Source organism: Oryzias latipes, chromosome 1 (genome assembly GCF_053564925.1).
Source record: "Oryzias latipes strain Hd-rR chromosome 1, Olatipes_Hd-rR_3.1".
Lineage (NCBI taxonomy): Eukaryota > Metazoa > Chordata > Actinopteri > Beloniformes > Adrianichthyidae > Oryzias > Oryzias latipes.
Genome location: NC_136237.1, coordinates 1506042 through 1650220, shown reverse-complemented (window position 1 = coordinate 1650220; position 144179 = coordinate 1506042). Strand labels below are relative to the sequence as shown.

The 144179-nt window shown below is 42.9% G+C and overlaps 3 protein-coding genes and 4 long non-coding RNA genes across 8 annotated transcripts; 2 read left to right on the top strand and 5 right to left on the bottom strand.

Moving 5' to 3' along the window:
* Positions 1 to 20551: 20551 nt before the first annotated feature.
* cxcl12b (chemokine (C-X-C motif) ligand 12b (stromal cell-derived factor 1)) lies at positions 20552 to 30115 on the bottom strand. The gene is made up of 4 exons (NM_001104727.2): positions 29967 to 30115; positions 28110 to 28227; positions 23050 to 23133; positions 20552 to 21136 (listed from the first exon to the last, which is right to left on the bottom strand). Exons 1-4 carry the CDS (start codon positions 30031 to 30033, stop codon positions 21097 to 21099), a joined length of 309 nt encoding a protein of 102 aa, NP_001098197.1. The 5' UTR covers positions 30034 to 30115; the 3' UTR covers positions 20552 to 21096.
* Positions 30116 to 67077: 36962 nt separating this feature from the next.
* Positions 67078 to 71694, bottom strand: LOC144992436 (uncharacterized). The gene is made up of 6 exons (XM_078948566.1): positions 71617 to 71694; positions 70474 to 70564; positions 70163 to 70312; positions 69628 to 69761; positions 68001 to 68126; positions 67078 to 67715 (listed from the first exon to the last, which is right to left on the bottom strand). Exons 2-6 carry the CDS (start codon positions 70538 to 70540, stop codon positions 67620 to 67622), a joined length of 573 nt encoding a protein of 190 aa, XP_078804692.1. The 5' UTR covers positions 70541 to 70564; positions 71617 to 71694; the 3' UTR covers positions 67078 to 67619.
* Positions 71695 to 76062: 4368 nt separating this feature from the next.
* Positions 76063 to 106208, bottom strand: LOC144992446 (uncharacterized). Its single transcript, XR_013656413.1, has 2 exons — positions 105816 to 106208; positions 76063 to 78026 (listed from the first exon to the last, which is right to left on the bottom strand). It is a non-coding gene; the product is annotated as an uncharacterized LOC144992446 (long non-coding RNA).
* On the top strand, positions 84815 to 85817 carry LOC144992440 (uncharacterized). 2 transcript variants are annotated; one of them, XR_013656405.1, is made up of 3 exons: positions 84815 to 84848; positions 85229 to 85343; positions 85426 to 85817. It is a non-coding gene; the product is annotated as an uncharacterized LOC144992440 (long non-coding RNA). The 2 variants fall into 2 exon arrangements; XR_013656404.1 differs by lacking the exon at positions 84815 to 84848 and adding an exon at positions 84953 to 85048.
* LOC144992442 (uncharacterized) lies at positions 85657 to 92678 on the bottom strand. Its single transcript, XR_013656408.1, has 2 exons — positions 86790 to 92678; positions 85657 to 86172 (listed from the first exon to the last, which is right to left on the bottom strand). It is a non-coding gene; the product is annotated as an uncharacterized LOC144992442 (long non-coding RNA).
* An 8185-nt stretch (positions 106209 to 114393) lies between the features above and the next one.
* Positions 114394 to 124096, bottom strand: LOC144993561 (uncharacterized). The gene is made up of 3 exons (XR_013657069.1): positions 122962 to 124096; positions 122530 to 122691; positions 114394 to 119122 (listed from the first exon to the last, which is right to left on the bottom strand). It is a non-coding gene; the product is annotated as an uncharacterized LOC144993561 (long non-coding RNA).
* A 16970-nt stretch (positions 124097 to 141066) lies between these two features.
* Positions 141067 to 143589, top strand: LOC144992420 (uncharacterized). Its single transcript, XM_078948461.1, has 3 exons — positions 141067 to 141291; positions 141366 to 141462; positions 143113 to 143589. The coding sequence occupies exons 1-3, from the start codon at positions 141213 to 141215 to the stop codon at positions 143447 to 143449; spliced, it is 513 nt and encodes a 170-aa protein (XP_078804587.1). The 5' UTR covers positions 141067 to 141212; the 3' UTR covers positions 143450 to 143589.
* The last annotated feature ends 590 nt before the right edge of the window (positions 143590 to 144179 follow it).

Below are 144179 nucleotides of genomic sequence, written 5' to 3'. Positions count from 1 at the left end.
CTCTTCTGAAGCTCCATGAGATGAACCTGATCTTAAAGGTGCTGTTATTGTATCCAGGAATATTCCTGTCCTGTTCCATAAGACTTTGTGGCGCTTGTGGTTTCTCCCGCTGGGACCACATGGGCTAATAACAGCGTACAATCAACAAGTGCATCACTTTTTAGTCATTTTCCAGCGTATCGAAAAGCAGAGCCAGAGCCGGTTCCTCCTCTGCATTCTCAGGCCTCAGCAGGTTTGTCTCGGTGGCAGAATAGACGGTTCCTGTGTTTGTGCCTGTTCCTGTCTCCCGCTGTCACCCCGAGGCGTGTCGCCATTGTTTCCTCGCAGAGTGCCAGAGGTCAGGCTGCGCTCCCGCTCGGAAGGCCCGGGTCTCTGTGGAGCTCAGCGGAGGGAGGGGAGCCGGGAGGGTGCGGGAGGCTGGGCTCCCAACAGAGCGGGTTGCACCTAAACGGAGTTCGAACCCAGTCAGAGGACGGTTGAGCTGCTGACTCCAGTTCACTCGCACATGGACACGTCCACCTTTTGTTGTTCAGGGGGGATTCCAGGTTTTCTTGTAAACATTGTGCAGGTAAACAGACTCCCTGTCTGGCACACTGAGATTACAATCAGGTCATTTTATTCTTTGCTATTTTTGTTGGTCTCTTCCGTTCTTTGCTTGTTTTTGGTTTTTGAGTTTATCCGAAAACAGAGCGTCCTCCATGTCCGTCCAACATTCTGCTACATTTTTATTTACTTTGTCAGTTTTGGTGTTTAATCTTTTTTCAGGCTTGTAGGATTATTAACCACAATCTGAAAACTATACATTATGTACGGGATAAAGCCCAACGAGGCGTCCATTATCAAAAATTAACAGACAACGCAGAGGCAATATCTGATCATTCATCTACCATGGTCATTTATAATGAAGTAAATACTAACTCAAATATTAGTCCTTTAATCTTGACATCTTGATTAAATCTGTTCTCATGAGAAGTAGATTATCCTGGAACTTTTTTTAATGGACACCCTGCAGCCAATCAGATTCCAGCTACGGTCACCAATACAATGAGGAGGCAGAATCTCTAAGATTAAAAAGAAATCATTGGTGTGGTTGTGAATGCAGATGGTGGATTTAGGCGGTGGATGACGAAATTGGGCGACAGCTGGGCAGTTCCAGGGCGGTGGTGGCAGCTCTGGTTGGACGATGGGCAAGTGTCTCCAGACGGCTGCCTGGTGGCCCCGAGATAAAAAATTGGGTCATCCTGCACTCACAACTCAGATCTTGAGCACACATTATAATCCTGCCAAAATACACATTTTTAGACAACATGCCTTTTTAGCACAAAGTTCTGTCTTCGTAGTCATCAAGCGCAATTCATCAGACGGAGTTATCAGAGTCGCTGTGGCGCTATTAACGCCATCATGAGTCTTGTGCAGCATCAGTGCTGTCCCATGAACGCCAGGGCCCCAGACCGGTCACCTCCAGGCCCCCAGTCCGGTCATCGCCAGGCCCCTGGTCCGGTCACCGCCAGGCCCCAGTCTGATCATTGTCAGGCCCCAGTACGGTAATTGCCAGGCCCCCGGTCCGGTCACCGCCAGGCCCTGAGTCTGGTAACCACCAGGCCCCCCAGCCCATGTTGACAGCGGCAATGGGGACAACAGCACGGGGACCGATGTCCAATGTCAAAAAATCCAATGTCAAAAAAGTTTCGGGTTGCCGTAAAACCTGGACTTTTTCTTTAAAAAAAATAAAATTGTCTGCCTGCCGATTTTGCAGAAAAACTTGCATACAGGTCGCTGCACTGCGGCGCGTTGGGAAATGTGGCCGCAATCGAACTTGGAATCGTTCCAAATGTGCTGCTACATTAAAATATTGGATCTTGCGGTATCCTCACTGTGAATGTTTCCCCTCTGAGGCTTTTGTTGTTTCTTTCCATTGTGAGATTTTCATGTGGGGGCTGCCAACAACCAACAGGGACGTTGTTCCATGTGGCCCTGACATGCAGAAGTTGCTTAGAATCTCCTCAAAATTTGATCGAAACACTTTATTCTTGGTTTATTTGGGTTTTTTGGAAATCAGTTGTTCTCACCTCTACAACAGAAACCAAAGATGTAAAGGTTTAGAAAAGTGTGAGCTTGGTTCTGTTTGACTTTAGTCACGTCTTTGTGTATTTAAGTTATCTTGTTTGGTTTTCTTCAACCACTCACGCTCCGTTTCTGCACGGACCTCGACTTTCAAACGAGGTTTCAACCGTTAATCATCACAGCTGTTTCTCGTTCCTTAATCATTCCCATATTCAGCATAAAAACATGTGTTTTTTTGGTTTTGTACTTGTCAGATGTGTAGCATGTCTCCTGTGTGTGTTGGGTTTTTACATCTAGATTTTTTAGTTTTGCTACAGTTTATTTAATAACAGATTTAAGTTTTTGTTCAACCTGTTCTGTGGCCTCATTCATGAAACTGGATATCAGCCTAGAATGGGACATCTACTCAAAATATACAAGTACTATACACTTTAACATGATCAGTTAAAATACTCCAAATAATTTGTGCTTTACCATAGTCTCAATGGAGCCTTCTCTTTACAAATAGTAACATGCAACCATGCAAACAGATTAAACTTCCTGTTTGTTCAGGACGTGAGAGGGTCGACTCTGAATGGCTGCAGTGACAAAGGATGCTAACAGCAGTATTTCAATGAGGATTTGGTAGCACCACGGAGAGTGTGGAAGAACAGGAATCATGAAACGGCACAAATGAAAGACAAACAGTTAATATTTTATAGTTTAGTTTCCCTCTGACCGCAGTGTTGTTTCCATCTTTGGTTTACCCCCTCGCTGCGGTTTCAGCAAAGCCGAGATGGGATGGCCACGAAGAATGGACGCCAACGGGAGGACTGGTGGGACAGCGGGAGACAGCAGTAGGTGTCAGCGTTTACCTTTTTTAAGTCCGTCCACACTGAGGTGGTTCCTCTGTTTAACAGAAAAATAAACTCGCAGAATGACGACGAGTCAAAACAATAAACTAAAATGGGACGAATGTCATCAGTTAGACAAGGTAAGTTATTTTTTAGAGCAGATGTTATGCACTAAGATAATTTATAGAGTTTTTATATAGAACATTAAAATAAATATTCAAAAGAAATATTAAAACAGTGATCATTTAAAATTTTAAGAAAGTTTAAAAGACCTGAATTTAAAGTCAGCATAAAGTAACAGCACAGATGTAAACTTATGAATCCGCTGGGACTGAAAGAAAGCGTTTCTGATCTAAGGCTTTCTGGAAGTCTGTTCCAGATCTGTGGAGCATAGAAGCTGAATGCTCTTCTCCATGTTTGGTTTGGACTCTAGGAACTGACAAAAGACCGGATCCAGATGATCAGTGGGCTCATAAAAACAGTTTATGGTCATTATTATCCCCGTAGAAAATGTCTTCTGTCCTGAGCATGTGATGGTGTAGATGCAGGTCACAAAGCATCGGCGTTATATTGTCATCAAGCGCTGGTAGCAAAGTCACACTAGTCACAGTCTGGCCTGTGAAATTCAGCCTTTTCCCGCAGAGGTGAAGTTCTGAACTACTGACTTGTTCCATCTGGTTCTGATGAAGAAACGACCTGTGCTGCAAGCTTCATGTAAAGTCTGTGATTTCACTGTTCAGTGTGATGTGGGTAAATTCCAGCCATGATAGCGCAGTCTGTTTGTATTCTAACCTCTGTAATCTCCCACCGATCTAGAAGCAGACGTGAGCAGCAGCACTTCATCTTTGATGAGGAACTGATAAATTTGCTGCTAAAATATACAAAGAGTGGAGGAACTTCACGTCTTCATCCAACAATGCGCCTGCTGTTCTCCACAGGAGCTGAAGGCAAAGCTCAACCAACTGGACCAAACTAAGGTTTTTAAAAGTTGTTTCTGAAAATAAAACAAATTAATTAATAACTAAACGTTAAATGTGAATAAATAATTGTAACAAATAAATAAAATCAAAAGAAAAAATAAACAAATATACATACATGTATATTCATGCGCATATGTCATATTAAAAAGAGAACATAGATAAATAAAATGTAAAATAAGTTCCTAACCGGACAACCTTAAAACCTAAAGCATGTGTCGACCCCTAAACGGGTGACTTTTCCTTAAAGTATTATGAAGTTGATGAACATGTTATCAAGTAAAACTGTACCTATAATCCCCTCATGAGTTTTATCTGAATAAATTCTCCCTGAGGCTTTGGGGCTTCTCAGAGTTGGAGTTAATGCAAGACCGCCTTCTGAGGGTTTGCTTTCAGTCGTGGTTTCCTCCATGCTCTCTTCTTCCCCTCAAGTCCACGTAGAGCCATCTGTTGCAGTGACGGATGGGACAACCTGACGGATGGATTTTGACCTTTAATTCACCTGTAACGTCTTTGGAAGCTACGACAGGTTTTGGACAAAATTCTGATGAAGGCTAAGGTTGTAGTGCACTATTTAGAGAGTAGGGAAGGAATTTAATGTCTGAATTCCTTCCCTACTCTCTTTACATACTGTATAGTTTTTTTAGTGGTTAGGGGTTAGGGTGGGAGCTGTGGCGTCCCCAGAGGATGCCTTAAAGTGACGCTGGCTTTGACTTGGCCTCCTAAGGCGCCTAATAGTTTACTTTGGCTCTGCTTTCTGTGAACTGACTTGTTTTTTGTTCTTTCTTATTTTGCTGCCTATTTTCAACAACAATGTCGCCTATTTTGATTCTTATTGTGCTTTTTTGTTTTTGTTGCAGACACACAAACATAAAAAAATATATTTTTTAATTTCTCAGATTGTTTAGCAATTTATTTGATTTGTTCCTAAATCTGTATTCAACATATTTGGGCCTTTTTCTTTTTTTTTTGAACCAGGTGGATGAATTTCTATGCATTCAACCTTTGCTCCTTTGCTTCTTTGAGTCGCTTTTCCTTTGAGTTTTTCTTTGTCCTCAAGTCATTTCTTCTATAACACATTCTTTGAGGCGTGTCTCCAGACTCCGCCCACCTCCTACTTCTGGGGTTAACATTGTAAACTGCTAAGACAGCAAATCAAGACTAATGAGTCTTTAACGAAGCCGTCCTCCAGCCTCCAGTCTGCTGCAGCTCTGCTCAGTTTCTGTCTAAAGATGGGAGGGGAACAAAGGAACAAAACCCGGATCAACACGCCGGCTGAAAGGCCTGCTGGGGTTTTTGCACACTGTGTGTCATCAGATGGAGCAGACAAAAGCCACTTTACTTGGACACATCTGTGGGAAAAAAAACCTACAGCTGACATATGTAACCAAGTGGTAGAAAATATTTGTTTGCTGAAGAAATCCATGATATAAAGCAGGGGTGGGCAAACTACGGCCTGCGGGCTGGATCCGGCCCGCCTCCATGTTTGGTCAGGCCCACTGAACAATATCAGAGAGCCATGTTTTTTTTAGCTGGCCACACGATCACAGTCTTTCCTTTCTATGTCAGGTTCATGGAGCTCTTCTAAAGCAGGGTTGGCCACCCCTGTTCTAAAGGAACATCCACCACAGATGCAAGCATTTCTCCAGGCATGGCCCTCCGTCTGTGCAGAGACGCCGGGACGGACTAACGTCATCCAACACCACGTACACACCACTGATGAGGTCCCAGCCAGAGCAAATCGAGTTTCCCCGATGAAGAGAGACATCATTGAGGAACACGTAAGGCAGATGCTCGAGGATGATGTTATCCGGCCATCTCAGTCGGCCTGGGCTGTCAGGTCAAAAAATCTGACAGATCTTACAGATTCTGCATAGACTGTAGGAGACTTAATGCAAAAACGCCACTAGATGCGTACCCAATGCCCATAATACACGACATTCTGGAGTCGTTGCATGGTGCAAGATGCTTTAGTTCACTGGATCTTCAGTCTGGCTACTGGCAGGTGGCTATGAATCCACCCCATAGGGCTAAGACGGCCGTCCTAACGCCAATGGGACTGAATTCAATGTTATGCCATTTGGATTGAGGAATGCAGGGGCTACTTCTCCAACGGCTCATGGAGACGGTATTGGGAGACTTAAAGGGGCGCATTTGTTTTGTGTATATTGATGATATTATTGCATATTCTCCTGATGCAGAGCAGGATCTCAAAGATCTTCAGGTCGTGTTTGCAAGGTTGAAAGCAGCTAACCTTACGCTGAATCTGAAAAAGTGCCACTTCCTGAAAGAGCAGGTAACGTTCTTGGGACATATTGTCTCAGGCAGAGGAGTGGAGGTGGACGAAGAGAAGACCTCGGCCGTGACAAACTTCTCCATCCCTCAAAACCTCAAGGCCCATTTGCGTTTTTTGGGGTTGGTGGGTTGGTATCATAAATTTGTGCCACATTGTGCAGATCTTGCTGCCCCGTTAAACCACCTGAAGTGGAAGGGGGTAGAGTGGGTGGGGACAGAGGACTGCCAAAGGAGCTTTGACCAGCTAAAAGGGGCACTGAAAACATCTTCTGTGCTGGCACAGCCCGATATCCCGGCCCTTCCAAATACAAACAGACGCTAGTGACCCCCCCCCCCCCCCCCCCATGGGATCTACAGGTCATAGACCTGGAGAAAGCCATGAGATCAAGCCTTGCGATGCATTGCTGGGACTGACTCCAGGACCTCCATTAGTTGGACTCTAGTTTATGAACAAAGAGGTATATATAAATCTGTAAAAATACGGTGGTAGTTGTATGTTTTTGTTGGATGAACGGATTGGGGCGTGGTGAATATTGATACACTTGAAAAAACTTAAAGTGGGTCTTCTGAGTTGTCATTGGTTGATGATTATGTTGCACGCACCTGTTTGACTTTAAGCAGTTAATATTTTTCATTGGTTCATCGTACTCTTCCTCAACTTTAAGTTTGAAGAAGTTGTTACAATTGGCTGAGCTGAGGAGGCGCTGCGAGTAGAAGAAGTGCGGTGCAGATGGACGGAGATGGCTGCTGAGATTAGCGGTGAGGAAAAGAGAACAATCCTTAGCCGTCCATCGTGTACAGTTCATAAATAATGCCATACATTTTGGTGCTATAATCTGTGTTGTTGTTGTACTAGGGCTGTGGATGTGCGTGTGATAGTTGCCACGCTCACGGTCGCTGGAGCGTGTTTCACGTGTTGGTAGGAAACTGTTTATTTCCTGTGTTTAACATGTTAGTTTGCATCCTTTAATATGTATTATGTTGTTGCCTGCCAGTTTGTTTTATTGAGACGTTTGGTGGACGTCGATAAATTGAACAACCTTTGTATAGAAATGTCCAAAGGCAGTGTGATGATTGTGTTTTTTCTCTCTCGTCCATTTAGGTGCCAATGCCGTATGATTTTTTTTTTTGGTACTCTTGCATTTCTATTTTTTTCTAACCATTTCATAATAAAAACGGGAAACAAAGACCCCACAAACGAAAAACAGCATTTGAAGTCCTGTGAGTTATTTTATCCCGGCGTCAAACATATTTTTGACATGACTTTATGACTCAAATATTCCTATAGATGGTTGAGATTTATTATGACAATCGTCTGAGGAGAATACTCGAAAACGTTTTCACCCGTTTGTAAAATGACCCACTCATGTCCACATCTGTGTTTTCTCACCACAGAGAGTGAAATGTGACCTCTGACCCATAATTTCTATTTCACATTCAGACTGATGTTCCCTCTCTGTGCTCCAGCTCCGTCTGGTCCTCCTCCAATTAATCAAAGCTTATTTTGACTGGAAGCAGCATCTCATGCCGTTTATGTTCAGCCTCGTGGTCTATAGTCATAGCAGCTGTTTACATATCGGGCCATTTATTTAAGGATTAAAGACGACACAAAGACTGAAGGTCTGGAGAAAGTACCACCTTCTCCTGTAGTTTTGTGGGCTCCTGCGGCCCTCTGAGACCCCCTGTTACCCAGGCTGCAGTCTGTTCATCATCGGAGAGATGGGTCGATAATTCTTCTGTTTACTTTGGGCCTTTTTCTAAAGAGTACTTTCTTTTTAAGCCTTCATTGTTAAAAGCCCTAAATAAATTGACCAGGTCTGAGCTTCTACTGCACATGCACTCACACAAAATAACCTAAATGCAGAATATCACTGGAATGATTCATCAATCTTCCATAGTCTGAATTAATGATAGTAAAGTGGTGTATGATTAATAATGCATCACAGAAATAACAAACTATTTATTCTTCATAGAATCTGAGTTTCAGTTCTGTTTTGTTGAACAAAAACAACGGACAATAAAACAGGAAATGCACAACACAACAGGGAAAGTTATGAAAGAAAAAGCAAAAACAGAATAAAGGACTGTTACGCCCTTTTCTTTGAAAGCTCCTGAATCCCAATGATTTAAGGAAATACTCAGAAATGCCGTTTTACACCCATTTTGTATTAAAGGAAAATTATGTGGTTCAAACCACAGACCAAGTGAACCTCAGAACACATTTCTGGGGTTATTCTGTTACACATATGTAATAAATAATTTTCTTTATACATGTCCACCAAAAACCTAATGGGAGCGCGTCTTTAAAGTTTCACATAGCTACACATTTTTTGAAGCAGACTAGCATGCTCAGACGGTCTACATAACCCAGCAAGTCTCCTTCATGACCCTGGTGTGCATCATCATCATCTTCCTCAGAAACACTCATTTCCCAGTCCACCCAGATGTTCCGTACAGTCACTCTGGGGTCCTTAAAGATCAGTCTGGATTTATCCATGCTAAACGTTTTGTTCTCATGACTTCCCGTGGGACTGCTTCACAGGGGAAAGCCAAACGATGCCACCCAAGGTAGCTCCACAACCTCTGACCCCTGTGACGTCCCTGTTTTACTGTCAAAGTATACGATCTGTCTCACCACAGGGCCTGCTCATCGCAGCCTGGTTTGTTTTCACTGTTGGGTTTTATTGCTTCCCAGCAGCCCCCCCGTCCCCCCCCCCCCCCCCCCGTCCCCCCCGTCCCTCCCGGCACACAAACACACCTCTGTCTTCACCTCCACGCTCGCCACTTCAGATTATTTGTTTATTATAAGTTCATTTTTAATGGCATGGGGTTAAAAACGTGCAGAAGTGTCTGTTTAACCCCCCCCCCCCTTTCTGGGCACACACATTTATCTACTACTTTAAAATAAAAGTGTATGTGATGGAATAGCTCCGCCCCCTCTATCTGAGTGAGCACCGTGAGCACACACAGGGACCTACATGCCGGTACGCTTCAATGTCACAAACATACGGAGCCTGACATGGACAAAAAATAATAAATATATTATATTCTGGTCTACTTTTATCCTGTTGTATTTGAATGCACCACAGTTACAGGGACATGTTGATTGGTCAAGATGCATGATGGGATATGTTGCATGTAGCCTCTGGAAGTAAACTGACTGCTAACGAGTGTGTTAATAAAGACGAGTCACCTCAGCACATCCTGAATATTATTATTCCAGTTTGACCCTAAACTACAACATCCATTAACGCAGCGGCTGTCCGTCTGCCGGTGTTAGTACCGTAACCATTCGGCCTGCAATAACCGTTCGTGGTCCTTTCGACTGAGGACAACGTCACACTACGGTAGCCCTACTTGGACAAACTATGTAGCGTGGAGATCTGCTCAGGCTCTACATATTTTATTTCACGTTTCCTTTTGTAACATAAAGTTCTTTTCCCTCTTAAGTTGTGTCTGACGTTATTCTTTGGCGTGTTTATAGACAGATTTTTTGCCACAACCCCCTTTGTAAAAAGATCTGTGGCTGTTAGAATGAACCTGCTGCTCCACAGAAGCTAACACGTCTCTGAGCAGAGCAGCTGGACTGGTAGCTTCGTGTTCGCAGGCAGGGATGGTTCTTTGTTATGGTGTGCGGTCCGGAGAAAGGTTCAGACTGCAGTCCGTTCGTCTGCAAATGCACTTAATAATAATCATAATAATAAAGGTACGTTTAGAAGATGATCTCCCTCCACGTCTGAGCTCTGTTTGTTTACAACGGACCGCATTATATCTTCTTCTATGGTAGTATGGTCATTTGTCCAGACCAATCAGTGTCTGACACGTCATCGGACCAACGGACAGCCAATCACATAATGTGACATCAGCATTAGTCCCAGGACCCCGAACGGTTGTTGCAGGCCGAATGGTTATGGTACCTACACCGGCATGACCATATATATATATATATGTTAGGAACCCAGTCTGTTCCTGCCTGCCTTCCTTGAAGCTCACACTCTCAGTTCCAGTCCGGACCTCCAGCTCCAGCTTTCATCTCCAGTCGAACTGCTCCCCTGCCAGCCAGCTCCTTCCCAGCCCAGCCTCTTCACCGGATTAAGACCTCTGGTCTCAATGAACTGTCCAAACCCTCGTCTGCCTGCTGTCTGCTACGCTGATCCCACAGCCCCTCACAACACTCTATCACGTAAAGAGTTCTTTGGAGGAGCCTGAATTCATCCGACCACATTTTAACCAGTTGCTGTGTGTCATCGTTGTTTCGTTTGTCCGTAGCTCTCTGTTTACCGGTTACAGTGGCCGTTTTGGTCCAGTTGTTCCGCTCCGAGCACAGAGCCTGGGAAAAACTCAGAGGGAACCAAGATCATCTTAAGAGATGGTTTCTGGTCCTGGACCAGGGTACGCTTGGGTGCATTCAGACTGAAAGTTTGTTCCGGAAGTGAACTCTGGTTCACGAACCAAATGGGAACCAAGGATTAATGGCAGAACAGTCAACAATCCTGCATTTTCAGCCTCAAAGCAGTGTTTATCCCACGCCTATGCACTCAGTTAAAATACATTGATGCACTAATAACTCAAGTGTCTGCAGAAGTTGTCAAAATATTTGTCAAATCTTAGCAAACATGCTGTGAAATTGTGTTCCGTTTCAATGTGAAGAATTTAAGATCATTATTGAGGGGTCTGCACGACACAAACTGTGTTTTTCCTGAAACTTCTTGTTCTCGCTTCTGATTGATTCAATAACTGGTTCTGCCAGCAACTGATTTCCAATGGGAATGTTCATATATGAGTTTACATGTGGTCACTTCCTCTGGTGTCTGCGTCCTGCTCAGGAGTCTGTGGCAGATTTAAACTCACACCCAAAAAATGCGTCCATGTGAGACCAAAATTATGAAACACATTTGAAGATTTCCTTTTCGCCTAACAAAACAAGTTTAGCTTTAAGGGTTCGTATTGGGTTTGAAAAATAAGCAACCCCTCCAGGGCCAGTCAAAAAGGTCCAGCCTAATAAAACACGATGTCTCTAATAACCAGTCTGCAAGTAAAATGTTAGCTGACTGTTCCTCATTTCCATTCTAGACCCTTCAGGAACCGGGCTTGTCATTGCCTTTCTCAGATTGCTGAAACTGATATGCATCTCTGTAGAACTAGAACTGCAAATCATTTAAGATTACTTACAGTAATTGAGAGTTAATTGTCGCTCAAAGGTGCAGAAATTTTTCCAACAGCAAAAACAATCTGGTCCTTGCAGTCAGTGACGGCTGCGGGCCGTAAAAATGTATCTCTTCGCCTAAACTTAAAGAAAGATGAACGAATTTTATTTCCCAGACATTGTACTGAACATTTTACCAGTCATTCATAATATAATTGATCCTGGAAAGTATCATTTAGATGGACGTACAGTAGATTTATTTTACTTTAAGGTAAAATCGGCCAATCACAGAGGACAACACACATGTGATGCAGAAAAAACGAGTAAATTTAGTATAGTATAGTATAGTATAGTATAGTATAGTATAGTATAGTATAGTATAGTATAGTATAGTATAGTATAATATAGTATAGTATAGTATAGTATAGTATAGTATAGTATAGTATAGTATAATATAGTATGGTATAGTATAGTATAGTATAATATAGTATGGTATGGTATAAAGAGAATCAGATCGTTCAAAATGAACCAAACTAGACTATGAATCATATCCTCGACCGCAAATCGAGTTGCTAAAATAAATCTTTATTTAAAATCTTTAATACAGGAAATCAAAAGAGAAATAAACGTCCAACAAAACCAAATGATCTTAACAAGCCTTAGAAAGAGACCAATAGAGGTCCTGACGGCCTTTGACATCATCTAAAACTTCACAATAGACACGTACTTTTGTCCTGACCTGCTCGCTTCTGATTCTTTGGTTTCATTGCAGACTGGCCATTAGTTCTCACAGACGGACCCCGCCCAGAGTCCAGTGGTGCTCCATGAAGCATTCACAGGTGACGGCAATAAGTTCCTAGAGCCACGTTGGTCATTAGGAGCTGTCAACAGCCTCGCCTGAATTCCTTCACCACTCCCTAAAAGACGACATGGTGCAGGACTACACTGTGTCCTGGACTTAACACTACGTTTTTTAAACGCCAATATGACATCACCGATTGATGAGGAAAACTTGGATAGTTTATGAAAAATACATTTACAAACGTTTTTTCACATAAAAAAATAGCTCAAACGCATTGCATTGTGGTCTATATTAGCCAAACTAGTAAGCATCAATGGACACTAGATTTTTGCAGAGACAGCGTGAGATAAAGGCCATAACCCTATACGGTGCATTAATAAGTAGTAAGTAGTAAAGGAATTTAGAGTCGTCTGTGTTTGTGAGTCTGTTTCTGACCTTTAAGCATCACGGAAGACTGTTATGGTTTGAAGACAAACAAAAGAAGTCAACAGAAGAACAAGATGTTTTTCTTTTGTCACGTTAATCTTCCTCTCTGCTTAATCCATCACTGTTTTCCTATGTGGAACTTGAAGTTCTCAATGCCTGCATGACTTGCATTTCTCATTAAAATCAAAAAGCTTGGAAGTCATCTGTCCACCGAGGTAATGATGCTTGTCTGTTGAATTCCAGTGGAGCAGCCTGGTCACCAGGCAGCACAGTTGCTGACCGCCTGGCCCTGCATCCCAGGGGAACGACTCATTAAATGGGAATCACTGCGAGACTTTTGTACATGGCATCTATTGAAATGAGCCGTGAATGATAACATGCCTTACTTTGGTCTCAGAGCTTTCTTTTTCTGTGCCAAAACGGTAAACAGCAGAGACGTGTAGGTCTTTTTTTTTATCTGCCTTGTAGCAGTGGACCACCTCTACTTGGTTCTTTTCTCCTCAAACGTTAAGAATACCTCCCCATAGAGATAATGATACATTTTTTCTATTACCAATGTCTGCGACCCATCCCTTCACTTTAAAAGAAACAATCTATCCACAACTGTACTGACTACTGACAAGACTCCATTCTACCCCCCCCCCCCCTTTTAAGCCTAGCCCTGACCTGAACCCTAAGCTGAACCCTAACCAGAAGCTGGGCAAACTATGGTGCACTGGGGTTCTGTCTTCTATTCTCATCTACTTCTCCTCTCCACCTCTGTTCTTCATAATTTATTCATCATTCAGTTCTCCATGCCTATGCTTGGTGCAGTGCGCTTTGTTTCATGGTGCTTTGGCGGGGTCCAGCCCTAAACCACCATCCCTGTCTAGACTCTGGAGTTTATTCTACGGTCCAAATTCATCCAACGGAACGCGAGACGTCATCGGCCCAGAGCCTAGCCGCCATCGATGATGGATCACACATGAGTCTCGACTCACATTCTGAAGACCTCTCCTTTTTTAAATGCCATCATGCCATCATTTCTGTGTATTTTTCAGTAGTTACTGCTGGTTGTACAACAAAGTAGCCTATCCACGTCCACCTTTCAAAACGTTTGATTGTCAAACTTCATGTCCAGGAGTGGGGGTGTGGCCTTCAAACAAGCTCATTCCTGATTGGCGAGAGTGGTTGCCATAGAAACGATGACTCAGTCCAACTGAATTGACTTGATCTGGTCGGAGCTGTAACCATTTTCCGTGGGTGATGTCACACTGACTCCGTCCAGTTAACGGATACAGTCGATGATTTCAACAGTCAGTCACTGAGCTTTTAGGAAAACTGGCTTCATGGGCTTTGTAAAAACCTTCTGAAGTGCCTCGCTGAGCTCAGGTCAGAGCAACGCCTCTCAGAAATGATGGTGTCATGTCCATCATGATCAGGCAAGTAAGCACAACAAAGAAAAACGATAATCACTGCTGAATGCAGCCTACAACGCTCAAACATGCAACTTGAACTCTCTTAACTGCCTGGTCCACTTCCAAGCCATGTCTCATGTTAGCGTATGCAGCCGTTCAAAGGTCAGAGGAAAGAGCAGCACCATGAAATGAATCCACTCCACATTATGAGAGCTGACAGCTCCATGAAGCCACATGGGTTCGCTGGTATTTCAGACGGCTGATGGACCGAGAGTGAAAACGGCTTTCATAGATCAGGTGTTAAAATAATATTCTCTTTATTGGAATATTTTACACGTACCTTTCCTCCTTGGCCTTAATGTGAAAAGAGAAATGTGTTGAGACAGGCTTATGGAGGTGAAACTGCTTTATAAAAGCCATATTTGTTTTTTTTTTAGCTCAGAGTGGAGCTGTGTGGTTAAAACTATGATGTGTGGGACTGTCAGGTTTTGGTTTTTGCAGTTAAATAAAAACAAACACACAAGATTTTAGAAAAAAATATATAGTTTTTTAAGTGCAAAAGATGACAAAAAGCGTTTTACTCAGAATAATTGCAACTTAAGTCTAATCCATCCACCCACCCACCCACCCATCCATCTTCTTCTGCTTATTCGGGACCGGGTCGCAGGGGCAGCAGTCTAAGCAGAGATGCCCAGACTTTCCTTTCCCCGGCCACTTCCTCCAGCTCCTCTGGGGGACCCCGAAACGTTCCCAGGCCAGCCCAGAGACGTAGCCTCTCCAGCGTGTCCTGGGTCTTCCCCGGGGCCTCCGCCCAGTGGGACATGCCTAAACACCTCCCCAGGGAGGCGTCCAGGAGGCATCTGGACTAGATGCCCTAGCCACCTCAACTGGCTCCTCTGGATGTGGAGGAGAAGCGGTTCTACTCCGAGCTCTCTGCGAGTGACCGAGCTCCTCCCCCTATCTTTTAAGGGAGCGCCCAGCCCCCCATGGAGGAAGCTCATTTCAGCCGCTTGAATTCGGGACCTTGTTCTTTGGGTCATGACCCAGAGCTAATGACCATAGGTGAGTATTGGAACGAAGATCGAACGGTAAATTCAGAGCTTTGCTTCCTGGCTCAGCTCTCTCTAAACCACAACGGACCGGTACAGCGACCGCAGAACGGCGGACGCTACTCCCATCAGCCTGTCGGTCTCACGGTCCACTCTTCCCTCACTCGTGAACGAGACCCCAAGATATTTAAACTCCTCCACCTGGGGCAGGGACACTCCACCCACTAAGAGATTGCATCCTACCTTTCTCCAGTCCCTCCATGAACCGACACCCTATCGTGGTGTAGGGGTTTGAGAGCTCGAGAGATCCCAGGAGATATCCGGGGCTTTTGCCCTTGGTATTGCCTCCCATGGCAGACAGATCTGAGCTGAAGAGCAGTTCAGAAACCATCAAACTCTTGTTATGTCACCCGTATTGGTGTCACCGGGGCCCCACTTTGGAGGCCTTGGGGCCTACAGGTGTGCGCCTGGTGACCTCTCACGCTCTGCTTTCTGCTAATGGCTTCACTCGTTTCACCTGTGGCTTCTTCTACTTAAGCAGTAGCCTTTTCCGCCAGCCCCCCAGGGCCTGTGTGCCTATTGAAAGTTCTGCCCTGACCTATGAGTTTTGCCCCATGCCCTGACTGTTTTTGTACTTTTAGATTTGGATTTTGCCCGTTGGACTTGGATGCTGACCATAAGTCCATTTGGACCTCCTGAGACCTCCAAAAGACCTCCTCCTGTGCAAGCTTCTTCCTGGGACATCAGTCTGGAAATTCCCTCCATCATCCCTGAGTGAGCGACCCCTTTTTTTTTTTTTTTTTTTAACTTGTCCTGTCCAACAGCTGGGCAGACAGATGAGTGCTGAGGGCCTCTTGTGTTGGACATATTTTACTTTAACAAGAGGGGTTATTAATCTTCACACAAACCAAAGGTATGTCTGAATAAACCTCTTTTGTAATTGAGGCCAAACTTTATTAATTTCAATCATGTCTGATAATCTTTGGTGTTGGACCGGACGGAAAAGGAAAGAAGGGAAGAAGAGAGAGGGACGTTAGAGAGAGAGGGGGGGGGGGGTAGGAGGGTGATAATAGGAGGGGAAGGGGGATAAGACCATGAAGCAGCATAAAGCAACAAGTTTACTGGTTGTTAATCATTATGGTAAGGTTCAAATGTAGTACAAAAAGGGCGGGGCCTGTCCACACACACACTCGAATGTTATAAACACACCTGCTAGCTGCAAAAATGTCCACATGTCAACATGTATACAAAACAGATAGTGTTCACACGCATACTTATGCCTTAAAACCAACTAGTGTGAAATATTTCAGTCATTCAGTCATGCAAACTGTTAGTGCAAAGGTGAGCTAACACCTGTGCTCAGGTGAGTGTTTATGTTCCTCTAAAATGGATGGTGGAACGTGAAAAGAAGGAGGGAGAGTGCCCAGCCACCCCCACCCCAAGACCCCCGCCGCAGCAGCAGCGGCAGCCGGAACCCCCCCCAACGCCACACGGGAACCGGCAGGGTACAACCGCCGCCCGGGCGACCAAGCCCGCCACCCAGGCCAGGGCCAGCAGGACCGCCGCAAGGCCCCCAGGGCCAGAGAGCAGGGAGGCACGGAGGGAAAGAGAGCGCCGCCCCAGCCCAACCAGGAGAGCAGCCCCCCCGCCGCGCCGGGAGAACCCAACGCAGGGCCCCACCGGAGAAGGACGCCCACAGCCCCAGACGAGCACCCCACCACCACCCAGGAGTTCCGGGCATCCCCCCGCCCCAACCCCAGGTACGAGCCAGGACCCCCCAAGGGAGACCCGCTCCGCACTCCAGGCAGCCATCCGCCCGGCCCACGGTTGGTCCAGGGAGGAGCAAGGCAGGGGCCCGCCGCCCCCGCCCAGGAAGGGGGAACCCCGGGGAAAAAAGAGGGCCCACAAGGGGTGTTGTAAATATGGCCCGACCAGGCTCGGCCACAGTTGGAAATTTGGCGGGGCCCAGTGCTCAGGAGCAAGGACCAGAACCCACCCCCCAGGGACACGAACACCCCCGGCTCAGATGTAATGTGAACCCCCCCACCGCGTGGAGAGAGCACCGCCGGGCCCATGAAGCCGGCACCCCGGACACGGCCGCCGTTGCAAAGGGGCCCATACCCCCCACCAGGGAAGAGGTAGGGGACAGATGGTCCTAGGTCCCACCTTCCTTGCAAAATCTGTGTGCATGTGTGTGTGTTTATGTTGGAATGTATATATTGAGGGGGGAGGGGTTTGTGTACTAAGGGGGGTGCAGTTAAAATTGGCGGGTAGGGCACTAAGGGGACATCTCCTGATTACTCACAGTGACGTCCCCTCCCCCTCCCCACCAAGGGGCCCTAAATGTCTAAGGTGCGGTTAAAATTGGCGGGTAGGGTGCTAGGAGGACATCTGCTGCTTGCTGGCAGTGATGTCCAAGCACCCCCCCTACCAAGGGCCCTACATGTCTAAGGTGCAAATAAAACCGAAAGAGGGGGGGCCCACTCCATACGGCAACCATAGGAGGGGGGCCACTGCCTAGTAACCCCCCCCCAAGGCTCATCGCAGGCTAAGCCCCCCACCCCCTCACCCTAATATGAGGTTATATGAGGAAGGGGGTAAGTTGGGGACAGCTGGTAGACTGTCCCCCGGTGGTGAAACAGCTGTCCCCCGCCCCCCTCCCCCCAGCAAGGGGGCCAGGCCCACCCAGCCCAGGGGCCCCACCCCCGGAGGCGCCGACACCCCAGGCCCAGCACTACCCACCCCACACAGAGAGAGAGGAGCCAGAAAGCGTCCCCCCCCCCCCCCCCCCCCGGAGCAAGCCCAGGCCCCCACCCCCAAACGCCGTCCCTAGAAGAGCTCTGGTCAGGCCTCGACGGGACCGAGGCAGCCAACCGGACGGGGAAACCGCCGATGGCCTCAGCGGAGACCCCGACCCGTCAACCCCCCCTGCCCCGTACCAATAGTGCCCACCCCCCTCCCCCAGAATGCCCCCCCACAGGACAGGGCCGACAAGACCCCCCAACCCACCCCACCCCAGACCATGCAGCCGAAGCGGATGACACCCAGAGCGACCGGGGGCCCCAAGAGGGTTGTCCCGTCCCGCCCCGCCCCAGAGCCAGGGAAGGGCCGATCCCAGCCCCAGGTGTAGATGGACAGCCCATCCAGTGCCGCTGCCCCCCCCCCCCCCCCCCCGAGCAGTGCCCCCCGCCAGCCCCCCCCAGCACAGGCAAAGGGACCCCCCCCTCAAGCCAAGCCAGACCACCACCCCGCCACGCACCCCCACACCCAAGCCTAGAGGACCTGAGCGACCCCTTTGACCCTGAAGTTTCTTGGTGTAATTGTCTGTGGCTTCAACCTTTCTTTAGTGTCCCCACGTCTCCGCTGGTGAGGACCATCCTGAGGTCTCCTCAAGCTCCACATTTCTATTTTATAAAACTCCTCCGAGCCAATAACCTTTTAATATCCAGCTATTCTTCTTGGGGTTCTGTGTTAGTCTAACACAAACTCCGGTCAGGAACCGGGTCACAAAATTATACTCTGTGTTTTACTACTAACTGACAGATACATTTGAGCTTTAGTTGATATTTTAGTGACTGCATTCCACTGAAAGGTAAGTCAACTCTTGATCTGCTGTTTTTCAAACTACAGTCAGAATCTGAATTAACCATCAAACTAATGACTTCTATTTCCAAAAAATGATTATGACAAAAGACTCAAACTGCTCAAGAAGTGTTTTAAATGCCTTTATTGAAAAATGAGCATATATATAAATCTCTAAAACACTGCCTCTTGGATTACAACCAGTGAGAATACAAAAAGTGACAAAGAAAACGTGTCAGAAGCTGCCTCAAAAGAAAAGTCGTGGTTTCACATTGTCCTGGGGTTCCAAAGGCAAAACTAAATCATTTGACAACAAACAGCAGGTAGAAATATCTCCAAGACAAGTTTGTCTAAATTCTACAAACTGCCCCTAATTATGTTTAAATGGATCTCTGGGTTTTTCCAGATAAAATGTTAAAATATTCTCCTAGAGAAGATGACTGCCTACAGTTAAAAACTGAGATTTAACAATTAAATGAAATTATGAATGATTCTAGAACGGGTTAGAGGAAAATGGGTTGAATTGTGTTTCCATTATTAAAAATGTTTCCTGTAATCCAGCTTTACTGCTGGTAAGGCTGTAATAATTATCTCTGAGCAGATAATCCAGTAAAGTTAGATACGAGCGTCAGGTTAAAGTTTAGAAATGAGAAACTAAACGTGGTGAATTAATCCAATATTTATATCTTTCAGTTTGTGCATCTATTGTTGGGTATAATTACACAAAACATTTAGCCGGTCTCTGCAGCTACACAACTGTCAATCACAGGGTTATGACTCCATTATCTGACACGACCATCACCAGTAACCCCTAAAAATGGCCGCCAGCATGCAGACCTCTGGTTTCATTTCACAGCACAGAAGATGTTGAGGGGGCGTGGCCATGCGGGTTAGCTCGGTGGTTCAGATGACACATCATCCATCAGCTAAAGAGAAGCTACAGAACTGCTGAGGTGAGAGTCCTCTGGTGTCACCGGACGGCAGCGTTCAGCTTCTAGACGGTGGATTTCCAGTCTGCTGCTCATTGATTCTGGCTGGAAATTGGGGTCAAAATTCCTCGCCACGACTAAAACAGTTTCACGACTGTCAGAGCACAGAACGGTGCTCATGATGTCACACATCAACATGTGAAAGGAATATAGAAGTTTAATACTGCAGTTTGATAACTTCATTTACTGTCTACAACACATTACATTTAAAGCATTTATAAAATGATAGATTCATGTATTATATAAAAAAACATCGAAAAAGTCACATTTGAAAGACACATGTCATCATAAAGTGGCTCTAAAATACATGTGAATGAATAACTTCCCTGTATCTCCCGCTTGAACGTTCCTCTGCCCTCCAATAGCTTTTCATTCCTCTCCAGGTTAGGTGTTGGGGGGGGATACTGCACTCAGAGCCTCGTGAGCCGCATCGTTCCTCTGACAACTTCAACTCGCCCCTTTTTTCCAACACCGGAACTAGAAATTCTTATTTACGCGGAAAAGATCCTGGATTCGGCTGAATAAATACGCTAACATGTCAGACCAGGTGAAGCCGTGTGAGGTTCAAACCCCACACATTCATCTCTTCATCTTATCTTTTTATACAAAATGAACATCGAAGTACAAACACATCAATGGCTATGACCCCTCCCCCTGAATGTATATATATATATGTATATATATAAACCAAATCAGTGCTCATTTCTGTGCAGAGTGTCCCCTCTCTGTGCTGCTGATGCAGAAACTGTGGAGGCGGATTCGTGGCTGCACGCTTCAACCCGACTAACCAAAGCTAGTTAGATGGTTTTGCTAGTTAACAGTGGCTGCTCATGTTTCTGTTGCATCATCTAATGCACAAGTTAAGATGGGAACTGAAATAAAGTTTTAGAATTTAACCCATAAAAGAAAAAAAAAGAGAGGATTTGGTGATTTTTAGTAAAAGAGAAGGAAACCCTCAATCTGTTAAAAGGGTGAGCAGCAGAAGCATAAAATCGGATCCCTTCATCTATAAGCTGAGACAGATTCCTGAGGTCTGGTTAAGCAGACTTTGGTCAACACGCCGTTGGGACAAAAGCACCGTGGTTCCAGTCACTCGTCTGCTTTTGGGCTATAATGACCAAACGTCTGCATCTTTTGAGGCTTCGCTAACACGGTGACCTCATGGGAGGTCAGGTGAAGCTTTGATTTGAACCTGTAATGGGTCACAACTCTGACGGACAAAGCAAGCTCAGACTTCACCATCAGGGGGAACATATTTTTCTTTTACAGGAAGCTGGCCTGCTCCTGCACTGATGTGTCCATAAAGACACACACATGTGGACACGGGATGTCAAGTTTTCCCTTATTTTTGAAAGCAGGTTAAAGCGACGTGTCCGGAGTGACGTGGTGCAGCGGATGCCCCGGTTGCTGCGTCTGGTCCAAAGAGGGGGGGAGGTACTTGCTGCGCTTTTGCATACATTTGGAGCAGTGACAGGAAGGTGGGGAGACTCAACCTGGAGTCCCAGGTCCGACAGCACCAGTCTTTGTCCCTCCCAGTTACATGTTCTGGCCATTGCGCCTCTTGGATTTCTTCACCCTTTTGGAAAAGATAGAAAAGTAAAATTTGTGAAGGAAAAGTTCATTTAAAGTTTGGCATTCAGTCTGTTTTGTTGTGAGTCTAAATTCCTCCTCAGTGTTTAAACAAAAGTCAAAAAATTAAAGGCTGTTCAACGGAAATCAGTAAATATATCGAGAAAATCATGGATCCAAACAGAAAACATGACTTCACACGCTGTGGCAAAAATGAACATGATGGTTTATGGAGGGTTAGACATGCTTTTATTAGCCATCAACGACCGGTTTAAGGCCGTGTCACACAGCCACATTCGTCACGTTTTCCACGTGTGTAATGTCATGGGTGATCCATGCGTGAGAAACGTCACTCATACGTGTTTCTTATGTCCGTCGAGGGTCTCGGCAGACGGCTCTTTGTGGCACATACCAGACTAAATGTTCTTTTAATGCCATGGAAAAAGTTCTTCCATTTGTTCAAAAAGGCTCCCGCTGTTCAGTGATCGATTGTTTGTGCCTAGAACGACCAGTAGGGGGCGAACGCGGCTTTTTTCACTCATGCGAGTAAAGCTGTCATGAGGAAACGGCTCGTCTTCTTTTCTTTCTTTCTCCTTTCAGGACAGTAACATCTTTACTTGAAATTGGTTATCAGCTGTTCAGAATGTTTGGTCACTTGAGAATTATGCAGTTTATTTTACTTAGTTTATACGCAATTTATACACAAATCTCACATAATTGTGTGTGATTTTTGTGAGATGCAATTGTGTGTCTTTCCACGACCGTTCCATGTTTGTCTAACGGACCTTTCATGGATGAACCACCAAAGTATAACTTTTAAATCCCGTATACGGCGCACAGATCACGTTCAAATCACGTACTTGAAGCACAAATTTTGGGCCAGATTTGGCTTTAACCCTGGTTAATCTGTTCTTTGTGTGAGTTATTCGTCCTAATTCTGCGATTCATTCCTGATACATCTGTGAAAATTTCACGTAAAACCATAACTTTTCTCACTTATTCCATGTATTTTCATTTATGACCATTTTATGACCAATTATGTGCTAAACGTACGCAGTGACTGTTTGACACGCCCTCAAATGATTAAACACTATAGTCTTTATTATTTGTAATAAGACGTTTTCATTTTTAAAGCATGAATATCAGTCTGTCTCCTTGTTCTGTGTTTTAGCAGGAACACATCACTCGCTGACGTGAAAACATCTTTTTGTGGAGCGTTTATGTCATAAACTGTTGACAAAATTGTCCATAATTATTCTAGTTTCAGTTTAATAATCTCTTTTACATGTTGTGGATATGAAATATAGGATTCTTTTGCCTTTTTTCCAATGTTGGCAACACTTGAACGGTAGAGAATAATGGTTGCCCATTATTTTGGCCTAAATTATGACCAGATAATTCATTTTACATTTGATCCTGCAGGTTTGGGTCAAACCCCCCCCCCCGTCCGGCTGCACGTGACTAAGGATGGAAGTTCAGCCACAGCTTGAGGCATTTTCTCCAAGAAAGGCAGAGGATTCAGCTGCACAGCTCATTAAAACGATCTGCTTCAAAGTGAATCCATTATTCACGTCGTTCAGGCTGCTGGCTCTAACTTTCTGGTTGATTGCTGCAGTTTGACTTCTTATCAGTTATTATTCCTAATTGATGATATAAAATGAGCTGAAAACATGTTGAAATGACAAACATGTGGACGTCCCGTCCTCCCGTTTCTCTTAGATGTTCATCCACACGCTTTTGAGGACCGATCTGTTAAAAACTGAACTGGTTCTAAAAACCACATCGACATTATGAGAGGAATGATGAGCTGGAAGCAGGAGAGTCCCCATCATTAACAGGAGTTTACTTCATAGCAGTCAGCTGTGAACTGAAACCAGCATCATGTTTCGTGTCCTTCAGTTCTCATCAGGACGCTCTTACTTGTTGATGGCGTTCTTTAGGTACTGCTGCAGCCACTTGGTTGCTGGGTTGATGCAAACTTCTCTGTTGTTCTTCAGCTTAGCACTGTGGGAGGACAGACGAGTAAAACTGTCATTCAGTCCAGCGTGTTTAGTCTACACTCTTGTTTATCTTCATAATCATTTATTCATTTCTGTTCTGAGATCTCAGATGTGGAAGTCTAGTCAGACTGAATTCACTCGTCTGTGCTTCTATGTGTAAAATCTTATCTGATGCACAGAAGCTGCTCACCGTCATCAAACCAGAGAAGATACAACTTCAATAAGTGTACTACTACTACTACTACTACTACTACTACTACTACAGTGCCTTTGTGAACAAAATCCCTCATCTTTCACTCTTTTTTTTCAGATAAGAATATGTTTTCCACTCCAACAAATTATTTCTTCCTTCTTTGACTGAATAATATGTTTGTACTTTTGCAAAAACGAGGTTGTTGCTCCACAAAAGGCACTCGTCTTTTCTAAACTAAAGTATATTATGATAAAGTCTAAATAACTCTCATTAGAAGCTAGGAACTGTGTTCTATAACTGTGTAAATAAATAAGTAAAATAGTTTAGTAAAGCATATAGGTTCACTTCCTTACACTCCTTTTTAAGCAAATACAGAACTAAAACTAACTCTCTCTCTCTCTTTCTCTCTCTCTATATATATATATATATATATATTTATTGAGAGAGAGATGGATGACTATCTATCTTCTTTCATTTTTAATTTTTTTTACATTTTCCATTCAAGATTAATCATTCAGAGATTGATATATCTACAGTATATACAGATTTTTATTTCTTTATTTTTTCTGTAGTATTTTTTGTTTTGATTACTTCGAGTCTCCAACACAAAACCAAAGCAAATAACTATTCTCTCAATAATTGTTGGGGTTCAAGCCTGAAACTTTCCCCTGACTAGTGGCAGAAAACCTGCCACTTACTGGGTTGTAAACACACCTGGACGTGTCTCCTCAGGTGTAAATTCTGAATCCAGGACTCTTTCTTAGCGCTGACTTGCTTCCTGTTTTCTTAAGGAAGCAGTTGTGTTTGTTTTTGTCACGCCATTTCTGATTGTAGAACTGTCAGTAATACTTCCCCCTAAAACATCCTAAACTCATCACGGCTCAGAGGACAAAGCGTGGTCACCATGTGGTCAGTGCTGCAGTTGAAAAACCGCAGGTTTGAATCCGCAGAGGGACGAGCAGGAAGGCGTCTCACGTCATAGATCACACATGTTGCACTGAATGAAGCTGTGTTTCTGGGAAACGTCTGTGGTTTTATGGAAATCATCATGAATGAACATCACAGCAGAAGATGCCGTTTTAGATTGACATGAATAGATTCTGCTTGAACTGCTGAACACTGTACACATAGTATTGAGGCGCTGCGTAACTCATGCAGCAGACAGAGCTGTTCAGTCCGTCTGCTGCAAACCAAAACAGGAACAGGAAGAGCTGCAGTTTACGGAAAAGATATTTCTCATCAACGAATCCACATTACAACGTAAGTATGGCCTCGTCTGCCTCGACTCACATATGAACGGAGGTTTCATCCCATTCCTAACCCAGAGTTCAGTGGGACCTCGTCCACCTTTTGCAGCTTCTAAAGCTTCAACTCTTCTAAGGCTGTCCTCAAGGTTGAGGAGTGTTTCTAGGAATTACGGCCTTTTCTCCCAAAAGCGCGTTGGTGAGGTCACACACTGTTCAGAGCATTATGTAGTGAACAGTGAAGGACTTCAAACAGGTCTTCCTGGTTTTCACCATCTCAACCACGTCAACGTAACTACTTTGTTGTTTTCTTTTCATTTAAAGAAATGTGACCAAAAAAAACCAATAAAGTCAATTCAACGTAAAAGCATCAGGAACATACAGTAATAGGATTGTTCAAGATATTGTAAATAATTTAAAAAGCATTCAGAAGATGTGTATTCTTTTTTTTTAAAGCGTGTCTGTTAATTTATGGTAAAGCTCCACTCCGATCATCTTTTGATCTATTTTCAAAGTTCTCCCCGTGTTCCCTTGGAGAAATCCATCCGTCCAGTTCTGATCCAGATTCCAGCTCAGATGAGGAAAACAAAGACGTTCATGGATCTGTTGGTCTGCGTCAGAATGGGGCGGAGCATCAAGTCTTTGGCCCCGCCCAGGGGATTTTCTACATCACAAACACCATTTGCTTCTTTTTGTCTTTCTTGTGCTTTCAGTGATAATGTTGCACTCCCAAAAAAAGTTCCTTTTCTAAGCCGACAGTTTAAATCTAAGAAAGAAACCTCGGCTTCACCCTGAGTTGTGTTCTTTTCTTTCTCTTTTTTCCTTTCAGACTGTTGTGTTTTTGCAGCAGCTCTGTTTGGTCGTCAGCTGAGGAAGGAGATGTGAGGCAGATGTTGCTGATCGTTCCTTCCAAGGCCCAGACGGCTGATCGCAGGTCAGGAGGGAGGTCTCCCCCTCCAAACATGTGGACGTCACACCTTCATGGCAAAAGGTTCCCTGTGCGTGTTAACGCCTCAGAGGTGTCTCCTTGCTCCTCCTATTCTTTTCATCACACAACTGCAAATTGAATCTATCCTTGGCGCCTTCCGTTGCTCTAAGAAACCTTTTCCGGATTTTATTTTTTCATTTGTTTGCTTCTCTAACCCTTTAAATTGTACCTCCATTATCCTGCAACACATTCAGAACCAATGAGCCCACATTCTCTAACACCCGAGTCAGGGGACCCAACCCCCCAAGACTGAATCCGTGTTCCTCCGGGGACGTCCCCTTTCTTCGGAAGTTCTCTACTGTTTGGACGTCTTCATCCTGTTTGTCTGTCCGGGCGTCAAACCCTGAACCCGGACTGATCCGGCTGGAGCTCCAGCAGCAGGTAGTAATTACTTCCCAGCACGGTAATGCCAATGTTTGGATGCATGAGGAGGGGGGTGGGATGCGTGGGACACAGTGGGACAGGGGGGGGGCACACATGTGGGGTCAGGGGGGTGTTGTGTTCCCAGCTTTCTTTCATCTGCCTCAGTAAAGACAGCGGCTCCGCTCTGCAGGTTCTGTGACTTTTTGACTCCTCTGGTTTTCTGAAGGGGGGGTCCCAGAGTTCGTGTTCCTACCTGAGCTCTGTTTATCCACTCTGACCTTTTGCCATTTGCACCCCCCCCCCCGCCACGGCCTTTCACCTTTCTGAGCGTCCGGACTGAATGAGACTTTTTGGTTAATGTGTTCCAGCCCGCTGACGGTCGGAGCGAGCGGCCGCACTTTCAGGCGGGAAAAAACAAAAAAAGTGCAGAGGGGATGCAGGAGGTCAGCAGAAACACAAAGGGAATCACTTTGACCCTTAAATATGACTTCCTTTGCAGTATGTGAACTCCCCCCCGGCTCTGGCTGTTACCGCCTTCCCCTCCCTGAGTGAAACGTGTTTCTTTAAGCTCCTTGATGGAGACAGCACTCGGATGTCAACCCCCAGCACATTTCCAATCACATCGACTGTTCAGTGACATAAATGACAGCGACCCCCCCCATAACTGTGTTTTGCATTAACATGAAAGGTTTCAAATCCTTGCTTTAAAACAAAAATAACAAGAATTATGGCTCATGATTGGGATTCTCCTTGGAATCCGTTTTTAAGACAGAGTTTAGTGGAGCTTCGCCTGATTTTTTTAGCGTTTTTTCACACTTTATGGCTTTGTCATCGTCTGTAAAATGACTGTTTACATTATTATTTTCTCTCTACATGTTTTACCTCCATTATAAAACACAAAAGTGTTGGATCTCAAATTTTGTGTCAACAAAAAAGATTACAGTTAACACTTGGATTTAAGTTTTTTGGACAGTTTCAGGTTCATTGTGATTGTTTGTTGTTGAAAAATGTTGAAAATAAAGAAATAAAGAAACCAGGGTTGTATTAAAACGATGGATCGTAAGCATTGCCACAAAAAACAGCCATAAATTCCATCTTCTGAACCCACTGAATCCCTTTCGGGGTCACAGGTCAAAGATAAATAATTACAGCAAATTGCAAAGAAGTCAAAAGCTGTCAGAGGTCTCAGACTAGAAGGGTTAACGGCGTCTGCCACTCAAACACCTCGCTCTCCGTTCAACAACAGTTTCACGTCTTCACAGGAAAGGATGTTTTGTTTCATTTGGAGAGATTTTTCCCTCACTTTTTTCAGATGTCCAAAACTCCAAACAGAATCCAGTTTTTAGTCCATGTTTAGTGTGGAGGTCCTCAAAAATATGAAGTAAACTGACAAACATCATTCAAAGACCCTCAGCAGGGACAAATCCCATGCTTTTATTTTGGAGCTGCAACCTTCAGCACATAAAGACATTCGGCTGATTTCTCACTGATTCCAGCAGGAACCACAAAAAGAAAACATGTTAATGTTTCTATCATGATAAATATAAATGAACTACTGCTTTTGAGGGAGGAATCAAATATCAACACAAAAAGAATTTAACCTTTTTTATACGTTTTGACAGAGGCTCACATGACTTCTTTTCAAAATAAAAAACAGATTGTTGAAGTCTGAAGCGGCATTTCAGCAGTGATTGGTTAAACAACGACACCGTTTATTTCACCGTTGTTGTGCATCTTAGCCCCCCCTTTGTGATCCTAAATCTGAGTGTGGGGCTGCAGACCCCTGATCTAACACTAGAAATAATGAAGACACATGACGGTCCATCATCAAGCAAATGGGAAGCTAAGTTTTAAAAATATTCTTATAATTTCTTTTTAGAGTACTCCAAATTGTTCAATAAAAAATATTAGATGGATAGACAATAAGATTGAAATTACTTCATTTTCTAGTCAGATTAAACTTGTAAACGTCAAATCTGATATAACAAGTGACATATAATGAAAATTTCAGACTGCATTTCCTCGATATAGCAAACCTTTTTTGCATCAATTAATCACAGAAATTCTGTTTATAATTTACATTTTTTTCTGTGAGGCAGAGAATTTCGCATTGAAATAGGATATCCTCGTTGTTCAGAGCATCATTAAATATCATTTCCATTGATGGTGGAGCTGAACAGTCATCGACTTACATGACTTGGAAGGGGCAGTTGGGCGTGTGGAGGAACTTGAGCTCTTTGATGGAGCGCTGAGGAACAGTGTTGAGCGTAGAGCGACACCAGCACCGCTCCACCAGGCTGATGGGTTTGGCTGCAAGACACAAACCGCAGGTGAGAAGAGAGCAACCAACCTAGACGTCAGTCAACGCCGCCGGCATGGACCCACAAGAGGCCGCAAACCTCAAACCTTTGGGCTACAATGAAACCTAAAAGGACTCCTCCGACGGAGGTCTGAAAAAACACTTTCAACAGTTTGCTTTCAGAATGTCCGATTGAGGTTCAGATGAAAACATAAACTCTGTCGACCTCTACAAGTCTTCCTAAAGCACAGGGAGGGATCTACTGGCTTTTTCACACAGTAATAATTTCATTAAAAAGAGATTAGTTCCGTCTGTTCACTCTTTCACACATACGGGCAGAATTCTGTCTTTTCAGCCCTCAGCAGCTTTCTGAAGGGTCCTCAGCGTTTCCCCTCTTCAGGGGTCTGCAGCAGCAACCAGCAGAGGAACCTGCAGCCTCATTCTGAAACAACAGCAACCTGAGCACAGATAACTATTTGATTTTCATGCTTTCTAAAGTTACATGGCTGTGAAAAAGAAAAAAAGGGCAATCTATTTGTAAATTTAGAATAACTGAACATTTTGACAGATAAGCTAAAAAACTCTATTTGATTTACTCCATGCAACAGTCACGCAGTTTGATTGTTTGTTTTTGCTACATTTTTAAAAAGTCACAAAATTTGCTTTTACGCTTCAGCAAGCCTGAATCACGAAGAAACACCAAATTTAATTCACAAGCGGTCAAATCCTCAGTTATATCAGCCTAATGATTTGCACCCTTTCAGTCTTTTATCATGCAAACGACGGGATTATTATGCAGCAGGCGGCGCCGCGGCCAGCAGCAGCCCATCTCATCACCTTCCAGCCCTAATTACAAACTAATGATAAGAGAGCAAACACACACATCCAGACCGGATTCTTTCAAATCTCACTGAGGCAGAAACATCCCAGATCAGGACCCTCGACGCCTCCCTAACCCCCTAAACATGAGGGCTGAATGCAGGAGGACAGGTCCAGACTGTCCAAACCCAGATAGAAATGTTAAATAAAAAAAAATGGAAACATAGAATAAAAGCATGGCTTGGATCTGTGTTCAGATGACCTTGTTAGCACAATTACAGCCAAATGCTTTTTGTTACAAAGATGTGAGAAAATAAATGAATTCCCTGCAAGTACCTAGTAAACGTAAGTACCATGCAAATACCCAGTAGTTATACAACAAGTCCTGTACTGTAAAAGAAGGGGTTACCAATAAATGAAGTGAAAGTAGACGGTGGATCCAAACCCAATCAAAAAAAAAGAAACTGATAAAATAATTGACTGAGAACTAAAACAAAATTCTGTTTGAAAACAGTAGAACTAGTTAATTTTGAGTTTTAAGCTTATTCTATCATGAAATCTACTCAATCCTTTTCATTTTTGGAAGAATAAAGGTCCTTTAAGAGAGTCAAGGTCTGCGTGTTTGTAACAAAATCTGCACTTTAAATCTGTCATGACAAAAGAAGGGATCAAAAAGGTTAAAAGATGTGATTTAAACATTCTAGAAAAGTCTTTAAACTTCCAAAAATGATTCTCAATTCCTGAAATTCAAAATCTTTTGCATGAAATACCAAATTACTATAAAACCTATAAAATAAAACAGTGAAACTCTAATCCTGTAAAAGAACAAAAAATTTAAAAAACAGGCAGAAACAAACCAAAACCTTGTCAGAAATTCTGGCAGTCATAGCCTCCATCCGACCTGGACCGGTCCGGGTGTCCCTGGACTCACCTTTGGAGGTTGGGGTGTGCGTGGCCACGGTCAGCAGAGCCATCAGTGCGAGCAGCTTGGCGTCCATGGTGGGGGTCTGTTGGGCTGCTAGGATCCAGCATAAACTGGGACCACCAGCTCAGCTCTGCTCTGTTTAAGCTTCAGATGGGAGGAGGACGACCGAGCAGAGAGAGAGAGTCCCTCTTTCTCAAGAGGAAGGGGGGGGGGGGGCTCCCTCTGCATGAGAGGGTGGGGCCAAGCCAAGGGAAAGGGAAGAAAGAGAAGCTGCAACCAATCAGGTTAGACCGTCTTCCATTGTGAAGGAGTTGGCCGGGATTCAAGGAGAAAGTCTGAGTCCACTTTCCTCACTTTGGCTTCAGAGCATTTTCTCTCACCTTTACGTCTTTGTCTTTTATTTCACTCAATTTCATTTCATTTCATTTCATTTATTTATTTGTTCCTTTCATGAAAATTGATGTTCAAATGTTTACATATTTCTCTTACATATTAAACATTTTCATGATTGGAAAGGAGCAGAATTGAAGAACACAATTCTTATAATTATCTGCTCCCTTTTAAACATTACATTTACATTTCTCACACCATCACCTGTGCTCAGATTTCACAATGTACAGTTCCACTACACAGTAAATACATTCCATTCATTTATTACATACATTCCAAAAATTCCATTCAACAGTCAAGTTTGTACAAACTAATTTGTTTAGCTTTATACATCCGTTTAAATTGAATAATACTTTGACAACTTTTTAACTGATTCTCCTGGGAATTCCACATTTTTACCCCTACTATAGACAAACACTTTTGCTTTAATGTTGTTCGAGCAATCTGTTGTTTGAAATCAAATTTTCTCCTATGATTTTCATCTCCTGTGGTAAAAATAAAAAGCTTTTGAAGGTCTTCTGGTAAATCTCTATTTCTGGCTCTAAACATAACTAATAAGGTCTGCAATTCAATTAGATTTTTGAGTTTTAATAAGCCTGACTTAATAAAAAGTTCATTTGTGTGATCTCTAAAATTAGCTTTGTGAATAATTCGAATAGCTCTCTTCTGTAGCAGAATTAAGGGCCTTATATTTGTTTCATATGTATTTCCCCACACTTCAATACAATACGTAAAATAAGGTAAAACCAAAGAGCAATATAACATGTGCATAATATGACATGGTAAAACATATTTAGATTTGTTCAGAACAAAAAGGCTCTTGGCTACTTTATTTTTTACATAAAATATATGAGATTTCCATGTTAATTTGTCGTCCAACATAACCCCCAAAAATTTAAATTCAGACACCTGTTCTATTTTTATGTTGTCAATGGACAAAGTCACTTCTGTTCTGTTTTTATTACCAAATACCATAAACTTTGTTTTAGTTAGATTCAAAGATAGTTTATTGTCTCAATTGTTCACTGATGAAGCACAGTGCTGGCTCTGCATTGTCTAAAAGCTACATGTTCATAATGTCACTTTATTAAAAGTCGGGGGTCTCCAGCCTTTTCCAGACTGGACCGGTTTTATGTTTTCACGGGCCGACCTGGACAAAGCAGAAGTTTAGCCTCCAGTTTCCCTTAACTTCTGAGGGTAAAGTTCATCTTCATCCTCTGGAGAATATCTGCACCTGCGTTCAACTTTATTTGTTCACTAGATTTCGTGTAGGAACCAATAAAATGTGATCTACACTCACTGGCTACTGGGACACCTGTCTAACACGTTAACGCTAGTTTCTAATCAGCCAATCACACGGCAGCAACTCAATACATTCATGTAGACATGGTCCAGACGGTCAAACCAGCATCAGAATTAGGAAGAACGAGGTAGATCTGGCCAGATGGTCAGCTCTACCCGTTTCTCTAGCGGGGCGAATTAACGCTATCAAAATGGCAGTTCTGCCTAAATTTATGTATTTTTTCCAGATGATTCCCCTTTTTCTCCCTAAGGTAGTCTTTACAAAGTTAGATGGACTCATATCTTCATTTATATGGAATAAAAAATGCCCAAGAATACGTAGGTCCAAATTGCAACGTTCTAAATCTAAAGGTGGTTTTGGACTGCCAAATTTATATATTGTTACTGGTCAGCAAAAATTATAAAACTCAATTTGGCTCCGCACTTTTAAACAAAACAAAGGACCCCTTTGGTCCACCATGGAAATCACCTCTGATCTCCCCGCATCCCCAGTGTCATTTACGTGTGCCTCATTGCCAATAACTGAAAAAATGAGCTTCAGAAACCCAGTGATTATAAACACCCCTAAGATCTGGTTCCAATGTTGTCGCCACTTTGGGTTTGAGCGGACTCTCATTTACTCACCAATCTCCTCCAATCCATTTTTCCCACCTGCCCTAAATGATTTTGGTTTTAAAACATGGCAGAGAAAAGGAATAGTTCTTTTTACTGATTCATTTGTTGATGGTTCATTTATGTCTTTTGAAAGCATCTGTAAAAAATTTTATATCCCCAAGTCTCATTTTTTTAGATACCTACAGGTCCCCAGTTTTGCAGGGAAACACTTCACCACCTATCCAATACAACCACTCCCCGGTACTCTCGAAAATTGCCTGCAGTCTCAACCCACCACCAGAGGTCAGATCTCGCAAATATATAACCAACTACATCACATTGACCCTACATCACTAAGTCAGTTGAAATACTCCTGGGAGCAAGACCTGAATTCTGAGATTCCAGAGGAAGTCTGGAACATAAGTATTACCCTCATACATTCAACATCCATCTGCATTAGACACAGTTTGACACAATTCAAAGTTTTTCATCGCTCATACTTAACAAAGGCTAAGCTGGCAAGGATATACAACAGCAGTGACGATCGATGCCCAAGATGTAAGCATTCACCTGCCACGATGAGTCACATGTTTTGGGCATGTACTGCCTTAGATAAGCTCTGGGACTCTGTTTTTAGAACATTTTCACATCTCTGTGGGAGGAAAATTGATCCCAATCCATTCACAACAGTGTTTTGTGCTCTCCCGTACACAGAGGGACTAAACTCATATCAAACGAACGCAATAGCTTTTCTATCTCTCCTGGCACGTAGACTAATTCTAGTGAAGTGGAAGGATGAACGGCCCCTCCCTTTGTCCAATGGGTGAGAGAAGCCATGATGTGTTTACAAATGGAATACCTTAGGTATAGTATACAGGGCTCAACGGGCAAATATTATAAAATGTGGGAACCTTTCATAACATATATTGAGGGTCTGCCATTTACATGAGGTAAGGGGTTTTAAAGAATATATCAGCGATTATAAGAGGGAGCTGCAGTGTATGTGTATTTAAGTGTGTTTTTGTTTTTGTTCTGTTTTGTTGTTGTTTATTTTCCCTATAAGAGTACGTTTGTGTATTTATCTATCTATCTATCTATCTATCTATCTATCTATCTATCTATCTATCTATCTATCTATCTATCTATCTATCTATCTATCTATCTATCTATCTATCTATCTATCTATCTATCTATCTATCTATCTATCTCTATCTATCTATCTATCTATCTATCTATCTATCTATCTATCTATCTATCTATCTATCTATCTATCTATCTATCTATCTATCTATCTATCTATCTATCTATCTATCTATATATCTATATATATATATATATGATCCATTTCTGACCTATATATGTCGTAACATTTGTGATTTTTGGTCTATTTTAACTGACTCTTATTTGGGTTTTTGTTGTTATCTGTTTTTTATAAAAATTTGACCAAGGGAATGTATAAGCAAGCTGTGTTTCACATGCCACTGGTTGGCAGGTTTTATGTAACTTCTCATTTGTATAAACCTGTATATGTACATATACATGTATATACCTGGTTTTTACTTATTTCACCTTCTACGACTGTACAGTTTTAAAGCTGTTTTTTATATGTATGTGTGTTTCTATAAAATATTGAAAATCTTTAAATAAAGTGTTCAAAAAAAAAAAGAATTAGGAAGAACGGTGATGGAAGTCCAAAAACATGCTTCATAGGTTGATTGGCAACTCTAAATTGTCCATAGGTGTGAGTGTGAGAGTGAATGGATGTGTGATTGAGGATATTCCACCCTGCGACAGACTGGCGACCAGTCCAGGGCATCCCTTGCCTACGCCCAAATGGCCGGGATAGGCTCCGGCAACCCCGTGACCCCGAAAGGGAAAAACGGTCAAGAAGATGAATGAATGATGGAAGTGATTTTGAACGTAGCATGGTTGTTGGTTCCAGACGGGCTGGTCTGAGGATTCCATAAACTGCTGATCTACTGGGAATTTCACCCACAACCATCTTTAGGGTTTACAGAGAATGGTCCTAAAAGAGAAAACATCCAGAGAGTAGCAGTTCTGTGGATGGAATTGCCTCGTTGATGCCAGAGGTCAGAGGTCAGACTGGTTCCAGCTGATAGAAAGACAACAGGAACTCAAAGAACCACTGGTTCCAACCGAGGTCTGCAGAAGAGCATCTCTGAAAGAACAACCCGTCCAACCTGGAGGCAGATGGACTACAGCAGCAGAAGACCACACCGGGTGGCACTGCTGTCAGCTAAGAACAGGAACCTGAGGCTACAATTCACACAGACTCACCAAAACTGGACCATAGAAAATGGAAAAACGTTGTCTGGTCTGATGAGTCTCTATTTCTGCTGCCACATTCTGATGGTCGGGTCAGAATCTGGCCTCAACAACATGAAAGCATGGATCCATCCTGCCTTGTATCAACGGTTCAGGCTGGTGGTGGTGGAGTCATGGTGTGGGGGATATTTTCTTAGTACCAGTTGAGCATGGTTCCAACACCACAGCCTACCTGAGTATTGATGCTGACCATGTCCATCCCTTTCTGACCACAGTGGACCATCTTCTGATGAGGACCCAAAATGCAGGAGACCAAGCTTGGTGACAGGAAATAAAACATTTAATAAACAAACTGAAACATGACAAAACTATGGGGAAAAACAAACCAGTGACAAACTGAACTGAAGACAGCTGTGGATCATGAACCTGAAGGTGGAGTGACAGACAAAGAAAACCAAAAACATGACCAAGAACAACAAAACCACTGAATCCTTACACTTCCATAGTAATATCTTTAGAATATCTGAAAAATAAACACACATTATGACATCAAAACACAACAAATAAACAAACAAAACATTGCCTGAAAGCTCTTTCCTACTGAAAAAGTGAAAAATTGAAACAGTTTCTGCTTGTTTAGTGCTGTAAACATGCCTGTGAGCACATGAAACGGGGAACCGTCCCTCCTGTTGGACTCCATGAATTACAGCAGAGTTTGGGCAGGGAGCGGGGGGCTTCATGCTTCTCTGCACAGCTCTCTACTCTCTGGCTCGGCGCCCATCTTCCACGCCTGACTCATGTCTTTATTGGCCTCCAGGGGACTTTCATTGTCTGCTTTGGAATGAAACAATTATAGAATGGTGTTCACAGATAAACAGGACAGACATGAGGCTTTAAATAAATGAAACCACAGATTGTAAAATTGATTGCTGAGTCTTTGCTAAAGACAATAAATAAAGACAAAATTTGGGTTTTGGAGGTAAATGTGAAACTTAAGATTCATCTGAGTTTAATACCTCAACAGATAAAATGTGACTTAAACTTATAGCCTTTTTACAAAAATATGTTCAGATGTTCTCTATCTTTCCAGAAGATCTTTGTTTATGTAAAAGGTAAAAGCCTTGATAAAGTTAGAATACAAATGCACTGCAAGTTGTGAAGATACAGTAAAAGCTAAAAAAAAAACATTTTTAAATAGCAAAAAATTAAAATATATCAGTTCAAAAATGAAAAGTTTTGTTTTGCAGATGTTTTTGATTAAGATGCAAATAAATCTCCATCCCTGCATTTTTCCAAAGAATTGGATTTTCAGATGGAAACTTTCATCTTCATTTGTGTTGCTGTGACGTTTGCGTCGACAGACGTTAGTTTCTACCGTTCAAGACGTTTCTCTTGACCATCTGCTGCATTAAAACCAGCCTCTATGTCACATTTTGACGTTTCCTGGGCGTGCAGATGGAATTCCTTCACCCTCCCACCCACATTTCCATGCATCCTGCAGCAGTTATTACATTACACACAAACCTGCTGCAGTTTACTGCTATGCTGGGAGAGGGGTTGCAGGTTTAAAGCCTGCTGTTGGTCATACATTTAACGGGTAGTTTTTTGTTTTTGGGTCAATAGTTGTTGAAAAATAAACGCTACTAATATGAAAAGAACCTGAGTTGATAAAAAATAATATCAGAAAAAATACACGACCTCAGTCATTTTATGTGTCTCAATGGGAGTTGTAAACACGTGCATGTTTACAGTTTTTGTTTTGTTATATACTAATAGTAGCTGTTCACAAAAAACAGCAAATCTGTCAATTATGGGACAAAGATGCAACAGAACCGCCGACATAAGTAAAGGTTGGTTGTTTCCCAGCATGCCACCAGTTTGCCTCCAGCTGAGTTCTCATTCAAATGACTGGACTCATAATAGTAAAGGCCATTAAAAAAGAAAAAAAGGGTTTTAACAGCTATAAGAATAAATTGAATGAATGTAACTGCACCATTCAAAGATGTTTTGATAGGAAACATGTAATTTATGGTTTTCATGTGTGATAGTGAGGTTTTATCTGCAGCAGAAGCACTCGGATCACCTCCCAGTTTGGAAAATCAGGAGGGAATTCTGACGACACAACCAGCGTACAGTTACTCATAAAGGGGTCACCAGGAAGGACGGCCTTTTTTTATATCACAAAAACAAACCAAACCTTCAAAAATCACGTAGAAATCTCTTTATTGTATGCAGCTGGTGAATCTGAGAAACTGTGGTTTGATGAGCCAATAGGATTTCCTAAAAAAAACACCAAATGAGTTTAGGTAAGAGGTGAACATGAATCCACATCTCCAGTTTAACGAAGTACATCCATCTCTGATAAACAGGTCCAATGCAGAGCGCTCATTACATCATCACCTCTACGAATAAAAGTTAGTCTTTCTGTTTCTGTCTAATGTGGTTCTTTATGAACATAAACAGGAAAAATGTAGCTCTGACAAAAACAAAATTTTAGCAAAGCAAAAAACATGCATTTTTAAATACTGAGTCTTACAGTAAAGGTGTGCTGTGTAGCTTTATCAGTTCTTTGGGGTAACTTAAAGGCCCTATATCATGCAAAATCACATTTATTGATCTTTAAGTGTTTTTTAATGTTAATTTCTCACTAAAAACACCCCAGAGTGGTAGTTTGATCCATTCACACATTTCTGAGTATTCCTCTAAAAACTTGCACTCTGAGCACCAGCCCCTGCCAATGACATCACAAAGTGAGGGACCGCCACTTACAGGAAGAGTGTCTGCTGCCAGCTCTGCCCCTAGGCTAACAGACACGCCCACTTTCTCAATGGAGCTAGCGGTGATCGGCTAAACACTTTCATTTTCTATGCACTGTATGAACATCCATCTTTGCAGAAGTTCCGATGTTTGTTTCTGTGGGAGAAACACAGACACGCTGCTGAGGCCGACTCGAGGATGATGTCATGAAATGGGCAACACCCCTCCCCCCTCAATATATACATCCCAACATAAACACACACACATGCACACACACACACCCTCTCAAACACACGCGCACACATTTTGCAAGGAAGGTGGGACCTAAGACCATCTGTCCCCTGCCCCTTCCCTGGTGGGGGGTACGGGGCCCTTGGCAACGGCGGCCGTGTCCCTTGGGTGCCGGTTTCCCGGGCCCGGCGGTGCTCTCTCCATGCGGGAAGGGGGTTCACATTACACCTGAGCCGGGTGTGTTCGGGTTCCCTTTTTCCCCGGGATGCCCCCCTCCTGGGCGGTGGCGGTGGGCCCCTGCCTTGCTCCTCCCTGGACCAACCGTGGGCCGGGTGGGTGGCTGCCAGGAGTGCGGAGCGGGTCTCCCTTGGGGGGTCCTGGCTCGTACCTGGGGTTGGGGCGGGGGGGTGCCAGGAACTCCTGGGGGGTTATGGGGTGCTCGTCTGGGGCTTTGGGTGCCTTTCTCCGGTGGGGCCCTGCGTTGGGCTCTCCCGGCGCGGCGGGGGGGCTGCTCTCCTGGTTGGGCTGGGGCGGCGCTTTCTTTCCCCCTGTGCCTCCCTGCTCTCTGCCTCTAGGGGCCTCGCGGCGGTCCTGCTGGCCCTGGCCTGGGTGGCGGATTTGGTCGCCCGGGGGGCGGTTGTTCCCTTCCTGCTCCCGTGTGGCGTTGGGGGAATTCCGGCTGCCGCTGCTGCTGCGGCGGGGGTATGGGTGTGGGGGTGGCTGGGCGCTCCTCCTCCTTCTTTTCACATTCCACCATCCATTTTAGAGGAACATAAACACTCACCTGAGCACAGGTGTTAGCTCACCTTTGCACTAACAGCTTGCATGACTGAATGACTGAAAGATTTCACACTAGTTGGTTTTAAGGCATAAGTATGCGTGTGAACACTATCTGTTTTGTGTACATGTTGACATGTGGACATTTTTGCAGCTAGCAGGTGTGTTTATAACATTTGAGTGTGTGTATGTGGACGGGCCCCGCCCTTTTTGTACTACATTTGAACCCTACCGGAATGATAAACAACCAGTAAACTTGTTGCTTTATGCTGCTTCATGGTCTTATCCCCCTTCCCCTCCTATTATCACCCTCTTACCCCCCCCTCTCTCTAACATCCCTCTCTCTTCTTCCCCTCTTTCCTTTTCCGTCCGGTCCAACACCAAAGATTTTCAAACATGATTGAAATTAATAAAGTTTGGCCTCAATTACAAAAGGGGTTTATTCAGACATACCTTTGGTTTGTCTGAAGATTAATAACCCCCATTGTTAAAGTAAAATATGTCCAACACAAGAGGCCCTCAGCTCTCATCTGTCTGCCTAGCTGTTGGACAGGACAAGTTAAAAAAAAAATGAAATGGGCAGCACCTATAAGGAGAAAAAGGCGGAGCCTCGGAGAACGAGTCGTCTTACTTTCAGGAAGGAAAATGAGGTGAAATAATAACTCATATTTCATTAATTACAAAAAAATATTTTTTTTTAGTGTGCATGGTAACATTTGATCATTTATGTGGATATAGTCTGAAAGGCTGAGGAAAAGCAGGATTTAGACCTTTTAAAAGGTGGAAAGGTGTGAGGGGCTGTAGGCTAGTGGGAGAGAGTGTAAACAGATGATCAGAAAAAAAAGTTCTAACCTCTTAAACTCTACTCTGCTGTGGCAGCAGCAGTACTGCAATAAAGGCTGGGAATGCTGTGGTCCTGTTTGCTGCAGATCTGCGGGACAAACACTTAGCAGTGTCACATGTGGGGTCAGGGGTCAGCGTTTCAAGCTCAGTATAAAGTACAAGCAGCAGAACCTCCAGGTCTTTGGTCTGGAGTACTCCTGAAAGACGAGCAGCACAAACAGCTCCAACGATGAAGGATGTGATGTAGAGCAGATCAGGGCTGAGTCTGGAACCCCAGTCAACACAACCAATAAAATGAACATCAATATGTGGTGCATTTGACTTTTTAGTTTACAATTTTGTCAACAGTCTGGATCCCTTGTGACCTCCAGGAACTGATGATGTTGGTGTGATTAGGAAGAAAAAAACATTTCCTGTTATTGATCTTTAACAAAACCTGCCGCCATCACTTGGTTTGGACCAGTTTTAGAACAAAATAAACACAACTCAGAAGTGTTGTGACATGAAGGATCATATTCTATCATCAAAGCTGAATGGTTGCTGTGGCCCTCTGCACACTTCATTAATCATTTTTCACAGACAGGTGTGTCCACACAAACCCACACAAACACATCATTAGCGTCTTTCATGGCTCTCCTTGTAAAAGTGAACCCAAATAAACAGACTAATCTGTGCAGGAATCTCTCTCTGACCTCAGAGCAGCCTCTCCTGGAAGGATCACTGCAGAGACGGGGCTTCAGGGTTTACCCTGCAGGTTCCAGTCTGGTGCTGACTTTTATTTTATGGTGGCAAAGCAGATAAAAGGTTTCCTCCGTAGATCAACAGCGGCTCAGTCACAGCTCTGAATGTGCCCTGTGAACACAGGAATCAGTCCACAGAGAAAGTTTCAAGAGCAACAATTACTGCATTAATAACTAGACCCAAGCAAGGTAAAGAAAATAAACAGAACTACTTAACTGAAATGGATTTACAAGTTTGTCTGGGGGCTTTCCTGCGTGAGGTAGTTTTTGTGAAATACACAAAATCCTGAACTGAAACGATGGCGAGTTAAAGAAATGAGCGGGAATATGAAATGCTTTTTTGCATTAGGCAACATCTTTTCGTGAGTCTCGTTAAACCTCAGTGGGTTTTTGGGGAGTCTGTTGAGGGTCTCAGAGAGGAGAGGCTGCACCTTAAGGGACGTGCAGGTGTGTGCCGCAGTTCCCTTGAGCCTCATACGGCCACCTGCTCACCTGAGAATTTGAGTTTCTGCATCTGTGGAGATTTTTAAATGTAAATTTTAAACAGAATTTTTTTTTATCTTAGGATTTGCCGTACATAACTAATTTAATGAATTTAAATATTACCTGTTTTGACTTTTGCCTTATCATTTATTACCATTAGGCAAGCAGGAGGAAACCCAGATGCAGGAAGAGCGACTTTGTAGCAAAGTCCCAAGAATTTGTTAACACCTTGTCCAAAATCAAAAGCAGATTGTGAAAGAGGGAATGGGTAGGTGCTACTAATAGTAATGTTGTTCAAACATCTGTAATCTACACATCGGTGTAGCCCCCCCATTACGTTTTCCAACTAAGAAAAACCCAGGCCCAGAACAGTCCATGCCACACCAGGAGCCTCATTGATGTCGGTGAGGGTGGAGAAAAAGAAGAAACACGACTCAGCAGGTTTCTCCTGGACCTGGGGAGTCCAGGAAAGTCTGGGAGGAAATGCCCAACCTGTCCACAGTACAAACATAGCCCCGCCCACATGCACCTCTGACATTCTGCAGGGGAGACACGCTGTGACGTAGAACCATCAGCTGCCGCTGATCCCCGCTGGTTCAGAGTAAGGAGTAGAATCCAGAGCTTGAGAGTGGGATGTTGCAGGCGGAGGACACACAGGCAGCGATGGAGGGAAGCCTGTAGAGCTGTGTTCTTCTCCTCCATGTTCCCTCATTCTTAAGTTGATGCAGACAGCCAGATCAATCAGCTTCTCCAGCTTCTCCAGGAGCCTTTTTACTGCCAGCTCGTCCTTGAGTGCGCGGGAGACACCTCGAAGAAAAATTTCCACCAGCGCCTCGTCCAGCCAAAGTCCAGAACTCCACGGCGTAATCCGAGACCCTGCGAGCCCCTCGTTGGAGATGAAGCATCTCCTAGTGGGCCGTTTGATCGTTTATAATAAGTCAACTTTCCTGATAAGAATTGTAAAGCACAGCATGTCAACCTTTCTCTTGTTGTTTTGACCCACCCTCATAGCTCCTGGCCAATGAGTGAAGAGATCTTTAGTCATGGGGTTTTGTTTATAAGCCTTGGTTCGGAACAGAATGCTCTGCTTGACGGCAGTCTCAATACCGACCAAACGCAAAGTTCAAGACTTGATCCGGAACAAATTATTTTTCCAGTCTGAATACACCCTAAGGCCTTGGGAACTGCACACACACTGATTAAGCTTGATAACATCTCTTATACAGTCGTCCAATTTTTTCCAGGATATCCAGAAGTACAGGCTGTTGCTCCTAGCTTTACTGCAGCAGCCAAGGACCAAGCACTGTTGGAGAGACAGGGATGGAAAGGGGACTAGAGACTGACAGAAAAGGGGTGTGATGGTTGAATTTTCAAATTTTGAGCATCGTCGTCTTAACTCAGTTACTCAATGACAGATTCAGTGCAACACGGACTGCTGTAGGAAAGCTTTCCTGCCTACATTCACGTATAACCTCCAGCAATGACTCTGAGGAGTCTTAGAAAATCAGAAAAACCCATGGTTTTTGAGAATGATACAGTATTTTTGATTGAAATGAATTAAATTTAAATCAAAACATAAAACATTTTTGCCATTTAACTGTTGCTCAGAATGTAATATCCAACTTTATGCTGATGACACAATTATTTATTGTTCCAAACAAAGCATTACTGACATCAACGTTTCTTTGCAGCATGATTTGGATTCAATACAACTTTGACTAAGCTCTAATAAACTTATACCGAATAAAACTCAATCATAGTCCATGCTTTTCAGAAAACCACCATGATTGCAGAAACATTCAATTTATATTTACATTTTCTGAGAGCCAGTATGTTGTGCATGTAGGTGTGTGTGTGTGTTTTGTGTTATTCGCTGGACTGGTAAATTCATTTAGTTGTTGATTGTTGCTCTTCCACGTTTGTTTGCATTTGCTTCTTTACTGCAAAGGACAGCCCTCTCGAAAATAAGATGTTTCATTTCAAGACGTCCTATTTGTTATTTAAAATGTCGAAATAGACAAATACAAACGAGAACGTTACTGCACGTTACGCATTTGGATCTAATGGACGCACTGGAAAATCCTTTCTACATGTGCTTCATGGTGCCACAGAGCTTGGTATGTGTGGGGCTTAAACACCTCTTTTGGAGGGCATCCAGAGAACACCCTGACCCAATGCTTCAACCGCCCCAGCTGGCTCCTTTGGATACAGACTTTTTGTTTCTCAGTAAGTAGAAAACAATCATTACAGGCTTGAAAATGATGAGATGGAAGCTCTAGGCTGAACATTCTTGATGGTTTTCATCCTTGGTTGTGCAGCAGATACAGTCAGAAAGCTACAGATGTCAGCAGACTCTCGATGAAGGCATTTCCATTTGAATAGACAGCTGCAGCGAGGAACGCCTTGAATGTGTTTGAAGTTCTGGGCTTTCCTTGGTCTACATCAATGGGTGGAGGTTTTTCAATGGTTAATTCAGTTTACTTTGTGCTTGTATGTGGGGAAGAGAATCTGGCTTGACACCAAATGCCACTCACTGGATACTTTGGCAAACAAAAGCAGAAAATGGCTGCCCCTCCTTGCACCTTGTTGCCAGCTTGACTAGCAGACTGAAAGCCGTCTTGTCTTTCATACGTTTGTCAAGAGCACGGCTTGTAAGTGACCCTGTTTCCATAGTTTCAGCTGCTGTATGGGGCGGGACATGTGTTTATTGTATGCACTATGGGAGGCTAAAAGAAGCAAGGGCAGACTAGAGTGCCTTTGCCCTTTGAAGCAGCATTCAAGTGTGTGCAACTGTGTGTGTTCGTAATGTGTTTCTTTTTCTTCTGAGGGAAATGCAGAAAGCAGAATGTACAAAGGAGCGCTCATCACAGCTCAAAGCCTAATTAGATGGGACGTACCTTGCATGGTCAGAGATTATGGATTGGGGTTTGTGTGGCTGTATTTTATGAACTGGGGTAGTTCTCTCTCCTGAATAAGATGAAAAATAAATATTAATTCTATACATGAGGACAAAAAGGTGTACTCAGTACTGTTAAAACCTTAACCATCCCTAGTCAGGAGACAGAAGATCAGGATACAACGCTCGGTGATGAAGGCAGAGCTGAAATATGCTGAGGTCGGTTGAGTGAACGAGTCAGGTGTGCAGCATCCAGGAAAGTGTGGCTAGAACTCTGGAACTCTGGTGACCAGAGGGGGAGACAGAGTTCTGACTTCTGACGGTTTTAGCCCTCTGAGAACATTTGATGTCTTTTGTCGTGGATGCTGAGTCTCGATCTGTTGATGTATTTCAAAGACAAGTCCCCCCCAGTCAGACTAGATGAGAGTTCATAGACATTTTTTTATTTCCCTCTTTTGATTCTTTGACATTTTGTTCAGAAAACTAACTTAGCTCTTGAATGGCACAGTTGTCTTCCATCAGCCATCAGCCATCAGCAGCAGAACTTCTGTTTGAGTAGATGTTGGACATCTTCTAAGGTCTCAGTCCTCAAGTTTATTATGTTCCGTGAGAGATAATTGATCGGACTGCATGGCTGATTACAGGAGTCATAAATATGTCATGTGCCGCCATCAATGTTTAGATCGTAACCCTTGTGCTATCCTAGGTACTTTAACGTTGGGAGTGGGGTCATCTAGACCCACTAGACAGTGCTCTGAACCTTTTTTCTTCAATGATTTGTGATCTTCACTGGTGTCCATGGATTACATGAAATCTTTCCACCTTTATCCACCTTTGTCATGGTAGGGAGAACACCTCAATGGAACGGGGGGGGGGGGGGGGTCATCTAAGATAGAACAAGGGTTAAATGCATGTATTTAGAAAAAGACATAAACACGTGTTTGCTCAATTATATTTTCAGAGGGGTTTTAAAGTAACTGTAATTTTTCATACTTAATTGTGATCAAGAGATGACTGGTGAGTCAATGAGTTTAACGGTTTTACTAGCAGACTAGTAATAAAAAAAACCAATCTGAAGTCAAAGCATCTAATAAAAGTCTCATGCAATAAGAAAGGCCTTGATGTCTTTCGGCCTGGGTTCAAGTTTCTTTTTTCAGAAACTTAAACCCAGTTTAACTTTTTTTCAGGCAAAAAAATTATATTTTTTGATAAACTTCTGTTGTCCTCTATGGCTGCTCGATCCCTCACAGTCCTCCATGCGCAGTTTCATAGACAATTACTCTGTTTGTCTGATGCAGAACCTGACAAAACCCAAAAAAGATGGACAACAAAAAGCAAGAAAAACTCAGAACAGGCCTCAGAAATAATAAACATCCATTCAGCTTTTTCTATTTGTGCAAATTCAGGTTAAACTTTCCTGCATGAATTTTTTCAAATCCAGCATTGAAGGCAACAGAAGCGTTTTGTGGAGTTCAGGCTTTGCTCTCTTTGAGGCTGTTTGGTGTCATGGATGCTGTTTTGTGATGTAAATCTCTGACGGTCTGTAAAGGCTTAATGGGATGTGTGTCTGGCAAATCAGGAACAAATGTGTTGGCTTTGGCGCACACAAACTCACACATAACTTCATTTAGGCAGCAGTGACTCACAGAGGAACGGCGCTGTGATGGGATTTCTGAACCAGGATTGGGAGGTCACGACCCCCGCAGATTGAACAGCCAGTATTAATGAGAGTCCCTCCCCAGCGCTTTCAGTCTGGCCGGACCTCACACTCTGGAAGGTGGGGGGGCAGGCTTGACTTTCTTTAGGAGAACCTCGAAAGCAACAATAGTAGATACTTTTTCCTCTTTTGAAGGCATCAAACCGACAATGTACGTTTGGACGGTTGCAGGAGGTAAAGGAGATCACTGATCACAAACAAACAAACAAACAAACAAACAAACAAACAAACAAACAAATAAACAAACAAACAGTCAGAACACTGTTTACACACAGAATCGCAACAACTTTCCAGCGGCCAAAATCAACATAATCCCTTTACATTCTGCAGAACTGTCCTCCTCCATCCATCCATACATCCATCCATCCATCCATTCATCCATCCATCCATCCATCCATCCATCCATCCATCCATTCATCCATCCATCCATCCATCCATCCATCCATCCATCCATCCATCCATCCATCCATCCATCCATTCATCCATTCATCCATTCATCCATCCATCCATCCATCCATTCATCCATCCATCCATCCATCCATCCATCCATCCATCATCCACCCATCCATCCATCCATCCATCCATCCATCCATCCATCCATCCATCCATCCATCCATCCATCCATTCATCCATCCATCCATCCATCCTTCCATCCATCCATCCATCCACCCATATATCCATCCATCCATCCATCCATCCATATATCCATCCATCCATCCATCCATATATCCATCCATCCATCCATCCATCCATCCATCCATCCATCCATCCATCCATCCATCCATCCATCCATCCATCCATCCATCCATCCATCCATCCATCCATCCATCGTCACCAATCCAATTAATTCCACTTACTTCAGGGCCGTTTATCAAACAGTCATCAGTGGAGTCTCCTTCCTTTGGGTGTGAATATACAGAAAGATATGTGGATATCACTGGGCAGACGTGTGTAGAGAGACGCGCAAACACTTGACATCAAAGCCTCACAGATGACTTCCACGCTGCTCTCTCAGCGCTCCCTGCACCCCTCTGGACAGACCTCAGTGGTCCGATCTGGAGGTGTAAAGTCTCAGGAAGCTGTGCTTGAAGGGTGTTTAGGGGGTCGTCCATCTGGGTCATTATAGAGGAGAGGAGAATGGAAGAGTGTTTGTGTGTCTGGGAGAGTTCACTGCTGTTAGCCTCTGTCTTCTCTCTGAAAAGAGGGTTTTTCAGGAATGTCAGCAGTCTTGAGTCAAACGCATGAATTCCTGTATCAAGTCACATCTACTGGTTCTGCCTACTTCATGGAATTACCTGCCGTGCTAATGTCTGCTTTGATGATCAAACCAGTTATTTATATATTATTTTGTTTGGAAAAGAACGCATGGTTAATTCCCCAGAGCAGTCTTGATTCCTATACTCAGTGTTTCTCTAAGCGGATCTTCAAATAAAGTTTCCACTGGATTTGTGACGGAAAACCCCCAGACAACAGTGTGCCTAAAATAGTGGGCAGCCGTGACCTTCAAACTGCCTAATGGCACAAAGTTTCCACTGCTGCTGCAGTCTCAGGGGGAAATCTGGTTTCCCAGATGGAAACGTTAAAAAACATCTCTCAGTGCCAGCAGGGAGCTGAGGAAAGGTACAAATACCTGCAAAGCAGATCTTTTTTAGAAAAGACTGTCTCAAAACATTTGGTCCACTGAAACAAAGTGAAAGGTCAAAATACTCAGTTATGAGGGTAGAAATAGGAGATGACTGTAACTAGCTGTCAGTAATGATGGAGACTGCAGGTGACTATGTCCAACCTGGAAAGATGATGTTTCTGCAGCATATTGGGGCCCCAAAGGTTTGACTGACATCTTAGAACTCCTGTCTGTGAAAAAGACAGCCGTCATTCTGCAGACGTCGATGTTTAAACAAAAACAATGACATTGTTTCGTTTCACCTGCATGCAGGAGCAGTGAAGAAAAACATGAAATCATGTAAGCAGGCATCCATGGATTAGGTACATTTGAGTTCACTTTTTGTTTTGGTAATCATTTAGGACATCACAGGAACACCGAGGCTCAGCGGAGGTTCAGGTCACTAATTGACTCTTTGGAAAGGGTGAGGCCTGTTGAACGATGAGTTTTCTTCTCGTGGGCCCCAAAACAAACAAGCCAAAAAGGCCTCGATGTGTTTCAACATCCTTGACGGGACTTCCTTCACCATCGGGAAACATTCAGAAGCATCAGTGAATCACTAAAGTGTTTACTGTCGAGGCAGAGATGTGTTGAAATATGTGCAGCTCCATGCAAGCGGCGAGGCTGTCAGGAGGAGAATCTGGTAGACATTATCACCACTCAGCTTTGCCCACGACACGGAGGCACTTACCCGTGTAAAACAATCACCGCAGGGGTCATGAGGTCACCGCTTCGAGCGTGCAGCAGCACACAAAAAGAGGTTAACACAGGAGCCAGCAGCATTACAGACAGCACCTACACAGAATGTAAAATAGCTGCTTGGATTACACGGTCCAGATAAAAGAGTGTTTGCACTGTGGGAGTCAGACCCAGAAGGTTCCTGGGGGGAAATGCTTTCCTGTCATCTTAGTTGAAAGATCGCCTGAAAGCTTCAGATTAGTTATTTTAAAAAGAGAAGACCAAGTCATGTAATCAGACATTTTTAATCTGATCTTGTTCTTGGCGAGTCTAAAATTGATCAGATACAAAACCAAAGTGAACTGAGAATTACAAACATGTTTTTGAGATTGTGCACAAAATCCAAATACACAGGACTTGAAATGACGATTTATCGTATTTCGGGCTGATACTCGCTGCAGTGCTTTACAGGTAAATACCCTAGGGCGGTTCAGTCAATTAACTCACCTGCTCAGCGTCCTATTTAAGCCCAGGTGCGCAGTCGTTCATTTTCTTTCTTACCTTCAGCGCTCATTCTTCGCCCCACCCTCCTCCCCGGCTTCCACCTGTGGGCTCCGTAAAGGGGGGGTTTTGTTACCCAAAAGTGTTATGGAAATTTCTCATGGAATTGAACGGAGCCTTATGCCAAACGAAAATATGTGAATGCCAACGTAAAGAATGTGGAAAATGTCAAATATTTCTTACTGCAAGAGTTGTCTGACTGAAATGATGTTTCAAGCAGGTGCTGATTGTTAATTGCAGTGAAATATTTGATCCCTTGGAAACATACAAGATCCAAAAGACGGACAGTTTTATAATTCAACATGTTAACGGACAGAGCACAGCGGGAGCAGGAACAAACTAGGACTAGAACAGGGATTTTCAGCAACAGTTCAAAGTAACCCTTGTGCTATCTTAGATGACCCCCCCCCCCCCCCTTCCATTGACGTGTTCTCCCTACCATGACAAAGGTGGATAAAGGTGGAAAGATTTCATGTAATCAATGGACACCAGTGAAGATCACAAATCATTGAAGAAAAAAGGTTCAGAGCACTGTCTAGTGGGTCTAGATGACCCACCTCCCAATGTTAAAGTGCCTAGGATAGCGCAATGGTTAAATCTACCAAGTTTCCTAAAGGGTCTTTGTCATGTAAGATCAACTTTTTTGAGCTTTGAAGTGTTTTATAATGTTCATTTCTCACAAAAAGTGTTTTTTTGATCCATTCATGTATTTCTGAGTATTCCTGTAAAAACCTGCTCTCTGAGCCCCAGCCCCTCCCAATCCACCAAAACGAGTCGGTTCTCACATTCTGACGTCAGAGGCTGAGTCCAAATCGGAGGGCGGCGTTCTTCCCGGGCTGCTTACGTCACGGCGCCGCGACAAGTGCTGTCCAAATCCAACAACTCCTTCAAATGCGGCCAAAGACGGCCTTCTGTTTTCCGATTTCAAGGATTGGTCTGGTGTATCAAATCAAATTAACCTTTATTTATAAAACACTTTTACAACAACATGTGTCACTCAAAGTGCTGTGCATTAAATACAATAAAATTATATAAATAGACAAACAGTGCGACAACCCCCCCCCCCCCCCCCCAAACACACACACACACTCAGACATACATACGCACACCGTGATAAAAAAAAAAAGATAAAATGATAGAATGTAGAGACCTGGCTTTGTCCTGAAGTGGGTAAACTATATTTTGGGGACATGTCCACATCAGTGACCCCCCATCCAAGTTCACGGACTACACTACCACAGAACCCCCCAGATCCGATCAAAAGAGTCAGACCCGGGAGGTCCCATTTCAGCGACCACGTTCACTGAGAAGGGTCAGTCACCGATGTGGAGGATCCCTCAGAGGAAAACACTGGAGTTACAAATAAAATGTAAAAGGAATAAAATTAAAATTAAAATATATTTAAAACAGGAACAAGAAACAAATAATTCCATAAACCTTAATAGACATATAAAAAGGTAAGAGTGACTAAAAAGTAAATAAATGTATTTACATACACATATAAAACTAGTAAAAAGAAAAAACAAATTATTAGAACATCAAATAAATTCCTAAAATTCAACTAAAAGCTAAATTAAAAAGGTAGGTCTTAAGCCTTCCTTTTAAAACATGAACAGTCTCTGCGGCCCTGATGCATGCTGGGAGGTTGTTCCACAGGCGAGGTCCGTAAAAACGGAATGAGGCCTCGCCGTATGTTTTACTTCTAACTTTTGGAATAACCAAAAGGCCTGTATCAGAGGACCTCAGGGTCTCCTTCTATGCTGTTGATATCCCAAGATGCATTGCAGCCGAACCAGGAGATTTTTTGACAACTATGGGGGACTGTGAAGCGGGACCCGGAGTTGGAGATGATTATACCTCTGTGAGGGCAGAACCCACTGCCCCACAGTTAAGTTAAGTTAATTTGTTATATTTTTCTCTTGAATAAACCATTTCATTTTATTTCACATATTACATAACAAAATTAACTTAATGACTTGTGCACACATTTAGTTAATTTTGTATTGTTTTGAGTAATTGTATTCTTTGAGTTCTGTTTGAGGCCTGATGCTGGGGCAGAGGCTGGAGCAGGAAACTTCCTGATGATGTGGCAGTGGGAGGAGCTGAAGAAGCTCCTGATGACTTGGAAAGGGAGGAGCATGGACAAGGGGAAGATGGAGGGGAGAAACAAGTGTATTCTTATGTTGGACTTTTGTTTGTATTTTTTGGAATATGTTAAACTTGCTTTGAGGTATAAGTTCAGTTTCTCTGTTGAAGCGTTAAATTACTAGTAATTTACTACTTTAGTTAATATTTAGGTTTTGAATGTTTTGTATTTGTACTCCCCTCCCTGTTGTGTCATTGGTCTGATCAGCCAGTATAAAGTCTCCCTAATGTTTCCTGTTCGGGGGTCAGTTTGAGTTCAGTATGTTTGAGCTTTTGTTATTGATTCTCTCAGTTACATTTTTGTTAAGTTGACCCCATTTTAATTTGAGCCCCTGTCGTTCTGTGTTGGGTAAAATAAAAACCCCTGTTTTGAAGATATTTTTGTCCTGTGGCTCAATCTCTGCCGAGCGGACCCTGACAACCTCCAAGATTAACAGTTGGATCGAATAAGCCTGGAAAACTTTGAGCTCAATGATTGATTCACTATTCCTCTCTGTTCGAGACTCATGGTTGCTAGGCGACAGAACATTTGCCGATGTAATGGGTGGAATGATCTAAAGGCTAAACTCGTCCAAATTCACAGCCGTTAACATCTTACCTACCCGCTCCACCTTGGACCTGGGCAACGTCGCCCGAGAAGGCTGCGGCCCTCGAATTTGGACACACCCACAAAGTGAGGAACAGCCCCTTCCAGGAAGAGTCTGCACTGCCAGCTCCGCCCCCAGGCTAACACAAACACGCCCTCTTTCTCAGTGGAGCTGGCGGTGATGGGCAAAACGCTTTCATTTTCCATGCACAACATGAACGTTTTTGCAAAAGTTCAGGTGTTGTTCGTTTTTGTGGGAGAAACGCAGACACACTGCTGAGACTGACTATGTTGTTGTCATGAAATGGGCGGCACCCACAAGGAGAGAAAGGCGGAGCCTCAGAAATTGAGTTCTCTTACTTACGTGTAGGAAAATGAGTTAGCAAAATTACTCATATTTCATAAAAAATGTGTTCTTTAGTGTGCCCAAAGTAACATATTATTATTTATATGGATACACCTGTAGTTTACTCTGAATGGTGGAAGAAAAGCCAGATGCAGACCCTTTAAAGTATAGCACATTAAAGTACATTTTCTGTTACAATTAGTACAACAATACTTTGTCTGGATAGGATAGTGTGTGAAACAATGTTCGTGGCCGACAATGAAATTGAAAATGTTACTTAAACTGCAGGAAACAACAGCATAAACTGGCTGAAAAGCAATAAATCAAAAGTGAGACAAAGAGAAAACAAAAAGGAAAAGCAGTGAAATAATTTTATCAGAATATTAACTATAAATGTGGCATAAAATTCAATGTTATCTTGGCTGCAAAAAAAGAAGTTAGAGACTCCATGAGACTAAAAAAGTGACAACGATGGGAACTTCCTCTTCCTGCGAGCTTTTTAATCATTTGCTGCAGATATATAAGGTGTTGTGTTAAGGAAAATGTCATCAGTACATGCATGAACTGGAGGAGAAGAAGCTCGTTCCACCATGATTGGAGGCAGTTTGAGGTTTTCTATTGGGGATCTTTGACTGGCTTTCAATTACTCGCTTCTTTACCTGCAGAAGAGGAATTCTGACAGGGGAGTCATTTCCCCAACAAATGCCAGATGTAGAAAGGCTGAATGGCAGATTTTAAGTCTAACTTTCACATTTGTGTCAACTCCAATGCAAACATCTCTTTGTAAGGCAGTGCTTTAATGAGGCTCTGACTGCTTTGCTTTCAAATTAAGGAAACGTCTTCCAAAAATGATATTTGTCCGACACAGATGAGGAATAAAAATTCCTCAGAGGAATTCAAGGGCCTGAATGTTCCAAGAAAAATGAAATGTTTATTTATCTAAAATAAAAGCAAAGCAATCATAAGCAACCTTTTTATGAATGAACTGTGTTTATCCAGCAGCGTTATAGGAAGAAATGCCCATAAGATTTGAGCTTATTATAACAAGACACTGCCACAAACTAGCGACCTGTCCAGGATGACCCCGTGGGCCTGGTGGATGGCTGCCTGGAGCGCGGAACGGGCCTCCCTTGGGGGGTCCTGGCTCGTACCTGGGGTTGGGGGGGGGGGTGCCCAGACCCCCTGGGTGGTGATGAGGTGCTCGTCTGGGGCTGTGGACACCCCTCTCGGGTGGAGCCCGGCGTTGGGCCCTCCTGGCGCTGCAGGGGGGCTGCTCTCCTGGTTGGGCTGGGGCGGCACTCTCTTTCCCCCCATGCCTCCCTGCTCTCTGGCTCTGGGGGCCTCGTGGCGGTCCTGCTGGCCCTGGCCTGGGTGGCGGACGTGGTCACCCGGGGGGCGGTTGTTATCTGCCTGCTGCCGAGTGGCGTTGGAGGCTTCTGTCTACTGCGGCTGCTGCAGCGGGAGTCTTGGTGTGGGGGTGGCTGGGCACTCTCGCTCCTTTTATTCACATTCCTCCATCCATTTTAGAAGAACATAAACACCCCACTGAGCACAGGTGTTAGCTCAGTTTGCGTGATTGATTGAATGAAATATCTCACACTAGTTGGCTTTAAGGCATAAGTATGCGTGTGAACAATATCTTTATTGTGTACATGTTGACATGTGGACATTTTTGCAGTTTACAAGTGTGTTTATAACATTTGAGTGTCGGTGGAAAGGCCCCGCCCCTTTGAGATTTGTATTCTATCTGAACCTTACCGTGATGATAAACATCCAGTAGCTTGTTGCTTTATTCTGCTTCATGGTTTTACCCCCCCCCCCCCAATAATCACCCTCCTATCCCCCCCTTTTCTAACATCCCTCTCTCTTCTTCCCTCCTTTCCTTTTCTGTCTGGTCCAATACAAAAGAATTTCAAAAACAATTAAAATTAATAAAGTTTGGCCTCGATTACAAAAGGGGTTTATTCAGACATACCTCTGGTTTGTCAGAAGATTCATAACCCATCTTGTTAAAGTAAAATATGTCCAACACAAGAGGCCCTCAGCTCTCATCTGTCTGCCCAGCTGTTGGACAGGACAAAAAAAAAGAAAAAAAAGAAATGGATGAATGGATCAAAATACCACTTTCGGTTGTTTTTGTGAGGAACAAACATTAAAATACACTTACAAGCTGAAAAAGTTGTTTCATTACGACATAGGCCCTTTTCAGACGACACATTCGGTTCTCTTGAAGCGAACCAGAGTTAAATTCCCCCGATAATCCGGAACGAATTTTGTGGACTCTGGTCTGGGACCAGAAAACCGTTCTTACACCCATCTTTGGAGGTGGTCTTGATTAGTTTCCTATCGGACTGAGATTTGGTTTACTCTGAGACTTTGGCTTGAAAATTTTTATTGCAGCTTACCCTTTTATAAATGCAATGGAATTAGTCCAGACCTGGCTATACTGCCAATGTTACAGTGCAATGACATGCATAGGCTTACCTTTCATCAGACTGTAGATGTCCCGTCTGGGGAAGGGCTGCAAAAGCGTGTCAACATGTACACAATACAACTGATGTTCACACACGCATACTTATGCATTCGGACCAACATGTCAAATATTTCATTTTATGACTCAAACTATTTGTGCAAAGGTGAGACAGCACCTGTGCTCGAGTAGATCTTTATGTTCTTCTAAAGTGGATGATGGAATGTAAAAAGAAGGAGGCAGAATACCAAGCCACCCCCCCCCCCCCCCCCCCCAACACCCGCACGGCAGCAGATAGAGAACAATCGCCCGCCGGGCAATCACATCCGCCACCCAGGCCGGGACAGCAGGATCGCCACGGGGGCCCCCAAAGCCAGAGAGCAGGGAGGCATGGGGGGACAGAGAGTGCAAGCCCCAGCCCAACCAGGAGAGTACCCCCAGCCCCAAGCAAGCCACCCACCACCACCCAGGAGTTCTGGGCATCCCACCCTTCCATTGAGGTGTTCTCCCTACCATGACAAAGGTGGATAAAGGTGGAAAGATTTCATGTAATCCATGGACACCAGTGAAGATCACAAATCATTGAAGAAAAAAGGTTCAGAGCTCTGTCTAGTGGTTAGGGTAGCACAAGGGTTAAATGGGTCAAACAGAAGAATTTTTGTTTGATCAACGGATGCAGATTACCACTAGGAAGGACTGTTTCCAGGTATAAATCCTATTTCCCTTGCATGACCATCATTAAGCCATGAAAGCCTTTAATGCAGCAGTTACGTAGGGGTTAATGGCCAACGACGTGTGCATTATCACTTTTTAACGCACGCCGTGGAAGCGTGAACTGTCCGAAGCGAATAGGAGGACTGTCCCTTCTGCGAAGTGATTTAAAAAGTGACAATGCACACTTCGAAGGCCATTAACCAGCTTATACCATGGTTACTTATAAAAGCAATAACTATTGACCAGTTTTTAGTCCTTAATTCTTGTTTTTTCCAATTTGGATCGCTTTTCTCACAGAAAGCGGACTATTTGTTATATACTATAACAAATGGTCCGCGTCGCGCCGCACCAGCGGTGCAGTCAAGATTCGGCGATATATTTATGCTGATTTTTCCGATGGGTTGACTTAAGCATCAGTTGAAAGTTCAACTCTTCCCGCTTGTTTTTGTCCAAATGATGAAGCAAAAGGTTGTTTTAAAGAAGCTGGTGCAGTGATACAAAACAATTGAGCTAGGTGACCGGAACCTCTTTTTTCACCGTGTGGTTATCCTGTGGTATATAACTTTTTAATGCACACCCAGCAGCCAATAGGAAATCGAGTATTCACCCGGACCATGATATAAATTCTAAAAAAAACAGTGATAGGGGAAATCTGCAAAACCTAATGATGTTTTAAGACTGTAAAATTCCTCACTGCACACTTTATAGATCTTTCTCAGACACAAACTTTTTCACACTTTTCTCTTGTTTAGATTCTCAAAGTTCATTTACAAACAAGTCCAGGATTTTAAAGGGAAAACAAAGATCTGATCCTGATTCAAGATGTATGTAGATTTGGTAAACTGAACACATCTGCACAGGAGACTGATTTACATGGTCAACAGCCAATCGGGATGCAAAACACGGGTGATGTTGATAAAAATTCAAACAATTTACTGAATCAAACCTGTGAAAGGTGAACTGTGATATAGTAAGGGACCATTGTAGGTACTTTTTCAGGGATCAAATGTAAACACGTTTCAAATAGGCTAGAAAATGTAGACTGCCCTAAGGCTACTTTGCTGAAAACCATTCTAGCTTATGAATAAGCAAAAGAGCCAGTTTTAAATCTTCTTTCTTCCAGATCTTGTTTGGAGAGCTCTAGAATATTTTTGAACATCTGTTTTGTTGAAACCTAAGAATTCAGTCCTACATTTACATGTAATGAGGTTAATTCAGAAGAAAAACACTGACTGTGGCTTTCTACAACAGGGAGATCATCTATTAAATCCTTTGAAAACTTATTCTGGCAACAACCCTGCAGAGTGTGTGTCCACTCGGACTGTTTTATTAGCTGCTCATCTATGCTTCATAAACATTGACTACCTCCTGACAACCAAGCCTGTCAAAGAAATTACTTCAGAGAAAAACACATGACCCTCCAATGAGCCGTTGGACAAGGTAACACACCGGCTGCAGGCATCGGCTGATTTACTGTCCGAGCGGAGGAGGTCAGTTCGCCAAGCGGCAGGACTTGCTGTCCAGGTGAGGAGCAGAACCGACCCGTCCACAGCACAAACTGAGTTATGACAGTAAAGACAGCTCGGCAAGGCGCCAAGACTCACTTCACTGTTTATTTACACCCCCGTTTGACGAGCTGTACGACTCATGAGCCGCCACTAACTGCCTTTGTGGGACCCAATATTTATGTAAGTGAGACCTTTGGTTGCAAAGTGAAGAAGCTAACACAGATTTACAAACCTCACACTAACTAAGAAGTGGTCTGATTTTACCCAGAAACAATATCTCATCAGGATACCCATAAAAACACCTTTGTCCCATAAAAACACCTTTGAGGAAAAAACTGAAATCATTCGCTGAATTTAATCATGGAGTGATGTTCAGGATGGGAGAGAAACAGCAGGGAGGACAGAATAAGAGAGAAAACAGAGCGGAACCAAAATTAGGAGAAGGAAGAAAATGACACAACAGGAAGCAGGCGGAGCTTAATTCATAGCAGTCTCAGGAGAAAGAGGAGGAGAGTGATGGAGCGACGCAGTGAATGACTAATGGTCCTGCTGTCCCCATAAGGAGACTCTGGCTCTCATTATCACAGTTTACTCCTCTGGCCTTCTGCTCGGACGCATCTGCTGCAATGCTTAAATATGTGGTGGGATTTAGCATGGAGGGGCCTTGGACAAACCACATTCTGCTCTGAAAGAGTCAAATTTTTTAATGTATTATATTCTGAGTCATGACAGAAGTCCCAGACTAACAGAAGACAAGGAAATTTACCAGAGAATAGATGTTTCAGATCAAACAAACACAACTCTTGGATTAAATATGCAGTTGTTAAACCTCTTCTGAAAAAGCCCAGTTTGGATCCTAGCATCTTGGCCAACTATAGACCGATATCAAACCTGCCCTTTATTTCTAAAATCCTAGAAAGAGTTGTAGTTAAGCAGCTTTACTGCCACCTACAGGACAACAGCCACTTTGAAGACTTTCAGTCGGGGTTTAGACCTCACCACAGTACGGAAACTGCACTAGTTAGAGTCTCTAATGACTTGTTATTGGCCTCAGAAAAGGGACTACTTTCTATTCTGGTCCTGTTGGACCTCAGTGCAGCCTTTGACACTATCGACCACGGTATTTTACTCCATAGATTAGAGCAGGACATAGGGATCAGAGGATCTGCTCTCCAGCGGTTTGAATCCTATCTGTCTGATAGGTATCAGTTCGTTAATGTAAATGGACATTCATCTCAGTGCATTTGAGTTAGCTACAGAGTCCCACAGGGCTCAGTCTTAGGACCCATGCTGTTTACGCTTTATATGCTACCCCTAGGAAACATAATCCGGAAACACAGCATTAATTTTCATTGTTATGCCGACGATACGCAGTTGTATTTATCCATGAAACCCGACCAGAATGACGATATAGAGAAACTGAACGCCTGCATCAGTGACATCAAGACCTGGATGACAATTAATTACCTCCTCTTGAACCCAGAAAAAACTGAGGTCATTATACTTGGTCCTAAAAACCTCAGAGATGCTCTGTCTGATCAGATAGTCTCCCTGGATGGCATAAGTATAGCCCCCAATTCCACAGTTAGAAACCTTGGGGTTTTATTTGACCAGGATTTATCATTTAAGGCTCACATATCTCAGGCGTGTAGAACTGCCTTTTTTCACCTGTGGAATATTGCTAAGATCAGAAATATACTTTCTAAGAGTGATGCTGAAAAACTCATCCATGCATTTGTTACGTCGAGGCTGGATTACTGTAACTCCTTGTTAGCAGCGTGTCCTAAGAGTTCCTTAAGAAGTCTCCAGCTTGTTCAGAACGCAGCAGCTAGATTGTTAGCAGGAACTAGCAGAAGAGATCACATCACTCCTGTGTTGGGTTCACTTCACTGGATCCCAGTTGATTCTAGAATCAAGTTCAAGATCCTCCTGTTAACCCTTGTTCTATCCTAGGCACTTTAACATTGGGAGTTGAGTTATCTAGACCCACTAGACAGTGCTCTGAACCTTTTTTCTTCAATGATCTTCACTGGTGTCCATGGATTACATAAAATCTTTCCACCTTTATCCACCTTTGTCATGGTAGGGAGAACACGTCAAAGTAAGGGTGGGGTCATCTGGACCCCATAGGATAACACAAGGGTTAAGGCCTTACATGGAATGGCCCCGTCCTATATCAAAGACCTCATAGTCCCTTACCATCCAATCAGAACACTTCACTCACTAAATGCAGGACTGCTTGTGGTTCCTAGAATCAGTAAAAGTACGGTTGGAGGTAGAGCGTTTAGCCACCAAGCCCCTGTTTTATGGAATAAACTCCCAGCTCATGTAAGAGAGGCCGACTCAGTTTCTACATTCAAAGTTAGACTAAAAACATTCGTCTGTGGACAGGCTTATTGTCAGACTAGCTAATAATCAGAGAATATTTAGCTTATTGCCCCCCTACCTCATCAACTGTAATAAAGTTTGGGGGAATAATTACAGTTTTCATTTCATCCATTATTCATATTTCTCCGCAGAGGGAAGATTGTTTTATAACCGGGCCAGGGCGGCCCATTCCCCTGCTTAGATCAATCCTGTGTTGTATTAATATTGATATGATAAAAATGTAGATTTTCTATTATTGCTATTATTATTAACATCTGCCATATGTGTCATAGTGTACGCAACGTACTATTAACATGTTGGTCTTTCATTCCTCTGTCTAACTTTTTTACATCACTGGATTGCTTTCTTGTCATTGTAACACGTAACAATCTGAAAAAGTCATAACTGAACTTGATCAAACTCTGCCAAAACTGAGAGGACATTTGTTTGCAGCTCAGCTGCAGGGGCTCTGCTCTGTCTTTGGTGGAATGTGTTGGTTAATCTACTCCAGACCTGCTCCTAATGACCCTTCACAGTCCTTCATAATCCTTTCATAAACAGGCTTCTTTATAGCCTCAATCCTGATAACCAGAGTCAATCCTCTTAACAGCAGAGCCCGTCCTCACTTCCTTCTTTAACAGGACGTTAAGTACTATGTATAATTTGATTAAGCAAGTTTCTTCACACTTTTACCCTTTTTTTTTCCTTCTGTTTGAATTTATCTTGTGATGGATTTATCAGAAAAACATTCCACAATTCAAGCCTCGAGGCCATCCTTACCGACACGTGTCACTGGTTTCCCTCCTTAACACAGTCGTTTCATCTGCATTCTTGGACTGTGGCGTCTCTTCATGACGTGTTTTTCCAATAAAAATAAAGCCATAGTTACGCGTTGGTGCAGAAAAATCTGTATTGCTACTAAATTGGATCGGGGATTCTTTAAAACACTCAGAAACGTCAAAAAGGAGCATGACTTTCACCAAACACTCACACAGTCATTGAGTTCGACGTCCGTTTAACTCAGCCGTTAAAACCGATTCCGCTCAAGATAAATGTGGCGTCCCCAGCGGAGCAAATAGTAGATTTTTTTCCTTTTCCCAGTGTTTTCTTTAATCAGTGGAGGGTTTGGCTGATTAGCCTTCAGTTGCTGCTGTGGGACTTCACATAGATCCAGCTGCCGCTCTGCACAAAAGAGCTGTTATGGATCCCTCTTTTTACTCTGCCTGAGCCAAAACCATTTGCCAGTGATTCATTAGAACTGAAAACATTTGTATTTTTAATTGGCACTCGTGAGCGCAGGAGTGGGTAACATTTTAAATTGTTTTAAAGCTGATAACACTTTCTCACATACTTTTGTCATAAAAGTCTCAATCAGCCACTGAATGAGAAGCATCTAAAAACACTTTGTGCTTGAAAAGAAATTTATTAGAAACTCTGAAGTCACATAAGTCTAATTAGACATATTCCACCAGCTGTTCTTTCGCACATCAACACAGAAATTAGACAAGCGTGATGTCATCCTCAGGAATAGCTTCATCAGAAATGACATTCATTCCATTCATAGAGTCCTTCCATCACCATTCAAGGAGGCCCAAAGTGCTGCACTCAATGTAACATGAATAAATAATTCAATGATGAAACATCAAAAAGGATGAAAACAACGCAACAACAATTTAACAGATAATTAAATGTCAGAAACTAAGAACCGTGTAGCGAGGAACAGTTCAGCGGTAAAACTCTCCAAGAGCAGATTCGTGCACATGGAGCCCTTTTTGCCTTGTATTAAAAAGTGCCCTCTGTTATGTATTAACAATAATACATTTCTGTTAGAAATACAGGAAGACTATTGTGGCTACAACCCCCCTCCTCCAGTGTTCTATCAAACCCCCCCTCCAGTTATATGCAGAATCTGAGCTCCTGCCTCTGTCATAGTTTCCTCACTGCGGGTCTGACACCAAATTTATCTGTTTAATGCAACATTTTCTGATTCGATTTGCCTTCAAAGCTTTCTCGTCAAGGAAAAAGCCTGCATGTGTTTAGAGGATAACTTGGAGATGTTAGCTGTGAATCCCAACACAGAACCAGAGTCACATTGGATACAAAACTGACAGGAACTGGAGGTGGAGCATCCAAAATGCAGAAAACTGGGCTTAAAGGCAGAAATATTGCCACTAATATATAAACATTTAACACAGGAAATATAAACAATATAAACATGAAATGTAAACATTTGATAAATAAAATTAAACGGGACAAAAAAAGTGGAAAAGCAGATAAAACGGATGAGCTGAAAAGCAGACACTGGAGAGTGTTGTCACCTGGAGTGATTGACAGGACCAACAACTGAACTCAACAGCAAAATCCTCACAGCAACAGGATGAGGACAATAATTATTATGAATAATTTCAGCGTTCTGGGATGAAAGTTGTTGGATATCTGTGTTTAAAACGTTACCATCTGGATTAAACTGTTGATTCTGCCTGCAGCACATTGTGCCGACATAAGAGCCTCCAGTGTTTTATTGTCTTCCAAGTCTATGATAAAGTGAACAAACTCACGTTGACAATAATTTATTTACATAGAAAAATGTCAATTGTATCACTTTTACCTCCATAGGTATCATAGCAGAGTAGTTATGTGTTATTAGTTTATTCTGAACCTTTACTTATTTTCCGTATTGTTTCATTTTGTTTGCCCTTTTCCAACTTCCCTCCCTCTTTACAATGCTGTGCACGTCCCTGTCCACGAGCTACTGCTGTTGAAATAAAAGCAAACTGTGAGAGACTTGAACAAAAAAACAAGAATTTGAATGAGCCTTCTGCAGAACTTGATGGTGAGCTGGATCAGGTGTGCACACGCACGGCAGCATGGGAAACATGCAGGGCGGCGTTCCCGGGTTGGGAAACTCTGCTCAAAGATGGAGCTGCTTCCTGGCAATTCATTCAGATTCCTTCAATGAATCATTTGTTGTTTCTTGACGACCTTCTGGGTTCTTCATCCTGCCTGGAGGCTTCAGCGCAGAGGAACCCCACACCCATATTGTGGGAAAATCACCTAATTTCACGTTTTGCCACAAGCAGTACATCCTGTGGCCATCCCATAACCATTTCAGATGTCCCTTTAACCATCTCTCACGTGCGCGTTTTGGTTTCACGAGTGGATTTTAAAATTGTTTGGAGCCCTGTAAGATGACTCCATCTTTACGGTTTGGGTTTGGTGGGGGCCGTTCACTGTGCCCAAAGGTCATGTTCCCCTGGTGGTACTAGTTTGTCCATTTTGGTGAGTGCGGGGGGGATTTTCGCTCAGAGATGCAGTAAGAAAGTGAAAACAATCTGGTCCTTCAGTCCAGGACAACAAAAAAACGGAATTTCTTCTTCAAAAGTGTGACGAGGGCAGAAAAAGCTAGAAAAGTACGATGCATCCACACAGAGTTTTAATACTTTGATTTAGAATCAAGCATATTTACTACGTTTCCTACAATATTTCACAGGACTATGGTCCAATGCTCAGACTGGTTTCTTTTCAAAGAAACAGACAAAACCAGGAAGGAGCCCGTCACTTTTCTAGAGGCCTGACAGCACCGACCCCATGACGTCCAGACACAAAGGCAACGGTTTCCACCTAAACCTTTCTGACAGAACTTACTTTGGTGAAATGGTCAAATTAAAACAGGAATTCTCTTTGCCTTTCCGTTGAGTTCATATTTTCACTCCTCATGAGTGGAGGCCACCATTCAAAGCCTGTCCTGTTCCAAACAAAGATTTGAACTACAGCAGCAATACTGACAAAGAGGGGGTCTTGCTTAGTGTGAGGCCGAGGCCAACGTTCAAGCAGCAGACTGAATGCACCTTTTATTCAAGTTCAGGCTCTTTATGAACTTCATGAAGAACGTCTTTAACCTCCCAAAGGTCTGGGGGCCAGCAAAGGTGAGCTCTGAAATGCTTATAGAAGTCAGTAACTGAGAGATTTGCCTGATGAGTATCTTGATGCACTGTGGTGTAGTGGTTAGAAACTCTAGAGCAAGAAGGCCTGGTTCAATTCCCAGCTGGGTCATTTCTGTGTGGAGTTTGGATGTTCTCCTCATGAATGTGTGAGTTTTCTCCAGTTTCCTCCCAGAGCCCAAAAACCTACTCCATTGTTTTCCTTGTTGAGTTGGTGTGCATTTGAGCGTGTGGCCCTGTAACAGACCGGTGACCAGTCCAGGCTGTAACCCTGTCTACACCCAACAGTAGTTTGGTTGTCTTCAGTAGCCCCGTGATGCTGAGCGGGATTCAGAAGATGGATGGATAGATGGATGGATGGATGGACTCTTGCTTTCGTGGACAGGATCTGGAAGAGTCTTGAGAACTTCCAGAATGTGAGGAACAGCTTGTAGGTGTGGATTGTAAAGCAGGTCTTCATGTAATCAGACTAATAACCCTTGGGGGAATCTTCAGGTCATGGGCTGGAGAAGGTCTGGAACTTGGCTGGTAAATTGCAGTCAGGGCTGGCAATGGTTGGTTAATCTGTGAGGCAATTTATGCTGGAAAAGGTCAGAAAGGGATCGCTTACGTAACTCGGAGTGGTTTAGAAATAGAAGGGATGTCAATGACCTGAAACACAGATGAGATGAGAAGTTCCAGCAAAGGTAATCCACTTGATGTCAGGCAGAGGATTATAACAAAAACCTTTTGTTTTAGAGTAAAGAAAAGTTGTTAAAATCCCAATAATGTACATTTTGCAGACATTTACATACATTCTTTGTTTAGAACTCTGTTAGTGGACCTAAAGCTCAGCATTATTGCACATTTCACTACATTCTTACCCAGGAGAACCTAAACACAAATCTTAAACATCCAATACAAACCCTCCAGTTATAGGTAATCATGAAGAGTCCACTCATGTAGCCCATCTGCACCTCAGGAAATAGAGTTTTTAGAATGACGAGAGCAAAAGGCTTTTTATGTTTAAACAGGAAACTTAACGTGTGAAACGTGAAGTAGACAACATCAGATTTCTGGAGAGGATGGTCATTTATGCAATAATAACCAAATAGTCAAAGTCTTCACTTTTATCTTGTGTAATAGGAGGAGCTAATCACCAGCTGACGCGATGGTTTTAAACGTCTGTCTCCACTTTGCTGTACGTTTGCTTTAAAGGGCATTATTTGTTCATGCACATTCATAAAGGTATTCTTGGTCAAAATAATAGCAATAATCAGATATTTGCTAATAAATGGGTCTCCTTTTTGAATTTTCCGTTTAGATCAAGCTGCACTAGTAATGACTTTTTTCTGAAAAGGTGTTGATTTGAAAATGACATCTCAGTGCTGTGGTGTTGTCTAAAGTCAGGCCAAATTTGTATTTTTTTAATGTGAAATGAAACTTATTCTTTTAAAACAATTTTATTTTGAAAGGCAGTATTACAAATGATTTTTTTTTTTTTTAAACTTGTCCTGTCCAACAGCTAGGCAAACAGATGAGAGATGAGGGCCTCTTGTGTTGGACATATTTTATTTTAACAAGAGGGGTTATTCATCTTCAGACAAACCAAAGGTATGTCTGAATAAACCCCTTTTGTAATTGAGGCCAAACTTTATTAATTTCAATCATGTTTGAAAATCTTTGGTGTTGGACCGGACGGAAAAGGAAAGAGGGGAAGAAGAGAGAGGGACGTTAGAGAGAGGGGGGGGGGGGGGGGGGGGGTAGGAGGGTGATAATAGGAGGGGAAGGGGGGTAAGACCATGAAGCAGCATAAAGCAGCAGGTTTACTGGTTGTTAATCATTATGGTACGGTTCAAATGTAGTACAAAAAGGGCGGGGCCTGTCCACACACACTCAAATATTATCAACACACCTGTTAGCTGCAAAAAAATGTCCACCTGTCGACATGTACACAAAACAGATAGTGTTCACGAACGCATACCTATGCCTTTAAACCAACTAGTGTGAAATCTTTCATTCATTCAATCATGCAAACTATTAGTGCAAAGGTGAGCTAACACCTGTGCTCAAGTGAGTGTTTATGTTCTTCTAAAATGGATGGTGGAATGTGAAAAGAAGGAGGAGGAGCGCCCAGCCACCCCCACACCCAGATCCCCGCCGCAGCAGCAGCGGCAGCCGGAATTCCCCCAACGCCATACGGGAACAGGCAGGGAACAACCGCCCCCCGGGCGACCAAGACCGCCACCCAGGCCAGGGCCAGCAGGACCGCCACGAGGCCCCCAGAGCCAGAGAGCAGGGAGGCGCGGAGGGAAAGAGAGTGCCGCCCCAGCCCAGCCAGGAAAGTAGCCCCCCCGCCGCGCCGGGAGAGCCCAACGCAGGGCCCCACCGGAGAGGGACGCCCACAGCCCCAGACGAGCACCCCACCACCACCCAGGAGTTCCGGGCATCCCCCCGCCCCGACCCCAGGTACGAGCCAGGACCCCCCAAGGGAGACCCGCTCCGCACTCCAGGCAGCCACCCACCCGGCCCACGGTTGGTCCAGGTAGGAGCAAGGCAGGGGCCCGCCGCCCCCGCCCAGGAGGGGGGAACCCCGGGAAAAAAAGGGTGGCCCACAAGGGGTGTTATAAATATGGCCCGACCAGGCTCGGCCATGTTGGAAGTTTGGCGGGGCCCAGCGCCCAGGGGCAAGGACCAGGACCCACCCCCCAGGGACACGAACACCCCCGGCTCAGGTGTAATATGAACCCCCCCACCGCGCGGAGAGAGCACCGCCGGGCCCAGGGAGCCGGCACCCAAGGGACACGGCCGCCATCGCCAAGGGGCCCGCACCCCCACCAGGGAAGGGGTAGGGGACAGATGGACCCAGGTCCCACCTTTCTTGTAAAATGTGTGTGCGTGTATGGGTGTTTGAGAGGGTGTTTGTGTGCATGTGTGTGTGATTATGTTTGAGTGTATATATTGAAGGGGGAGGGGTGTGTGTACTAAGGGGGGTGCAGTTAAAATTGGCGAGTAGGGCACTAAGGGGACATCTCCTGATTACTCACAGTGATGTCCCCTCACCCTCCCCACCAAGGGGCCCTAAATGTCTAAGGTGCGGTTAAAATTGGCGGGTAGGGTGCCAGGAGGACATCTGCTGCTTGCTTGCAGTGATGTCCAAGCACCCCCCCCTACCAAGGACCCTACATGTCTAAGGTGCAAATTAAACCGAAAGAGGGGGGGCCCACTCCATACGGCAACCATAGGAGGGGGGCCACTGCCCCCCCCAAGGCGCATCGCAGGCCAGACCCCCCACCCCCTCACCCTAATATGAGGTTATATGAGGAAGGGGGTAAGTTGGGGACAGCTGGTAGACTGTCCCCTGGTGGTCAAACAGCCGTCCCCCAGCCCCCACCCAGCCCAGGGGCCCCACCCCCGGAGGCGCCGACACCCCAGGCCCGGCACCACCCACCCCACACAGAGAGAGAGGAGCCAGAAAGCGTCGCCCCCCCCGGAGCAAGCCCAGGCCCCCACCCCCAGACGCCGGCCCTAGAGGAGCTCTAGTCAGGCCTCGACGGGACCGAGGAGGCCAACCGGCCGAGGCAACCACCGATTGCCTCAGCGGAGACCCCGACCTGTTAGCCCCCCCGACCCGTACCAATAATGGGCCCCCCCTCCCCCCTAGAACGCCCCCCCACAGGACAGGGCCGACAAGCCCCCCACCCCACCCCAGACCCCGCAGCCGAAGCGGGTGACACCCAGAGCGACCGGGGGCCCCGAGAGGGTTGTCCCGTCCCGTCCCAGAGCCAGGGAAGGGCCGATCCCAGCCCCAGGTGCAGATGGGCAGCCCATCCGGCGCCGCTGCCCCCCCCCCCTCCCCGAGCAGGGCTCCCCGCCAACCTCCCCCAGCACAGGCAAAGGGACCACCCCCCCAAGCCAAGCCAGACCACCACCCCACCCCCCCACCACGCACCCCCACACCCAAGCCCAGAGGACCACGCAGCGCCCCAGCCCGCCCCACCCAGGCACCGGACCCGACCCCCCGACCAACGGAGCCCCCCACCGCCCCCGCCAGGCACCGGAAGCCCCGACCCCCACCCCAAACCACAGCAGAGGGGCAAGGAGCAGCGACTACCAAGCCCCCCACCCCCTAAGTCATGGAGTCAACCACAGGAGACCAGAGAGACTGAATTCTTTCAAAGTTACTTGAGCTTTGGGCTGACATTTTTTCCAAGCTGATATGATCAAACAGCAGATTTCTGTGTTGACTTATGTTTATATTTTTAGTATTACAAATGATTGCTTAAATATGTATCTTTAATCAATTAGCATGAATTGATGTAGGAAGCTTTTCTTTATTAGGTGTTTAAACCTGCAGTTTGGTTTGTAAAAGTGCTTGTTTGAAGGAAGCTATTTGCTGAAATTTGGAGCACATTTTTTTTCCAGATTGTTTCCATGAGTCCAGTGAATACATGTTTACCTGAAAGGTGGTGGAAGTAGAAGAGTTGCAGAGCATCTGAGCTGCAGGGCGTGTGGTTTTGAACGTGAAGCGCTCCCTCTGCAGCTTTGTGTGGTCAGTGGTTCACTGAAGCAGAGGTTAGCTGTAGCTCAAAGAAACCACTTTCAAGCAGCTCTGCTTGTTTCCAAGTCTCTCCATGGCCTTAAAGTACATCTCTGACATGTTAGCACCGTATGAACCATCTGGGACTCTGAGGACCTCAGGGACCGGCCTCCTGCGGGGGCCCAGAGTCAGGACTAAATAAGGGGAATCAGCATTTCAGTCTTATGAGGCTGTGAGACAGACCTCTACTGTGTTTAGGTTCAAATCCAGACTCCTGTTTAGCTGTGGACATACACTGTCAGAAAAAATGTGCAAAATTTGTACCTTTAGAGGTACAATGGCTTGTCACTGGGGCAGTACCCTCAAGGGTACAAATGTTGTACCCTTTCATATTGGTACGCATCTGTACCCTTCCAGTATGTACCTTTCAAAGGCAAATATGTACCTCTGTGGACAAAATTGTACCTTATAGTGCTATGGTACCATAATGTACCTTTAAAAAAGGTACAAATTTGTTCTTTTAAGGGTACTGCCCCAGTGACAAGCCTTTTGTACCCTTTGATGGCAAGTTTGTACCAGATACAGCACATTAAAAGACCAGTATACTGTTTATCACATTTATTAAACATTCAAAACAATTACAATTCTGACATTACACAGTATGTACAGTATCACAACAGGATGCATATATTTACAATTATTAGCAATTTTACAATAATGAAAAATCTATATTTTTCCTTCAGTTCACATTGCATTCATTGTAACTATAACCTTAACATTTGATCAATTGTAAACAGCACATAGCACTTCAGTTACCATTTTTAAACCATGAAATAAAACTTGTGACATTAACAAAAGAAGCACTAGACCTCATTTTAAGTACATCTTTCTACTGCATTCTACATTTTCTAAAAATAGATAATAAAAAAGTAAACTTATAACCAAGTTTAAATGCATAATTTAAATAATAAAATGCATAAATGTGATAAGATAATATTGATACGAATTCTAAAAATAAGAACTATAAAACACACTAAAGATTACCAAGGATTACGTTTATGTCAATACCTAGTAGATCCTCTGCAAGCATCTCTTCTCTTGATTCTTTGGAGACTTTGGCTAATGGAGCTTTTCTTTGAACAAGCTCAAGCACCTTTGGCACAATACTGGTAAACGCCGTCCTTGAAGCGCTGGCTTAAACTGACAGGTGATGGATGCATTCGATCAAAATCATCAAACAACTGAAAATTGAAGAAAATTAATCATTCACTTTAACTAAAACAAACAAAAGACATAAAACATTCTAATATTCTTTGTTGCCCCTTTCATTGCCATTTCCCTTTAGTGATCCCATTGTATAAATATTATTTGGCTTGAATGACTATATATTTATATATGGGTTTAGAAAATTACAATGTTTTTACAATTGAGTTAAAGCTGTTAATGGTCATTTTAGCAGATGTCTCAGCTCATATTGACATTCAAAATGTATTTTAAGCTGAGAACTGATTTAAAATGTCACTGACCCGTGAGGTTGTCTTCAAGAAAGGGTAATTCTTTAGTATATCCTCTCGCACCTTGCTGTACTGGATATGCAGGACATTCACATGACCTTCAACGGATGATGCATCCTCACCAATGACAGCAACCACCTATTGGATCAAATTTAAAAGTCCATATTAATAATAAAAAAATACAACTGCAAGCACTGATACTGGGGTTAAAGCACTTTGAGATAATGTTTAAAGACAGTTTGTGCAGAGTGGTTTGGAGTTGATCAGAAATTAACTTCTGAGTTGTAAGCGGGGCTATTGACACAGTAGTTACCCTCTGCTGATGTCCGATCATCCCTTTGTTTACGCCCTCTCCCGCTATCTTACAGTCCTTCCAACCTAAAACTAAAATTAGTGGAGAAACCAAAATGGTGAGCAATATTGAAGCTTTCCGGCCATAGTTTAGATCAAGCTCAGACAAGTATGATGAAGATGTTAATGGATCCGTTTGTCTGCAAGTGGACGCATCAGAATAGAGCAGAGCAGAGGGACTCTGACACCTCATTTCATGTGGTGCGTCACAATAGAGACCCTCCTCAAACTGCATTTATTTTGTCTGTTCCTGATTCATCCCAATTTGAGTGAATACTCAGATGTGCAGTTTTAAACGTGTTCTTTTAAACGTGCCCATCATGAGAAAAATACTGCGACATGTTAAAAATGGGGGACCCACTCCAATGAAAGTTATTTTTTAAAATGTAGCATTTTTATGATGACATATTGTTATAAGATTTAAGAATAAAACTGTGTTTCTGAATATTTATTTTCTCAAATTGGGATGAATCAGGAGCAGATGAAAAGATGTAATTTGAGAAAGCTTGTAGTTGTTACGTACAAGCTACATTTGGCAGGCCATAAGCTCCCTGCTCCACATGTCGTCATTCTCCTCGTCTGAGTTGGCATCTGGCTCACATCTAGAAGGCTGGATAGCTCCAATATTGCACACCAATTCTGTTGCTTGGGGGTTGTGAGGGACTGTAAGGTAACGGGAGCGTAAACAATGGCATGATGGGAAGTTAAGGCCGGTTAACTCTGCAAAACAGTCCTGTCAAGAACTTGAAGGTGAATTCCAATTGAACTGCAGAAACCATGTCCCAGAAAACATTTTCCCCCTCAAAAACTGCATAATCAATGTCTGTCTTTGTATAATAATAATTATATTATTAAAAAATGTTTTCAATTATATTGAAAACATTTTTTCAATATAATTGAAAAAATTGAAATGTTTTCAATTATATTGAAATGTTTTCAATTATATTGAAAACATTTTTTGGCTGGTGGGAGCGGGGATCGAACCGCCAACCCTTCGGTCATTGAACGACCCGCTCAACCACCTGAGCCACTGTCGCCCGTATAGTCAATATCTTGTTAATTATGCAGAGCTTTGTTGAAGGAAATACAGAAGAATTATATGCTTGTATGATGAGGACAGTATTCCAATGTGTTGTGACTTACTCGGTGCAATCTGCTGTTTCCCTAGAAAACTTTAAACTAGTTTGGATGATCTGCCATACTGCACTGTTTGACAACTAAACTGAATTGGAAAGACAGCCTGACTTTGAATGCTTGAAATGACTTTGTGAAAAGATTATTTACTTACTTTGGCCAGAGAGGTGTCTTCAACTCTCCGTCTTGTTGTAGGACTGTGTTGTAATATTATTGTGTCATCTGAGTCCACTTCAGTATCTCCACTTGAACTGGTATTGCAGCTCCTTGCAGGACAACTCGGCTGATCTGTCAAAGTATTAAAGCTTTCAGTTACTGTAATATTTAAATTAGTATGATAGCAAAAACAAAAAAAGTAAAAACAAAGATTTTTAAATACTGACCGACTTAACAGTTTAGCAGATTTATTATCTTGTCTAAGACAGCAATAGGATAAAAAACTCATACTTATTTGCCCGTGTTTTGTTCCCCACACTATCCTGTCAAATAAATCATCAACCCTTAGACTCCTATTGATGCAAATACATAATCAAAACTCTTTAGCTCAAAAATGTTCTTAATTTAGCATGTACTTGAAAGCAAAAACACAGATTATTTACCTTGGAAATAAATTCAGGCATCAAAGGGGAATTTACCCAAAACCATTCAAAACAAAATAGATAAATTACAATTTAAAAGAAGAACTTCACCTTCTGGATTTGTATCTTCGGCCAGACAAATTTCCAACACACCAAGGTTTGGGTTTTTCAACAGGAGATCAAAAACCTGCTCATCAACTTCTGTCTTTGAGTCATCAAACACTTTCAAGTCCAAGGTTGGGATGTTGAACTTTTTGGCAGCTGTGAACACAGCAAAATTATGTTTAGAATACAGCACAGAAATTATCTTTAAATTAAAAAGCAATTAAAAAAATCTGTTTGCATCACAGCTGACAGTTTATCCACAAAGTTGACTGATTCCTGTAAAGAAAAATGCTGGAAATTGTGATGTTTCCACTCACCGCATTCCCAAAAGGATTTGAAGGTCAGCTGAACTTCAAAACATTTTTTTTTTTTGGCGTTCGACATGTTCACGCACAGCTTGCATCTTTCCTGGTGGGAAAAAAAAATATATTACAAAAAAAAAAAAAAACCATTAAAACACCAAAAGGTACCAACAAAGCATTTATTCAGATCTAAGCCCTGTTCCAAATAAATTAATACATTTTAAAATAGTAATGGCAAATATACAGTTCACACTAGCTGCCACAGCAATGTTGCAGAATTTGCAGAACTGCTAAAAAAAAAAAAAAAAAAACACTGACGACAATGCACTGGCTTCTAAGGACCTACAGATTTATTTCTTGGAATTTCATTTAAAAAAATTATTTTTCCTGGTTTATAGATGAGTTTTTGGTATGGGAAATCGTGACGAGTATCTGGAATCACGGACCTCCATTTAAAAAAAATAATCTGCAGGAGAATGATCAAAATCAACAACACAGTGTAAACTTCGCTTGACCAACAATGAGCGATCATGACAACCTAAACAGTCTGTCACTGTCTTGCATTCGAGAAATGGTGGCTGCGCGCGCACAGCAGCTAAGGCAGGCTGACATATAAATGGGAAGGACTGCCATACCACGGTGTAAAAAAAAAAAAAAGTTATTGGACTCCTACACATTACAGATTAAAATGATTAACGCATTTAATTCGACGGACCTGATAAATATCAGTAGGAATTATGGAGCTGGTCGTTTCAAAAGTAGCTGGCTTCCTTACTAAGAAAGACAGAAAGAAAAAAAAAAGAGGGGGGGGGGGGTTTGGCAACAACAACCGGTGCATCAACGCCAGCGTACATCGGTAAAACGGCGACAGAATTATCTAGTGAAAAAATGTATATATTTCAATGTATTTAACGGAACGCGGTACAACACCAATAGAAACAACAGCTTAATTTATTTAATGGCTGCATTTAGCTGAACTTCAAACGGCTGAGGCTAACCGTTAGCAAAACTCCCGCTCGTAGTTTTCAATCTCCTCACAGGCACATACACGGTGGAATAGCAGCATTCCACTACACAAAAGTTATTCCTTACAGATAAAATAACCGAACCCGCTTAAAACAAGTTTCCAACTTATTTTTGAGCAATTAGCAGACTTACCTCAGTCACAGCCTCTATTTTCCTTCGGCCGCTGCGGGATAACAAAATGGCGGAAGAAACGAAACTTAAGAAAGTGGAGTGGGCGTGGTCTCGCTGGTTTACTCCAACATATTTCCTCTACGTTTTTACACCTACTTAAATAAAAATTACTGATGGTAACTCCGAAAAAAGTACTCTCTCATTTTTCCTGTGTAGGTACAAAAGCTAAAAGGTACTAATATGTACACTTAATGTAACGTAGTAACAGAGAAATTTACTTTTTATGAGAATGTATGATTAGAAAAAAAATAAATTAAATTAACAGCTCAAAGACTAGAAATTTAAATTGAACTTAGGCCAAGTTAAAGTACACCATATAAGGTTAAAAACATAAAATAATTTTGTCTACATAGTGCTTTTGCTCTAAATTAAAGGCAAAACTTAAAACAGCTCTTATATAAGTAAAAAAAAAAAACAGGCTCACACTAATACATGTTTAAAAGTTATTATCTTGATGCCCTGCACAATCAATAAAATATAATGTGCTTGTGTACTGTTCAGAACTAGTCATAAAAGATGTGTGGTCTCTTAAATATATTTGGTTATTTTGTGCATCTTTTCCAAATAACCAACAACGTATTAAATGATTTTGGGTGACGTTTCATACACTTTGAATTATTACTTTTGTCACACAAGTGATTGTACCTTTGTTTGTGGAATAAAGGGTCCAAATATGGGCCCTCTGATGGTTGGAAACATATTTGTACCTTTTTTATCCTTAAATGGTACATATGAGTACCCTAAGGTGTAATTATGACTCACTTAGGGTACAAATTCACCATTTGTACCCTAAGTGTTCACAAATGTACCCCAACCGTACCCTTTTTTCTGACAGTGTAGCTGAAGGGTCCTTATCCTCACCTCTGTTCATGTTCGTTTCTCTTTCCTTTCTTTCAAAGTCAATGTTATAATGATTACGTATGTTTTGAATCTTTGCACTGTTATTAATTGTGATTTTAATGCATTTTCCTGCTTTGTGAAGCACTTTGAATTATTTTCTGTACGAATTGTGCTACACAAAGAAACTTGCCTTGGCTTGTGGTTACTGGTCAGGGATTTGAACCTTTGACCTGAAGAAATGTCTCATTAACCCCATTCTCATGTCATTGAGGAAGGCCTTCAAGCTGCATCACTCAGTGAAACCTCCAGGTGACACGTGTCAGTTAGTGGATCTTTCACACATGAACAACAGTTTGTGGAGGACAAACCCACAGGAGACATGTGTAACAGGGTGAACTTTTATTTTTTGCTTGTTTTTTATCCACCTAATTATTGGACACAGGTGTGCACTGGGGCGTGCCCATGAGACTGCTTTTAAAGACAGTAGGACAGGAGGAGCAACTCTGGACAGCAGCAATGCAAGAGGAGCTCTGAAGCGAGGAGACCGCAGGGGTTGCTTCCTCCAATTGCTGGTTCTGTGGACAAGAGGAACCACTGGAGCAGCGCCGGGCCGACAGCGGAAGAACGCGCTTGGAGTGAAGCATCTCCGGGTGAAGTGGCGCCGGGAGACACCTTGAGGGAGACGCCCTGCCGGGAGGATAGATGAGCGCCGACCAGCACCGCAGGAGCAGCTGAGCCAGGAGCCAGACAGCGTTCAGAGGGGGAAGTGACGTTGGAACGCAGAGGGGTGTGGTTGTGACCCGCCCCTCTTCGAGCTAAGTACCCCTCTGCTGTTTTTATCTGTTTTTTACGGATTACCCAAGAGACTTTTTTGTATAGTCGCCAGAGCCACATTTTAACCAATTGCATGCTATTTATTTTTTTACTAATTGTGTGTTTTTAGTGGGTTTTGTTGAGCCTGGTGTTTTAGCTTTTTTTATGGACTTGTTGGGTTTTTCTGTTTTTACTTTATAGACAGAGGCTCCTGGCTCCAACGGATGGACAGAGCAACAGACTCCTCGAATATTGCCCCCATTAAATAAACTCTTTCTGCTCCATTCTGAACTGTGGTCCTGTCTCCACACAAATCCAAATCTGGGAATTCTGCGAGGCTACACATGACAAAAACACAACAAAATTCCACAACCATACAATTAAAACTTGACTAAATGAAACATGACAAAACATAAGGACACACAAAGGGCCTAGATTGAGACAAATTAATGAAATGATAAAACTTTCACTGTCCGAGGAACAAAAAGCCACATTTCTAAGGTCCTGAACACACGAGTCAAGTAAAGAATGAGCAGAAAAAAACTCGATTTTGGGGTCTTAGTTAACCCTTGTGCTATCCTAGGCACTTTAACATTAGGAGTAGGGTCATCTAGACCCACTAGACAGTGCTCTGAACCTTTTTTCTTCAATGATTTGTGATCTTCACTGGTGTCCATGGATTACATGAAATCTTTCCACCTTTATCCACCTTTGTCATGGTAGGGAGAACACCTCAATGGAAGGGGGGGGGGGGTCATAGGATAGCACAAGGGTTAGACAAACACAGGCTGGTCTGCATTCCCTTCAAATGTGCGTTTCTGTTGTGAAGAAACTCCTCTTGTGAGATCTTTGTAAGATATTTACAAAACAGCAGTAGATCCATCCTCCAGCACTAGAACGAGTCTTTCTTTCTTCCTAAAAAGTTTTATTTTTTTTCCAGGCAGGGAGGGTGAGGAGAAGTGTCACAGTGAAAGTTGACCGCGGGGATCGAACTGCTGACCCTTCTCTCACTGCACGACCTGCTGAGCTGCCTGAGACACTGCCGCCCTGCGTTCTCTCATCTTGTTGGTTTTCTGGTTCTGTATCTAACTTTCTCACTTTGTTGCTCTCCTCATCTTATCACCAAACAGATAAGAGTCAGAGCAGCTCTCATTGATAGGAGTGGACCTAAAGGGAGTCCACCGCCCTGCAGGGTCAGACACACACCAAACAACCTTTAGATGAGCTTACGCTCCACTTAGCGAGAGCTGAAGGTCAGTGCTGAGCATAAACGAGCAGGGAAAGTGTCAGGAGGAACTTTGTCTGTCTGACAGCTGAAGTGCTGCGGTTCCAGCGGCCGGTTCTGCAGCAGAATAATCATTAAAGATCTTTAAAAATGTTGAAAAAAGTTCCTCTGATCAGTAATTAGCGTTACTGTGATCACAGTTGATAAAGTTCCACGATAAACTTCAGGCACATTAGATGCTCTGCTCTATATGAAATAAAGTTTTTATGAGTTTATGCAAGACTACAACACAACCTATGCTGGATTTAGTTTAAAACTATGGAAGAACAGTACAGAGTTGACCATCATCAGGGTTTTTAAGTAGATTTTTTGTGCATCATTTTATGATGTTTGGTATAAGTTACAAACTGTTTCTGAACTCCTTGTTTGTACGACTTGTGACAATTACATCTGCAGTGTCTGTGGATCTTTGGGATGTAACTGATCCTGCTGGGGTCATCGGGGTTTATCCCAAGACAAATGGACGGCAAAGGAAACGGCACCTCGCTTCTTTCAGATACTGGTGGTTCCTGCAGGCTCCACTGCTTCCTTCATTTATTTATGCAAACAAAGTCTGATCACACAGATTAAAGCCACATTCATGGAAAACACTGAAGATGCAGAAACAAACCTGGATTTCACTGATTTTAAACACATTTGTATTGGAACACGTGGATTTTTATTATGGGGTGCAACAATTAATATAATCAATAATTCAAATCATATTTTGTGGTTGACGATGCGATTCGTAGTAGATTCTTGTTCATTCTGAACGATTCGATCCTCTGCCCTTAAGTGGATCCAGATCCTATGACCTAAAGTGGATCCAGATCATCTTCATCCAAATTTCCAGCAGTGAGACTCAGACAGAAATTCCTGCTTTTCCACATCCAAAGAATCCAAAGGGAACATTCTTAGAACATTCTAGACACTGGATGGTCACATGACTTTATTCAAAGTCTGTCCACACATTGGACTGGAATGATGGTTGATCACATGCATCACATGTGTGTTGTCTGCTGTGATTGGTCGACTTAACCTTATAGTCAAATAAACCTACTGTACCTCAGTCCAAATGTTGTTGTTTTTAATTCGATTTGATTACCTGCTTACCTTAGACTGATCCATCTGGTTGAATAAAATGAGTATTAATTATTTAATACTTTTCGGTGTAATTGGACCTGCTTTGAAACTCTGGCATGAAAAGTGTTGTAATTATTTTAATTGTACTATACATCATTACGGTGAAATCCATACTATGGAAGCAGCTACAATCTGTTTAAATGCTGACAGAATCACACAGTTTGTAAACTTCTGTTGCTGTGTATGTGCTGTCATCCTTTGAATAATGAATGAATTATGACTTGTAAATAATCTAATGAATCACTTTTTAATCCAACCCGATACTCGCTGTGGAACCTCCTATCACGAGGTGTTTTCATTTAAATTTGTGACATTTTGACTCTGTAAAAGACTAAGAATCAAATGTGTCTAGTCTAAACACACGCTTTATTTGCCTCAATAATCCAGAACAAATTCCTGGTCTCATCTTTGGAGCTCCTTTCGGTTTGTTTCCAATTGGACTGATCTTGGGTTCTTCTTCGTCTGAATAGACTCTATTCTCGGAGCGGAAAAACTGGACCAACACGGCTACCGTTGCCGGGCATTATGGGATTTAAACAGAGTAGGAATGTAGCCGCCATGACGATGAGACACCGCAAGTCACTTTCAACGTGACACACCTTGCTTCTCACTGTTTTCTCAACACGCTATCGGTCAGAAACACTCATTGGCGTATCTTCTTAGCCGTCGTGTCCTCGGTAACCGCCTCGCAGCACGCCTCCACTGGACCAAAGTAAAAAGTGCTGAACAGATGGAACAGATGTTCAGAACTGATGAGAGAAATATAAAGTTTGAATCAGTCAACTACTGTATGTTCCTTGTTGGTGAACAAGCGCAGGACTTCCATAAATCTTTCTCTCTTTGCCCTGCACTCGTCTTTTCTGGCCAATGACTGAAGAGATCTTTAGTCATGTGATATTGCTAACAAGCTTTTGTTCGGAACAGAAATGTCTGATAGACGTCAGACCAAACTCAAGGTTCTGGACTTTTCAAACAGTCCACTCGTCCGGAACCTTTGAAGTCCAAAGTCCCACTATCTGTCACACACATGGGTGTGGCATTTGACCAATCCCCTGGGGGAGCGGTGAGCTGTAGACAAAACCATTTGGTGGCTTAACCCAGTGTTTTTCAACCTTTTTTGAGCCACGGCACACTTTAACCTTGACAAAAATCCCGCGGCACACCAACATCCAAAAAAATAGATACATTTAAAAAAAAAAGAAAAAGCTCAGTCTGTATTGATTTCCAGCCGCTCTGCAATCTCATATGCATTTTGGTGATAGTTGTTGCAGAAAACGCTGGAAGCTGCAGCTGTTTTTTCTAAAAGATGTATTAAAAATTAAGTCAAAAGATTCAAAAACTGTTTGATGTGTGTTCGTTGTTTTAAGACGTTAAGAGGAGAGACTCATTGTGCGCTAAGACAGTCACTTTACTGCATCATGGGAGATGTAGTGCCCGTAATCCGCCGACCGCAGAAAGACCAGCGTCTTTGAGCTTCATGGTTTTGTTCACTTGTTCCAGTCTGATCCCAGATTCTGTGGAAAACTACACCGCTAAAGACGAGCTTTAGCTGGTATTTTTGTTAGAACAGAGAGACTTTTTTGCGCTAAATCGAAACAAGGAAGTGAATACTTTAACCACTTCTGATTGGTCAGACTGATGACATGTGATTAAGCCTTCAAGAATGATTGGTGGAGACAGTTAAAGGGGCGGGACTTTTCCTTACACAGTTATAGCTGCAGCTAAATCGCGGTATCCCGTTATTCTTATCAAAATGTCTTTAATAGAATCATATAAACACAAAGAAAAAATAATTTTATGATATTTCATATTCTTAACTTCTCAGTGTTTTATCAGGGCCTGTTTGGATGAAAAAAGAGCTGATTTCCTGGAGATGGTAATTGCTTTTAGATCAGTTAATGAGGGCAATTTCTCACGGCGCACTTGACCATCTCCCACGGCACACTAGTGTGCCGCGGCACACTGGTTGAAAAACACTGCTTAACCCCCCCAATCCAACCCCTAGATGTTGATAGTCAAGCAGGGAGGCATTGGGTCCCATTTTTAAAGTCTTTGGTATGACTCAGTCTGGGTTTGAACACACGGCCTTCCAATTACAGGGTGGACACTCTAACCACAAGGCCACTGAGCTGATGAAGGTGTACCCCAAGGGTCCTCCATGTTTTTCAACCAATCTGCCATTGAAGCTCTTTACTGGTTAAAACACCTGATCCAGGTAATCAGCAGCAAATAAGGCAGGGTTTCTGGAAAACCGGCAGGACACCGGCCCTAGAGACCTGGATTTGGGGACCCCTGGTGTAGCCTCTCAAAACTGCAGAACCAAAAAAAACAAAATTGGCTTCATTTTCAAAATCACATTTCTTCAAACATTGTTTTAAATGAAAATATAGTTGCAACATCAAGAAAAAGGTTCTTGCTGAATCTCGTCCAACAGCTCATATAAAAAAAAGTATAACTGCAAGTTACAGGTTGACAGTTCAAGTATTGCTCAAGTCTTTAAGTATCAAATTTACTTTGTATTTGGATTCCTCTCCCTGCCTGTTCTTGTTTAATGTCTCCAGTTATTGCATTCATTTGTAAAACGACATAAAAATAAAAGCCACAAGTGAACGCATGCCTAATGTCCGCGGACTCTGTTTCATCTCTGCATACCCACAGCGGTTTCCAAGGAAAAGTGAATTTCATTGGAAATAAATAGTCCCTCAGTGAGGGCCACTAGTTATTTTTACAGCTGTCCACAGAATAAGTTAGCCTGACTGAGCGCACCAACATCATTCAAACCGTGAATTGAAGCTAACCTGCTGGAACAAAGTCTTTGTTTCCACTCCAGAGCTGAGCTCAAAGTAAGGCTGTCCTATTTCAACACCAGCTGCTGATCAATCTGCTCCGACCTCACACTGAGCTTCTACAGTAAGACTTGGTTCCTCTGAAGTTCTCAGGCTGGCCTGGATCCCCACTCTTAGTCCGTAGCTAGAACTAAAGCCTGACATGAAACATTTACTGCATTGTGAAGAATTAATATGCTCGGAAATATTTGACAATTGTTTCAGATATGTAGCTTCTAGTCAGTAGTTACTTTAAAAAAAAAGAAAAGCAGTACATTTTATTTTATCAGGAAACATACGGGTTGTACGGTGGTGTAGCGGTTAGCACTCTCACCTCACAGTGAGAAGTCTGTGTGGAATTTGCATGTTCTCCACGTGCATGTGTGGGTTTTCTGCGCGTTCTCCAGCTTCCTCCCAAAACCTGCTTCGTTGGTGAATGACTGATTTCAAATGGTCATTCATTCAATGTGAGTGTGTGTGGTTGTGTGGCCCTGTGATGTCTGTCAGGGCGTACACCACCTTCACCCAACAGCTGGGATAGGCTCCAGCAACTCCCACAGAAATTCAGCTGTTTCTGAAGAAGCATGGATGGAGGTAAAATACGTATAAAAATTAACCTTTCAAGACTTTGCTACTCCTTAACACATTTAATCTAAGTTATTTGGAGGGGTTGATTGGATCCATTTAATTATTTCAACTTAATCTACAGTATTGCCTTTTAAATGATGTAGGCGCCACAACATAAAGATATGTTCTTACGTCTCTCTTGACCGCGCCAGTCTCTCTTGATGAGAGACTGGCGGCAATTATTGGGGAATCCCTTTTAAGTGGAGTGGTGACTGAGGCGGAGGGGGACACGACGCGCAAGATGCACTGGGTGACACCCCCCCAATAGCTCCAACAGTACGGCTCGAGGAAGTGGGAACCGGCTCATAAGCCACTCGTCCTCGTTTTCCAGCAAGTCTTCTTGCTGTCTAAAGATGCGTTCACTCCGAATTCTTCCATTTGCCACATCTTCTAAGAGCACAAGATCAGCCATTGTGCGTCATTACGCATTGTGATGGGGCATTTTATTTCCCTCCATTTAATTACATCTGACAAGCTGCAGATGTCGGTAATAATCCACGTGGAAATGGGAAATTGATCAGCGCAAATGTAATTTCTGGTTGCTTTCTGAATGGTTGAGACATACGCCATACATTGTTTTACCAAAAATAAAACAAACTAAAGGCATATGCATAAATACCATAATTCTGTAGCTTATGAAGAAATGTTTTAATAAGAAAACAACTTTCCCCAGTGGACAATTAATGCATCTCTGTCTGTCTGTCTGCACCTATATCTGCTCCGCCAGACGGACACATTAACTATTTGATATAATTGTGTTTCAAGTATATAAATGAAAAAGCACGAAAACAGTGAAAAAACATGGTTTCTCATTTATTTAGCAAAATTGAAGATTTAAACGATTCAGATTTCACTATTAAGTATTATTAAGTATTAACCATTAACTAATCAGTACTATTAAATCTATTAAGGTTTAGATTGAACTATTTCTAAAACAGAAATAGTTCTGTCCAATCAGTTTACACATTAATTTTATAAATTCAAGCACATTAAAACTAATTGTAAAGAGATATAAAATGTACTTTTATGTAAAGTGCGAGTCTCCTAGCATAAACTGTTTAAAAAGTAACAACTGCTATAAACTTTAACTGGGATGTCAAGAATAAAATCACAGTCATGAACAGCTTGAAGCACAAAATGGACTCAGAAGCTGGAAGTCTGATTTATGTTAACATGTTGATTTTTGCTGTGCGTCTATGTGTATCACGTAAAACATTATTAGGGTTCTAAACCTGTGGCTCTGACCCCAAACACTTTTTTATGGACACCCATGACACGCTCAGCTGGACCGTCTAAAAGTGTCACCTTCAATTTGTGGATGTGCAGGTAAGAAAGCCACATGTTGGTGTGACAGACAATACCAGCAGCTAAAGGTCAGAAGCTGTAAAGGCCGAGCTCTGCAGGACGTAAAACAGAGAGTGACATAAATAAAGAGTCTGTGAAAGTAAAAACCCTAAAAGCAATCAGAAAACCGATTTCTGCTCTGCAGTCAGACCCAAACGTCCGTCTTTTAGCAGAATAAACATCCTTGGTTGTCTCTTACGGAATACACTTCAACACATTCCCAAAACAGTTTGACTTGACTTTGGGCCAGAGAATTAAGCAGTTTCCCCACAACTAAGTGCTGTGGAAACGCTTCACTGTTCTGTTCTTTCTTTCACTGCAGCTGTAAATTCTCACTTTGAGACAGCTTGTTTTTAGTTTTTTTAAATTCCCTCAATCTTCATTCCTCCATTGAAATGCTTTTCATAGAAAACACACTTGAGCAGAGTCAGAGATGTAAACCTTAGCTGCTTCGATCTTTGTGGCTACAAGTGGAAGTCTGAGTCTATCAAAGTCAATTCTTACAAATCCAGGTCAAGGGTGGAGTCTTGTAGCTGCAATCAGCCTTTCAATGTCACATTAATATTGTTGGTATGAAAATTACAGCTAGTGGAGAGCTGCCATATAGAACAGTTATGATAAAATAAATGGATTTCGGTGCTTCTGTTCCTAACCTCATGTCCAAGTACAATTTGTAAAGCAGAGCTGCTTAACGCTGGTTCTCAAAGGTCCATATCCTGCTTTTCTTTAGCCTCACAGAGTAAACTTTATCCATAGATATGGTCATATATTACCTTAGCCACTCTAAAGAACCATTTTCTATCACTTACTTTCGCAGCTCATTTTCCTACCCGGAGGTGAGACGACTCGATCTCTGAGGCTCCGCCTTTCTGTCCTTGTATGTACCACCCATTTTATGACATCGTCCTAGAGTCGTGTCTGCGTTTCTCCCACGGAAACAAACAACATCCGAAATTTTGCAAAGATGGTTGTACATATTGTGCGTAGAAAAGGAAAGCGTTTAGCCGATCACCGCTAGCTCCACTGAGAAAGTGGGCGTGTCTGCTAACCTGGGGGTGGAGCTGGTAGACTTTTCCTGGAAGGGGCGGTTCCTCACTTTGTTACATCACAATGGGAGAGCCCACTCGTTTTCGTGGATTGGGAGGGGCTGGTGCTCAGAGCGCAGGTTTACGTTCCAGTCATTTTATTCTAATGCGGGACGGCAAGTCGTCAAACTGGGTCACAGAGACAGAAGTACCGCTGAAAGCGCCGTCATTCAGCTGCAGCTCCCTCAGTAGATGGTGAAGCTCACGGTAGAGTTTCTGAATGATGTCATGAACCCAGACATGGAGACATGATCACCTATGCCCTTGGAGAGCTCTTTAAAATAAACCAACCTGATGTCTCAGCATCATCCGTGTCTACCATGCATTGACTGTAATTAAGTAAGTCAATGCTTCCATGTAGCGATGAGGATAAAATCTTTGGACAGTAGCTCCTCCCACACACGATGGGAGTGTCAAGTTTATAAAGACATTGTTGGACAAGCATCAACGTGCGAATTTGAGGGGCGTAGGAAAAGAAGCTGCAGAAGCACTTAAAGGTTAAAGAAAGAGGAATGTAGGTGAAAGGGCAGCAAAACTAAGGAATAGTTATTTTCAATGTAGGAAAATTCTGCATCTCTAAAAAGTCACTTTGTGTTATACATGTATGAAAAGTACTTTATTAAGTTTGATTTACAATTACTCAGTGATTTAAAACATTGAACTTTTGCCTTGTGGTGTGAATTCCTCATGTAAGTCTGAGGCTACTTCACTCAGTTCAGTTCATTATAATCTTTATGCAAAAATATTAGCTGGAGTCTGTAAAGAGGCCTTATGGGTTTTTCCCACTGCACCATATGAATTTCCCTTTAATTTTTATTCCTGCAATAAAATAATAAAACCTGATTCTAAATGAGATGAAAGATTTTACAGACAGAGCTGTGTGTGTGGCGGTGGGGGTCCGTTGACCTAAAGCACTTCCGAACCACAGCCACGGTTTTATTGGACGCTGGTAAACCTCGGATGATCCTGGGGATGAGGGGTCACCGATGGACCACCATTTAGGAGTCTACAGGAATGCTTTGCACTGGGAGCAGATATCTGGGTAAAAAGATACCATTGGGTTCGACAGGTTTATGAGACCCCCTACCCTCCTTAAAAAAGGCAGGCTTTTAGCTGTCTCAGAGGACAGAAGGGACTCCTTTCTTGTTGATCTGACAGGAGAATTCCAGGCTTAAGTGAACCTGAACAAGAAGGATTAACACTTGACTGAGATCCATTGAGCTGAAAGGGAGATAGATGTAGAGGCAGCGGGGGTGGGGAGTGGGGGGTTACTTCCACACATGACTTCATAACATTGTCAACTGGTCAAAACTGCTGATGGACACAGCGTAGTCTTCCTAATGCATGGGAAGACCGCTACCTACATATACCGCATTTTCCGTGTACGAAATCTCAGTCTATCCTGATCCATGCGTGATCTGGGTAATTCATGAGCACTTCTTGTGTTCGTCATTCGTCGATGTGCACAGATGTGCGTTGACGGTTTCATCCGATGGGTCTTTACGTGAATTCGGTCTTTAGCTGTTTAAATTTTTGGTTGGTTGAGAATGACGCAAATTACATGTATTTTACGGAGTTTACACGTAATTATTACGTAAATCTTTCACAATTGCGCGTGATTTTTGTAAGATGCACACACAAATATTGTGTCTTTCCACGACCCTTCCATGTCTGTCTAACAAATTTTTCATGCATGAACCACTGATGTATAACTTTTATATCACGTATACGGCGCACATATCTCATTTAAACTACGTAATGGATGCACGAACCAATAATGAATTGCACATAAACAGCACAATAATCCCGTACTTCTTTGTTTTAACGTGGTCCATACGGATACATATGTAAAAATTTCACTCACTTCTCTCACTTTTTCTGTGTATTTTCAAGTATAAACAATTTTCCATGCAATATGGATAATGTGGCTGTTTAAGGGGTGGGAGGCATGAATGGGATTAGGGGTTCTGTGTTTGGGTCGGGGGTGGGGATGGGAATGGTAGCTTTATATTAAGTTTTATATTGTCGTGGTTGTTTATGTTTTTGTGCTGGTGTTACTCACTTTGTGTTAAGTTCTATGTGAAAAGTGCTATTTAAATAAAGTTTGATTTGATTCAATTTGATTTGACACGGCCCTGAGGGTTTGGCGTTCTCAAGATTCTGAAGTGATGTAATCATTTCTATTAACATGAATGAAAGCTACTGAGACTGATTATTGCAAAAAAAAAAACAATTAAAAGAGCTCTGATAGTCAACAACAAGAAGTAGAAGTGATGTAAAGTGTTCTTAATAGATCTGTTACACATGTAGTATGTAAACATCTACTTTTTTCACAGCTTGTTTTTTTTTTTTATTCTTCTGGATTCTGAATAGACTTGTTTTTCTGAGCTTGAGAATTCATTGTCTCCTGTCAGCTACCCCTCTTAACGTTTTCTAATAAGAATGTCAGAAACTTCCGCTCTGCCTTCTGTTTTTATCACATCCAACTCAGGAGCATCACTGGCCCTTCTATGGTTCCACCTTTCCTTTCATTCTCTCTTTCTCCATCAGTTACTGTATTTTCACCATCTCCTCTAAAGTCTACAGTCCCGGCAGGACATTCTTTCTTTTTGTCAGGAATATTGATTGTTTGAGTTTCTCTGTACCATCTACCCTTCACCCCTTCCCCTCCTTACTCTCTTTCTTCTCGTTTTCATGTGTTTTCTGTCTCTATTCATTATCACATTATTAACAATACTTATAAAGTTGAATGTGAATCTAAAAGGGACTTATCCCAAAATGTACCTGGTTTGCCTGTTAACTATATGACAGCCCTCCAATGTAAACGTACATCTGTCCAAAATAAGAGGCTTTCAGAGTCTGTTTGCTCAGCTGCTGGACAAAGAACAAAAAAATCTCCCACCTCCTTCACTTCCACTTCCTTTAACCTCATCGTTTCCCATCGGGTCCCTCTCATTTACACACATGAACTCTGCCTTGTTGGAGGTTGGCTTCATGTCTACTTCCCTGTTTCAAGATTTCTCTTCATTTGCTATCACCACTAATGACAGTGTCATCTGCAAACATCACGGTCCCCTGAACCTCCTGTCTAACTCCACCTGTCAGTCTGTTCATCACCACAATAAACTCCCGGCTCAGTCCCTCCGGTAGTGTCAGCTCCTCTGTCTCACAGTCCCTCTCTGCCACAGGTTTCCTCATTCAAACCTCTGCTTCTCTGTGGGCTGCGAGGTTCACGCTGTCAATCATCTTCAGGTAAGAATCGATTCTGTGATCTTTTCTTTTTTCAGTCACATGTCTCTAAGGATGTTAATTTGAGGATGTTAAATAAAAGTGCTGCTTTGAAAAGATAATTGTTTATGGAGACGAACTGTCTTCACATGATAGCCGTTCCCGTTTTCGGTGACAACAGGAGAGAAAAAGCTCCGAGCCAGCCTGATTCTGGGATTTATACAGTAATTATATGGCATCAGTGTTGCTATAATGTACTTTAAGATTGAAATCAGTAAACAAGTTATTATGGGAAATAATATTAAACTAAGTGCATTGTATATTTTTGAGCCATGAAATGACACTTAAAAATTAACTTTAAAAGTTTATATACTTAATTGAATTAACATGTGATATTTCTGCAGGTGAAGTTTCTCAAAGCGAAGTTCCAGAAAGGTTTGTGCTGCAGAAGAACAGATGGCAGCTCTACATGGGAATTAAAAAAGACTAAAGTCATTCATATCATTGTGCAGTGTACAGGCAAGTCACCATGATTTATGTGCAATGTAATCAATAAATATTATTTAACCTTAATATCTAATTTTTTTTTTTTAAATTGCAGGTCCTTTAAAAAAACGTCTTTAACCTGCTGCATAAGCCTGATTAGTTGTAAATGATGCAGTGGGGAGTGAAAAACGAAGCACAATTCCTGGCTTTAGCGTCGGGCTGATGATCTGGAAATCACATCTATGAGGAACCGCATCAAACACTTGTACAACTCCAAACAACTTAATGTTCCTTTAAGCAAAACTCCAGTTTAAAATGTTCATATTAGACTTGCTTCATTTAGGAGTTTTTCCATGTTTACCATTTTAGGTTTTAAAGCTTTATTAACAAAGATGATGTTTGATTTTCAAAGCTGTTGTTTAGAAATGTTTTTTTGTCAATGAAAAAACTGAATGCTGACGTGAGGATTGTAATAATGGATATGAAAATAAACAAATTTGTTTCATAGCAATGCAGTATATTTATTGAAAACTTAACATGAATATGTTATTCAATAACAGAAACAAAGAAACGGTTGTGGATTTTCCTTTATGGGCTTCTTCATGCAGTCAATCAAATGTTCCGTTTACATTCAGCATTTACTCAGCGTACCTGTCAGTCACATTTATTAGAGGAAAAAATGCATCTGGGAAAGTCTGTTTGTGCTTAACAACTATATCAAAAAGAGTCATGTGAGGGAAGGTTTGTCCACATTGCTGCTCAGCATCACATCCAGAGGAAGATGCACAGGTAAGGGAGCCCAGTTCCTGCTCGTACATGCTTGCAGCTTCCTCTGCACTGGACTCCAGCTCCATTGAAATCCCTGACAGAAATAAATTAATAAATTAAAAATCCCTGACAGAAAAACATCAGCTGCCGTTCATCTTTCATTCAGGAAAAAGTTGAGTTCATCAAAATGAGGAGAAAATGGGTTAAACCAGAAATTCATTAGGGAGGGGTCAAAACACCAAACTCAGAATAAAATACATTATTTCTGTCTTATAAAAATACATTCTAAAACAATTTGGTATTCCTCCTCTGCCTGAAAGACTAAAATGTTTTTTTTTAAAGATTTTTTTAGACTACAGACTTTGCCACCGTTAGTTACACACCTGTACATGTCTGATGATGTGCACATCCAGTCATTTACTGTCATGTTTCTGACACATTCTAAAGTCACAGATCTTAATAGTGTGAATAAGAAGCATTCATAAATGTTATTCTGAGACACAAACTGCTGCAGTTTACCTGACAGCTTTGCTGATTTATGCTGCTGGTAAACCTGTCTGAGAATCCTGCCCACGTGACCCCCCCTCTCCAGGTGATGAGGTAACCTGTCATTAACGTATGACTGAAGGTTCTTGGATCCGTCTGTAAACACCCACCTAGAAATCACGTTTAACGCTACATTAATTAGATCATACTAATGTGCCTCCATACCTTATCTGTGGATGGCGGGACTGCATTTCCTGATGTGCGCCGTCTTTAACACACGTTTCTTCGCAGCTGCTGCTTCAGACAGAATCCTCTCACAGACATTTCGAAACATTTGTAAACCTGGTTGGTGTTGATATTTCTGTGTGCGTTCTGTCATCACATCCGCTAAATATTCAAAGATTAAAGTTTAAGTTAACGTTTTATCGTCTTTCCCTTTCATTGTTTACCTGTAGAACAAACGTCATCCACACAAACTACTTCCGGGTGACCGTTCTGCTTCAGACGAAATATTCAAAAAAGAATTTAAACCTTCATTATCTGTTTGCTGCATTTTTGATTTGATATGTAAATGGGAAATACGTGGATTATTGTGGTACATTGTTGTTTGGACGATAAAATCCTGCATCGCTTCATTTAAAATACTTTTCAGTTCAAATGATTGACAAACATCATCATCCAATCAGCGTTGTCCCATAGTACCTGCCTCTTCCGGTTTGGAAGTGTTTTTCATTTTTTAATATTTCATTTTGTTTTCTGGAAATTAATTTTGTTTTCTGAAATGTTTTCATTTTTTAATGTTTCTTTTTTTCTGGAAATTAATTTCCTTGTCTGAAATGATTTTTTTTTTCATTTTTGTTTTTTTTAGTTTTGGTTTCTGAAATTTTGTTTTGTTTTCTAAAATATAATACTGCTTTTTAAATTGTTGTTGTGATCTTAAAAATGTTTTTGTATCGAGTGATTTGTTGAATGGTTTGCACTTCAGGGCCACCGTACCCATCATACCTTTGTTTACACTCTCTCCCGCTAGCTTACAGCCACTCGCACCCCCAACCTAACATAGGCAACAAAAATGGCAGCAATATCTTAGTTTTCCATCCGTCCAGTTCTGATCCAGATTCCAGCTCAGACCAGGAAAACAAAGACGTTCGTGGATCTGTTTGTCTGCAGGTGGATACATCAGAATCGGGCGGAGCAGGAAGCTGCTGGCCCCACCCAGCGTATTTTCTATGTCACAAATATGATCTTTTTCTAACTGCCTTTTTTATCTGCTCAAACTGATTTGAATGAAGAAACATTCAGTAATGCAATTTTGAGCTTAATTTTCTTTCTACATATCCTCCATCATCAGAAAAATGGAAGAAGAATGTGTTAAAAACATCAAAAACATTTTAGTTCTGATTAAATTGACAACCGAATCAAACATAAATTTGATCTAAAATATTTGTGAAGAAACCCACAAAGTTTGATGGAATCCACAGCAAAATTAGGATTTATTTTTAATTCCAAACGTTGGTCGTCACTACATTTCCGTCTGACACTGCTTTCCGCTCCCACATACACACACACACACACACAAACACACACACACACATACATAGTCAAACAAACTGTGTGCTCATCATGACTATTGACAAGCTCTTAGCAGCAGATATCAGGGACTAGTGGGGATATTTGTTGTTTCTGTGGGGTCAGAGGTGGAGTTTAGCCCACTTAATGGTGAGCTGCCAGTCACAGCTTGTCTGATCCAATGACAATGTCCTGTCTGCCCCACAGAAACTCAAATTAATTTCCACTTAGACTGCATCTGGGGCAGAAAGGGGAACAAAGCTCCTCTGGATGCTGATGTAATGAGAGCAAGCCTTACCTCTGAAAAGGGGGCATACCCATGGGAACAGGAGAGAGCTAGAATGGATCCTTTTGTTATCAAACAGTAATTCAGCAAAGTATTTGACATCCTAGTTTTGTAGAAAGCTTTCATCTGAGTCGCTGAAGAAAAGACATTTTATTCGTTTATAAATTTAGCTCTGGACCAAGTTGCAAAGTTGCAAGTTCTCAAAAAGAAACTGTTGTCCCTTCACATCATCAACGCATTGAAGCAAAAATTCTGTTTTTTCTTTTTTTTTAAATCAATCAACTCTGACTTGTAAATAATGTTTCCATTAATCCAAAAGCCCGTTGTGGAGTGGCCTCAGCCTTCACAGACCATTTATCATCATTTCACACAAAGCCAAGTTCACTGGGATTTAAGTGGAAAATAATTCACCAAAAATCAGGCCTATTCATTCATGTGAACAAATATCATTTTGAATAGTTATAAAAGATGAAAAACAAAAAGAAAGGAGAAAACAGCTAATAGAGCAGAATTCTGAGCTTTGAGTGAGCTGATCCAGTCATTAGGCGCTGACTGAACAGAACACAGTAGAGACGTAAAAATGAGAGCGTTTGTTTAGTGATCAAACAAACGGACTGAAGCCTGAGCGCCATCCTGCTGGCTACCATGTGCAACGCTCAGCACACGTTTAGTCTATGTGCGTGTGTGTTTGTGTGTGTGTTTGTGTGAAACACGCCACATGGAAGGGATTTTCTTAACTCCAACAATTTTACCCTTAAGTATGCAACAATTACATTTATCATGATTTGCAGCTCTGGACGGTTGTCAAGATTGTGTTTTTTGAACTTTTTTGCATGTTTTGCCATCAAAGAAAAGAAAAAGGAGTTGATGCAAATCCCTGAGATTACTGCCAAAGCGGGAAAACGACGGCGTAAAGAACGAGGAGCCGATTAAAAAGGCTTTAAGGTACTGGAACGCCATATTTTATATAACATTAAAACCTTTTTTGGTAATTAATTAACATAAGATTATGTGGTAGAATTATTCATCATAAAAGTATTCATCCATCCATCTTCAGGACCCGCTGAATTCCTTTCGGGTCATGGGACTGCCGGAGCCAACCGTTTGACGTCTACTTCTGGTGTTCTATGAATCTAACACTCACTGAGCATGTACGGACTGAAATGACGTAATCATTTTCAGTTCTGGAAGACCATCCATAAATCTATACCACCTCTTGGATCATGTGTCACTACAATGTTTTGGGCACTTTTGTGACTTTTGATTACTTAAATTGTAATCAACTACTGCAATGCTACACTGTCAATTAGCTCTGAACTTTTGGTTCACTGCTCAACTTCTGGGATTCCTAAATTGGTTTCACACCGCGCCATAACTGTGCGCTGAGTGGAAAATGGATTAAACCCTGGCTGAGGGGCTCCATCGTAAATTACAGCGTGATTTCATTTTACGCGCTGCACTCGCAGAGTTGGGATTACAAGACCTCTCAGATTTAGAAACGTTTGTGGTGGTGACACTAAAAACACGGATCTGCTGCAGATCTTCTGGATTATTTCTGTTTTATTTTCCATGCTGATGCTTCTCCATACAGCTCATTCATGACAGCTGCACACATTCCTCACACCCTCTACCTACACACGACAGCACACTACATACGTACATCTTAACCCTGTCCTACCCTGCTGTGTTTATGACCCACCATCAGAACGATGCGTTTGTTCACATGTAGGATTATCTGATGATTCAGGACATTTGGATGGTCATAACTAACGTTTCGTGTTTCAAGTAGGAACATCTAATAAGGTAGGACAGATTGTTTGAATGCTGGCTTCAAGTCAATTCAGCGGCCATTTTTATAAGATGCGAACGTCGCCGTGTTGGATCCAAACGTTTTCAGTCAGCAGTGAGTTGGTCTAAGTTATTTTTTTTTTTTCTTTCTAAACTTGTCCTGTCCAACAGCTGGGCAGGCAGATGAGAGCTGAGGGCCTCTTGTGTTGGACATATTTTACTTTAACAAGAGGTGTTATTAATCTTCAGACAAACCAAAGGTATGTCTGAATAAACCCCTTTTGGAATTGAGGCCAAACTTTATTAATTTCAATCATGTCTGAAAATCTTTGGTGTTGGACCGGACGGAAAAGGAAAGAGGGGAAGAAGAGAGAGGGATGTCAGAGAGAGGGGGGTGATAGTGAGAGGGGGGGGGGGGGTAAGACCATGAAGCAGCATAGAGCAGACAGGTTTACTGGTTGTTTATCGTTACGGTAAGGTTCAAATGTAGTACAAAAAGGGCGGGGCCTGTCCACACACACTCAAATATTATCAACACACCTGCTAGCTGCAAAAAAATGTCCACCTGTCGACATGTACACAAAACAGATAGTGTTCACAAACGCATACTTATGCCTTTAAACCAACTAGTGTGAAATCTTTCATTCATTCAATCATGCAAACTATTAGTGCAAAGGTGAGCTAACACCTGTGCTCAGGTGAGTGTTTATGTTCTTCTAAAATGGATGGTGGAATGTGAAAAGAAGGAGGAGGAGCGCCCAGCCACCCCCACACCCAGACCCCTGCCGCAGCAGCAGCGGCAGCCGGAATTCCCCCAACGCCACACGGGAACAGGCAGGGAACAACCGCCCCCCGGGCGAAGTTGGTCTAAATTGGTGTTTCTATGGCAACCACTCTGGCCAGCTGAGAGTGATCTTGTTGGAAGGCCGCACCTCCACTACTTGAAAGCGGGCTACATGAAATCTGTCAATAAAATGTTGGGGCCAGCAGGCTCCACCTACTTTTATTGAGGCGTCTGATTGATCAGTTTATAACTTGAACAACAGAAAAAATATCATGAAAAAAATGAATATTATCAAGAAGATGTTCAAAAAGGTATCAGATGCAGAATGGCTCTTCTGACCAATAGAATGACCTATAGTGGAAGCTCTTTATTTCTCTGTAGAAGTCTGTGGGATTTTGGCTTCTTGGAGTCAGCAGGTACTTCCTGTTTAAAATGGAGCCGACTACCGTTGGTTAAAGGCAGAGTTCACTCTGGACAGGCTGTCAGTCTGTTGCAGGGCCACACTCACATGCACACAACAGACAATACCCAATCATGCACGGGGAAAACATATGTGCACGTGGGCTAACTCTACACATTCAGCTCCCAGCTGGGATTTGAACCAGAGCCTTCTCACTGAGGTAAGAGCATTAACCACTACACCACTGTGCAGCCATGTGTAAAATCATTTAGAAAAATATATGATGATTAAATCTTGAACTAAAGCACAAACATACGGTTAAGCAAATGGAAATGTTGAACATTTTGACATTAGAAGACACAGTGACCACAAAAGAGAATTATTTTGTGGTGACTTCATCAAATAAAGAGCCTTTACTTTGAATCAGATAAATAATGTTGTAAAATCTGAAATAATTCATTAAAGAAGGGTAAGATCCCAATCTGTGACATTAGACTGGTGCAAAGACTGCAAAGCAAATAACTCAGTGAGGTTAAGCCCACTTAACAGCTCATATTTGATTATTTGTAGTTGGAGAACTTGATCTATTTTTGCTCAGTCTGTTTGCTCTGATTAGGTCTTGTTAGTTTAACGTTGCTCTAAGTTGTTCCTAAGTGATTAACTGTCAGGTCCCTGAAAGAGAACTATTATGTTTTCTCTCTTCACCACAACGGACCGGTACAGCGACCGCATGACAGCGGACGCTGCGCCAATCCGCCTGTTGATCTCACGCTCCGATCTTCCGTCACTCGTGAACAAGACCCCAAGATTATTAAACTCCTCCATCTGGGACCGGAGCTCTCCACCCACCCAGAGAGGACAAACTAACTTTCTCCAGTCGAGAACCATGACCTCAGACTTAGCGGTGCTGACCCTCATCCCAGCCGCTTCACACTCGGCTGCAAACCGCCCCGATGGATGCGGTCCATGCAGCTCGATGAAGCCAACAGGACAACATCATCTGCATAAAGAAAATCCACTTTATAATCTATTCTGCCTTGAGTGTGAATTCTGGTTGACCTGACTGACCTCAAATTGATTTTCTGTGGTATGCGGCACTCAGAAAGCCGTCAGTGTTTTAGTTTGGTAAACTACACCGCACAAAGGATTGTTGGACTTCAGCTACCTCATGAACCTCGCAGAGTGACTCGTACTGTCCTTCAACTGTTTGTGAACGAATTGAATAAAGTTGAGAGACTTTAGTTTGTTTTTACTTTACTACGTGCTTACTTATAGCGACTTTTTAAAACTAAAAACTTTAGTTTTTCTGTAACCAAAGAGCCATAATGTACAGAGGAAAAAGAGCCAAAAGTGGCTCCGGGGCCTGGGGTTGCAGATCTCTGTGCTGGGGAACCCAAGGAGCTCCCTGTCCACCTGAGAGACTAAGTCCTTCTTGTTCTTCTCCAGGGACTAAGGCTGGTGGGACATGGAGCACTTTGCTGAATTAAACCATACATCTTGAGCCTTTATCTTGTTCTTTCATCCATCATGAGTTAATAATGATCTAGCTTTACAATGTTATTGACTTCTGTTTATCTGCTCGGCAATCCTAATCCAGGCTTGACCAGAAACATGTTTCCCCAAACAGCAGATTTAATTCTGTCTGCTTTTGTTCAGTGGCTAAAAGAGTTGGACTTCTTTATTTTAGCTTTTTTCTCCGCTATGAGAAAGAAAGTTTGCAATTATGTCTTTGATAATCGGTGCTGCCCAATTTAGTAGAAACACCAAGTGATTTATGTAAACTTCATCCTTCTGCTTCTGCCAAGATATCAGCTGGTTTCTATTTTTCTGTCATCCTGAGTTTGAGTTTGAACCCAAATACTACAAGTAATAGTTAAATCAATGCCTTATGACCAAATACCATGATAGTTAACGGGTGTGTTGTGCTCTTTCAGGAAAAAGTGTGCGATGTTACAAGCTGTGTGGGACTGTGACACCAACACAGGGACTTGGAAATGTTCCTCTGTTCTCTGAAACAATGGAGATGATTGTGCGCTTAATGCTGTTCTAATAGAGTTGCTGCTATGGAAACAATATGTTTCCACTCCCCATGGAAAAATGGCTCGCACTAATGGAGTCAGCTGTACCTCTTAACCTCAGTCCTATAAACCACTTGTCTAATTGTAGATTTCGGTGTAGAGCTGACCGGCACACTTCAGAGTATCGGGTAAACGCCAGCTAAGGAAAATAATCAGCTCCAGGATCACAGATTATAATTAATGGCACTTAATTGTTGCAAAAAAGTTGACATTAGATGGATGATGCCATATCTTTTTTAAGCATGAATGTTATGCTTTGAATTTCTCAAATGAACAATCTGGGGGGGGGTCTTGTTCTGTCCCGTCCTGGAGGGGAGGTCCGGATTGTTTTCACAATTCTTCTTTCTTTCTGAACCTTTGAGCAAAGATTCGACCACTGCTACAATCTCAAAAACTCACCAAAAATTGCACCCTCATGGTACCCAGTGAATATTAAATTTGGGGACAGTAAATAACCCCCCCCCCCCCTCCAAAAAAACAAACAAAAACATTAAAAGCATAAATTGACATCACAGCAGGAGAAACCATCAAATAAAATGACGGGGCCAAAATCTCTTACTGGGCTGAAAATGATGTTTTTAAATCCACGAACAAAACCAAAACACACTGGTTGGTGAAATCCAAAGGAAGTTTTGAAATTATTATGGGATGGCCACAGGACCTACAGCTTGACGGCCATTTTGTATCAAGCGTGATATTTGGTGATTTTTGCATTTTGCCACCATATGGAAACAGAAAACTTTTGTTTGTCAAAATTCCTCACACATCCCGCTGCGCTGAATCTATAACGGAGGTTTCAGTAACCTTTGACATAGGTTTAAAAAATCACCTTTAGTACCGGTCACAGATGTAATCTATTGCCTCCTAACTTCTTAAGCATCATCAGAAAGCTACCGCGGGGAAAATGTTAGAACTAAAAGTTGTAGATTTTGAACTACGTTGTCGTGGCGAGCTTGCAAAGCGGCGTTCCCCTGATGCTCGTGTTTTTTGCCGGACTATAGTCTGAGTGAAAAAGCTGAGTGAAACAGTAAAACATACGATATGAACATCACAAAAATGTACTTTTGCCAATTCTTCTAAGATTTCATCGACGCCGACACAACCAAAACATGAGGGTTGCTATGGAGATAAAACCAACAGAAAAGGTTTTTTAAGAATTTGCCATGTGTGGCTCTGATAGGGTGGCAGAGGGGAAGGGGAGGGTGGGGTCCTGAGGCAGCCACTCAGTGAGTGGGGGGCAGGTGGTGATGGTGGGGGTAACGGGGGGGGGGTCATGTTTCATCATCTTCTCCTCCTATGTGAAGTCTTGGAATCGAGGCACACAGGAATGACAACGTGGTGATGCTGAATCGTTTAGTGTTGGGATGGAATTTAGGTCATTCAGCCTCATGTTTGACCTCAGTCTCTTCAAATAAATAGTCTGAGCGGAACGGCTCATCATTTAGGCTGTTTCTGGACTTTTTAAGGAGGGAGTGGTTCTTTTTAACTAAACACCTACAGCAGAGGTTTTGAATTTATGACCAGATCAACCACTAATAAATCTGTTTAACGTGCACAAATTATGTAGGGGGGGGGGGGGGGGGGAGACTAGCCCAGTATTATAACTTGTTTTAGTTTTCCATAAACACCTCAGCAATTCATGCGTTAAAAGCAACCCTTTATTCTTAAATGTATCCTATTTGTGTTCATGTCTGTTAAAAAAATGTCATCAGCATATGAAATGAAGTAATATTTGATCTAACACTACCATAAAATATCTTCTTCTTTTCCTTTTGGATGTCTTCCTTCTCTGCATCCAGAAACCTCCTCTAGACGTCTGGCAGCTCTAGACTCAGCATCCTTCAGTCCCAACCATCTCAGTCTGACTTTATCTCCAGAACCTCTACCATGTTCTGTCCCTCTGATGTCCTCATTCCTGATCCACCCTGAACCTCAGCATCTTCATCTCTGCTTCCTGTCTTCCTCAGTGTCTCTAGGAGACCACATGGCTGCTCTCTCCACACTTTTCTACACCTTTCATTTCATTTCAGCCGAAACTCTTTTCTGACACTTTTCTCCACTCATTCCAACCAGCCTGCATCGCTTCTTCCCTTCTTTTCCACTCTCTCCATTCCTCTGGACTGTTGACCGTAGATCCTTCAGATCCTCCTCCTCCTACTTCATCTCTTCTTCCTGTAACCTCACTCTTCCTCTTGGGTTCCTCTCATTCACACCTGTCTAACTTCTCCTCCATCTGTTCTCTGCTCTCACTACAAATCACAGTATCGTCTGCAAACATCATTTTCTTTGTACTCTGATTAAACGTATTCCTATAGGGCCCATTTTTTTTATTCTTTCTGTTTTCTTTGTAGGTTTTAACCAACTTCAATAGGAGCTAACTGTTCAACAAACTCCCAGAAAAACTGGCATTAACATTAAAATAAGTTCTATAATGTTTACTGTAGCTAATTCGACAAACACACACTTCTCTACTTTTATTTGGCTTTATCCACATCGAGCTCTACAAAAAACACTCAAGTATCACAAAGAACTTTGATCACGGTTTGACACAGAAAAAGCTGTTTCCCATGGACCAACTGCTTTTTTCTGCCTGGCTGACAGGCAGATCTGTATTCTGTTATAATACTGCACTAACAGTGTCAGTAATCATTTTTTTACATCTGGGAGTGGAAGAAGGATTTTTTAATAATATACTGAAACAAATCAACCATCAGCTGAGACCTGGATGTTTAACATTCCCTTTATGCAACTGGACTTGAATGAGTTGTCATAATTCAAAATTACATGTTTCTTTTTTTTTTTTTTTTTTTTTTTTTTTTTTTTAACTTGTCCTGTCCAACAGCTAGGCAAACAGATGAGAGCTGAGGGCCTCTTGTGTTGGACATATTTTATTTTAACAAGAGGGGTTATTCATCTTCAGACAAACCAAAGGTATGTCTGAATAAACCCCTTTTGTAATTGAGGCCAAAATTTATTAATTTCAATCATGTTTGAAAATCTTTGGTGTTGGACCGGACGGAAAAGGAAAGAGGGGAAGAAGAGAGAGGGACGTTAGAGAGAGGGGGGGGTAGGAGGGTGATAATAGGAGGGGAAGGGGGGTAAGACCATGAAGCAGCATAGAGCAGACAGGTTTACTGGTTGTTTATCGTTACGGTACGGTTCAAATGTAGTACAAAAAGGGCGGGGCCTGTTCACACACACTCAAATATTATCAACACACCTGCTAGCCGCAAAAATGTCCACATGTCAACATGCACACAAAACAGATAGTGTTCACGAACGCATACCTATGCCTTTAAACCAACTAGTGTGAAATCTTTCATTCATTCAATCATGCAAACTATAAGTGCAAAGGTGAGCTAAAACCTGTGCACAAGTGAGTGTTTATGTTCTTCTAAAATGGATGGTGGAATGTGAAAAGAAGGAGGAGGAGCGCCCAGCCACCCCCACACCCATACCCCCGCCGCAGCAGCAGCGGCAGCCGGAATTCCCCCAACGCCACACGGGAACAGGCAGGGAACAACCGCCCCCCGGGCGACCAAGACCGCCACCCAGGCCAGGGCCAGCCGGACCGCCGCAAGGCCCCCAGAGCCAGAGAGCAGGGAGGCGCAGAGGGAAAGAGAGCGCCGCCCCAGCCCAGCCAGGAAAGCAGCCCCCCGCCGCGCCGGAAGAGCCCAACGCAGGGCCCCACCGGAGAGGGACGCCCACAGCCCCAGACGAGCACCCCACCACCACCCAGGAGTTCCGGGCATCCCCCCGCCCCGACCCCAGGTACGAGCCAGGACCCCCCAAGGGAGACCCGCTCCGCACTCCAGGCAGCCACCCACCCGGCCCACGGTTGGTCCAGGTAGGAGCAAGGCAGGGGCCCGCCGCCCCCGCCCAGGAGGGGGGAACCCCGGGGAAAAAAGGGCGGCCCACAAGGGATGTTATAAATATGGCCCGACCAGGCTCGGCCATGTTGGAAGTTTGGCGGGGCCCAGCGCCCAGGGGCAAGGACCAGGACCCACCCCCCAGGGACACGAACACCCCCGGCTCAGGTGTAATATGAACCCCCCCACCGTGCGGAGAGAGCACCGCCGGGCCCAGGGAGCCGGCACCCAAGGGACACGGCCGCCATCGCCAAGGGGCCCGCACCCCCCACCCCCCACCAGGGAAGGGGTAGGGGACAGATGGACCCAGGTCCCACCTTCCTTGTAAAATGTGTGTGCGTGTATGGGTGTTTGAGAGGGTGTTTGTGTGCATGTGTGTGTGTTTATGTTTGAATGTATATATTGAAGGGGGAGGGGTGTGTGTACTAAGGGGGGTGCAGTTAAAATTGGCGAGTAGGGCACTAAGGGGACATCTCCTAATTACTCACAGTGATGTCCCCTCACCCTCCACACCAAGGGGCCCTAAATGTCTAAGGTGCGGTTAAAATTGGCGGGTAGGGTGCCAGGAGGACATCAGCTGCTTGCTTGCAGTGATGTCCAAGCACCCCCCCTACCAAGGACCCTACATGTCTAAGGTGCAAATAAAACCGAAAGAGGGGGGGCCCACTCCATACGGCAACCATAGGAGGGGGGCCACTCCCAAGTAGCCCCCCCCCAAGGCGCATCGCAGGCTAGACCCCCCACCCCCTCACCCTAATATGAGGTTATATAAAGAAGGGGGTAAGTTGGGGACAGCTGGTAGACTGTCCCCCGGTGGTCAAACAGCCGTCCCCCAGCCCACCCCCAGCAAAGGGGCCAGGGCCACCCAGCCCAGGGGCCCACCCCCGGAGGCGCCGACACCCCAGGCCCGGCACCACCCACCCCACACAGAGAGAGAGGAGCCAGAAAGCGTCGCCCCCCCCCGGAGCAAGCCCAGGCCCCCACCCCCAGACGCCGGCCCTAGAAGAGCTCTGGTCAGGCCTCGACGGGACCGAGGAGGCCAACCGGCCGAGGCAACCACTGATTGCCTCAGCGGAGACCCCGACCCGCTAGCCCCCCCGACCCGTACTAATAATCAGGAGATGTCCCCTTAGTGCCCTACTCGCCAATTTTAACTGCACCCCCCTTAGTACACACACCCCTCCCCCTTCAATATATACATTCAAACATAAACACACACACATGCACACAAACACCCTCTCAAACACCCATACACGCACACACATTTTACAAGGAAGGTGGGACCTGGGTCCATCTGTCCCCTACCCCGTCCCTGGTGGGGGGTGCGGGCCCCTTGGCGATGGCGGCCGTGTCCCTTGGGTGCCGGCTCCCTGGGCCCGGCGGTGCTCTCTCCGCACGGTGGGGGGGTTCATATTACACCTGAGCCGGGGGTGTTCGTGTCCCTGGGGGGTGGGTCCTGGTCCTTGCCCCTGGGCGCTGGGCCCCGCCAAACTTCCAACATGGCCGAGCCTGGTCGGGCCATATTTATAACATCCCTTATGGGCCGCCCTTTTTTCCCCGGGGTTCCCCCCTCCTGGGCGGGGGCGGCGGGCCCCTGCCTTGCTCCTACCTGGACCAACCGTGGGCCGGGTGGGTGGCTGCCTGGAGTGCGGAGCGGGTCTCCCTTGGGGGGTCCCGGCTCGTACCTGGGGTCGGGGCGGGGGGATGCCCGGAACTCCTGGGTGGTGGTGGGGTGCTCGTCTGGGGCTGTGGGCGTCCCTCTCCGGTGGGGCCCTGCGTTGGGCTCTTCCGGCGCGGCGGGGGGCTGCTTTCCTGGCTGGGCTGGGGCGGCGCTCTCTTTCCCTCTGCGCCTCCCTGCTCTCTGGCTCTGGGGGCCTCGCGGCGGTCCTGCTGGCCCTGGCCTGGGTGGCGGTCTTGGTCGCCCGGGGGGCGGTTGTTCCCTGCCTGTTCCCGTGTGGCGCTGGGGGAATTCCGGCTGCCGCTGCTGCTGCGGCGGGGGTATGGGTGTGGGGGTGGCTGGGCGCTCCTCCTCCTTCTTTTCACATTCCACCATCCATTTTAGAAGAACATAAACACTCACCTGAGCACAGGTGTTAGCTCACCTTTGCACTAATAGTTTGCATGATTGAATGAATGAAAGATTTCACACTAGTTGGTTTAAAGGCATAAGTATGCGTGTGAACACTATCTGTTTTGTGTGCATGTTGACATGTGGACATTTCTGCGGCTAGCAGGTGTGTTGATAATATTTGAGTGTGTGTGAACAGGCCCCGCCCTTTTTGTACTACATTTGAACCGTACCGTAACGATAAACAACCAGTAAACCTGCCTGCTCTATGCTGCTTCATGGTCTTACCCCCCTTCCCCTCCTATTATCACCCTCCTACCCCCCCCTCTCTCTAACGTCCCTCTCTCTTGTTCCCCTCTTTCCTTTTCCGTCCGGTCCAACACCAAAGATTTTCAAACATGATTGAAATTAATAAAGTTTGGCCTCAATTACAAAAGGGGTTTATTCAGACATACCTTTGGTTTGTCTGAAGATGAATAACCCCTCTTGTTAGAATAAAATATGTCCAACACAAGAGGCCCTCAGCTCTCATCTGTTTGCCTAGCTGTTGGACAGGACAAGTTAAAAAAAAAAAATAAAAAAATAAAAAAAAAAAAAAAATAATGGGCCCCCCCTCCCCCCCAGAACGCCCCCCCACAGGACAGGGCCGACAAGCCCCCCACCCCACCCCACCCCAGACCCCGCAGCCGAAGCGGGTGACACCCAGAGCGACCGGGGGCCCCGAGAGGGTTGTCCCGTCCCGTCCCAGAGCCAGGGAAGGGCCGATCCCAGCCCCAGGTGCAGATGGGCAGCCCATCCGGCGCCGCTGGGCCCCCCCCCACCCGAGCAGGGCCCCCCGCCAACCCCCCCCAGCACAGGCAAAGGGACCACCCCCCCAAGCCAAGCCAGACCACCACCCCACCCCCCCACCACGCACCCCCACACCCAAGCCCAGAGGACCACGCAGCGCCCCAGCCCGCCCCACCCAGGCACCGGACCCGACCCCCCGACCAACGGAGCCCCCCACCGCCCCCGCCAGGCACCGGAAGCCCCGACCCCCACCCCAAACCACGGCAGAAGGGCAAGGAGCAGCGACGACCAAGCCCCCCACCCCCTAAGTCATGGAGTCAACCACAGGAGACCAGAGAGACTGAATTCTTTCAAAGTTACTTGAGCTTTGGGCTGACATTTTTTCCAAGCTGATATGATCAAACAGCAGATTTCTGTGTTGACTTATGTTTATATTTTTCTTGTTTTTCCAATTTATTAAAATAGTTTTTTTGGCAATACAAAGAGTTATGAAAATGATAGATGCTAATCCTTCTTCTATATCGATGGCACTCATGTCACCAAGCACACAAAGTGACGGTGAGGCAGTGATTGAAACCTTAAGCCAGACTGATAAATCGGCACATACCTGCTGCCAGAGAGCCTGGACAGGAGTGCAGAACCACAGTGCGTGCATGTAGCTGTCGGGTAGATTATTATCACAGTGCTCGCAAATGTCTGAGTTACTGAGACCCATCTTGAACATCCTCTGTCCAGTGTAGTAAATTCTGTGAAGAGTTTTGAGATGGATTAGCTGCAGATTTGGACTTTTTGTCAGTTTAAAGGTGTTTAGACAAAGTTCTGACCAGAAGCTTTCATCTGTGCTGATGCTCAAATCTGCATCCCATTTTTTTGTTGGAAGGGCAATATTGTTATCTAAATTACATAAAAGTTTGTATATTTTGGAGAGAGTTCTATTCATTGAAAAATTAATCAGAGTGGTAACTACATCTGGTAGCTTTAAATCGTCGTCTTTAATTTTATACTTTTTAGTAATACTTGATTTAAGTTGCTGATATTCCAAGAAGTTATTTATTCCATGTTTGTCTTGAAGTTCCTGGGGGGTTATGAATCTTCTATCAATAATTACGTGCTCTAGTTGTTTTATGCCCCCTGCTTGCCAAGCTGGGAAGTGAATCATTTTTTTGTTAATAAGGATGTCCGGGTTGTTCCAGATGGGTGTCATTTTGCACGGTTGAATTGATGATTTTGATATTTTGAGAAATTCCCACCAGGCTGTTAAGGTGGCATTTATATTAATGCTTTTGAAACAATCCTGTTTTTTAACTGTTTGGCTAATAAATGGTAGCTGTGACAGGTTGATCTTTCCACATAACGCCTGTTCCAAGTCTAACCATGAGTTGGTTTCTGGATTATTTTTTAACCATTTTAAGATGTATTGTAATCTATTTGCAAGAAAGTATTTGTGGAAGTTAGGTAATTCTAATCCTCCACAGCTTTTTGCAGATTTTAAAGTTTTTAGACTAATTCTTGCAGGTTTGTTGTTCCATAGAAAGCTTGATATGGATGAGTCTAATGTTTTGAACCATTTTAATGGCGGTTGTGTGGGAATCATTGAGAAGAGATAATTAACCTTGGGTAAGATTTTCATTTTAACCGTGGCTACCTTGCCCATAAGGGACAAAGGCAGGTTGGTCCAGCGTGTTAGATCGTCCTGTATGCTTTTCAGTAATGGGGTGTGGTTTAGCTGCACCAGTTCTGATAGTTTGGGGGAAAAGTAGATACCCAGATATTTGATATTTCCTGTTTTAACTGGAATTGTGAGTCTTTGTTCCATATTCCTGTTGAGTGGTAATAAAACAGACTTATTCCAATTAATGGAATAGTCTGATATGGAGGAGAATTCATTTATGATCATTGCTGTTTCATTTACAGAATGTAAATTCCTTAAAAACAGTAATATGTCATCCGCATAAAGACTAATTTTATGATGGCTGTGTTTGGTTTTTATTCCTATAATGCTCTCATTCTGTCTTATTGCTGCAGCTAAAGGCTCAATGAATATAGCAAAAAGAGAAGGAGAGAGTGGGCAGCCCTGTCTGGTTCCTCTTCCAAGAAAAAACCTGTTTGAGGTCTGTTTATTAGTTCTAACTGATGCATTGGGCTTGTGATATAATATTTTGATCCAATTGATGAATGCTTCTCCAAAACCAAACTTCTGGAGGGCAGCAATAAGGAACTTCCAATTAACTCTGTCAAAGGCTTTTTCAGCATCCAGCGATAGTACCGTCATTTCCTGGTTTTTAATGGTGGCAAAGTCTATTATATTAACTAGTCTACGGACATTATCATCCGAGTGTCTGCCTTTGATGAATCCAGTCTGGTCGAAGTGAATTATGTGAGGAGTGATTTTTTCTATTCTCTGTGCTAGTGCTTTGCAGATAATTTTTACATCTGCATTGATTAGAGAAATAGGGCGATAGCTTGAAGGACTAGTGGGATCTTTGTCTGGTTTTAGAAGAAGAATTATGTTGGCTGAGTTCATGTTAGGTGGCATTGATTGGCTCTCATTAATAGATGTGACAGTTTTATAAAATGTTGGTGCCAGTTGTTCCCAGAATTCTTTATAAAACTCAGCAGGAAAGCCGTCAGGCCCTGGTGCTTTACCATTGGGCATAAGTAACAGAGCTTCATGAAGTTCAGACAGCGAGAGCGGAGAATCTAAGTTTGTGATTTGATCCTCATTTAGCCTGGGTAGGTTTACATTATTAAGAAATGAGTCAATACTTTGCTCTGACGGATTGATCTGCGGTGTGTACAGGTTTTTATAAAAGTTTTCAAATGCGTTATTAATTTTGACCGGGTCATGGGTGACATTTCCTGTTTGGTCCATAATAGAGGTGATTGATGATTTTTCTCTGTTAATTTTAAGCTGATTAGCCAGAAATTTGCCAGATTTATTAGAGTTTTCAAATCTTTCAAGTCGTAGCCTTTGTATTTGAAATTGTGTTTGTTTATTAATGATGTCATTTAACTGCAGCTTTAAATTTTTCAGATCTCTCAGAATGTGTTCCTGTGCAGAAGCAGCATAAGCAGTCTCCAGGGTTTTGATTTTATTTTCTAATTCTAATAAATCTGCTTTCTCTTTGCGTTTTTTGTGCGTTGAATAAGAAATGATTTTCCCTCTCATGACTGCCTTTGCTGTTTCCCAAAGAACGCACGGTGGGATGTCTGGAGTATTGTTGAAGTCTAAGAAGGTTGCCCACTCTTTTTTAAAGAATTCAAGAAATTCCTGGTCCTTTAACAGAGACGTATTAAACCTCCAGGTTGTACCAGAGGGTGTGGATTTTTCCCTAGAAATGTTTACAGAGACTGGTGCATGATCACTGATAATAATTGGATGGATATTGGAGCTTTGAATATTTTTTAAAAGAGAGTTACTGATTAATAAATAGTCTAAACGGGAGTGTGAATAGTGAACTGGAGAGAAAAAGGTGAACCCCTTAGTGTTTGGGTGACATGAGCGCCACGCGTCGCAGAGACCCAGATCACTCATGTACTGCTTTAGAATACTTGCAGACTGCCATGTACGCTGATTTGCTGCTGTGCTGAGTCTGTCAAGTTCAGGGTCCAAAACAAGGTTGAAGTCTCCTCCTATAATGATTGTGGAGTCAGAGTGAACTGAGAGTGAGGTGAAGAATCTGTGAAAGAAGGAAGAGTCGTCAACATTAGGACCATAAATACTCACTATACAAAAGTCCTTATTCTGAATGGATATATTAATGATTACAAATCTGCCTTCTGGGTCAGTAACTGTATCCTTATGAGTAAAATTAAGATTTTTATTAATTAAAACAGCAACTCCTCGTTGTTTGGAGTTGTAACTGGCAGAGTATATAACTGGAATTTGTAAGCAGCACATAAGGTGATCCAAAGAATTTGATAAATGGGTCTCCTGCAGTAGAGCTATATCTGCTTTTAGACCATCCAGGTGATTTAACACTTTCAGTCTCTTTGGCTCAGAGCCAAGTCCATGCACATTCCAGCTAACGATGTTAAGACTGTTCATAACTGCTCTGACTGAAAAGGTGTAAAGCTAAGTAGTGCTTGTGTACCAGTCCGTGTGCGCGTGCCCGCATTGAGAAGCGCTGTGCGCGTGAACGTTTTCTGGCTATGTGAGCTGCGTGTCGCGTGCGTCCTATGAGAGCCTGTGTGAGGTGATTGCAGTATGTCGGCGTGTGTGTGCGGGATCGCATGTGCACGCCCCTGTGTGCGCTTGTGTGTGCGCGCGCCCGTTCCGTGCATAAATAAATACTTACCGAGGATGAGTTGCTTCCAGGTGATTTACATATAATGAGGGGGGAGAGGGGGGGGGGGAGTAAAGGAAAGAAAAAAAGAGATAGAAGGGAAAACGAAAACAACAACAAAACAACAATAGAAACATCAGTGGGACTGAGGTGACGAAGAAAAAAAAAGACTGTTTTCCTGAGATCGAGGTGTGGATTATTGATGATCCTGTTTTCCATTCATTGAAGTAAGTTTAGCGGGTTTCTTCTGGGCAGCGCAGATGTTCTCAGCGCGGATCTGAAAGCCTTCAGCACAGCCAGGGGGTGATCTCCGGGTCCCGGAACAGCCGTCCGTCCACGTAAAGTTTGTCAACGGCCACAATCGCTCTCGAACCAGCAGCAAGATGCTTCCTCCTCAGCGGGAACAGGATCTTCCTTCTGCGGAGGATTTCTGCCGGGAACTGGTCATTAACGCTGTAATGCGTGCCTCTCAGTTCCCGTCCGCGGCCCTTCACCAACTCCTTCTGTTTGAAATGTTCGAATTTAGCCACAATAGGACGCGGGCGCTGGTGGTCGGACCTTCTTCCTCCGAGGCGGTGAACCCTGTGGAAGGAGATCTTCTGCACCTCCTCCTTGGGGAGCTTCAGGTGGACCTGTAAAAAGGATCTGACGGTGGCCTCGGGGTCTTCTCCTACCTCCTCTGGAACCCCCGCGACCACTAGATTGTCCCTCATGCTCCTCGACTGAAGATCCAGGAGGGTTTCCTTGATGGATCGGTTCTCCTCGGAGAGACGGGCGGTGTCATTGCTCAGGGTCTTCACGGTCTCTCTGAGGGCCTGGTTCTCCGCTGCGAGCTCCCGCACCTGCTGCTGGCTGAATTCCAGAGACTCCCGCAGACCTTGAAATTCTCTATGGAGGATCTCCAGCAAATTGAGGCGGCCATCAAAGCTGGAGAGCTTTTTGTCAATCGAATCCAGGATATCGCTCATTCCGCTGCCCGGAGAGGACACAGCCCCGGGAGAGTCCTCAGGCCGTTCACGCTTGGCGGAGGGGGTGGTGGTGGCGGTTCTGGGCTTCACCATGTTGCAGGTATTAAAACACTCGTCAATGAAATTCTCCAGGTCCTCCAGGCTGACAGAAGCTTAATACTCTTAACAGGTTGTGTTAGTTAGCAGGAAATATTTTAATATGGCGGAAAAATGAAACAAGATCGAAAATGTTTGTTCAAATGCTTACGCGCCGCCAAGTCGACTCACCACACTCGTCTCGCTGGGTCTCGCGATACTACAGCATCACCCGGAAAACCCCATTAGAAATTACATGTTTCTAAACACATAAGTAGCAAAACGATTTACCTGAATTTTTCCTTCACTAATGTGAAACAGCAGGAGTCTTACAGGACGTCCAATCTGAATGAGATTTTTAATAGTAAAGAAACAAGTGTCGGCTGCAAAGATAAAATGACTCTTCTTGGGTTTCTGTTGAGGTTTCCTGATTTCTAGAGTGCGTGAGAAAAGCCTTTCCGAGCCTGGTGTCTCCTGTGTGTTTTATCTGGGAAACCGACGTTTGCACCTCCTTCCTTTCTCTTTCCTCTCTCTATGCTTGGTGGAGCGTGCTCAGTGTACCATGAGCTGCAAAGTATGCAGTCGGACTGTTTGAGTTGGCAGCTCGCTGTGAAACGGTCCGAGGACGCGCCTGCAGCACTTCAGGGTAAGGCCGGCCTTCGGAGTCCGAAAACATCTCGTTTGACAGAGGTGCGCACTGGGTAACCATGGATACGGAGTCCAGTCTGTGCTCCTTGGGCATGTGCAGCTTGTGCTTCTTTTGGTTTTTGTCCAGTCATTGTGTAAATGACTCAAACATTTAAACATGTTTAGCCAATGTTTATCAGCCTTTCAGAGGCTACAAAACTTTTCCAAGAAACACTTTGTTGCTGTTTTCTGCCTAAAATGCCCATTACAATACCTAAATGAACAGAATTCAACTGTTTTTTTTATTTAAAATTGAACAGACGTTTTGATTTTTTAGGAGGTACAACTGTAATAAATAAAAAGTTCTTTTTTCAGCAAAATCACTTTTTTGATCTGGGAAAAGTAAAATAAATCTCTAAATTGTGGCTAAAATTAGAAACAATTAAAGACCAACTAGCTTCTGTTATCCCACGGTCTGGGTGAATGCTGGACTCTGATTGGCTGCAGGGGGTCCAGTAAAAAGGGATCATGTTCTCCTAAAAAAGTAGTTCCGGTCTCATCGGAAAACACATCAGAAGCATCTCATAAAAGAGAATCAATTAAAATGAGGTAGAAAAAAAACAATTTAAAGACAAGTAAAACCTTTAAATGAATTCTGAAACGAACAGGGAACAGGTGCAGTGAAGCTAAAACAGGGAAGATGTGATCATATTTGTTTTTCTAGTTAAGAAACGGGCAGCCACATTTTACAGCGGAGTCCAGCGATGGCCGAGGCGATGACCCCCAACGTGTAGGACATTACAGTGGTCCAGCCTGGTGGGAATAAAGGCGGGGGTCACTGTTTCCAACTGCTGAAAGACAGGATAGGTCTGACCTTTGACAGCTGCCTCAAGTGGAAGAAACTCCACTTTACAAAAGAATTCATTGGTTTGTCCTGTCTCAGCTCAGAGTCCAGCGTGACTCCAGAATTTAACTTTTTTAAAGAAAAACATCTGAGTTTAAGATGTCATCTTTTTTTCTTTCATTAGTGACTGTAAGCGGGAAACTGTGTCCATTGTCAGAAAGGACCGGATGACACAGAAGCAACGGTCCTTGGCGTCGAGTTGGATGTTGTTTAGTCATTCTGATCATTGAAAACCCAAATCTTTCTGTTCAGGAGTTTTTAAAACCAAATTTAGAAATGTTGTCATGGTGGCCTGTCAGACTCCTCCCCCTCCAGCTCTGCTGCTCATTCATCTCAGCTGTGACTACTCTACTCATCAAGACACCTGCTACTTAAGGAGACCCAGCTTCATCGTTCTTCGCCAGTCCGTTAACCCTAATGGTGCTCACTACGGCTGGCTACTGGTCTCGTCCTGAGCTAACCTTGTCTGTTTTCTGCACTTCAGGTTTTCACCTCATGCCAAGAGTGTCACCTGAATTTTACCACATCGAGCAGCAGAAGTCACAGCTCTCCTTTGCTGACGCCGCCTGTGAATGTGAGCCACAGTCTCTGTGCTCATCTAGATCTCCAGCCACGCCACGCACCAAGAACTCGAGCCACGAACTCTGTCTGGTCCCTCGCTCTTGGAGTTCCACACGAACGGTACCAGAGTCTGCAGCCACGTTACCCACAGCCTCGCCAGGAACCAACAAGAACTCTAATTAACATCTTACTTACCTCTCACCTACCTGTCTCAGCCTCTGGGTTTCAGCATCTGGGTCCGCCCCGCGTTCTAGTCATGACAAATGTAGGATAAAAACAACCAATGAAAAACAAAAGCACTTGTGTCAGAGTTCAGTAGAAGTTACCTGAGCGGCTTTTCCTGCAGCAGATTCAATTCAATACCATTTTATGTGTACAGCCCTAAATCACAACAGTCGTCTCCATGGGCTTCGTACCGGTAATTGTAGGTAAACATACAATCATGAATTCAATAGGAAAATACTAAACTGAACTAACTAAATCAGGGCATCCCTGCCCTCCTACTCGTTAAGGAAAAACTCCTCAGGGGGGTCCACAGGAAGGAGGGATCCTCCCCCAGGACGGACAGGCGATTTACCAGAACTCTTAGAGAAAATTAGCTTATAACCCTACAACTACATGTTTAAAGTCCAGCAGATGAGCTTCATCCAGATTCCCTCTCAGCTGGAGGAACGCTGCTCAGAGGCCTTTGCTCTCACTTCATTTTATGTGAAAAGTTTTTCTTTTACGTCTTGGCATAAATATGAATGCAGGAGCTAGGAGCCAATCGAAAGGAAATGTGTCAAATCCACAGTGTGTTGCTCTGAGAAAAGGATTGATTGATTTGTGGAAATTTGTTTCCCTTCAAGAACTGAAATTAAAGAAATTAAAATTATAGAAATTAAAACAAAATCCATAGCCAGTAATAGAGAATATATTTATGTTGGGACCAGCTAAAGGGGAACATTTGAAAGTTTAAGATGTCCAAACAGTTCAGTCCATTGGTCCTGACGTTTTCCTCGTTTTGATTGTCAAGATATTTTAGGGAAAAATTTGCTTAATTCATGAACTAAAATGGTCTCTATCTGTTCACGCAGAAGAATGAAGCGGTTTGTTCATTTTTAGCTTCTTTTTATTTGTGCTCCTGTCCCTTTGGCTTTTTTTCATCAAGACCAACAGTAGTTTCATGTTGCCTGAACTAAACATGTCTCAAACAACAAATCCCCTGAGCTGCACGGTTTCCATCCACTCAGGGACTCATGAAAACCTGCTTTATGATAAAGACCCTCATGTTTTTAAACAGTTTTCTTTCCCTCGTTCGGCTTCGTGGGAGATGTCTGCTGATAGATTGACGGATAATAAAAGTACAAAAAGCGACGGAGCGTCGTGACTGACGAGAGGAACTGAATTCTTGCCTCTTTCCCATGTCCGTCCTGTGAAAACAGCTTGATGTGGGGGGAGATGCATTCCTCTGACCCTCTCCTTACAACAAGCCTTCATCTATTTTAGGACACAACTTCAGTACCCCCACCACACACACACCCACACACAGGATTCCTGACGACTTTGTTTTCCCAGACATCCTGATCGTCTTTGTCCTGTCAGCGCTCCTGAATTCGGTCTGGGCTTCTCAAACCAGAGATGTAACGACAGGACCAACAGGGTTTACCAACGTGTGACCCAAAAGGGTTTGGACTTTGGCAGGCTTCTTCAGAAATGTGTGATTTACTCTGTAAATGAGAATCCAAACAGCAGTTCTGCAAAGAAATCAAAGCTTGTGATTCATTGGTCCCCACTTGCATCATCGGTCAGAATGAATTACGTGAAAATGACTGCGGTGTAACCGGGACAGCCTTTATTTTATCTTATAATAGCACAAAATCTGTTCAAGTGTTACCACACCTGAGAGATCTCTAACAAACCTCAGCATTACACTCCAAGTCAGGGCTCCTCCTTCCTTCTTCTTTTGACCCCCCTACATATTCCATAGGCTACTTTCCCCGCCCCTTCTGTATGATCTCGTGTTAGAGAAGTGGGGGCCATCATCCTAAAATAACTGTTATCCCAATCCATCCTAATGTTTATTGTCCTTTTTGGTGTAAATGTTCATTTGTATAATTACAACAAGATTTGTTTCTAACTTGTATTGATTTTGTAAGAGAGATATTTTGGGGAGTGAGGGTTAAAGCTTACATTTTGGTTTGTTTTGTTTGCATAGGATCATGGGTAGGATGATGCAGTGTGTTGCTTTCTGTTTGTCTGTTACCAGAAATAAAGGGAAGCTTCTCTCCCAGAGTTAACACCGTGTCACGCCAAACAATTAACCAGCACAATGCAGAAAGTGAACGGTTACACTCATACTTATTTAGTCTTTCCGAGGCTTTACGGAGAAAATGTTCCTAAAAATGATTAAGTCTGGACACTTTTCTACTTGAAAAGAGACCAACTTTTGAACCAAAAGGTCTCCTGTTGTTGAGTTTCTCTGAGTCAGAGCCGTAAAAGAAATCCATAGAACTGGTGGAAAACAAAGCATTCATAAATCATAAAAGCGGTTCAGGATTTTACGCTTCTCACCTCCATATGTTAGTGATCCGTCATCCTTAAGCTTCCTGTTTTAGGGGATTGTGATGCTGTCGTACGGCGTCCTCACGCCACGCTCTAGTCGTTAGTGAGGTGTGAGTTCTGGCTCCTTCCTGACCGCACACATGCTGCATGCACAGGGCGTGCACGTGATCCGTAGGTGTCTGGAGGACGTCCCCACAAACTACACTCTGATTGGCTCATTTCTAACAGTCAGGCTGCAGTGAGGAGCGTGCACGTACTACGTGAACAGCTCTAATGGGCTTGTTGCGCAGGAATTGGAGGGCGCCTGCGTCTCACCTACCTCCCCCTGACGTGTTGTAGACGTGTTGTAGACGTGTTCACAACGACATGTCACTAGCAGCATGACCGTAGAAACAACATGCATGAACATTTTGTCTCTGTGGGTTCACTGAGGCATCTTCAACTTTCATATTTCCTGTGGGTCACCTGCATGCAGACAGCCTGTTTCCACCCGTAAGGACAGTTGAGTGATAGACGTGACCCTTGTTCTATCCTAGGCCCTTTAACATTGGGAGTTGGGTCACCTAGACCCACTAGACAGTGCTCTGAACCTTTTTTCTTCAATGATTTGTGATCTTCACTGGTGTCCATGGATTACATGAAATCTTTCCACCTTTATCCACCTTTGTCATGGTAGGGAAAACATGTCAATGGAAGGGGGGGGGTCATCTAAGATAGCACAAAGAAAGACACTTGGCTTGTCCCGCTTCATTTCTATCAGTAGGTTTATTTTGTTTGTAGCCACTCTAATCTAAATTCAAAACTCCAACAGTTTGGGAAAATATTTTAGTCCCTTTTGCCCAGATAGACGTCTTTTTTTTTGAGCTGAATGAAGTTTTCTTTTTTTAGAATTTACCACAGCAGGAAAGCAAAGCCGGGCGTTGGTCGGGATTTCTTCCCCAAATTTACAACAAACCTAGGTGTTAACATTTAATTCAATGGATATTATCCTCATTTTATAAATGTTGTTTCAACTGTGCACCTGATTTAGAAAAAACTACAATGATTGGGCAAAGAGCCTTCTGCAGACAGGACAGTAAGAATTGAGACGGTGGAGGGCTGAGTGGATCCATCTGACCCGTTCCCTCATGACAGACCTTTCTGGCTCTCCAGCTCAAGTCTGTCTTTTTGGCAGCGTGAGGCGGAGCAGAAATCCATTTGAATAGCTCTTATAACATGACCTAATGGCTAAAATACGGGGATGTCCGAACCACTGTTTAGAGGAACCTTCAAAAGCAACCCGGCCAAATGCGTCGTCCAACGGCTCTCTGCTGATTGGATGCCTCTACCGCTGTCAGGATGCTTTAGAGTGGAATCAGTCGATAGAGTTCTGGAGGCCTATTTGTGTCTTTGCTGAACCGTCAAAGCTTCTCTCTCTGCATGGAAAACAACAAATGCACAGCTGTCGGTCCATACTAAATGTCTCCTGCTTCCATTCCTGGCTGGGGCCCGGTGTGCAGCGTTCCCTTTTTCCTGAACATGTGGGTTTTCCCCGGCCGCTCTGGCTTCCTCCATAGAGTCAGACCGTCCTGAGGAGTAGGTGTGAGCAGGAATTTCTGTAATGCACCAGACGGCTCCAGCATCACTCTGAATAAAAAGATTCCTTAGAGGAACTTTCATCGGCTTTAGAAGGTCTTCTTTGTGATCCTGTAGTTCATGGTGGGAAGCCGTCATTTCCTGGAAAAAGATGTTTTTTTAGATGAAATCGAGACCTGCAGGAAAGATTGATGAGCTTTTGGTGCAGGAGAAAGGCAGCATCCTCTGGGTACCGTGGTTCACTGTCAGACACATCCAGTCATTAATAAAAATGAGAGAAAAGGAACTCAGATCAATTTGATAAAAAAAACAACGGAAACAACTGTCAGTTCATTTTTTTAAAAACGTTTTAGTTTAGAGGGCAGGAAAGGAAAACAGCCGTACAAGTTTATTAATCAAAGCACTTTTCTAAAAGAAATCATGGGTCAAAACGCTTCCAAAGGCAGTTTTTCCTCCTGGATGGGATTCTCGCATTCTTTTGACTTTAGGAAAACCTTTTCTTTTTCTTCTGTGCCCTTTCTATCGTCCAAAAACAGAAATGAAAGAAAACAAACCCTTTAGTTTGGGTCCTCTAACAAGGCATTGGGATTCTGCTCATATGTAGGTTTGTGTATATAATTTAATAAGTGTGACAGAGAAAGATGAATTCTCGGCGGTTACGCTCTGGGGCAATGACGTCATGCATGGAATAAGCCGTTACCGTGGACGGATAAACCGCAGAGTCCCGAATGCAATGGTGGTTAAGGACCAGCAGGGGGCGCCAATGCCGTCATGCAGAGAAACAAAAAAACATGAATTCAGAGGCAAACGATGATGGCGGCCGGCTGAGGAGAAAATAAATCTCATTTAGCCGTTGGTTTAGAAAGAAGTTATTCTAGTTATTATGATTAGTGGTGGTGAAAAGTTAATATCTTCCTCTTTGAAATGGCTTCATGCACACACTCAAATAGATGTACATGAACAGCTCCAGGCATAAATGAATACAGCGTAAAGGAACCATTAGTGTTGTTCACGTGACACGTGCGTGACTGTTAGAAATGAACCAATCGTGCATATTTTCTCTATCATCATGTCGCATCATGTCTGCAACACATAAGGGGGAGTAAGGGGGAAGTAGGTGAGACACAGACGTGAGGAAATCAGCCAATCAGAGTGTAGTTTGTGTGGACGACCTACAGACGCTTACGGATCACGTGTGGCATTTGTGCGGCCGGTAAGTAGCTGAAACTCAGAGCGTGGTGTAAGGACGCCGTACGACAGGATCACCTGGACGTCATACGTTACTTTGACTATCCTTATATGAGAAACTTACCACTCGTGCAACAATGGTACGTTCCTTTTTCATGATGTGGTCGTATGAGCCTCAAGACACACCTGTGCTCAGGGTTAAGATGCAGCTGCTCCTCCCTGCAACCCTCCATGGGTCCAGTCAACCCCAAACCCTGCAGAACCCATACAGGTCCACCCCCCTGTACGGTGTAAATTGCGTAAATGGCGTATACTTATATAGTGCTTCTCTACCTACAAGGACAAAGCGCTTTACAGTCACAGACCCATTCACCCAGTCACACACACATTCACACACCGCTGCCAAACACAGGCGCCCGCCTACCACCAGAGGCAAGGTGTGCATGACCAAGGCTTAAAACTCCCCAACACAGGCGTGAATAGAAGAGCAAGCAGCAGTGAGCCATTGGGAGCCACGGGGCGGTTGGTGGACCCTCTGAGGGTCCACGGTCAGCGTGCACCAAAACAGTGAGCAGAAAAGAGCAGCCAGAAAATGTCTGAAGGATTCCATCTGAGATTAAATCCAAACAGATTAATCTGTCAGAAAAATGGATCAGCAATGTTCAACAAGGCCGTCTTATGACCACTGCTCTCTCTTGGGTGTTTTCTGTTTTGTCGGCTCATTCGCCTCCAAATATCAATGAAAACAGTGAGGAGGGGGGGGGTTCACTTGGGGCTTTGTTTTTATTGACCTTCACTGTCTATGGCCCCAAATTGTCTGACATAAAAAGTTCTGTTCCAGCTCATAGCAAAAATAACTAACATAATTGAGAAAGCTCCACTAATTAACAGTTTAAAGGCACACATTCAGCAGCTACTGGCTCAGAGGGACACAGATGAAAACAAGATGTGTTGGTTTTCCAGCCAAACACACAAACGCATGTTTTCCAATCACCGGCGTCTTGCATGGATGCTCCTACGCTGACAGGAACCATGTATGAGCGAGAGAAGATTGATGTCTTCTACATGTCTGCGAGCTGTGCGGCCCAAGTCCATAGGTGCCGTAAAAATAATAAATGAATGATGTCCAAAGATCCTGAGGAACACAAGCTGCAGAGTGAAGTGCAGTGGAATTATTTTAGAGGCTGAAGCCATGGAAGCACCGAGAGAGAAAGGTTTAGTTTGGTATCCAAGGAAAAGAGGGAAAAAGATCCTTAACAAATACACTTATGTGTTTTAACAGAGAAAGTTATTTTCCGTGGTCAATGCTCAATTTTAGATTTTTTTTTTCCTGATTAACAATTTGAACAAAAAGTACTGAAACACAGTTTTGGTTTTTTGATGTATTAATTGAGTTTTCAGTTTTAGGAATAATACAGACAAATTCAAAACCCAGCCCCCCCCCCCCCCCCCCCCCCCCCCCGTCAATTGCATACACAACAATATCAATTTAGTAAAAAAAAATAAAGGTACTAAGATGAAAAACAAACAGGAACAGGAAAAAAAAGATGTAAAATCAGTCACAACATAGGTAAAATAGAAATAGTATAAAAACCACCACCACGTAAAGTGCAAACATATCAATACATACACAAGGAAAAAAGAAAAAGAGGTGTCACTCTGTCAGACTTGTGGGAAGCAGATTAAAAAAGATAAAAAAATTGTTTCTTATAAAATTCATGTTGTGATCGTCTCAAAGTAAATCTTAGTTTTTCAGTTTTGATCTTAATTTTATCTCTATATGTCTGCCATCATGAGAAAAATGCTACAATGAAATGCTAATAAAAAAATAACATGTTTCATAAAAAATTATAATAAAAAATAACAGAGAAATTTTCTCCCGTCTGCGCTCAGAACAGAGCAGAACACAGCGTCACAAATGTGCCACAAAAGCCAGCCAATCCCAGAACGCCGACGGCTGTTTTGTGTGCACGTTTTTTCAGTGTTGAGGAAATGTTTTATGTTTCAAGTGGAAAATGATTTTTTCAGCTCACAAAACAGTGAGTGTTGCTCTTGGAATAATGGCACAAATTTCCCTCCATAGACAGACCCCAGATGCGGGAGGAACCACAAACTACGATGTACCAAGGGATTTAATGACAGAACCACAGAGCCCACAGCATGAACAGGTTATCCAGCATGAGGCTGATTGGCAGAGTGCAGGCAGCTGTGACTGGAGCACAGGTGAGTGGGTGGAGTCACAGCACGCCGGCACAGAAACCAAAGACAAAATCAGAACAGAGTCAAAACTCTTCAAGCAAGCATTACATACACTAGGTATGTTTAAATGTATTGGCTTGTGAATTTTACAAAGTTTTGATTAAAGCGTCAACATCTAAAAATGGGATTTCAAATTTTGTCTGATGTTTTTATAGGCCACCAACGACTGCTCACATTACGGTTCCATGGGCAGCTGACATTGGAGTAGAAACCCCTATTAGTTTGTGGATACGCGCTTTGAAAGGGTTTAAGTCTTGTTCTTTAAGTGCACATCTTCAACTCATTCAGTTTACACAGTAATCCACCGTTTGCATTACTCCAAAACAACATTGCATAACCTTTTTCTTCTGTTCCACCAACCTGTAACCGCTCTGAAACTGGTATAAGTTCTTTATCTCATTTATTTTACTCATCCCCCATGCTGACACATTTGTGGTCTGATATTTTTAAGTTCCGTTTACAATGTTCAAATAACTCCCAATGTTCTGACTGCAATATTTGGCTGTTCAGAGCAAACTCAGAAGCTGTCCCACTCAACTCAACAAGCAGTCATGTTTGGAATGATTACAGCTAAGAGGGTTTTTCTGAAGGAGTGGAAGGCTTCTACTTCCCCTGGTTTCTGTAAATGGCTGAACGACATGGCGAGCTGTTTATACCTCGAGGAAATCCGATACAAACTGAGTGGTCGGCAGGACAAATTCACAAAGACTTGGGGACCTTTATGGATCATTTTAATCAGGCGATAACCCAGCCACTCTTCTTTGTATTCGGGACGAATCCTTTGTTGTTGCTGAATGTGGGTATTTATGCTGTGTTTCTCAATTGTACACTGGCAGTGTTTGTGTTGTGTGTGTTTAAAACTTTATTAAATATAAAAAAAATACATTGGCCTCTTGGTTCAGAAGCTTAATCAACTGGGAAACTGTCCTTTTATAATTAGTGTCATGTCCATTTTTTATCCAAAAGACTTCAGACATGATGTGACCAAAAATAAATCTAAAAGTAACCTCAGACGTTCTGGTGAAATGTGAGCGGATGAAACACGTGACGTTCATGTACAGCAGCCTGTGTCTAAGGGTCCACTCTGCATCCCGGAGCTTTACTGCCCCTGTTGATGAGCAAAGCAGATATGAATGTTGACAGCAGACCTGCCCCCCCCAGATGCAGTCACCTTTCAGTCCCACAGCAAAGGTTAATGGATGTGCACGGCACAATGATTGTTTTCCCTGAAAGGTATCAGGAAGCTCTGACATCCTCCTGATCAACTCCTGCCGCTCTGCAGAAACCAGGTCCCAGAAACAACACAGGTTTTTATTTGTATTTTGGCTAAAAAAGGGATAACTATAATGAAAGGACCACTGAAAACGCTTTAAAAAATAGATAAAAGATGATCGGATGGGACTTTAAAGTTTATTTATGTCAGTCGTTCCCTTTTGTAGCCCTGGTGAACTGTAGCTTCATTTTCCTATCCTGGTCTGACAGCTGTGCTCCCTCCTGTGGGTTTCTGCTGATGTAGACCAGCCGTGTTAAAGTACAAAGTCCTTCTTTAGTGTTCATAAGGCCAAAGGAAATTACACACACTTATGGGTGAGGCTGTGGAACGGCGTCCTCACGCCACACTTGCCCCAGGACAACACAAACTAATTGGTCTGTCTAATTTCCTCATTTCTGATCGTCAGGCTGTAGCAAGGAGCGCGCATGTATCACGTGAGCGGGTACCTACGGAACACGTGCACACCCCGTGCGTGCAGCATTTGTGCGCGATCAGGAAGAAGCCAGAATTCACACCTTACTTATTAGGAGGCCGTACGACAGGGGTGTCAAACTCATTTCACCGAGGGCCACATCAGCATAGTGTCTGTCCTCAAAGGGCCAGATGTAACTTCTACATGTAACTAAATGTAATGAAAGATAACTTTTTAAAGTGACAATTACAGTTGAATAGAAAACATATGTTTGCTTGTTACTTTAGCATAAATCCTTTTAAATTTTGTCCTCTTATTAAAACCCACATAACTCCAGTAATGAAGGATCAGACTGTCAATAAAAAAAATAACATAAACTGAGCTTAAAAGGTCATGTATTAAAGTGTAACACTTTACAAAAAAAGGCTGCACACAGCTCGCATCCAACTGATGGTTTGATGACTACATTTTGTCTGCAAACACTGAATAATTACAACAGCAGCTACACATAAATGATATGTAATCAACTAAAGAGAAAATGTATTTTAAAGAAATTAAACACTTTTATGCTCTTCCGGGCCACATAAAATAACATGGCGAGCCACATTTGGCCCAAGGGCCTTGAGTTTGACATGTGTGCCGAACGACAACATCATCTGTACGTCATAAGTGCGTGGAACTGTGATCGTACGAGCCACAAGACAACTGGGCTCCCCTGAAGATCCAGACGCTCCTCTGAAGATCCAGACGCTCCCCTGAAGATCCAGACGCTCCTCTGAAGATCCAGACGCTCCTCTGAAGATCCAGACGCTCCCCTGAAGATCCAGACGCTCCTCTGAAGATCCAGACGCTCCTCTGAAGATCCAGACGCTCCCCTGAAGATCCAGACGCTCCTCTGAAGATCCAGACGCTCCTCTGAAGATCCAGACGCTCCTCTGAAGATCCAGACGCTCCTCTGAAGATCCAGACGCTCCTCTGAAGATCCAGACGCTCCTCTGAAGATCCAGACGCTCCCTCTGAAGATCCAGACGCTCCCTCTGAAGATCCAGACGCTCCTCTGAAGATCCAGACGCTCCCCTGAAGATCCAGACGCTCCTCTGAAGATCCAGACGCTCCCCTGAAGATCCAGACGCTCCCCTGAAGATCCAGACGCTCCTCTGAAGATCCAGACGCTCCCCTGAAGATCCAGACGCTCCCCTGAAGATCCAGACGCTCCTCTGAAGATCCAGACGCTCCCCTGAAGATCCAGACGCTCCCCTGAAGATCCAGACGCTCCCCTGAAGATCCAGACGCTCCTCTGAAGATCCAGACGCTCCTCTGAAGATGGTCTGAGGGTATTTTAACCTGGATCACACTAAGTTGGTACGTTTTACTTAAATTCACAGTCATTTCTTTGTCTCTCAATGTAAAGCAGGTTTCCAAAACAATGACAGTCAGCTGTGCACACGCCAACTCCCAATTCGCATTTGCTGTTCATCTTTAATTAAACCAATGATAAATAGTTTGTAATGTAAATACAAGCCTTTCAAACATTATTGGGAGTGTTAGCTCCAGCAGGGACACAGGCTGTGGACATTTTCCAGCACTGCTGTACTAAAAGTTACTGATGACTTCTGGGAGGAATCCAGATTGAACAACTTTGTTTAACGTGATGGATTGCAGATAATGACCGTGTTCCATCCAGATGTTCATATTGCAGGATTGGAAGCAGAAAGATCCAGACTACAGATGTTCCTGCAGATGTGGTCTTCCAATACCTTAAATTTTGTTTTTTTAACTGAAGACCGTGATCAAAAGTTCTTTTCTACATGGGAATTATAAAACCTGTGTAGCTGTTTGCATATGAAGCATGTATAGGTCCGTTTGTATGCTGGGCTGGAATGTACATCACACACAGTCAAGGATGGTTTGCATCACAGGGCCATTTGCAAAGACGCTCAACATTTAACACTCCAGTCTCCTCATTTCTTCCCTTGCATCAACTCGTGAGCTCCGGGTCCAACAGCAGCTCTGCCAGGAGAAGTTTGTTTTGAGGAGGCGGCTGAACTCCCCTTTCTGCTTTGTCACACAGACCAAGATAAATAGACGCCTAATGGGCTCTGCTCAGATAGCAGAACCGACTCTCCGCGACCTTTCATTCAAGTGGATGATGTTTAGTTCACTGCCGGTTCCAAATGTTTGTGTGCTCCAGAGGATCTAACAGCATTTGGTTGGATGAGTAGATTCACCAACTTCCATGATGTTCCATTCAGTTTCTGTTCAAATAAAACCGTTATTAATCTCTGACCACAAAATATTTAAAGAAAATTATTAATATACAGCAACAACTGACACAGTCCAAACATTTCATGAAGTCTGGAACCAAATTAGTGAATGCTGTTATTGAAGTAAATAAACATAAATGTTCACGTTGAGGACTTCTTTAAAACAACAGTGTGTTATCTTTTTCAAAAAATTCCACATTTAAACTGGAGAATCTTCTCCGTTTTCAAGGCGTCTGCCGGCAGCTGACCCGCTTAGAAACGACAGCAGTCAGTTTAATAAGGCCAACATAAAAAAATAGATGTTTATTTTGTCCAAATTACCATCCCGCTCAACGAAGGACCCAACCAACGTCGCCCGGGAAGGCCGAGGCCATTGAAGGATGCAGCCAGTACCAGTTTTAGGCATGGGCCATATGGGCAATTGCCCAGGGCGCAAATTTAAAGGAGACGGAGTGCTTGGAAAAAATAAAAAATAGAAAAAAATCGCACCTGAGATTGCACAACACCTGGATCATTGAGCCTTTAGATGACTCAGCTCATGCTGATAATGTCATTCTTTATTAACTATTGGAGACATCTTTATGAAGTGTCTTTATTTTCCAGTTAAAACGTGTTTTTACATCTGCCTGTCGTTTAGTTAGTGTCAGTATTTGACATGAAGACAGCAGGTAATGCAGGCAGTGTAACAGCTACACACCTACCACACCGTTCAGCCGAAAGGTCACATTTTATTATAATTTAGATTTGTATTTGAACTATTGTTTTACGTTTATAAATAAATGTTGAAATATTATGAGAAAATAGCATTTTTTAGTGAGTAATTTTGTGTTTTTACACACAATGTCAGGAACTGGTGGTGGAGGACCCAAAATGCAAGAGACCAGGCATGGAGACAGAAAATAAAACATTTAATCAACAAACTGAAACAGACAAAAGCCATGGAGCAACAAAAAAGTGACAGAGCAGGGGGGTGTTCCAGGAGGCCCGTTTAAACTCCCCTGACTTTAACCGTGAACTCTGGCTTAAGTCCGCCTGAACTTGTTTACTCTGGGTATGTCGTTTCCAAAAGACCGGATATGAGTTAGTGTAATTACGCTCCACTTGGTAACCCTGGGTTAATGCACGAGCACAGCAGATACATAAAGACATAGATCAATAGATCGCCGATTTCCAGAGTCACCATGGAAACGCGTGGAGAAAAAAAGAGAGCGCTATACGTTAGTGAGACGGAGTCTGAATGACGGTTTATGAAGATTATACGACCATCAATGAAGTAATACGTCAGCATCATCAGCAAAAGAAAGAGTTTCTGCTTGGAGAAAAAGAACAGACAAAGTAAACGCACAAGTTTCTGATCTTATTTTCATAACTTATGCAACTTAAATTAATTCAATTGGTAGCAAGTAATTGAGTTAAATTTATTCAACCTAATTTCTTATGTCTATCCAACTCAACATTTTTTTTACAACTCAAATTTACATATTTAACGAAATGTCATTTTACTCCAATTCAATTTAAGTTTTTCCATCTTAATTTATTTTACTTCTTGAACTCTCATATGTCCAAATTTGAGCCTGCAGATATTCTCATTCTTATAACAATAAAATGATTGAAACAAAACAGACTTGATTCATGTGTCCGTATACTACATCTCTGAATTAATCATTACACAACTTTCCAGTAGGTGTGGTAAATATCATTATCATCCTCTTCCTCCCTCTCACTCATGGTGCAGAAAGAATTAAACATAACAGGACAAATAACTCGCCAAAACACAGTAAAACAGCTAAACAACTAAACACATTTGGTCAAAATCTCTCAGTGTGATGACTCTGGCAACTCTGTTAGATCCCAGATTTAAAAAAAATGGATTTGTTAGCCAGCAAAAGGCAAGTGAAGCGGTGAAGAGACTGCAGTCAGAATGTGCAGAAGAAATGAGGAGCCAAGAGAAGAAGAGCCTAGCTTTTCACATGGGTCAGAACCCAGTTCAGGTATGAAAATACATTTCTGTGGCACTTTTTGATATGATATAACATGTGATAATAAAGTAATGATTAACTATTTTTTTAGGGCACAATCTCTGGAAAACTTTAGATATGGAGGTTGCAGAGACCCAGAAGACGAGAAACGCAACAGCTGACTCCATTGTTGAAGTCCAACGCTACCTGGCAGAAACAAACACACCCAGAAACCAAGATCCTTTGCAATATTGGAAATTGAACCAGGAAATATACCCACATCTTCATCAACTTGCACTTAAAACTCTCTGCTCACCATCATCGTCTGTACCATGCGAAAGAGTATTTTCCAAGGCTGGGGAGCTGGTGTGTAAGAGGAGAAATCACCTTGGAGCAATGACACTCCAAAAACTTTTGTTTCTCAATAAAAATTCATGAACTAATCACTTTTTTGTCTTTTATTTCATATGATTTAACAGTTGAGTTGACAAATGTGCACATAAGTTAAAAAAATTGTAACTCTAATTTTTACTCTAATTTGCTATATTTTACATACCAACTCAGTTTTAGCATTTACACGAACAAGGAATTAATTTACCTGCAATGATTTTATAACTACTGCAGGGGTCACTATTGGGTGACCAACACAGTATCAATACAGTGCCGACACAGTTTGTTTAGTGTGTCAATACACTCCTTGAGGTATCATCGTCCCATCACTAGATGACGGTGGGTGCTCGATCCATCTGGGAGTTGATGTCGCCCTTTCTCCTCCCTTCTCCCGAACTGCCTCCAGAATGGCGTCAGTCCCCGTGGCGTAGCTCTCCATGGTGTGGCTCTCTGTGGAGTAGCAGTGGCTAAGGATCCCACTTCTGACACCAATGTAACGATCCAACCGGACCGTCACTTTAGTGGGCAAGCAAAAGCCAGACTGCTATTTAGATGGCTTCATTGGAGAGCTGTCCGTGTCCCATACACCGCACGACCCCGGACAGTCTCAGGCAGAAATAAACAGGAAGAAAGGCAATGTTCCCTTTTGAGCATCAAACCCATTTATTCCAAGCACACATACAGCCCAAACAGCATGAAGGGTCAATTCAGCTTCCAGCCCTCTGACTCAAGGTTTCACCCTAAGCTCCCCACTTCCCATGAGCCTTAGGGGCTGAAGGCGGGGCTAACCCCCAGGTCGCTACAATATGTCCTAATCCGCCTTTTTCTCCCTCCCAAGATCCTGCCTGCCTGTCTACCTGCCTGCCTGCAAAACTGCCAGCCCGCCATCCTCACTCTATTCAAAATAAAGCTTGTTACCCACAAAGCCGTGTCCACAGTTGGATTCAACCTTCCACCCACCTGCCATAACAGTACTGCTGTTAATCTTTTCCAAAAAGGTGTGCTTTAAATCCATAGCAAACAAATCTTAAAGAAAATCAAACTTTTTACCAATACTCTTCTCAGGAGGATTCACAGATCACACACAGGCCTGTTGATTTAGCGTGATGTCAACAGATGAACTTCATTGTTTCAGGAGATGCTCAGCCATCTCGACCAATCAGCAGGCTGCTTGATGGCAGACATGTGGGGCTCCACTGAAACTCATGAATGCTGAATCAGAAAGAGGGAGAAAGAGAGATGAGACACAACGTATGCAAAAATATTTCTGCCGCAAAAATAGTTTATGAAAGCAAAAGAAAGCTTTTGAAAGCACATTCTTAATATTTTCCTCTGCTACTTGGAAAGTTTGGTTTGCAATGTTCTAGCATGAATATCACTTCATCCAGAGTTTTTGACTGAAGACATAGTAGAAGTTGTGAACTTTGAAGTTGATTTTAAAGGTGATCTTGCTGCACAAACAGCACAGCTAAAAACGCTTACCAGCACAGAAAGTGGAGCTTCCCAACCTCCAAACAGCATCTCTGGGAAGTTCCTCGACCCACAGCTCTGCACCAGAAGATCTACCGCTGGTGTCGTGGTAGCAGACGGCCCGGGACATCCTCAGATGGTTTTTGTCTGCTGCCAAGCAAAGCTGTTTAGAAATGTGTCTTCAGTCCCTTCATCATGCCGCCCGCCTTGTTATGGCGTTTGCTGCAGGAAGTGAGCATAGGAGAACCATTTTCTCACAACCCTGTAGTGCCTGACTCTTTCTGAAAACTGGGAAGCAGAAGGTTATTAATAGTACCGGCTGTGTAACTGTGTCAGTTTAGAAGATATCTGACCCTTTTAGGAGCTTTGAAGCTGTTCAAAGCTACGAATAGAACTAGGAAAAGAGCAGCATTTAAAAGGTATTCAGAATTTCAGATGTGATGTTCTGTCTCTGAGTCCTCAGAGGTCACTGTACTGTCATGGTAACACAAAAACGTTTTACTAACTGAAATTTGACAACAAGCCTGCAATGGTCAAAGTCCCACTCTGATCATCTTCTGATCTATTTCCAAAGTGCTCCTCTTTTCATCCTGATGAAGCCGTTTTAAGACACAATCCCAGACAGTACACGGCAGTACAGCAGAAAAAGTAGAACATTTACCAAAGTTACAGAGTACAACACAAATACCAGACAGAGAAATGCAGAATTTCAAAGGCGACTGAGACTCTGGGTAAACTGAAGAGTTTTTCCCTGCAGATGAGCAAGGCGTTAATGTGGAAATCCAAGCTTTTTATGTCCAGAAAACAGAATGCAGAGCCAGAAAGAGGATTAGCAGAGCGCTTTGGGGCGTGAGTGGTCCGCACTCAGAGTCTGCTGTGACATGGTTCAATGCTGAGGGATGGGGGTCAAACACCAGCAGGGTTTGGAAAGTTAAAAGGGATTCACAAAGAATTACGAGTGTTTTCCATGCAAAGTATGTATTGGGCAGATTGAGTTTTGGTGATATTTTTCTCTTTCAGTCAAGGGAAATCCACAGATTTTGATCAATCCTGCTCAAATCTTTATGTGTGCTTGACAAAGAAAAACATGCTGTCAGGATAGTTTGAAAAGGATTTCTTTAAAAACAGCTCAGCACAGACAGTAAGACATGACCCATATGTGTGTGGATATGAAACACTCATAATGACTGTGCCTGAAAATGCAGTTTGATGGAGAGGAGCGGCGGCATCTTAAAGGGAACACTGGCGTGTCCTTCAGGCTCCACTTCATGAATATGACGTCCAGGTGATGCTGTCCCACGCCGTCCTCACGCCACGCTCTAGTCCTCTGTGAGATGTGAGTTCCGGCTCCTTCCTGACCGCACACATGCCGCACCTACGGGGCGTGCACGTGATCCGTAAGCGTCTGTAGGACGTCCACACAAACTACACTCTGATTGGCTGATTTCCTCCCGCCTGTGTCTCACTTACTCCCCCCTTCCTCCCCCTTATGTGTTGCAGAAGTGTTCACTACGACCTGTCAGCATGATGACAGAGAACTGTGCACGGTCCTTTGTCTCCACTGGTTCACCCAGCGGTCTATGATATTCTGTGCAGGTCACCTGCATACAGCTTTGATCATTTGAGACCTGCAGACGTCCCTTACCCCCCCCGTAAGGACAGTTGGGACTCAGGCCCAAGCAAAGTTTATGTTTGTCATTACATTAGTTGAGCAGCTCTTTTATTATTATTTTGTAATGTATAGTAATGTATGGTTTACACATCCAAATAATTGTCATTTTTAATGCAGTGTGTAGATAAACAACGTATAAAATGATGCATTTTGTGAGCGGCACATCAAGTGCTGGAATGATCTTTTTCGGTCATTGGTATTTTATTTGCAGGATCTAATGACCCAACTGTTTTCTTCAATGTACAAAATCTGGACTTATTATTGCAACTCCTCCTTCAGCGTGAAGTAAACCTTGATTAATGGGTTTATTCATGTTCACATAAAGATGGTACCATAACTGTGTGGCCAAAACTCCCGCTGACAGGATGTTTAACCCGCCAGACGTCCATTCATGCTCCACGTCCGCCTCATTCTGCTTCGGGTCACATGGGAGCTGAACCGGACCCAGAGGCGGCGTGGACCCTGAACAGCACCATGATGCCGTCGCTGAAGGAAACAAGACAAACCTGGTTTGGTCTGGAATCAGCGGCCGGCAGACGTCTTTCTGGACTGTAGAGTGGAGCAACGGAAGAAGATGCAAAGCAGACCGCAGATATTTGAACCCAGAACGCTTCTGCTGGGAGGTGTTCCTCCTGACCCCCCAACTCAGCAGACTCAGTTCAGCTTATGTGGGATGTATTGCTGCAGCTGCATCAATAAATCACGTACTCTTCACAGAAAACAATCATGTCAAAACGTGTGACAAACATTTGACGGCAGGACTTTCTTCTTTTCCTGCTCAGTGGCTGCAATTGAAGCCTGGGCTGCATTCATTTGTGACCATCAACCCTCTGACGTACCAACTGAGAGCGCCAAAGCCCGGATACGTTCAGAAACTGTGTAGGAGACGGTAACAAATTAGAAGAAGTGGTATCGGTTTACATTTGGAAAATCCAAAACGGAATCCTTGTCAGACATTTCCAGCTAAAAGACGGCAAACTTTGAATGAATTCCAGAAAGACATTGTTGGTCATCTATATGAGCCTCTGTACTGATTGTTGAGTCCTTTTTATGTATTGGTTTGTAAATGAAGTATTTATGCTCAAGACTGTAGAGACACAATCGAGAGGACACTTCTTCATTTGATTCTTCCTATATTTAAAATACTAGAAACACAATTTAGCAATGCCATCATATCTGCCATCAGTCATTAATCATAATATTTTTGAAAGTGAAGTTTAATGCATTTTTGAAAAAGGTAGATATGCGTTTCTTCCAGGTACACTGGGTTAATGGGTTCTGTCCTCTTTTCTCATCTACTTCTACCCTTCCTCTCCTCTATTCTTGATCATTATTCATCATTTAGTTCTCCATGCCTCTGTTTGGTGCAGTGATTCATGTATTGTCCCTCTTTCACTCTTTCCCCTCCTGGGGAGTGGGAGTGCTTCCAGATTCCAGTTGTTTCATCCGTGCTCCAGTTCCTGACCGAGTACCTCGTCTCTGCTCCTGCTCCTACACCTGGCTGTGGTTCCTGTCTCCGGCTCGACTCGCGTCTTTCACTGTCCCCACAACCACGGCTGGATGAAGCTCGTCTGCTGGACTTTATATATGTAGTTGTAGATTTAGATAAGTTAATTCTTCTCTAAGAGTTCTGGTAAATGGCCTGTCCGTCCTGGGGGAGGATCCCTCCTTCATGTGGGCACCCCTGAGGTTTCTTCTTTTTTTAAGGAATCCGGTTTATTTAGGAGTTTTTCCTCACCGTGAAGGGGGGTCTAAGGGCAGGGATGCCCACTTTAGTTTAGTCAGTTTGTTAGTTCATTTTAGTATTTTCCTATTGAACTCTTTGTATTCATGAACTTTTTGATTTTATGTTTAACTTTTTCAATTACCGATAGCCCATCGAGACGACTGTTGTTGTGAATTTGGGCTACACAAATAAAATTGAATTGAATTGAATTGAATTAATGTCACTCTACAAATCATTATCAATAAAAAACCAAAGGCAAACAACCCACCTTTCTTCTCAGCCAATCGCCACCATGTTTGTGATCAGCTGATTTATGTGGAAACACTAGATTCCTGTAAAGTGTTGCTTTTCTCCACTTCAGAATCCGCTGGAATTACGTTGAAGAGTGACGGCAGTAGAACTAAGGTAAACGCTGGCGCTGAAGCTCTGGCTTTAAAGGGTTAAGGAGATTAGGTGATTATATGTTATTGTATGATTGTCTGGCAGCCGAACTAATCACAGAAAAACATCAAAGTTGTCAGTGAGTGTCTGATCTCTCTCCTTTCCTGCTCCTTCACAGGGAAAGGCGTGCAGACATTGGTTTCCATGGTAACGGCAGGTGTCAGGCGGCCTCAAACGTTTTCCCGAACATGGATGAGTTTTCTCTGTTTGTAACATTTTTCGTTTTTCTGCTGCAGTCGTCTGTCTCACAACGACCACGGCCAACGACCGAGTGCAGAGATGCAGAGAAAAGGTTTTAATCAAATGTTAAAACTTTATTCTCAAACACGATTTTATGCTTTTTTGTGTAGGTATTGCATGCAGGCTCCTTTCAACGTGTTTTTTCTTCAGTGCAGTTGACTTTATGTTACTTCAATAAATGCATCCCCAACTGTTGTGCAGCAGAGAAAATAAAAACTATTAGAAAGAAGAATGCTCTTCCTTTGGAATTCCTGCTATTTTATGACATAATTGTTACATTTCTCTTAATATTTTACATGTTTCTGTTAAAATGTTTTGTCTGTTAATAAATCAAATGAATAAGGAGCAACGTGAGACTAAAACAAGCCAAACATGAGCCTGTTGATCATTCTGGAACAGCCTGTTGCAGTTGAGTAAAGAACATTGAAATCTTGGTTGCTTTAAAAACAGCGTAACTTTATGAATGATTGTCTGGAACCAATGGTGGTTTATTAGAAAGGTTACGGTCTCATTTTCTCCTCTTCTAGTTGTCCTCCTATAGACAGACATTTCAGTTCATCTTTTTTTACAGGGATGGGTATCACCAATAATTTCCAGAAATGATTTGATTTGATTCGATTCACCAGAGGCTGGATGGATTCACCAATTTTTTAGAAAGCCTTTTGCAGCTTACAGTAATTTTCAGTTCTATTTTGGTAAAACTACTCCTATGGATACTGATACTTGTAAAAATCTTGGTTTTGTTCTCAGAAGGAAAGCAGCTATTATCAGATTCTGCTGGGAGGAGTTTGATGATAAATCAGATGAAGGTCTGTCCTGAGTTCAGCTTTGACACGTTGAGTCAATCGTACGATGGGATCTGTGTTCTCTGGGGTTATGAAGACGCTCCTGAGTGTGAGAAGGTTGAAATACTTCCTGGTTGTGCACAGGTTCACCACCAAAGGCACCATATGTGTGATCTCAGATGATGGAACCGGCTGATGACTTTAACTGCAGACAAACTTACACGTAAAATATTTCATTGGGATAGAGCTCATATTTATCCTTGGTGTAGTGTTTAATATTTAGTCTTCTGTAAACCTGCAATCTTTACTTTTTAATTGTTTGAAATGTAACACAGTTAATGTTAAGGAAACTTTAGTTTGTTATGAAGACTTTAAAATGAAACTGCTTCAAAAACCAAAATTACGAACTTATTTTCAAATTGAGGACAAATTTTCTACTGAGCCACATGTTTTTCTTTTATTGTCCTTTTTATGAAAAACACAGACTTTGTTTGTATGAGGTAATAAAAAAGAAATGTCCTAATTTGTTTTGGTTATCTGAATATAAAATTTTACTTTGGCTTTTGGAAAATGACATTTTTTGTTTGGCAATTTTTGTGGCAAAGACATGGAAAATAAGAATGGACTTTTTAGTCCCTGGAAAAAGAAAGGTATAAAAGATCGATTTCTACTTTTATTGATGGATTATTGATTTAGTAAACTTGGATCAATTCTGATCAACTATTCAATTAAATCAACCCAGCCTTCTTTTTTTATGCTATTTTATATATTCTGTATACTAATCTTGCTCTAATAAAGCAAAAAAATGTAATTTTTAAATTCCTTTCATGAAACATTCATAAGAAATAAGGGAAAACGTCCAAAGAGCAAAAGCAAAGTTCTACAGTCTGTCACCTAAATCACCTCCAATCACTGTCATGTTCACTGATACACAAGTGAGGAGGATCAGAAAGCTTACAGAGCCTCCATGTAATGAAGCGCACCTCCAGACATTCAACTGACAAGCGCCATAAATCAAGGCGGGACCTTCCCGCTGAACCTTGGCTCAACAAATGGATCACGCCAAAAACTCTAATTCCCACCAGCCTTTGTGTAAACACAGAGAGGGGGAGGCAAAGGAGCAGAATGGACCCGGAGGTGAGGAAGGGTGAGATGGAGTGATGAGGGATGGCCAGGAATTCAGCAGTCCATAAGGGAGAGGAGGGAAGTTTGGGGGAGATTGTAGTGGGGAAGATTGATGGACTTTTATGAGTCAAACAGAACACCAAAATAAAATACTTTACTGAAAAGCCTTTCTAAATAAACTCATGGCCGTGGTCATATTCTCATGGTCAGCATGAGCTTTATCAAACCCCATCAGTCCAAAAGGGAAATTAATTTTTGAGGGGGGAGAGGTCAGCTATATCCACATTTATCTCCTCATGGAGAAAACAGAACATGGAATCAAGAAAAAGAACATTTTCAAGGAGATATGATTTCATTCTACTTTTTCTACAGAAAACCTTTTACCCAGAGCGGCTGCATCTTAAGGGGGGCGCAGGTGCGTCTCATACGACACAAACGACCACCGATCGTACCATTGTGGTGTGGGGGATGAATGAATCGTCTTTTCATATTTTGAAAACAAGTTAATAAGTTCCATGCACTCATGACCTACGGGTGATGCCGTCCTTAGTGAGGCGTGAGTACCTGCTCCTGAAACAAAGTTATAAACAAAAATCCTGCATGCATGGAGTGTGCACGTGATCCGTAAGTGTCCTAGGATGTCCACACAAACCTACCTCTGATTGGCTCTTTCATCATTTCTAAAGCTATGTTCACACCAGGCTCACCAACCTGCGTTTAAGCAGTGACTTCCAAGGAAAGGTCTACGTAAAGGAACGGATAAACATTCAAAACTCTCACGTTCAGACGCCGCTACGCAAGTATGTAGGTCATTTTCAGGTGCTATACAAAACGTGATGCGATTTAACGCAAGTTCAAATCAAACCAGTTGAACTTTGATCAATCAGCGACGTGTGGATGGCGTCCCTTTTGATTCCCAGAAGGACCAACTGTTTGAAAATGTATCATGCAGGAGAAGTTAATAATCGCGGTTTGAGTCCGACTAGAATTCTTTGACACAAAGTCTTCCATGTATCGGAATTGAGCTGTCAAGAAAAATTCTGGAGCGATTTTCATGATGTTTTCACCGCTCTGACATTTCACACCAAGTCTCTTCTAACTGGGAGTATCGGGTAGCGACAGATCTGAGAGAACCGCACAAGCTGAAACAGGCCAAAAAGGCGTGCCCAGTGTGTACGCAGAATGCTAGTCATGCTGCAGCGAGGAGCGCACATTCATCACGTGAACAGCAATAAAGGGCTCCTTGTACAGTCTGCAGGATTTGGGGGGGTTGAAAGATGGAAAAATCCCTACAACACGCCTGCATCTTCACCTACTTCATCTTTACTTAAGGCCGTGTCCCACACCCACTACATCCATTTTGAGCATATTGCACAAAGGAATATTGGTCATACGTGAAATTATGTGGGAAAAAGTGAGAAAAGTTGTGGATCTTTACATGAAATTTCCACAGATGTATCAGGAATGAACCAGGCTAAAACCACAGAAGTTCAAATAGACCACGCAATGAACACGTAAACCATCGTAGAGCATGAACCGTGTGATTATTCTGCTGTTTATATGTAATTCATCAGGGATTCATGCATCAATGATGTCATCTGAATGTGATCTCTGTGTCGTATACGTGATCTAAAAGCTATACAGACAGCCCAGATCTACCTGTAGGGACAGATGGGAATGAGGTCTGACACCAGGTAAGGAGATTCACTCCGGATAAAACGGTGCGTTAGGATGTGTTCCTGAGTTCTGAACGTCTCACTGAACACAAAGCAGGAGATGGTGGATGGGTTTCATTCTGAAGACAGTGAGCTGATCATGACCCTGTTATGAGTTTATGGGACACAAGCAAAGAGCCATAAAACGGAGCGACAAGCTCAGCTTAAAGAAGTTCATGAATTCAGAAGATTGTCTCAGATTACATTTAAAATGTTTTATCCTTTCTGTAAGACAGAATGCAATAAAACAGTGACTAGTGTTACCTTTGACCCAACATCAAGGATTTATTTTCATGTTCTGGTTGATGATGTAATCCTGTTTTATTCCATAAAACCACAACGATGCTCTGTAAAAATAACTGTTTTTATTTTTAATTTTTGCTCTGCTTGTTAGTTTGTGAAACTGTTCTGTGTATATTTGTTTTTACATTTCTGGTAAATTAATTTAACTTTATATATTTAAGGTTATGTTATAACAAGTGTAGTCTGGTAAAAAGGAAAAACATTATTTCAAATCCTTGATAGGAAAAGAGGCCAAGTAGGAAACATTTGGGTGCAGGACTGGCGCATAGGAAATCAGGGTTCAATTCCCAGGGGCCCCTGTGCCGGTCCCCAGCCTCTGAATCACAACGATACCTGCACTTCATGCAACACAGGATTTGAAACATTTTGAAAACAGTCTCTAGTTAAAAACTGTACAAACAGCTGGGATTGATTTCAGCATTTAGAAACAGCCAACCATCAGCTGATAAACGGATGTTTCTGTCACTCTTCTCGCTCTAATCAGAAACACAAACGTTGACTCGGTTTTCCTGACATACCAGAGGACAGAAACGTCCACAGAAATGTCTGGAACTCAGTCTGGAGCCTCCTATGGTTCAACGGACCACCGAAGATCCAGGAGGGCCGGACATGCAGGCGGAGTCTGACATCTAGTGGACAAGGTTATCGAGTCAATAATAGAAAACTGTTGATTTGTATTAATCTCATGAACACACCTTTAAGATTAGCTTCACACCCAAAACACTTCTGTTTTCCTGCTGTACAATGTGTGTATTGTTATGGAATGCCAGTTTTGATGCATTGCTGTAATTATCTTTCAGGGAAATATTAAACAAAGTGTAAAATAAGCCCAGAGGAATGATTGAATATTTACCATGTTCCAGACACACACAGACCTCATCATTGACGTGCAGTCAGGAGAGGCAGGTGAGGCTGTGCCTCACCTGTCATTATGGGAAGAAAAGAGAAAAAATAAATTCAATTATTATATTTAATCAGTAATTTGTGCTTTGCAGTCTTTTTCCATTTAAATTTACCATTTCTGGGTGTTTTTTTCTTTTCAAAATCGCTGAATTTCCGCATTTGCCGTTCAGATACTAAGAAGTGATGTGTGATGAGGCACCAGCCCGCTGAGCCTCACCTTGGATTGCGCAATACCTATGCAGTCAGACGGTGCTGCTGTCTCTCTGTATGTCGGTTCAATCACTTGTACTATATGAGCTGAGTTTACATAATTTAGCAGATATATTTGATGCACAGTGTTTGTTTTTATAAATAACTGTATGTGAGGGACGTGTTTCTGGTGCTGAGCGCTAAACGCCGGCGAAAAAGCCGCTGGGTGAGGCCAGCAGTTCTCGTGCTTCATGTTAGGGGGCGCCGGTGAGCCCTGAGATTATGACATTAAAAAACAATAGAATAAGTGACAGCAAGCGGCAAGTCATTTTCTTCAGAAGGAGCGGCATATGGACTTTATTTACAAGTAAAGGTAAGATGATAATAATGTTTGTGCTTTTTTCTATGCTGCAGTTTGTATATGAAAAAAAATATGTTGAGATTATATTTTAAACAAAACGTTAACTGTTGTCAATTAAATGGTGAATAAGTTACTCAGTATGGTTCATATGTTTGTAAATCTGACTGATGATCTCAGTGCCTCACCAGCCATTAACCTCACCGCACGTCACTGGACTTCATCCATCACAACCTGAGTGATGTCCGTGTGTGTGGCTGTTCACACACCACTGATAAAAATTATTATAGAAAACAGAAATCTCAACTGTCAGAAATGGTTTATTCCTGTTGGACGTCCTGTCAGCCTTGAGCCTTCATCCCAGCTGACCCTAGGTGACGCAGGTGAAATACGAAGACCGTAGACCACTCCGTGAGACAGAAAGGGATGCTGTGGGCGACACCTCTGAAGTGTGTTCTCAACACTAGTACTGAATTTTTGAAATACAGGACCACTGAGTCAGAACTGAAGTATAAAAAATACAAAAATAAATTAACTCATATTTTGAGGGAAAGGAAAAAAGAGTACTACTCTAAATTACTCGACAGCAACAAAGTCAACATTCAGGGTATCTGGAAGACATTGAATAATATAATTGGGCGTAGTAAAAACACTTCATCTTATCCTGAGTATTTTGTGGACGGTGGCATGGTTATTAGTGACAAAGAAGAAATTGCAGATAGATTTAACAGATTTTTTGTCAATGTTGGACCTGAACTAGCCAGAAAGATTGAAACCGTTGATGCATCTCCGTGTGATTTGATTGAGTCGAATTCAAATACAATGTTTCTCATGCCTACTAATGAGAGTGAGGTATTGGACACTATTAGGACATGTTGTAATAAAAAATCTCAGGATGCGGATGGTGTTGATATGAAAACAATTCAGAATGTTGCTGAAGCTATTAGCAAACCACTTACACATATCTTTAATTTGTCATTTAAATGTGGGCAGTTTCCCACTAAGATGAAAACGGCCAAAGTAATTCCATTATTTAAAACAGGGGATAAGCAAAGTTTTACAAATTACCGTCCAATTTCTTTATTGCCTCAGCTTTCAAAAATTCTAGAGAAATTATTTAATCTCAGATTACTTAACTTTATGGAGAATAACAATCTGCTATTCAACAGTCAATATGGCTTCCGACAAGGAAAATCTACATCATTTGCCTTAATCGAACTTCTGGAAGAGATTACCAACTGTATTGAAAAAAATAAATTCAGCATTGGAATTTTCATTGATCTACAGAAAGCCTTCGATACGATTGACCATCATATTTTTCTAAGGAAATTGGTGAAGTATGGAATCAGAGGAGTAACACAAAACTGGTTAAAGAGCTACCTGGAAGATAGACAGCAGTTTGTACAGATTGGTAATACTAAATCTAGAAATAGGAATATCATATGTGGAGTACCTCAAGGTTCAATTCTGGGACCAATTTTGTTTTTACTTTATATTAACAATATATGCAAATTGTCAAACATTATGAAATTCATACTTTTTGCAGATGATACCAGCATTTTATGTTCAGGGCAGAATCTAGAGAAACTTCTTAGTGACATAACGCAGGAATTTTACAAGTTAAAACATTGGTTTGGTAAGAACAAATTATCTTTGAATCTAAAAAAGACTAAATTTATGCTCTTTAGCAGGAAAAGCAAGGAGGTGCCAGTGGAAATTATTATTAATGATACACCAATTGAGAGAGTGCATAAACATGTGTTTTTGGGTGTAATTATTGATGACAAGCTTTGTTGGAAACCTCATATACATCACTTACGTTCTAAAGTGGCTAAATGTGTTGGTTTGATGAAAAGGTGTAGCTCGATGCTTAACCAATCCGCTTTATTTATTTTGTATCATTCCTTTATAATGGCATATTTGAATTACTGTATTGAAGTGTGGGGAAATTGCTACAAAACTAATTTGCATCCTTTAGTTATACTCCAAAAGTGAGCCATCAGATTAGTTCACAAAGTTAAATATAATGAGCACACCAATCCACTTTTTCTTAATACATTTAATTTAAAATTGCAGGACTTGGTAGATTTTAAAACGGCCCAAATCATGTATAAAGCTTCAATAAATTCTCTGCCGACCAACATTCAATCTTTATTTCAAAACAGAGATGCTGTTAATAAATATAAATTGAGAGGAATCAACAAATTCTGTCAACCCAAAATAAGGACAACATTAAAATCGATGTGTATCTCAGTAAAGGGTGTCTCACTCTGGAACAATTTATCGGACGACATGAAAACTTGTAAAAATCTTGTTCATTTTAAAGTTATGTTTAAAAGATATATGATGAATGTGTACCAAGATGCAATGTAACAATGATGAGTATGTGTAGTCTTGGACTTTGGAAGGATCATTACCAAAGTGGTTGTTTTGTTTTATTTAGTTTTATTCTGTTATTGTTTCTTTTATAGGGGGTTTGGTGTTTGGTCGGAGTTTTAGGGCATGTCTGTCTGTCGTCATCAGGTGTTTTTTGTATGTTAGCGTTATTATGCCAAATGTTTAATTTCATTGTTTTGTTGTTATGATTGTTGTTGAGTGGGGGTTTGGATTTTTATAAGCTTTCGCTTCTTCCATTCCCCTTTCAAATCTTATTTTCCAAGTCATGTATTGACTTATATTTTCTTTTTCCAGGTAAATGTTGATTTGATTTGAAATAAACTTGTTACATGTTAAAAAAAAAAAAAAAAAAAATGGAAACTGCAAACCATGGCTGGTAATCTCAAGAGTTTTAAGGAATTCCTCATTAAAGACTCTTTTACTCACATACCTCAGAAGTCAGTAAAGATTTTTAAAACAAAGCAGCTTTTATCACCACTGTTACATGAATAATCTAACAATGCCAGTTTCTGTATTCACAGCAGAAACACAAAGATTCAGTTGTGTTGAGTGAGTCATTTCTTGAACCTGTATTGATGGAAAGCATAGAATTTTTAGGGGTGTCTGTGTTTCTGTGGCCATCATGACCCAAACGTTCATTCCAGGGATGTAATAATGACAATAGTGGTAAATGAAGAAAGTAACAGCTAGATAGATAGATAGACAACTTTATTTATCCATTTGGGAGGTTCCCGCATGGAAATTGACATCTCCATCGCATACAGCACTGGTTGACATACATGTAGGAAAAAGGAAAAAGCAGCACAGGGACTAGAAAAATTAGGAAGATTAGAACAGTAAGAAACATTTTAAATATCTGCAAACAGTATATACAAAAAAAAAGAAAGGTCATTCAGGCCCTTTCCCTTTCCTTTCTGTCCCACTCCCCCCTCCTAAGTGGTGGTTAAAGAGTTTGATGGCCCGGGGGACAAAGGAGTTCCTCAGTCTATTAGTGCTGCACCTTGGGAGGAGCAGCCTCTTGCTGAAGGTGCTTCTCTGGCTACTGATGGTCGTGTGCAGAGGGTGGGTGGTATTGTCCAGGATACACGTTAGTTTTGTTAGTGTCCTTCTCTCTGCAACAGTAGCCAGAGGGTCCAGCCTTGTGCCAACCACAGAACCAGCCCGCCTGATCAGCTTCTCCAGCCTGGAGAAGTCTGTCTTTGAGGTGCTCCCCCCCCAGCACACCACAGCGTAGGTTAGAACACTGGCGACCACTGACTGATAGAAGATCCCCAGGAGCTTCTTGCAGATGTTGAAGGATCTTAACCTCCTCAAGAAGTACATCCTGCTCTGGGCCTTCTTGTACAGCTGCCCCGTGTTGCTCGCCCAGTCCAACCTATTGTCCAGCCACAGCCCAAGATATTTATAGGTCTGCACGACCTCCACCTCCTCCACTCCTATCAGAACTGGTCTGGGGTTGGGTCTGTCCCTCCCAAAGTCGACGACCAGTTCCTTAGTCTTGGAGGTGTTGAGCTGTAGGTTGTTTTTGTGGCTCCAGACAACAAAATCATCCACCAGGCTCCTGTACTCCTCCTCCTCGTCGCCACTGATACACCCCACGATGGCTGTGTCATCTGCGAACTTCTGAATGTGACACGTGTCCGAGTTGTAGCAGTCTGCGGTGTACAGGGTGAAGAGGAAAGGGGGAAGTACAGTCCCCTGTGGAGCTCCCACGTTGCTGACCACAGTGTCAGATGTGATGTCCATCAGCCTGACGTACTGTGGTCAGTCAGTGAGGTAACTGGAAATCCAAGCAACCAGGCACGGGTCCACTTGCATGCTGTTAGCTAGTATTCCAGAAGAAGTTCTCTGTGAATGTTGGTATTAGAATGAACAATAGTTGGGATTGATCCACCTTTATGTGGATCAATCCAAAGGCAAAGGAGGACCAGCAGGGAAAACTGTGCAGCCCCAGTTCTCTCTGTATTATGGTTAGTCTAGATCTATGGCAAGCTGCAGAGGACATTTGTTTTTCTTCCCTGTTGGCGTTCAGCACCTGTGCATGAAGAACAGTAACCAGGTTCAGCACTTTTCATCAAGAAACCACGGTAACACTCTATATTAAGATTCCTTAACAAGCTTTGTTAACGCATTAACAAGCATTAGGATAGAATGTTTAGGGCGTTAGTGAGACATTTATTAGTACAATAAGTCTATTAAGGTTAATTAATCTACTTAAACACATTTACAAGCATTATTATTAGGATGTTTTTGAGATGCTAATGACACATTTATTGGCATTATAGATGCCTAACCCTTGTGCTGTCTTAGATGACCCCCCCCCCCTTACATTGAGGTGTTCTTCCTACCATGACAAAGGTGGATAAAGGTGGAAAGATTTCATGTAATCCATGGACACCAGTGAAGATCACAAATCATTGAAGAAAAAAGGTTCAGAGCACTGTCTAGTGGGTCTAGATGACCCAACTCCCAATGGTAAAGTGCCTAGGATGGATCAAGGGCTAACCAATGTGTCAGTGTTAATAAGCTTAATAAGATTTATTAACAACCTTTGTTAACAAATTCAGAAGTATTATTATTGTTTGGGGTTCTAGTAAGATATTTATTAGCAGTATAGATGTCTCACACAAGCCTACGTGTTCATAAGCTTGATAAGTTTTATTAACTAACTTAACAAATTAATAGGCTTTATTAATGCGTAAGATGCTATTAAGATATTTATTAGTATTATAGATGTCTTGCAAATACCTGAAACTGTTAATAAAATTCATTAACATCTAAAGTCAGACCATTGTCTTCAAAATCCATATTACTAAACTGCTTATAAGCTTTACAAATGTATTAATTAACTTTGTTAACAGTTTATTAATTGTTTTGCAGTGAGTAATGTTTTTACCACAAACAACCACAAAGCATAAAGCTTGTATAAAGAATGTTATAACATTAAAACCGACTAAACATAAAACATTTCTGTGAAATAAATATAATAATATAATTTAATAATAAACTAATAAATGTCTTACACCCTAAAAATTCTAATAAAATATAATAATATGATAATATAATGCTTGTTAATGCGTTAACAAAGCTTGTTAAGGAATCTTTATATAAAGTGTTACTGAAACCACTAAGTGGGTTGTTACAAAGATTGTCAAACCTTCACACGGCCCAACAGAAAAACAGTGGTCCAACAATTGCTGTGACGCAGTCGCTATTAACATTTTTTCCAGAATTGTGTTCCATTCTGGATGTGATCTTTTACGTCGATTTTTCAGCCCAACCAGCCATAGAGGATGAGGCTGCGTTCACCCACTTCATCTCTGGTCAAGGTGGTGACAATCAGAAACCTGAAAATGTGTCTTCTAAACATTCAAGACAAAGCGATGAATCCCAACATCTGACTGTATCTGAGACCTGGACTGAGTGGCCCCTCCACCCTGACATTCCAAACAGGAAGTGGCTCCAACAAGTCCCATCCCACGGATTTCTATAGAGAAATAAACAGCTGTTATTCTGTCATTCTATTGGTCAGAAGAACTGTTCTGGATTTGATACCTTTTTTTTTAAACATCTTCTTTATAATCTCCATTTTTTTAATGATTTTTCTCTGCAGTTCAAGTTAGTTAAGTTATAAACTAACCAATCAGATGCCTCAATAAAAGTAGGTGGAGCCTGCTGGCCTCCACGTCCAACATTCAAAACGTTTGACGGATTTTATTTATTTATTTTATTTGTTTATTTCACTGGGAAGGTGCAGATGCAAAGCATTACGCCAGAATTAGCCCAAAGGGTATTTTTCATCCACAGTCCCCAGACAGGTGTTAAAACTTCTCAACCCCAAAACATCATCTAAATACATTAAGGAAATTATATATTTCTATAAAGTAAAAAAACATTTGTTAAACTATCAACTAAAAATAAGATGCACACAATGAGAAACAGAAAAAGGAATATAAAAGACTCAAAGCTAGCATAGATCTGTAGATCGGACAAGGAGGGGCAGCAGTTCATGTCATTCAAGTTTGTTGTGACATGAACCAGTTTTTTAGGTGCCTTTTACTAACGTGAGTTACAGATTTCTGCCATTTTGCTGATGTCACGGAGAAGGCATTCTCCAGACAGGAACTATAAAGTCTTGTTGAACCAACCCTCCTGCCACTTTTTGGGAGAAAGATCTTATAACCATTCAAGATTTTATACAATAGAGACAGTTTTGTGTACTCAATGATGTTCTCCAAGTTTAACAGTTTGTGTTTTTGTCAAATGTCACAGTGATGATGTCTTATCCTTTATTTTAATTGACTTCAGAGATTTTAATGCTGATTTATTTGCCTGCGACCAGACAGTATGTCGTGTGTGAAGAGACCATTGCATGCATGAACAGTGTAGCAGCTTGCAGTGACAACTTTGCCCTAATAAATCTCAAATTGAACACGTTAAGCTTAGCACGGTTACATAACGTTTGGATTTGGGATTTGAAAATAGAATCTTTTATTACTGAAAATGCCAAGATATTCAAATTTTTCAACGACTTCTCTTTTCTTTCCTGGCACAAAAACGTCAGCCCGAATATTTTTATGGTTTGTTTTATAAAAGAGCATTGCAACTGTTTTGTTTACATTGAGACTTAAACTCAACCGTTCCAACCATGCTGCAACATGTCCCATTGTTTTAGTGAGGTCTCTGCCGCCTCTGACGTATAATTGCCATGTGCATAAATGACAGTGTCATCAGCATACATGTGAACGAAGACGTTGGAACAAACAGAAGAACGGTCATTTATGTAGAGAGAGAAAAGTAAAGGCCCTAGAATGGAACCTTGGGGAACACCTGTAGAGATGGGGAGAGGAGGGGAACGGTAATGATTTATCATGACTCACTGAGATCTAATAAGAGATTCTTTATTGATCCCACGTTGAGGAAATTCAATTATTGCAGCAGTTCAGTGCAAAATAGAGAAAAAAGAAGAGAAAAAAAGAAGAACAACAGCAATGTGCAAAAAGAATGAATGGGTATTTAAAATGTGCCAAAATGCCAAAGTAATAACATTTAACAACAAGAAGAATCTACACCTGTATGCACTATTACGACATAACATATGTTATATGTAAAATAAAATAAAATTAAGTAAAAGAGGGAATATTTGGATGGGCTATCTATTTGATAAATATGATTCTATCCATTTTATAGTATTCAAGGAGAAATTCAATTTAGTTAGAATTTGTGTAGCCTGCTTCCAAGAGTTTGGCCTTCCAACAAGCTCGCTCCTTATTGGTTTATTAGTGGTCGCCATAGAGACATTGACTCAGATTGACTTGGACCAATCACTGCTTACTGACAGTTTCTGGCTCCAACATTAAAAATGGCGACTGAATTGATTTCATTTGGTTGGCGCTGGAAGAACACCATTTTCTATGGATGACATCACACTCACTCACTCACTCAGTCCAGTCCTCTGATACAGTCCATGATCCCAACCAATCATTCAGCCATGACTCTGCATGCACAAAGACAAGTTGCACTGTTACCGACAGACTTCTAGAGCCATGATGTTTGGGTTTTCAGAGTTCACTTTAGAGCCAACTCATCTTCTTGAACAGAGAAACGACACGTAATGTGATTAGACGCTCCACTAACTGCATAAAACATCCCATGGTGCAGCTGAAGTGATGTGTAAGACAACAGCAGAATGCGCTCTTTGTTGTCTTAGTGCAGCTCTAATGTTTGCTTGAAACCAATGACCCATAGATCTTTGCATTGGAGTCCCTGATCCGCTGTGTACCAACGTGTTCATCGGTCATGGATTTTAGGACAGGTGTGAGAAGGAGGCAGGCGTCACTTGATGGAAACCAAACGATCTCTGAATCGCTGATGTTTTGACTTTCACAACCTTCACATTTGTCTGAGCTTTTGCACACTATCATATTGAAAATGCTGAAATGATCAAACCTTTGAATGTCACAGCCCGGACTAAAGAACAACAAGCACATGAGAATCAGACCCAAGTCATGAGAACTCTTTAAATAAATGGATCTAGGAATGAAACCTGGAGGAGAGCAGCTCAGCTCAGGGGCCAAACACTTTAGCTGCACTTCCCATTGAAAGAAATGGAGGTTCAGTGTTGGAGAGTTAGAAGCCTGCAGACTTGCTGCTTTTGGGTCACCATTCAACCCCCCAGTATAAAAGACCAAAGATCTCTTTCCCCTCCGTGCACCCCCAGAAATCTGCGCAGCATAATGAGCAGTAAACAAGAGGAGCAGCAGACAAGCAGAAACGGGGGCTGACAAAAAAAATGAGTGTCTCCCCAGCAACAGTCAAGCTGTTTGAGTCACATGACCAAGGTGCCCCTCAAACCCAGTGAGAGGAGACTTTTTGGAAGCTAACAGCAGCAGTGGAGTCCAGAACCCCGATGTCTGCAGAAAACCTCCATCTGAACAGGACCGGCGCCACAGAAACGCCAGACGGAGACATGAACGCGTCTGCATTTGGTAATCAGCTCACTTTAGCCACGACAGTCACTGTTTTCACCGCTGTTCAGTGTTGTTTGTTTTCTGCTGTCAAGAATTCCGAGCATTGAACATCATCTTCATCACCCTGGCCTCGTGCATCCTCACGGTCACTGGCCTGTACTGCCTCAGCGTCTGCTACAGCCGAAGCAGGTGAGGGGGAGGAGTCACTCAACACCGCTTAAAGTCATCTTTGGAAGAACCTCTCTCCGTGTTTGGCTTCTAGAAACTTCTTTGCCTTTAGGCTGCTCCTTTTAGGGGGTCACCACAGTAAACCCCCCATCTCCATCTAACCTTTCTCTCTGCTTGCACCACCCCCCTGTCCTCGTTCACTACAGCCATGAACTTCTTCTATGGTCTTCCACTAGGTCAGACATGTCCAAAGTCCGGCCCGTGGGTCAAATGCAGCCCACATTCAAACCTACTGGCCCACAGGTTTGAATGTGGGCTGCATTTGACCCCCAGCACTTTCTAAAAACTGTGTGTACGATGTCTTCATTGTGATTGGCTAAATTCTGTCATAGAGGTTAGGGTCAGGTTTGCTGGACCCGTCTGTGACATCTGGCTCATTTTTACAGCTCCTTCCACATGATGCTGTTTTCACTAGGATTGTTCTAAATCCTCAGTCAGCATCATTTCCACGTCACTAACCATTAGAGTTTATATTAAATGTTGTAGAACAAACCTCCTAAAGACAACAGTTTCTTCTAAACTAGAAACCTTCAAAGTCTCTGTTCCACATTATTTCAGATTGTAAAGAAGTGAAAATGGTCTTTTGTTGGATTTGCTGCATTAGGAAGTCAGATTTACTGAAATCCAAAGCTTTTCTGATCAAAAACATCTTCAGAGTTCAGGTTCCATTTGAACAGAGGACTTCCTTATTTGGAGCAATAATTCTGGCATCCATTGAACTCCTGAGTTTCTGCTGGCATTTCTTTCAGGGTGTCAGAATAGCCTCCCAGAGGGAGGTCTATGTGCCCCCCACCTTGCTCCAGAGGTTCTCAATAGGGTGGAGGTCAGAGGATGCTGGGGGCCACAGCATCAGTTTATCCCCAGAGGATTCCTGCAGCAGGAGACGGTGCATCGTCATGCATGAAGATGATTGGTCATGGAAAGCACGCTTCCTCTTTTTGGACCACGGTGGTACAAAAAGGTCATTTTCTCACCTTCGGGGGACCAGCTCTCCCCATGGTCCTGGCCCAAACCATGACCCTGCCTCCTCCTTGCTGATGTCTCAGCCTTGTTGGGACATGTTCTTAAGATACTACATATACTAAGAGTTTGTAACATTTCACGTCAATCCAGATTTAATGTTCATGAAATTTTACTGCTTTGAAATTTTCCTCCTTCTGGTTTCCGTGGCGATGGACAGATGAGGTTAGATAGGAATCTCTGTGGAGCAGGAGGTTTGATGACAGACTGACCTGGGGTCAACGAGTCAGATCAGTGGAGATGTGGGAAGGCATGGGATGGAACAGAAGAAAGAAGGTTTCAGTTGTGATCTGTGACTAAAAAATGTCTGAAAGGATGAAAGATTATGTAGGTAAGAGGCGGCAGAGATGAAGATGCTGAGGTTCTCTTTGGGACTGAATCCACCAGAGGACCAGATCATGGTAGATGTTCTGGAGATCCATGCAGGGAAGCAGATGGAGACGTTTGGACACGTTGAGGGGGAAAGATGTTGGTGAAAGCATGCTGAGATGTGAGATACCAGGAACAGGTTTAGCTTTGGTGACCACGAAAGAGAGCAGATGAAAGGCAGAGAAGAGGAGAAAAGAGTTAACAGCATGTCCTCCTCTGCAGGCAGTCAAAGAGAGCTCACATATACGAGAGCGCTGTTTGTGGTGAGCCGGAGGAAGCCGTGACTGTCAAAGCGGTGAAGCGCTCCACCAGCTTCATCAACCCCCTGGCCCTCTTTAGAAGACCTGAAGCTGCAAAGGACAACTCCAGGATCTACTACATTTATGCCAACCCACTGCCTGTGGGGCTCAAGGAGGAAGAGGAAGAGACGCACAACAAGAGACGCCTCAGATCGCACGAGCAGACTCCAGCGTCACCATCCCAGTCCATGCAGGAGTACGCCCGGCACCCCAGCAGTGGTCTGGTCCTAGACCCTCCAATGTTCTACCTGCAGCTGTAGAGGCACAGACTGTGGAAACGTTGGATTCAGTTCCTCAAGCCTGTCAAGCTCCCATAAAGTCCAAAAAATGCCATAAGGGTTGCCAATTACTACATCTAATCACAACAGAAACTAGATTCGTGAAAAATAATTATAAGACCTTAAAGTACATTTTGTAATTTTTTACTTCTGTTTGTTTTTCTGTTACGAAACAAAGTTCCTTTAGAGGAAACCAGTTCTGTTTGCTTCCTTTAGTTAGGAAATATGTCACTGCAATAAAGTAGAGATTTCATATAAAATCTACTTTGGATAATTGTGTCTAGTGGATAATTGTGTCTAAGTGCATCCATCCATCCATCATCCATCTATCCATCCATCATCCATCCATCCATCCATCCTCAGTTAATGCCCCACAGAGTGGGGCATTAACTGAGGATGGATGTTCATTTCTCTGTTTCATTAGAACGTTTTTAGAACAAGTCCCATGTTACATTTTAATGTAACAAACATCTATATTTTCAAAGTAAATCAATACTTTTGATCTGAGAATAAAGAAAGAAAATAAATATTTCATGTCCTGGTTTTGTTTTTTTTGAAAGATAAGCTATTTTGTGGTAAAAAGTAGTTCATACTTTCAGAACTAATAGCCTCAGCACTACACCTTTATCAATTTGGCAGATATTAATATATATTATTTCTTAAGAATCAGTAAAGTTTTTTCATTTCTTTAAAAGACATTATCACTTTTGTT

Excerpts from the sequence above, each read along its gene's own strand:
- cxcl12b (NM_001104727.2), bottom strand. The coding sequence starts at position 30,033 with ATGGACGCCAAGCTGCTCGCACTGATGGCTCTGCTGACCGTGGCCACG. Across the intron at positions 28,228-29,966 it reads GCACACCCCAACCTCCAAAG|CCAAACCCATCAGCCTGGTG; the intron begins GTGAGTCCAGGG and ends TGTGTCTTGCAG. Across the intron at positions 21,137-23,049 it reads CTAAAGAACGCCATCAACAA|GGTGAAGAAATCCAAGAGGC; the intron begins GTAAGAGCGTCC and ends CTTTTCCAAAAG.
- LOC144992436 (XM_078948566.1), bottom strand. The coding sequence starts at position 70,540 with ATGTCGAACGCCAAAAAAAAAAAATGTTTTGAAGTTCAGCTGACCTTC. Across the intron at positions 70,313-70,473 it reads CAAATCCTTTTGGGAATGCG|CTGCCAAAAAGTTCAACATC; the intron begins GTGAGTGGAAAC and ends CTGTGTTCACAG. Across the intron at positions 68,127-69,627 it reads AAGACACCTCTCTGGCCAAA|GTGGTTGCTGTCATTGGTGA; the intron begins GTAAGTAAATAA and ends TTGATCCAATAG.
- LOC144992420 (XM_078948461.1), top strand. The coding sequence starts at position 141,213 with ATGTCTGCAGAAAACCTCCATCTGAACAGGACCGGCGCCACAGAAACG. Across the intron at positions 141,292-141,365 it reads CATGAACGCGTCTGCATTTG|AATTCCGAGCATTGAACATC; the intron begins GTAATCAGCTCA and ends TCTGCTGTCAAG. Across the intron at positions 141,463-143,112 it reads GTCTGCTACAGCCGAAGCAG|GCAGTCAAAGAGAGCTCACA; the intron begins GTGAGGGGGAGG and ends CCTCCTCTGCAG.